The sequence below is a fragment of the Camarhynchus parvulus genome, chromosome 3, assembly GCF_901933205.1.
Source record: "Camarhynchus parvulus chromosome 3, STF_HiC, whole genome shotgun sequence".
Lineage (NCBI taxonomy): Eukaryota > Metazoa > Chordata > Aves > Passeriformes > Thraupidae > Camarhynchus > Camarhynchus parvulus.
The window spans coordinates 7,000,613-7,142,979 of NC_044573.1; the positions used below are offsets into that span (position 1 = coordinate 7,000,613).

Consider the following 142,367-nt stretch of genomic DNA (forward strand, 5'->3'; position numbering starts at 1 on the left):
GGAAATTCTCGTGTTTTAGAAACTCTCGTGTTTTAGAAACTCTCGTGTTTTAGAAACTCTCGTGGTTCAGTTTACGGCCATCGCTCCTCGTCCTGGAGCACCACCGGAACGCTCGCCTGGAGGTGGCATCACGAGGCCAGTATTTGTGTGCGGGAGAGCTGCTGAGCTCAGGTTCTCCCAGGACTCGGGGGCCCGCTCTGTGTCCCTGGGGCGCGGGACAGGGATGCGGGGGATGGAGGCGGGACCGGGACTCGAACCCGCGATCCTCAGGGCGCAGCACGAGGCGCGCCGCCGCGCCCGCCTCCCATTGATACACTGGAGGAACCTCCAGGCTTGCGCAATCGATGCCCGAGCGGCGGATCCGCCCGGCCGGCGAGGCGGGGGTGCGCGCTCGGCGCTCGGCTGGCGCTGCCGCGGGCGGGGCGGCGGCGGGCGCGCGACGCGGGGCGGGGCGGCGGCGGCGGGCGCGGGAGCGGCGGCGATGGCGGAGCCGGCGGAGAAGCTGTACCGGGCCGAGTATGCCAAGAGCGGCCGCGCCTCCTGCAAGAAGTGCGGCGAGAGCATCGCCAAGGACTCGCTGCGCCTGGCGCTCATGGTGCAGGTACCGCGTGGCGGGGCCGCCGCGGGCGAGGGGCGGGCTGATGCGGCCGCTCCGCTCGGTACCGCCGGCGGCGGGGCCAGCCCGCGGCTCCGCTCCTCCGCGGTGCTCCGGAGCCGCTCGGCCGCGCCTTTCGTTGATGCGGGTGCGAGCGCAGCCTATTTTTAACAGAGGCGGCTTCGCTCGCTGCCGTGTCCGCAGCGGCGCCGGTGCCCCGGGCAGCCGTGCCCGCAGCGCTCCCGGCCGGGGGGAGCCGCTTGCCCCGCTCCCCCGGGCTGCAGGGGCGGCTGGAGCACAAGCCGTGCAAAGTTCACCGTGCGGGGCCGGAGGGCGCACAGAGGCGCTTTGTGCCGTGCGGGGGGCGAGGCGAGCTCCGCGGCTCGGCTTTCCCGTGCCGCGGGAAGCGGCTCGGTGTCCCGGCCGGGCCGGGGAATCCCCGCTCGGTGCGCGCTTTGCATGCGAGGCAGAGGAACTGCGGCCCGCAAGCGGTGAGAGGCTGGGGCAGCCCCGGATGGGAGGAGAGGAGCGGCCGGGCCCGGGTGGTCTCGCTGAGCTGGCAGCTGGAACAGCGGAACCGCAAGTGGCGAGCGAAGGCACGGTGCGCTCTCCGCCAGCCTCGTGGTGTTATTTGCCTTTTGGGGAAAAGATTGCTCGGTTTGCTTTTGCAAGGAAGGGAAGAGCCCCGTCCTGTGTCGGGGGTGGGAGCTGTGCGCGGAGCCGGCATCCCTGCCTGCTGCGGGAGGATGCGGAGAGGGAATCGCCGCTGTCCCGGGAATAGGGAGGGGGACTCTGTCCCCGCTGGCTGCACAGGGCAGAGGGGAAGGGGGCGCCTGCGGCGTGCTGGGGGCGGGCTGAGTTTGGGGGTGTTGCTGTGGAAGGTAAGCAAAGGCTTACGTGTGTTTCTGTGTGTGTGTCTGCGGAAGGCGAGCAAGGACGTGGCAGCGCAAAGCCCTGCGGATGGATGGGGGATGCATGGATGGAAGGATGGATGGATGCTGTGGGTCCCGAGTATCCGGGTGTCGAGGACGTAGCTGCAGACGGGGTTGTTTGTATCTCGTTTGTGCCCTTGGGAGAGGCGGCTCCGCTTGTGCGGGGCGGGGAGGAAGGGCCCGGTCCCCCCTGGCCTCGCCCGGGCTGCGGGGCCCTGCTGGCTGCCGGGCGGGGCTGGCAGCGCTGCCGGGGCCGGAGGCAAAGCTGCTGTCCCGGGGGGGAAATACCTGCCCGGGCCTTTGTGCTCGGAGCCTCCTCCCCCTGGGGAAGGTGCAGGGCCGAGCTGCGGCGTTCGCTCGCACGTGTTCCCGCTGCCTGTCCTTTTGTCTGCCCTCACGCTGCCCTGAGCTGCTGCTGCTCCGGCTGCTGCTCCTCGGCTTCCTCCTCACGTTTGTTCTCCCTTCCTCACGTTTGTTCCCCCTTCCTGTCTTGCCCAGCAGCTGAGGCTGATGCGGTTGAGTTGCCCTTCATCATTCCGGGGGCAGGAGTTGTGTTCTGTCTCGCCAGGGTTTGGTTTATGGAGTGAGCTCCTGGGGACCGTGACATTCCTTCCAGAGCCACTGCCTTTCGTGTCCAGACATCTCCCCAGAACTGCGGGTCTTACACCAAGCGCTTGTGTTGTTATTTATTTTCCCTGCAACCTCTTGAGTTTGCTTGCTGTGCCCTCTGCCAGTTTTTGTGCCAGCAGAGCATACCCTGCTGCTGAGCATCCCGCTGTAAATGCCTGAATTTCACCAGAGCACGCGGGTCCCTTGCTTTTTCCTGGGGAAATCCCCTGCAGAGCAGCCTCTGTGCCAGCGCCAGTGCATCGAGCTCTTCTGCAAGCTGTGCTGGAGAAATTAAAGGGAGATACACACCAAGGCCGTAGTTGTGCCTGCTGTACCCTCCCTTTTGTTTTGGTTCCTCAAGTGAAGGGCTCTGAACGACAGTGGGATTCTGGGTGCTTGGCACAGGGCAGGCACCCAGGCCCTGCAGGAGCAGCACAGCTCTGTCTTTAGCTTCCAGCTGGAACTGAGTGGTTTCTGTTATCTGAACGCGCACTATGAAAGTGAATTGGTCTCTTTTTTCCTTAGTTTGTTTAGGAAACTATGGTCTAGAGATAGGTGAGCTGAGAGAAGTTGTGTAAACAAGGCCCAGCTTGCCTAGAGGTTTCATTTTCCACACAGAGAAGAGTCTGAAACTCCATGTTGAGGAGATTACTCACTGTTTGTATGGCTGTCTTTAAGACTGAGCCAGCTCTGCTCTCTTTTGTACTCCCCAGTGCCTTGTGCCCTCAAAGCCTTTGTGTTGGGAACATCCTCGAGTTCTCCTGCACAGCTCTAGACACAAGCCCAGAGTCCATGTTGCAGTGCCAAAATTGCATGTGACTTACAGACACGCTGAGAGCAACTGCAGGGTAGCTGGGTATGCAATCCTGGCTTGTGGGAAGAGCCCATCTGGAAATAAAAATGTCCTCCTACAGTTTGGGTGGGTGGTTGGCTGTAGTTTGGGCTCTCAGATCTCCTGGTACCACGCTGTGGTCTTTGAAGCCCTTTCCTTTTCCTTCCTGCTCATGCACAAAGCTCTGCTGATGTTTTTGGCTTGGAGATCTCCCTCCTGTTAGTGAGTGACACATGGAAGGCTTTCCTAGGTCGTTAGTTCTGTATCATCGCAATTATAATTACATGGCACTGAGTATTATTAGTACAGCAGCTGTTTGTGTGAGTTATTTGGAGCCAAACCACTGAAAGGTTGTTTTCCCTGGTGGGTAACTGGAATGATGCCAGGATGGTTACCCTCTATGTCTTGAGTTTTAAACAAGTGGGGTACTTGCAAAACAACTGCTTGGTGTGGGGCAGGGCACTCTGGAGCTGCACTTCAGGGAGGACTTGGGTGGTGTTTCTGTCCTGATCACAGGATCGTGGAATAGTTTGGTCTGAAAGGGGCCCTGAAGATGATCCAGTTCCAAGCCCCTGCAGTTCCAAGTCCCCCACTAGATCAGGCTGCTCAGAGCCCCATCCAGCCTGGCCTTGAACACTTCCAGGGATGGGGCAGCCACAGCTTCTCTGGGGAACCTTTCCCAGTGCCTCACCACCCTATCACTACAAGCCCTTGTGACAACTCCCTCTCCAGCTTTTTGTAGGCCCACTTCAGGTATTGGAAAGTGCTATAAGAGAGCCCTGGAGCCTTCTGCAGGCTGAACACCCCAAACTGTCTCAGCCTGTCTTCACAGGAGAGGTTCTTCAACCCTCTGATCATCTTTGTGGCCTGCTGTCGACCTCTGATGCAGAATTTTAATTGGGCTCTGGTGTTTCCATTGAATTTTGTCTCTACCTCCTGCTGGCCACTCAGGAGTTTCCTCAGGCCACAATCCTTGGAGCTGCCCTTCTTATCTTGTGCCTGCCATGGGTTCTCCAGTATAGAGACTGTTTACTTGAGCAGTGGCTCTCAAAGGGGTTGTGCAGTGAGTTCAGCAGCCTCCTGTGCTGCACAGTCTCACAGGGGCTGGTGCAGCCGTGCTGAGGTTGTGATTTTTTTTTTCTTGCAGTAAAGCAGATGGTCTGAGCAGCAGGGTGATGAACTGGTTAAGCTAGCTAAATACTCCTTCCATGTCTTTCCGCTTTGGGAACATCTCTCCAGCAGCTTTTCTGTCTTATTAGATTTTCTTCTTAGACTTTGTCCTAAATAGTATCCACCTCTTGATTTAAAGAAAAATAGAAAGAAGAAATTGCGTGTGTTTACCCAGATACTCATTTTTATTTTGGGCTTTGTTTTGTTTTTCCCCTTGATTCTGCTTGAATTGTTTCATCTTGGCCTAATGTGCTTTTTTTTGCTAGTCACCCATGTTTGATGGCAAAGTCCCTCACTGGCACCACTACAGCTGCTTCTGGAAGCGGGCTCGACTTGTGTCCCATGCAGACATTGACGGCTTCCCTGAGCTTCGCTGGGAAGATCAGGAGAAAATCAAGAAAGCCATTGAAACTGGAGGCCCTGGAGGAGGTAGGCAGAAGCCTCCTGGTGTTTGGAGGTTCATCTGGAGCTGTGCTCTCTTTTGTTGTGCTGTTGTTATGGTGATCTGATGTCCACGTCACTTCAGTGAGTGATGTCAGAATTGCTGAGATGTCTCCACACTGCAGGGTGAGGATGCTGACAGTATCATCCAGCATGTTAAATCAGTGAGGAGAAAAAGCCAAGTCACTTGGCAGATATATTGGAAAACATTTCATGTTATCATGATTGGTGTATTTACTTTGTTGTACTGTGTTTTCTTAGTGGTACCTTCCGTTCAGTGTGTGGTTGTGGTGGCTCTTTGGTGCTTTTGAGCATGGACTGCTTGTCTTGCTGTCTGTTCAAATTCTGGACAAATGAGTGGCTGGAACCCAAGAGGTTTATCAATGCAGACTGCAAACAATCTGGGACAGAGAATAAGAAAATAAGGGAATGCATATTAAAGCTGAATTCTGTGTTTGCTTTGTTCTCCAGGAAAAGGAGGGGAACAGGAAGGAGGTGGTAAGGCTGAGAAGAGCCTAAATGACTTTGCTGCAGAATATGCCAAGTCCAACAGAAGTACTTGCAAAGGCTGTGAGCAGAAAATAGAAAAGGTAAAAAAGTTCTCCATCTCATCTTTTCTCTCACCAGTTTTAATTCAAACAGTGGCTTTTATAATTGCTTCCTGTCTGTCCTGCATATGGAAAGCACTTGCAGAGCTGCATTTCTGTGTCTGAGCAGCAGCTGTGTCCTGGACAGCTGACAGTAAAGGCATCCCTCAGGCAAGGTAGCCTGAGCTTCAAGCCTGGTGATCCCTGCTTTCACTTGGGTCTTAGAGCAGGCTGGGAATGCTGCTCACCAACATTTCAGTGGCAAGAGAGCCACCACTCACTGCAGCTTTTCCTGCTTGTTGCTGCACTGCAAACCATCTACTTGTTGGACATCTGAAAGGTAATTTGCAGTAAAACAGGATAAGATCATATTAGCATTGATGTTTGAGTGATAGGGACATAAAGTTAATTTTGAGATGTGCTTTTATGAAGCTTGTTCATGTGAGTTTTACTTGGTAAGCTTACTGGAAGTTGGAATAAAGACAACATGATTACCCAGTCTGAGTGGATTTTGAACAGAAGACTGCCTTCAAAGGTGACTTTTTCAGCCTAGCAAGAGTGCATGAAAATGGTAGAGAAACTGTAGTGAAAGTGTTTGAACAAAAGTTGCAGACTTTGATGGAGGAATGTTACTGCTTTACAGATTTTTAGGAAGCATCGCGTTGGTAACTTGTTAACATCCTGCTCCTTCCAGAATGACCTAACAACTGCTCTTGTGTCACTTTGATCTCCCTCAGGGCCAGATCAGGATTTCCAAGAAGATGGTGCATCCTGAGAAGCCTCAGCTGGGGATGATTGATAACTGGTACCACCCCGACTGCTTCGTGAGCCGCCGGGCAGAGCTGGGCTTCCTCCCTGCCTACGGGGCCACCCAGCTCCTGGGCTTCAGCATCCTGAAAGCTGAAGATAAAGAAACTCTGAAGAAGCAGCTCCCAGCTACCAAGAGTGAAGGGTAGGTGGTTGGTGTAAGAAATTGTGTTGTCTGCAGGAGGCATTGCCTTTAAATACATCCGTGATTAATGTTGAGGGATGTTGTTGTCTCTGTTAGAGGAGTATTGGTCATGGGAAGCTTTGGTCCTTCCTGTGACCTCAGGCAGATGACAACAGACATTCCCTGTCCCTGGGAACCTGCAGTCCAGTTGCCCTCTGTGACTGCCTTGATGAAATGCAGAGACCTGCAGATGTGACTTGGAGGGCTGATTCAGGGCTTTCAACCATGAAATGATGCTTGTGTAGTACAAAAGGATACTGGACTCTGTGTCTCCTTGTGTGATACTGTTATCAGCAGTGGTTTCTCCGCTCAAACCACTTGTTAGAGAATTGATTTGACATCTTTTATCTATGAGCTTCTGAACTGTGACAGGCACTGAATCTGATAATGGTGTTTATTTGCCATGTAGTGCTTACACTTGGATGCTTTCGTTTGCTGAATCTTTTATAGTATGTCTGAAATTTCATTGCCTTGCATTGAGATTTGCAGTGGAGGCTCTTGACAGGACCTGTGCTGACAGACAAGTGTTTCCAGGTGACTTGCTAGCTTTGTGACTCTTTCTTTTTTTAATGAAGGCTTTTGTTACTTGTTCTTGAAATGACTTTGCCTGGAGTCATGCCTCATAACACAAACCAGTGTTGTATTGTCCCCTTGAAGGAAGGAACATTAGGTATTTCTGGATCCTACAAATAAGGAAGATCTTGTCATTGGAAAACATTCGGCTTCTCTGTGTGCATTTTAGACTGAATTCAACTTTGCTTTTGCAAAGATTCAGCATGAAAATGTCCAGTGAGGCTGATGTCTGTTCTGAGAAGCTATGGCCATGTCACAGCTGTGCAGTCTTTGTCAGTTTTGGTCCTTCAGGTATGCAGCTGATGTGTGTGGTGTGCAGTTCCTTGGCAAATGCTCCAGAAGCATTTGGCAGTGCTGTGGGTGCTGTGGGGAGTCCTGCAGCACCCCAGGGTGGGGGCTTTGGCCAGAGCCCTGTCAGGTTCTGTTCTGTTCACCTCTCTCAGCTGAACTGGCAGAGGCCAAGAGGAGATGAGTGCATCTGTTGGGCAGCCTGCTGTCTTTCCATGCAGGGATTTTACCTCTGTGTGCATTGCATAGTGTAAGCAGAAGTGCAGTATTTTAATGCACTTACAGGTTTTCAAGTAGTCCTTTGCTTTTTGTGCTGAGATGTGAGTTCTGCTTTGTCCTAGAACAGTGAGTTTAATAGGGTTATTTGTACTTTTCTCCCATGTCCTCAGCAAAGCTCTAGAGATTTGACTGTGTAAGTGCTTCTCTTGTCTGCCCTGACTCTGCTTTTCTGGGCCACTTCTGGGATGCTATGCAGAATATGAAGGCTTTGTAAAGAAAGGCCACAGAGTAGTTTGCCAAGTCACTGTGTAAATAAAAGCCCAGAATTGCAGTGGAAAAAAGCTTGCACTGGTGATGGAGGGTAATGTGAACCAGGACCTCCTGCCAGAAAAGCAGCAGGATGTCTCATCTTTCCTGCTTTCTAAGCACTTCCTGAACAAGCCCCTCAGCCTTGAGGTTGCTGGCTGGCTCTTCTAGTGCTCCACTGCCTTCTGCTCTTTGGGCTGTGCTTGAGCCAAGGCTGGCAAGGGTCAGCTGGAAAAATCGTTGCCTGTCAAACAAAAATAATGGGTGGGAATGTAAATAAACAGCATGAGGGGAGGAGTGTGGTGTGCTAACTAGCTGGTGGTTTTGCTACCAAGAAAGCACAGGAGTTATGGAGAAGCCAAAGGAAGAACACTCCAGAAACCTGAATGAGATGCAGTTACCTCAGATAATTCACCTTGTGCATTCAATCAGATAACAGAAATTACCAACAGAAATTACAGCCTCTTGCAGAAATTATATTAAAGTGTCTGTTGCAAGTGAGGTTCTCAAAATTATCTTTAAAGATATTTCTAAATATGCTGCATTTGAATTGTATCTTGACTCAGAAGTCTGTGCAATTCAGATGTGACACATCCAAATTCAGGTGCTGCTGCTGCATGTCCAGCCCATACTTTGAGGAGAATCTCAGGCTTGGGGACTGCCCTGTCAGCCCTTTGTGTAAAAGTGGCATTGAGACATGCCTTTTTCAGATGGGAGAGGTGAGGTGTGGAGCAGGGCTACCCAGAATAAGTTGGAAAATCCTTTTCTTGTGAAGACCAAATATGGGAGGATTTACTGCAAGGATCCTGGCTCCTTTCTCAGCCAGTTCTGGGTGAGACATGCAACCCTCCCTGGGGCTATGGGCTGTCCTGCCCAAGCACTAACACTTTGCAGAACTAGGAAAGGAGGATCTTGTGTCCTTGCCTGCAGCTTCTCTGTGGAAAGAATGCCTAGATGCTTTTGTAGGAAATGCAGGAGCAGCTTGTGAGCTCCTTTTGACAGCATTTCCTTGGCAGTGTGTGTTTTGTCCTCCTGCTCTGAGCTGTAATACTTCCTATGTTTTCTGCCTCACTTGTTTAGGTGGAATTGCTGCCCAGGTCAGGAGTAAAGTGTCACTCTGGAGATGTCATGCAGCACTGGATTAGCTGCAGAGGTGACCTGAGGCAAATGCTAAGTGCTCAGGTCACCAGCAGTCTGGCAGTGCTTTACAGAGAGGAAGGGAAAAAAGGAGTTCTTGTTGCTCCCTGCTGGGCTGCTTGCTTTATCCAGGGTTGTTGTGGCTGTCCTTTCCACAGGAAAGGGAAGAGGTGAATATGAAAAATAGAGTAGATGGTCAGGAAGGGCCAGGCCACAGTGGGACAGCTCACTTCCCTCTTCATCTCCTCTGAAATTGGAATAAATCTTGTGTGGCTTCCCTGAAGGTGAGGAGTGGTTGGCATTGCCTGGGAAATGCCAGTTCTTCCAGGCAAGCTGTTGGGCTGTAGCTGTCAGAGGTGGAGGGCTGTCCCTTGCCCAGCAGGAGAAGGGATGTGCACAGTGTCACCCCACTGCTGTGGGCAACACGTGGTTGTGTGGCCCAAGGATGGAAGATCCTTGTGTGTGTGTTCTTGTGTCAGTGAGGGTGTAGTTTACAGATTGTTCTAAAATGTGCTGCTTTGGGAAGCTGCAAGATGAAGTCAGCTTTGCCATTCCCTTCTCCAGGCTCTGTAAAATGACTGGTGTTTGCTGTAGCCTTGGGCACGAGAGAGAAGGTGGTGACCCATAGCTTTGTGCCTCCCTGCAGTTGGGATGATCCCTCCCACTGCATGGTTTGTTCCATGGCTGGAGCAGGAGCTGTAACCACTCTGCACAGCACTGCTGTCCCCTGACTGTGAGGGGAAGCTGCCAAAAGAGAGTTGCTGCTGGAATTTGGCTGCATTCCCTGGGTCACAGGGTCTCTCAGCAGAGTGATCACCTTCCAGAGGCTGCTGTGCTGGATTGGCTCCTTTAGGAGCCAGTTACAGTGTGGGAGTCACTGCTGGCTTGCTGGAGGCAGCCTGGCTGTCAGCAGGCACTGCAGATACCCAGGGCTGGGCACCCCTCCTGAGCACTGACATCATTAATCCTGGTTTGGGAAGGTGCAGAACACTTTGCACTCAGGCTGGGAAGCTTTTCACAGGTCCTGTTGTGTACCCCCGACTCTGTTAAAACTTAGGGAAGTCATTGTCCTCTTGATAGGGTTCAGTGGATGCTCTGGTCTTGCTCCCAGCAGGAGCTGCAGCCAGGGAGGAGAGAGGATTTGCTTGGCCCGGGGGCTTTTGTAGACACTGCTCTGTGTGTGTGTGCTGGAGCCAGTCCTGCCACACTGGTTGCTGCTTGTCTGATTCAGAGCACAGGGTGAAGTTTTTCTGAAGCAGTTGCTGGCAGCACAGTGAGGCTGTTTCCCCCCACCAGAGGCAGGGAGATGATGGCAGCTGGCAGGGCACAGCTGGAGATGAGATCTGCCAGATCAGTCCCTCAAAGTGCTCTGAGCTGTGGTTTGGTCAGAGGTGCTGATGGTGGGCTGTTGTGGCCACTGCAAATAAAGTGAGCATTTAGTGAATTTTAGGGAATTCAAGTTACTGGAACTACAGGTCTCATGCAGGAGTCTCTGGGAGGAGTGACCTCCTGACATTCTTAGTCCTAGTGGGAGCAAAGTCCTAGAAAGAGAACTGTTTGAAATTGTAAGTAGGAGAGCAATCAGAAATGTCAACTTCATGACTTAACTCTCAGCCACAGCTTACAAAGTTAAGACAGGCTTTCTTAAAAAGAGAACTGGCTGATGTTTCATAACAGAAAGCATCTCTGTCCAAATGGAGTGTGTGATCCAGGCTGTGTTTGTGCTCTGCCTCGAGTTGCAGGCCCATCCTATCTCAGCTGGGATAGAATTTCCCTTGGCATCCTCACAAGGAGAACACACTCCAGGCAGACAAAAGGAGATGACATGACTCTGGAAACATAAATTATCTTCTTCTGAAGTCCCTTGTCACTCTGAAGTCTGCCAAAATCCCCCAGTTTTCATCTGGCTTTCTTTTTCTAGTCTTTCTTGAGCAGTGTTTTCTGTGACTTCTCCCTTCAGGTCTAAATAGCAAATAGCAATAAATTTCCACACATGCAACTCCCAACAGTACATGACAAAAGCACTGTGAGCCTGGAAGCATTTTCCAGTGCTTGCACCTAAAACGTGTCCAACAATGCTTGCACTGAAATTTTCCAGAAACTTGCACCTGTTTGGTTTCAGAGCCCTGACTTAATTCCAGTCTGAAGAGAAACTAGGTGGGAAATACTCCTAGGGCATATTAGAAATACTCCTAGGGAGTTGGGAAATACCCAACTAGGGAAATGCTCCCTAGTTTCCCAGTGTGTTAACTCATTAAAGTTACTGTGTTTGCTCCCCTTTATTTCAGTATAGACTGCCTAAGCTGATCGAGCTGTTGATTCAGCTGAAAGACACTGTGGTCTTTTAACTTGCATTGCTACACCTCCCCAAATTTGGAGAGCTGTTCAGTGATCCTTAGGTATGCCTTTGGTGTATAGATGAACATAGATGAATATGCCTGAGAATGTTGCAGTCTTTCACGTGCTCTTCTCCCACACCACACAGTTACCCTGTGGAAAACCTCTGAGTGTACCTGACCTGATTGAGGCAGCTCACATTGCAGAGCCAAGTGCAGGTCTATAATCTAGCACTGAGGAATTTGAAAAATGGATTTGCCTGCCAAAACTGAGGATATTCAAGCCTCTGCAGATATTGGCAGTCAGTAATCTGAGCTCTGGTAACTGTTGGACAGCCATTTCAACGACTTCCTTTCATGTGTGTGTGGTTTTGTTTTGTTTGTCTCTGTTAGAAAGAGAAAAGGAGAAGAGGTAGATGGAAACGTGACTGCAAAAAAGAAGCAGAAAAAAGAAAAAGAGAAAGACTCAAAGCAGCAGAAACAGCTGAAGGTGAGTTTTAGCTGCTCACAACCTGAGAACTGCTTGGTTAGAAGAGTCTCTAGAGGAGCCTCTAGAGAAGGCAGTACCTTGTACCCAGAGAGAGCAGGGGCAGCACAGACCATCCTTGTGCCCTGTCACTGAGGCTTTGCTGAAGGGAATTCACCCTGCCCCTTTCTCTGCAAAGACAGGAAGGATGTTCTCTAGGACTTGGGCTTATTGGATTTGAAGAGATTAGGTTAAATGCCTTTTTTCTGAGAGGCTGGTTCTGGGCTCCTTCCTGCTGGCTTTGGTGGCTGGAGCTTGGAGCCTGAGCACTATTGCAGAAAAGCCTGGAAAACAATAAAATTGTAAAAATTAAACAGCAATAAAGCGTGCAACTAGATTAATGAAAAATCAAATCTTTTTCACCCTCTGGTGAGATATGTTCAGTTCATGGGTGCAAATTGTGATAGATCACAGCTTTCTACCTGTCACTTTTAGAATATTGTGGGAAGAATCTCCAGTAGAGCTTCAGGAATTTTTTATTTATTAAAAGTTCCCAAGGAAAAAAAAATAACAATCTGACTTTGCTGCAACTGAGGTCTTAATGGAGCTGTGGAAAAATGCTGGCTCTGGTTTTGTACAAAAGTTTTTTTTTGTTGTGTGGCAGCACCATAATTGTAAAAAAAGATATTTTTAAGGTTTTGCTGCTGCAGTGCAGATGTTTAGGACAAATGAAGGCACTTTGTGGATCAGGATTAAGTTTGGGTTCAGTTTTTTTTAACAGCATTTCATGAAGCATGATCATTAACACTGAAAATTACACCACATAACCCAGTAAACCACTTCTTCCAGGGCAGACTGCATTTTTGACTGTAGCCAGTGGATAACATTCAGAAACTATCTGAGATATTTTAGGATGCTTCTGTGTAGAAAAGCCCAAAAGAATGTGCATGCTTCTCCACACTGCTGCAGGTGTCTGATCTGGTAGAAATTGCTCTAATGCTTAGTTACCTTAAAAAAAGAACAGTGGCAATCAGCATTTGCGATTTTTTTTTTCTGGAAGGCTCAAATGCTGCCACATCCTCACTGTTCTCAGTGTCAGCTAGGTAGGTGAAATTTGTAAAGAATGTTGAGACTTTCTGAGTAAGGGCACTGACATTTGAAGGATGTGACTTTTAAGGATCTGTTTTAGGTGTTTAGTAGTAGGTGTGACTCTCCCTTTTGGTAAAGTTACTGGTTCTTGGAGCTCTTAATCTCCCAATGTGTGTGTAAGATGACATGGGCTTGCTAAAGCCTTGTGCCCACACTGCAGTTTGAGGAGTGTTGTTGGCCACTTGCAATGGATTGCTTTCTAAGCTGCTGGGTTTTGTCAACAGGAGCAGACAGAGCTGATCTGGGGCATCAAGGATGAGCTGAGGAAGGTGTGCTCCACCAATGACCTGAAGGAGCTGCTGATTGCCAACAAGCAGGAGGTCCCCTCAGGGGAGAATGCTGTGAGTTTGGTTGGAGTTGCTCTGTATGTGTGGGGGGGGTCTTGGAACTGGTGAAGCTGACCTGACCCAATATTGCTGCAAGGTCCACAAGTCTGAAGAGGGTTCCTAATGTAACACTGTAAAAAGAAATTTGGTGCAAAGCCCAGTCCTTCTGTCCCAGGACTCTGGTATTGCTGTGACTTGCTTGTGAAGGGTGGTGTGGTGGTGAGTGGTGCTGAGTTCAGCATCTTTGTCCTGGTGTGGTGCCTTTATTCTGCTATGCTCAAAGTAGTCTGCGGTTTTTGTTTTTTTTGTTGGTGCTGGCTCTTCATGAGCAGGTTAGTTAAGGCACTTCACATGGCCTCCCATTGTGTTAAATTATGCACAATGAAGCAAAAATTGTACAAATTCTTTCCCAGTTTATTTTCTAAAAACAGTCCATTTTGGTCTATGTAATTTGTGAAAGGCTGCTCTCTTTCAGAGCCACATAGTGCTTTAAGTATTTGTATTTATCAAGACTCTTTGTAAGGAGTGTGGGCTGGTGTGTGGGAAGTGTCTAGACTCAAAATGGTCATGGAATACTCTCAGGAAAACCTGGACTTATCTGAGCCTACATTCCCACCTACCTCCTCATGTGCTCAGATGCAGTAGCTTGTCTTCTCCCTGGCTGTTGTGGCATGGCAGCCTGGTCAGTGCTGTGTGGTAGGTGTGTTCTCCTGAGCCACAGGATTGTAGAATGGGTTGGGTTGGAAGGGATGGGGTATTTTTGGGGTCCCCTGTTATGGGGAGGAAAGATGAATCTGAGTCCATGTTCTTAAAAGGCTAATTTATTCTTATATTATACTATACTATACTATACTATACTGAACTATACTAAAGAATAGAGAAAGGATAGTTTCAGAAGGCTGAAAGATAATAATTAAAAATTAATGACTCCTCAGAGTCCAACACAGCCTGACTGTGATTGGTCATTAAGTCAAAACAATTCACACCTTGGATAAACCATCTCCAAACACATTCCAAAGCAGCAAAACACAGGAGAAACAAATGAGATAATACTGTTTTCCTTTTTCTCTGGGGCTTCTCAGCTTCCCAGGAGAAGAATCCTGGGCAAAGAGGATTTTTCAGAAAATATGACAGTGGCATTGGGACTCTGAGGATCTCTTTCCAACCCCCTTGCCATGGGCAGGGATGCCACCCCCCTAGATCAGGTTGCTCAAAGCCCCATCCAACCCAGTCTTGAACACTTCTAAGGATGGAGAATCCACAGCTCCTCTGGGCAATCTGTTCCAGTGCTTCACCACCCTTGGAGTGAAGGATTTATTCCTAATATCCAATCTGAACATACCTTCTTTCAGTTGAAAGCCATTGTCCTGACACTACATGGCCTTGTAAAGTGCCTCACTGCTTTCTTGCAGATCCTGTTTAGGTTCTGGAAGGTCTTACAAAGAGACCTTGAGACCTTTTCTCCAGGCTGCACAATCCCATGTCTCAGCTTGTCTTCACAGGAGAGATGCTCAAACCCTCTGGTCATTTTTGGGGCCCTCCTTTGGCCTCACTTCTGCAGGTCTGTGTCCTTGCTCTGGTGGGAGCCCCAGATCTGAATGCAGCTCTTCAAGTGGAGTCTCTTGAGAGCAGAGCAGAGCAGAGCAGAGGGGGAGAATCACCTCCCTCTTCCTGGAGAGGAGAGGCTGAGCCAGGGGTGTGATGCTGTTGAGTCAGGGAGGGACAAAATGACTCCATGGTTCAGAAGGTAAAAAAGAGAGACTTTATTAAGAGGTAGCATCCTTTTATAACCAGGATTGCTAAGGTGAAACCTGATTGGTGTCACAGTGAAAGCCTTTCACACTATTGGTGAACCATGGCTAGTGCACTCTGAAGGTACATACCTATGAACAACATGAACAGAAGGATCATTGTTTTCATTCTTCCTCTCTTAAGTTTCCCAGGCCTGAAGCCTGGGAGAATTCTTTGACTGAACTGAGAATCTGCACAGGGGTATGAGCAGGAGGAGCCTTGTGCCATGCCTCTGAGGCATCATACATCCATCAGTGCAGCTGAGAGCCTTGGTTCATGTTCACAGTGTGTGTGAAGTGCTGGAAATGGCTGTGCCAGCAGCCTGGCAGTTGTGTTCTTGTGCAGCCCAGGGTTACACTGTGTGTGTGTGTGTGCCTCCAGCCTCCTCCTGCCATGACCTGCTCTGTGTTCTTTGTTGCTGTAGATCTTGGACAGAGTAGCAGATGGGATGGCCTTTGGAGCTCTGCTGCCCTGCGAGCAGTGCAAGGGGCAGTTTGTGTTCAAGAGTGACGCTTATTACTGTTCTGGGGACATCACTGCCTGGACCAAGTGCGTGGCTAAAACACAGACTCCCAACAGGAAAGACTGGGTCATCCCAAAGGTGAGTGTTTGCTGCATATTTGATGTTCTGAAGCACATTCCTGAGCTGATTGCTCTGTGGCATCCTGCACTGACTGCTGCTTGTTCGGAGTGTGCTGCAGCACTGAGCAGCTGTGACAGCAGGCAAGTTCTGTCACAGCCACATCCCTCCAGAACCAGGCAGCTAATGCATAAATAATTCATTTTTTTTCCAGTAACATTAAATTGAAAGTGATGTTGTTGATTTGATTTGAAACTCATCATTTACCCTCTTCCAGCTTTGTTTTCTCAGTCAGTAAAGTGGGGTTTTGTCCACCTTGGTGTGAATCAAAATAATTTCCAAGATGTGCAATAAATGCCAACATCTGGCTAGCATTCAATTTATCCTTTAACTCTTATAATAATATTTGTGGGTTTAAATTGTTTATGCTTCCATCCCACAGGAATTCCGGGAAATTCCTTACCTGAAGAAATTTAAGTGTAAGAAGCAGGACAGGGTGTTCCCTCCAGATGCTGCCACTGTGAACTCGGCCCCTCCTCCCTCTGCATCTGCTCCTTTGTCAGAGACTGTGTCTGCACCCAGAGGTAAGTGTCTGGCTGGGCATGGCTTGGTGGAGCTCAGGATGATGTTCAGGCTGGCATCCCCAGCCAGACAAACCTGCCACCCTGGACAGTCACACTGTTCTCCTGCTCTCAAGCAGGCAGAGCTCTCCTGATAAAAAAAATGTCTCATGTGCTTCATCTTCCCAGCACAGGCAGGCCTGGGGTGTCTGGGGTCATGGGCTTGAGGTTCTGCTGTTTACTCACAGATGATTTTGAGTGTTTGTTGATTGTGAGGAAGTGATGTGTGTGCAGTGAATCAGAAATGCAAAGGCTGATGTTGCAAATTGTGTCTCAGGGGAGACCTGCTTCACAGTGCCACCTCACTTGGTTTCTTGGGGACCATCCAGGGATGTCCTTAATGCCAGATATTCCACATAAATTTAAGTTTTGAGGGCAAGAGGGTTTTTCAGGGGATTGTTTGGTTTCTAAATCATCTACTGAGATTTGCCTTTACTGATCACTGACTCCCCTTATGCAAAATAGATGTGCTATCTCCAGCTGGCAAAAGGTTGGACCTTATGTAGGTTGCTGGGATGAGTTGCATGCTTTGGTGATAAAGCCTGACTTCTTTCTTATTCAGCCTTTCTAGTTCTGGCCATAATTTTGGGTGCAGGGCATTATTGTAACTTGGTTAAAAAGGTGGAGTAATTCTGCACAGTTAACTTCAGCCAGATCACATTATTTTAGCAATGAAGACAAAGTAACCCAGGTCTTGTTGCTGATTAGCAGATTGATTCCAGCCCCTGTGTCCCCTGAAGGTAAACTCAAAAGGTTGACCAGATTTAAAGCCAGGTTGCTTTGTTTGCTAACAACCAAACTAATCTGGGTTGAGGGCAGAAGAGGAAGCACAACTCTCAGCTGGTCAATTAGAGTTGGTGGCATTTATCTTATAGCAGTGCAAATATGCTCTTTAGGCACTTGCCATGTCCTGGACCAGCCTGAATTGCAATGTTAACACAATGGTTGCCAGTTTGCTCCATGGTAGAACCTTGTACTGTCTATAAGATCAAGACTGGAACAGTGTTGCTTGAGAGAGAATTCTCTCTGCAGCCCCTCAAAAAAAGATTTCCTTTTGAAAAGGCAGGAGCTTTCATGTGACAGTGAATTTCTCCCATGCTATCCAGGCATCAAAAGAAAAGGGAAGCAGAGCACAGTCCCTAGTAGCACAGTGCTGAAAGAAGACTGTTTCTTTTTACTTAACAAAACAAACCAAGAAAAGGGCAAATATGCCTACATACCATTTCCCTGTCTTCCATCCCTTCTGTTTGTTGGCAGCTGCTGAGCTTTGTTCCCTTTCCTCTGGGAAGGGGAACTCCCTCCTGCTTGCTTAGTGCAGGTCAGACCTGGTTGGCCCCTCATGTCCCTGCCAGCTGAGCTGATTGTACAGAGAGGGGGGGATGCTGTCACTTTGTGCTTGCTCTTTGTCCAGGGACTCTGTGCCTGTGGCTAACGTGTCATTTCCAAACCTTTAGACAAACCACTGACCAACATGAAGATCCTGATTGTTGGGAAGCTGTCAAAGAACAAGGAGGAGGTGAAAAGCATCGTGGAGGACCTGGGAGGAAAGATGACCACAACAGCCAACAAGGCCACGCTGTGCATCAGCACCCAGAGTGAGCAGCCGTGCTGTGGTTCCTGGCAGCAGTGCTAACAGAGCTGAGCAGATTACAGAGGACACTTGTCCTCAGAGCTGTCTGGGGATCAGTGTTTGGATTAGGGGGAGTGTTTTGTGTGCACACATGGCCTGAAAAGTAGGCAGATGTGTGCTGTTTGAGTTTTGCTTACCCAGCCAGTTAACATGGCAGGCTGAGCCTTCAGGCTCTTGTGGGTCAGTGGCAGCTGGGCTTTGTGTGCAGACCATGGTGGTGTGCAGGCCACCTTTGTTGGGTGCTCAAGGCTGTGTCCATGCTTGTCTTGGAAAATCCCCAGAGCTGACTGTGGTTGCCTGACTGAGGGTACTGGTTTGCTCTGCTGGCAGCTTAGAGTCTGCTCTTGCTCTGTGTTGGAGCTGTGCAAACTGACTGCTGAGGTGGGAGATCTGCTCCCATCCATCAGAGAGTCCAGCTGAGATCTGGGAAAGGGAGAACTGGACCAGCCAGGTAGAACAGGAGTGTTCCTGCTCTAGCCCAAACTGTATCTTTGAACCAAGGAGGAACTTGGCTCTCCAAAGAACGCGGTGAATTGTGTTTTCAGTTTAGTAGTAGTAGTAATTGTGTTTTCAAAGTGTTACAGAGCCCTGAATCATGGCCAGAGGAGGAGGCTGAGGTCTTGAACCTCATTTTTTTCTCCCCTTCCTATCCTGCCTTTGCAGAGGATGTGGAGAAAATGAGCAAGAAGATGGAAGAAGTGAAGGAGGCCAAGGTCCGTGTGGTCTCGGAGGCGTTTCTTCAGGATGTGAAATCTTCCAGCAAGGACTTCCAGGAGCTTGTGTCTCTCCATGCCCTTTCACCCTGGGGTGCAGAGGTGAAAATGGAGCATGAGGAAATGGCTGTGGATGGGAAGAACAGCAAGCCCCCAAGTACAAAGAGTGCTGGGAAGGTCAAAGAAGAACAAGGTGAGGAACAAAGCAGTTGTTTCTCCACAGGCCTGTTCAGTACTGTGCGTGCACAAAGCAAACCTGGGTATGGTCTGTCCTTACCCTTTCCGAGAATTTTCTGTCTTTTTTTTTCTCATGATAAGTTTATATAATGGACCTCAGGGCAAGACTAGCTTTAATAAACATGCAGCTGTCTCCTGAGCTGTCTCAGGAGCTGGCTGTTTCCCCTGCTTCAGTCTACCCAAGCTCCCTACCATCAAACCCATCTCTTCCTCATAAAACATCAGCTTCACTGCCAGTTTGGGTTGGTGTTGTAGCTCCAAGGAGGTCCTAAGACACCAAAATGACAGATACTACTCAGGGAGTGTTGGCAAGTGAGAAAATACTGAGGTCCGGAGCACTGAGTCTCTATTCTCCTTGATTTAGAACATAATATTTTTGTAGCAGTGTAAAAATATTGATGGCATTGCTCACCAATGCCATCGAGAACTTGCATTATTAACCCTGGATGGCGAACAAAACCATCACATTTGCTCACTGCTCTTCAGAACCTGTTCTTTGTGTCCTCCAAGTGGAGGTTTCTGTCATGCAACTCGGTGTGCTATTGCCAGTCTGGGTGTGCTATTGCCAGACTGTCTCACCACAGCAGCATCCCCAGGGAATCTAAACACTCCCTGTGCCCTGTGAGGTTTTTAAATCCCACTTCCACATTTGTGGTTGTGTTTATCTTCAGTGCAGATAAAAAAAATGACATGGTCCACCCCTTGGGGCCAGGAGAAAAAGAATAGATAGATAGAATCTGGGGAAATGTAATTTCTCATTTAGTTGTGATTTGGCTGCTAGAGCTAGGTTGAAAAAAAGCCACTGAAGTCACTGTTCTCATATACTGGGAATCTGCTTCACCTTAGGGTGATAATTATGCAAATTGAGAATTTTAAGGTTGATTCAAGTGATATTGTGTTGCTCACCTAAGAAAAAAATTAACTGTCTTTCACTGCAGGACCTAGCAAGTCTGAAAAGAAAATGAAGTTAACAGTGAAGGGTGGAGCAGCAGTAGATCCTGATTCTGGTGAGTGATAACAGTGCCTGTGCCTGCGCCACCCACAGCCTTCAGAATGCCTGATGGTTTGCAAAAGGGTTTTTCTGTCAAAGGATGAGGGTTCCATAAAGGAGCATGAATTTTTAAACCTTTAACATTGCTATCAAAGGAAGCATATTGATTGACATCCAAGGCTGAATATTCCAGGATTTTCTAGCGCAGCTTTCTTCGGAAGGACCATTAAACTAAACCTTGTTCAGCTTTAGGGTCTTCTGTCAGTGGAGTGAGTAAAGGCCCAGCCAGCAGAGGACACAGGTTTGGCATAAATATCTACTGATGCTGCTCTCCAAACCTGTGGTTCATGGATGTGCTGACAATTTGTGCTGCATCCAAGGCCAGCCTTTGCTTTTCAGTCCATTTGCTAATGTGACACCTGCAGAGCTGCATTTCTCCTGAGGATTCTTTCAGCTGCTCACACAGTATTAGATCCTGGATTTTAGATCATCCTCTATCAAAGGTTACAGGTTTTTTCCTCTAGTTAGGATACTAACTAGATACTAACTCTAATTTCTCCAGATACTGGAGAAATTTATCTAAAGTTTATCTAGAGGACTAAGCTCACAATTCATTAATTAATTCATTGTGCTTCAAGTAGTTTTGAATGAGCTGTGTGGTCACTGTTTTTGCAGTGTTTCTGTTAAACCACACTGCTGCAGGAAACATTTGGATGAGTGCAAATGCAGGAAGGAGAGCTAAAACAGTCACCTCCTCCTCTGTGTTCTAATTTTTTCTTCTCTGCAGGTTTGGAGGATTCTGCTCATGTCTTTGAAAAAGGTGGAAAAATTTTCAGTGCAACCCTGGGACTAGTAGATATTGTAAAAGGAACAAATTCCTATTATAAGCTGCAGCTGCTAGAGGATGACAGAGAGAACAGGTGAGTTTAGTTTTCCCTTCAAATACTTCCATTCACTTTTTTTTCTAATAAATACTGGATTTTTGACACTCCAAAAGCAAAGTGTGAGTAAAATGTCTTTAGAGAGATAACAAATTGGTGTAGTTGCTTGGAGGAAGAAACCACTACAACACAAATGAAAAAAACCAAACCAAAACTAAAATAACCCCTCCAAACCTACCAAACAAGACACCCATGGAGAAATTTCTGCTCTGCATGGAGACATTCCTTGTGGGTGTTGACAAAACCTAAGGTGGGTTTTTTTCCCCCCATATTCTCTAACTTAATTTTGTGTTCTAATCACAGAGCTGTCACTTTAGGAAACAAATCCAGATTCTGGCTGTTCTACCACAGTGTTAGCCTGAATTGTGTGCCCTGAAGTATAACAAAATGCATGAAATATTCATGCAATAGGAGCTGATCATGTGTGTAGCTTTCCAATCTCATTGGGTGCATGGCAAAGCTGTTCAGTGGTTGCATTGCTGATTAGATGAAGAGATTGAGAAGGTTCTTTAAAATAAAACTGCCCCTGCCAAACACATAAGTGACACAGAAATCCAGGGTAGCAATGACTGTGGTTCAGCTCCAGATTTATTGCACTTTACCATGTTTTTAATAAGCTTTTGTTGCTGTCTCATTTGTGTGAGGTTGTATCAAGTCTGGGATTCAGTAGGTGGAGGGATTTCAGTGCATGCATTTCATACCTGACATATTGGAAAGGTTGATTGATTGTATCCCCATAAATACTACAGAAGCTCACCCAAGGTGCTGTCAGCAGTACAAACAAATATTTGATTTACTTCTGGTTTCCCTAAAATACTGAACGCTGGGGCTTGGGGCTTAAAGATGCTTTGTCTTTGTTTTTCAAATATATGACCCCAATAGTCTGAAGGTTTGTATTTGCAAAACATGAAGATTGAAGAGATGTTAGCCTCTCTCTTCCTGCTGTGCACCCATTTATCCTCAGGGCTGTGGTTCTGGTGTGTTAACACCGGGCATTTTTTACACCAGTTCTTGGACATACTGTGATTTCTCTCAATGAAAAAAATGTACAAATTCTTTTCACACTTTCTGTGATGGAGGGGTGTTCCATAAAGTTACTGGTATGCAAATGGCACTGGAGTGGCTGATGGTTCTTCTTGTGTCCCATTGATTTCTCCAGGTACTGGGTGTTCCGATCCTGGGGCCGTGTGGGCACTGTAATTGGCAGTAACAAGCTGGAGCAGATGCCATCAAAAGAAGATGCCATTGAACACTTCCTGAATTTGTATGAAGAGAAAACTGGCAATTCTTGGCATTCTAAGAACTTCACTAAATATCCCAAAAAGTTCTACCCACTGGAAATAGATTATGGACAGGTAACTTTGAAATGCCCCTGTCCCAGGTGGAGCATTGCTGACATTCCCTGTGTCACTGTTCTGTTCTGTGCTTGCCCTTGGAATCTCTTGCACTTCACAAACCAGGGGAATTAAAATGCAGCTGTTGCATCTTCTCTCTGCTACAGAGGAAAGCTGTAGGTCAAGGATCTACATCCATTAAAATAGACCTGTTGGGAAACTAAAGAGTTTTCTGTTATCAGATCTCTTGAATGCTTGTTCCTGTTTACTCTGTAACTTTAAGGATATTAATTGGCACTTGATCCAGCAGTCAGTTCACAAACATCCTGTCTGAAAACTTGATTTTTTAAAATTTAAAATAGATGCTTTTCATCTGTCTGCTGCCTCCAAAATCCTCCCAAATGCTGTAGCAACTCCAGTGCAGTATTCCACTTCGTGCACATACTGAGCAGGCTGAGAGAGAAATTATTCACTGCCAGTAAAATTTGGCTTTTAGACAGCCAAGATAAATAAGAATTCTTTTCCTTCTTTCCAGTGCTGGTTTGTGTGTTTATTTAAGGGCATACCTGTTACCTGAACTATTTTCAGACTAAATAGTTGAATGCTATAAAATTGCCAGAGCACATATTTTCAAGACATTGTGTTTTTCTGTGGCCAAATTAATGGATGTCATCTTTCAGTGCAAAGCACTTAAAACTTGGCTTTAATTCTGGAAATTTGAATATTTCAGTGGCAAAGTGTCTGTCTCAGTGTAATGTAGAGTGTTACTCAAAGCACCTGGCTGATGATTTATTCGTGTAATGCTCTCTCCATGAAGGCATCAAGATGGTATTATGGCTAAATGATGATTCCTGTACATATCTGTGGCAGTTTTTATTACAAAAACTTGGTGGAACTAGTTATTACATCTGTTTTGTCATAAAAGCAGCAAAGTAAACAGTCATTTTTTCATGTGAAAGCCACTATGCAGCAGAAAGCTTGCAGAGAAAGTAATTAATACTTGCTTGAAGTGAAGCAGCAATGCAAAGAGTTCCTAGTCCCTTAATTCTACTTTCTGCTTATTTTTTACAGTGCCATCTCTTGAAATAGTATCTGCCAAATTACTGAATAGGTGTTTTTTTAAGACCATTTTGTTCCAGAATGTCAGAGCAGTGTCCCACGCTCCCCATGAACTTCAGGCTAGTCATAGAATGCACACACTAAATTGGTTTTGAGTTGTTGCCATGGCAGCCAGCCTGTTACTTTTTAATCCTTTGTGATTTTGCTAATTCTGATACTATTTTTACCTTCCAGGATGAAGAAGCTGTCAGGAAACTGACAGTAGGTGCTGGGACAAAATCAAAACTCGCTAAGCCAATCCAGGATCTTATTAAGATGATCTTTGATGTGGAGAGCATGAAGAAAGCAATGGTGGAATTTGAGGTGACTACACACATTCATGTTTCTCCCTAACCTACCACCATGCTTGCACAAACAGAACCAAGTTCTTTGCAATCCAGAGTGCTTCATACTCCCCAAAAGCCAAGTATGAGTTTTAGATCTGTCTCAAAATAAAGGCAAAGAGTCCGACTGGAATTTGCCAAGCCCTGGAAGTTGTAACTTAGTTGTGATACATGCAGCTCTTAAAACACAGATGCATTTTTTGTCTATGAATGTCTTCAGTTTAGCAAGCCTATGAGAGAATTGTCTGCCAGTCCTGGGAGCAGTAATCATTCTGTGGTTTTGTTTGCTTGTGTCACAGTCACATCTACATAGTGACTGCTGTTTGCTGAATGCTCTTAAAGTATTAGCACTGATAACCAATGTGCTGGTCATGTGACACTGGTGACACTCCTTGTTTTCTAAGCAGGGAATCATTTGGGGACTAGAGTACCATGAATTTTAGCACCTCAGACTAGAGAAATGCTGCCAGTTGGTGCATGCACAATGGAAGTGTCTTGTCAGAGTCCAGATCCTCTTCTGCACAGGGTGGACTTGGGATTGTTTTGGTTGTATTTCTCATTTGTTCTAATAAAACTCTTCTTTTAATCCATTCTTCTTTTCTCCATACTTCTTGATCCATCCTTGTGATATGCAGAGATCCTGCTGTTTGTTTTAATGCAGTCATTTGAACTAATTCTAAATAACAAATTTCTGTTTTCTTCAGCCAGCTTAGTTATCCTGCCTAAGACTTGACATTTGAGCAGCTGTTCTTTGCTCTCTGTATCATTATTTGGAGTGCCTACCTTTCAGAATAGGCTTTGTACCATTTTCTGCAGCTTACCTGAAAGCTTTCAGATGGCTTGCCCAACATTTTGTAGTACTTTAAATTCCAGTACTCTCCCAAGATCCATCAATACACAAAGAAAACCAACATTAAATTAAATCAGTGGATAAATGCAGGCAACCAAGACATTGCTTTTAATAAGTTAAGGGGTTTTGGCTCATTTTTCATGAATATGAAGCACCTCCTAGCATCTTTGCATTTGACCCTTGATAATTGTAGGGTAAAGTTAGAAGAGGGTGTCTGGATTGTACCTAGACACAGATGATCTTATGAACAAGAATTACTTAATTCAGTTTGCTTCTTTGCCAGCCTTAAGTATATGGTTACTTAATGGATTAAGAAATGCATCTGACACCAGGTTAATATTAAACTTCATGCCAGATAATTAATATCCTATTTTTGTGTTGCCCTAGCATATGTGCTTAGCTTCCTATTGCAGTATTCCTTTGGTTATAGGATGTCCTCTCAATGGTGTGTCCTTCTGACATAATTTCTCAATCCTCAGAGTCTAAAATGTTTCTATTCTTTGTCGGTCTGTCCTATTAGCATGGAGAAATTAGTTCTCTAGAAACCAGAGAGGGAATGCTGCAGTGGTTGAAATGTAGTGATAGTTGGGTTTAATACTTATATCTTCATCAGATTGACTTGCAGAAGATGCCATTGGGAAAACTGAGCAAGCGACAGATCCAGAGTGCATACTCCATCCTGAATGAGGTTCAGCAGGTGAGCAGAAAAGACATCTTAGAGCAAAAAGGGAGTTCAGAAGTTGTTCAGGGCTCAGTGGGGTGAATGCTGAGCTGTGCTTTCTCTCTCTCTGGGGAAGAGGATGTGGCTTCCATGGGTAACCAGTTAGTTCTCTTCACTGTTGTACCGGTGTGGGCGGTACTTGTGTCTTCAGCAGTTTTGTAGCACAAACTTTAGGCCATGCCAAACACAATTGGCAGCTGAGGGAATGAAGCTGGTGCCTTGATCTAGTAGTGAGCTGGTGTTTCCACCCCAAAAAAGTCTGTCAGAGGATGAGAATAAAGGTTGACACAGGAAAGGGTCTGGTTTGATAACGTTTTACACATTGTGATCTGAACCATTCCAGAATCACTTTGCAGTATTGCCTTTACAGATTGCAAAAATGTACCAGCATAACCCATGGCTTTTTGTCACAGACTCTTTGGCAAAGCACAGATACAGGAATTTCTTCAGCTGATAGAATAGACCAGACCCTTGACAAGGATATGCACCACTTAAATGTCCTGAAGACTTTATTTTGCCCTCCAGAAACATAATCCCCATTGAATTTTTCTCATACATAATTCTATGTATTTCTGTGCAAATACTGTGGCTTGCTGCATGCAAGACACTTAAATAGAATTGCTCTTTTGAGTCCTGTGAGACTAAAGCATAAGCACAATTTGCATTGCTGCTCGTGTGTTAGTCTCTAAGTATCTTGTGTGTTTTTATTGCTATGGAGACTTAGTCTTACTCAGTAATTTTCTTTGGTGCTTGTTGTCTTGTCCAGGCAGTTTCTGACAGTGGTTCAGAATCCCAGATTTTGGACCTCTCCAACCGCTTCTATACACTGATTCCTCATGACTTTGGGATGAAGAAGCCTCCTCTCCTAAATAACTTGGAATACATTCAGGTATTGACTAGAAACTGTTTTTTGCAAATGTTGGTTGCAGGAAACGGGTCTTGATGTCAGACATCTAACACAGAGAATATGTGAGGTTTAACACTTACTTAACCTCATAAAAGCAGAGATTAAAGTAAGCATTAAAACCTCACAAGCCAAAAGATAATCTGAAGAAAAACAAGTTTAACCTCATGCTTTCATGAGTTTGAACTTGTTTTTCTTCAGAATATCTTCTTGTTTACGTGCATGTGTCTGTGTAAATACTATATGCATAAGGTATTAGAAGATAGAGATGTTATGTGTATATATGTGTGTATATTTTAATATATTTGGGGGTGTACATATATTTAAAGACAGTGTTTTGTTATTAGATGGCACCATGTGGCCAGTCATTGTCAGACACTTTTTTAATTTGGAATATCCCAGACTTATTCTGAACATGTCAAAGGCCTAAATTACGTGACATGACCTGTTCCAATTCTTCAGGCTAAAGTGCAGATGTTGGACAACTTGCTTGATATTGAGGTTGCTTACAGCCTTCTCAGAGGTGGAAATGAAGATGGAGATAAAGACCCAATTGACATCAACTATGAAAAACTTAAAACAGATATTAAGGTAAAGGAAATAAAAGGCAATGAGTGGCTGTGAATACAAGCTGATGTCCTGTTAGTTTGGAGTAAAATAAATCACCCAAACTGTAACTGGACAGATCTATGGAACTGAGGTGGGTTAAGGAACTGGAGCATGTGTTCAAAGTGATGCAGAAAGAGCTGAGCTGTTCTGACCTGGAGAAAAGAAAGCTCAAGGGATATTGTATCAATATCTAGGTATAGGTGATGGGAGAAAGAAGGAAAAGAGGACAGAGGCAGGCTTTCCTCAGTGGTTTCCAGTGACAAGAGGCAGTGGGCACAAACTGAAATAGAGGAATTTGTGTTTAAACAAAAGAAAAAGCTTCTGTTGTTGATGTTTTGATTTTTTTAATTTGTTTGCTCTGACAGTGGTCAAACACTGGAAAAGGTTGCCCAGAGAGGCCATGGAGACACTCTTCTTGGAGGTGTTGAAAGCTGGACTGGACTCAGTCCTTGGCTGACCCTTCTTTGAGTGGAATTGAAAATCATCTCAATTTCCAGCATTGTCTCAGACATTCTGTGGCTGTCTGTATATTTGTGCATCTTCTCTAGCTAGGAAAGTATTTCCACTTAAATGGTTGAGGAGGTTTAAAGGGTGCAGTTGCAAGCATAGGGTGGATGTTGTCATGTTATAAGATGGCTGCCAGTTTGTGTGCTGAGGAAACTTCTCATTTGCCTCTTTGCAGGTTGTTGACAAAGATTCAGAAGAAGCCAAGATTATCAAACAATATGTGAAGAACACTCATGCTGCAACACACAATGCATATGACCTCAAAGTTGTGGATGTAAGCTGGGCAATAGTGGGGTTTATCTTTGGGAAGATGGACTCTCCTAGGTTGACTTGCTTATTTGCAATTGCCTTATATTTTTGAGTAGCTTACTCAGTTTCCTCTGTTGCAGGGATGATTTGATAGAACATTTTCTTTTAATTAGAACAGCAAAAGTCTAGGCAGAGATGAATCTAATGAGGTGTTTTTGCTTTGGTGTTTTTATTTTAATTTAATTTGCCTCAAAGGGAAGGTGGAGGAGTAATCATCTGAAATTGAACCTTATTTCATTGAATGATTTTTTCAGAAAAATAGAGCCTCATGAAAATGCAGAAGAAAAGGTGGAGAAGTAATCAATAACAAGTACTGCATGATTGCTGCTGCCTCTTTTTTGCTAGCCTGACACAGCCAATTACAAACACCAAAACCCATCCTGATCAATTTCCCTAGCAGATCAATGTACTTTGCAGATCGGGTGATTTTTTTCTTCTCCCCTCTGACGAGTTGCATGAAGTTAATGGTTTCTTTTCTTGGTTCTTCTTTTCCTCCTATCCTCTTGTGAACTGAAGATCTTCAGGATTGAGCGAGAGGGGGAGAGCCAGCGCTACAAGCCCTTCAGGCAGCTCCACAACCGCCAGCTGCTGTGGCACGGCTCCCGCACCACCAACTTCGCTGGCATCCTCTCGCAGGGCCTGCGGATAGCTCCGCCTGAAGCTCCTGTGGTGGGTGAAACAGCTTCTCTGGCTGCCTGCATCCCTCTGCCCAGACATGGCCACAGACAGGAACGGCCTAAAGAAGGGAATTTCTGTGTGGGGAGGGCCCTGTGTTATCTGCCACCGTTTAGACAACATCATGTCCCCCGAGTGGGTTGCGCATTGGTGTCCACAAGAGCTTGAGTTGCTCTCCTGGGAGCCCAGCCAGGTGGATTCAGTGCTGCTTTTGGGTTATTTTATCACCCCAATTTTATTCATTTATTTCTTTATTTCCTTCTTGCAGACTGGCTACATGTTTGGGAAGGGCATCTATTTTGCAGACATGGTATCCAAGAGTGCAAACTACTGTCACACATCTCAAGCCGATCCCATAGGTTTAGTACTGCTGGGAGAAGTCGCCCTTGGAAATATGTACGTAACTTACAAAGAGTATTTGCCAAATGTGCTTAATACATCCTCATGGAAGGTGATGCTAAGATTGCAAGCCTTCTCTTCAATGTGAAGAAGAAGCATGTGTTTTTTCTTCAAAAACAAGATCTGTTTTTTCTTCAAATAAGAGCTGTTGTTTCAGATCTAGCAGAATCTTGTACAAAATGCTAACATCATTAAAATTAGTAACCAAGACAAAGAAAGTTTGAGTTCCAGAAAGCTAGAATTTAGATTAACTTTACATTAACTCATCATAAACTAAAGCCTGAAAAATTTGTGATTTTTTTTTCCCCTAAGATAGTTTAGGATGAATGTAAAGTGCTATTGTGTGTTCTTTGTGCTGTCCAGGTACGAACTAAAGAATGCTTCCCACATCACAAAATTGCCCAAGGGAAAACACAGTGTCAAAGGTAAGCATTAGTAGTTGTCATTAGTAATCTGTAATCAATGGCAGACTTGGTTGTGGTGCTTAGCAAAGAGAGCTATAGTCACTTCTTAGCTGTACTTCCTTTAAGAAGTTGCATAATGTCGCACTTTAGTTCCATCAGGATGTGTATGGGGTGTTTTAAGATGCAAGTTAATACACTCTGAGTGTTAAGACTGAAGGTGCTGAAATTCAGGAGGAAACTTCTATTTGATGTTACACTGGAGAAAATATAAAGTACATTCTCCATCTTCTTACTTGCTTTCATCATAACAATAGTGTGTATTTTAGAAGAGAGATGAATAGATCAGAAGAGTCATTGTTTAGCTTTTAAAGTGGCTTAGAAGCTTGGACAGAAGGGAGAAGCTAGGAATAAAAGTTCAGATGGAACAACTGCTCTCATTACACTTTTATCTGCAAAAAGTGTTATATATTGAAAAAGAAGATGAGAGAAAAGACTCAGCTGTCTAACTCAAGCAAAAGAGATGGTAATCATGACTGTCTTCTGTACCAAGATGGGAGATTGAAGAAAAGGATCTTCAGTAATGAGTGGCTTATCTTAAACTATTCATTTTGAGAGGCTTAAAAAATAAGTTGCCTAAAAGAGAATAAAAGGCGATTTTGCACCTTTTTCTATACATACTACTCATGTTCTTATGGATGTCAAATCAGATTTATATTGAAAATTTTAATTCAGAGAATAAGAATTGGTTTGTTGTACTTGTCTGAAAATGCTGCAATGTGCATGTTTTCATTAATGGAGTTAGGAGATGAGAGCTGCAAATCTGTTCTGGTTTAGCTTTGATCATACAGATTAGACAATTAACAGTTGAAAGTCTAAAATTCTCATTTTTAATGTAGCAGAGTACAACTATAAATATGGTGATGCTGAATTGAATAAACAAACAGTATTTTTCATGTTCTGTTGAAGATCCTTCTACACTTGATTTGAAACTATATGTGAAGTCGTATTTGGCTGGCCTGGACCATTTCCTTTATGTGCAAAGTCTGTATTTGTCTCCTAGATTTGAAATAATGTTGTTTTTCCTTTCTAGGTTTGGGCAAAACTGCTCCTGATCCCACAGCCACGACCACCCTTGGTGGTGTAGAGGTTCCCTTAGGGAATGGGATCTCCACAGGAATTAATGATACCTGTCTTCTGTATAATGAGTATCCTTTGCTGTTACATTGGCTGCACATGGTGTTTGAGCATCACTGCATTTGCAGGACCTCACTAAGGCCACTTAGGAGTTTTGCCTCAATGTGTTTGGTTTGGTTTTGTTTAGATCTGCTCTGGGGAGTATTTGCAGACAATCTCTTCTGCAAGGGGGATGATTTTTACAGTGGCTGCACTTAAATTGTCATTCGAAGAAAAAAAAAAGGAAACAATACACATTCCAATAGCTGTTCCCCAACAGGAACAAAAGTTATTGAAGTGGTCAGGCAAAACTGCTGTAGTGTCTTGCCCAGAGATGTGCCAGACAAGGGTAGGAGAATGCAGCCTGTGGTTCCTCATCACTCCAGTCTGGTTTCTCCCTCATGTGCTGTGCTATGCCAGCTTGGCCAGGAGGAGGTGGGGGAGCCAGCTCTGTGCTCTTGCACTCTCTCAGCACATCTTTTGTGTTCCCCAGACCTCTGCAAGTGTTGAGGTATGCCCCAAATGCCCAGCAGAGATGTAGCCATTAAGTCTCTTTCCAGGCAGAAGTGCCTTTAAATCAGTCAGTGCTTTAAATCCACAAGAATGCAAATCAGTAATGTCTAAGGTTCAGCTGGCTCTCTTCACTGCTAGTGAAGCAGTAACCCAGTAATGCAAACTTTGGGTTTGTAGAAACTATCTTTGGCCTTGGTGAGCTGTTTTCCTCCCCCAAGGAGTCTGGGCAACACAACTCATGGCAATACTGGTTTTATCTTGAGTTTTCTTAAATAGATTATCTGTCAGATGATGAGCTGTAATACAGTTGATATTAGCTAGTTGAGATAACATGATGTGTATTTATTTTGTTTTACACTTTGGGATTAGAGGTAAGTTTGAGGCCTAAAACATTGTAAAACAAATAGATGAGCTGGGACTGTCTCTGGAAAAATAAGAATGTGCAAACACTGACAATCATTGTAGAGCTCTTGTCTGTGATTCCAGTTTACGTTTTTTAGTGGGAAATTAAGAAGGCATTAATGACTGTGCTGGAAGGTAGCCATAGAACTGCAATTACAATTGTACATGCTGGGTCTGAATCTGTAGCTCTCATTTAAGCTATATGACTCTTCTGCCTAGATATCAAGAGAGATGTGTGTTACTCTGACAAAAAATAATTTTCAGGAGCCACAGCCCTGTATCTAAGTCAGTTCACCTGCCTGTCACTCAGGATTCATGCTGCACTATTCTTCACAGAACTTAATTGCTTGTTCCTAACTATTGTATAAAACATTTTTTCAGATTGATGGAAAAGTCAGATTTAAAGCTTTGTGGTTTGAGCTCTTAGAATTGGTTAATCACACAGTCATCTGTATGGTAACATAAGTTCAAAGGTGAAGTTCACTGTGTTTTGAGGTTTTTCTGTGTCATTAATATCAACTACTGTAATTATTCCTTAACCTTCTTCCCAGATATATTGTGTATGATGTTGCTCAGGTAAATCTGAAGTACCTGTTGAAACTGAAATTCAACTATAAGACATCACTCTGGTGAACAGTATTTAGAAGCCCTGTTAGAGTTGTACTGTAGTTACACTATAGCGTTGACTTCTGACATGCTTATGCATTGACTTCTCTTACCAAGATATCAAGAGCTAAACTGCAGAAGAAATTACTAAATCCTATTTAGTACAACACTTAGTGAAAGTTTTCTATAAAAAGTGTGGCAATACACGGACCTGAATTCTGATGAGAACGAGTACCTGGTTTTGTTTTATACCACTTCTAATTCTGGTGCTTTAAGTGTTTCTTTTAATTGACCAAACTGACAAGAAAGAAAAAAGGAAATTATTCTGGTGTTCTTAGCCAAACAGAGCTGGGCAAAAGCAGGAGAAGGAACTTGAGCATGTTTGTGGTACTTGCTCTGTTAAGGTTCCCCCTTGTTTAAGATACTCTTTTTCAGTTTTCACGTGACTAAATGATAAATGTGCATTTATTTTGAGGTGGAAAAATAAAAGCTAATTTCATACTAACAGTTTTATGTTTCAAAACTTCCAAATTGTTTTGGGTTTGAGTCATAATTTAAATGTATTTGGTAGAATGTTCTTAAACATGGTATCTCTCGCGAGGATCGAATGCCAAATATTGAAATCTGTAGTCATATTTCAGGAAGTTATGGTGAAATTAAAATTTGGACTTTCCGCTGAGACTTCATCTGTCAACAGTTGGTGTGGTAAACATGGAAAATGAGCTTGTGGCTGTTTGAATTTAGTATTAGCCCCAATAAACCTCCTTTAAATACCTACCTTCAACATGATGTAAGTTGGTTGTTGTAGACTCATGTCCTAACAAAGCTGTAAGTTGAGTTGGGGCTCAAGCTTCGTTCATCAAGGCCTGGAGTGAGGTCTGTTGCTACTCTGTCGGTGGTCTTGAAATGCCTGTCTCAAAACATGATCATTTCAATGTTTCATGATGTTTGTTACTTCTCACTTTTAGTCATTGAGCAATATGGGAGCACTTAACCATACAGCAACATCAGATCATTCTCTTCAGAAATTACTGATTTCTCTGAGGCATTAGAGAAAGTGATGGCTAATTCCCAAGACAGGGACAGTTCAAGCTCATTCTGACAGTTGTGGCTTCAGTCTTTAGTAACCTGTGTGGAAACACCAGATCTATTTCCTAAAATGTTGCTGTGTCCCAGGGCCTTTTGTAAAAGGAGTTAAAGCCAAAGTGGGTGCTAATGGTGCAGGTCTTCCCAGGACTCCTGAATGAGAAGAGGATGAAGAGTGATAGATGAAAAATAAAGCTGCTTTCAGGGAGAGAAGGAAATGTAGAAGGACTGGGTAAGTTGTATGGCTTGAGGACAGCTCAACAGAAAAAATTGATTGAGGTTGGTGATAATGGATTTTGAGAGGAAGTGAAGAGAGTAGTCTGTCTTCTGCCTCTTAAATAGCTTAACCAGTGGCTAATCATTGTTTTCCTTCCAAAAAACCCTTTTGGTAAGTGTCTTTAGTATGATCTTGTCAGTCTCTGAAAGAGAACATGAGAACTTGTTCAATTTAGTTATAAGAGAGATCATTTTTCCCCCTCTTAAAAAAACAGTTTACAGTTCAGTTTGGGACCAGGAGTCGAAGGCAGCTCCTTTTGATGCTCCCTCAGAGCTGAACGTTCCCTGTTGCTCCAACCCCAGCAGCACAAGGAGTGCTTTGTGCTGTGTACCTAGTGCTCAGTTATAATTGCAGCACAAGGAAGTACATCCCAAGCTGTCCCTAAGTGCACAAATACAACAGGAAAAGCTACAGGACTTGCTGAAGAGGCAGCAGGTGCCCTTTGGGGACTGTGGGAGAGCCCTGTCCTGCAGTGAAGCCTGATGTCAGTCCAGGCACTGCTGCTGCTGCTGCTGCTGCTGCCAGCCTGTGGGAGCAGAGCAGATCCGCCAGACCCGGTGGATGAGCAGCCTGTCCCCAGGGCCAGGCTGGCAGGGACAGCGTGGTGACAGTCACTGAAAGCCCTGCTGTGGCACTACCAGCACAGAGCAGAGCTGGATGAACAGGCAGTCCCATTTCTGTCAAAAGCACTTGAAAGGAACGAGTTTTCAAGACATTAGGTCCCATGACATCCTGGGCTTTTTTTTTCAGGGGAGACATGTTGAGGAATGGCTTCTGATCTAAATGTTAAACTACCAAAAGCAGTAATTTATAAATATTTAACTATTTTATCTTTATTTAGCATGGCTGCAGGCTCTGTTGTACAACAGCTCACAGACACTAAGATAGTCCGTGCAGTTAATTGAAGGAAGCCAGCCTAGCTTACTGATTGGCAGTCAGTGCAAATTCTTTGTGACTTGCCTGAGTTCATGCAGGTAAAAATGTCTGAGGAAAAAAAAAAATAAAGCACAAGTTACCCATACTGGTACTTCAGCCTTAAAACAATGATATTCTACCCCTGCCCCCCTTCAGTTTCTAATTGGAGGAAAGGGGGGGGGGACCCCAAAGCAAGTAATTTCTATATGAAAAAGACCTCTGGACACATGAAACTTTGTCAATGCCATAAATAATTGTATTCCTGTTCTTAAATGAAGCCTGAAGTGTTTGTAACTACTGAAGTCTCTAGTTCAGCTTGCTTTCTGGGAGACTGTTACAGACCTCACTCTGTGAATTCTGGGGACATAATGACATAATTGTCTGCTGAATGTTATTGCAGCCAATTTATATCCCACTTAGTGTTTTGCCTGAATTGCTTTTATGTATGTGTTGAGGCCCCTAACTTAGTCCATGATACTCATACTCCTGTTATGCCCATAGAAATAATTTCCACTGTTGTGGAGTACATGCATTTGAACAAGAGCTTGTGTGTGCTTTCACTTTAAAATTAATGCCAGGCTGCTTCTCCAAAAATGGTCATTTTGGAGATGAAGTGGCACCTGTGAGAAGAAATGCAAATGTAGGTCCCAGCTAAGATGAATTGCTGTGATGATTTTAATTTGTTCAGGTGTGAAGGTAGCATGTGGGCCTGTTGTGAGCCTTTCAGATCACTTCTGCAGAAGTGAGATATACAGGGACAGGCAAGGTGAGAAGAAGGAATGACTTCCTAACAACTCGAAGGGGAAACTACTGCTTCCTCCACCCCCTCGTTAAAAAGTATGTGATTAATGCAGCAGGACTCAGACTTCACAAGAAGGTGCTTCAGTGACTAAAGAGCACTCACTTCTGCCAGTCTGTGCTTTTCTTTCTGCTGCCAGGCCGTGCCTAAGGGAGATGAGAAAATGACAGCGTAGCTGTCCCCTGGACGCAGCACTACCTGCTCTGTGCTGACAGGGCTCTGAGTGCATTGGTCAGCAGGTGGTGTAACCCATGTCTCACTGTCAGCTGCAGCAGCTGAGCAGCAGTGGCAGCAGGGCAGTGCTCTCTGCAGCGTTTCAGCACCCACCATTAGGAGAGTTGCCTAAGGTGACCCTGGCAAGAGCGAATGGCAGCGGTGCAGCCGTTCTGGGACCTCCCCCAGCTGTGCCAGCAGGTGAGTCAGCAGCACCTCGGGCAGGTTGTGTTTTCAGTCACCCTGCCTGTCAGAAGAGTGGTGTCATTTCCACGTCACCCAAGTGCAAACTGCAAATTTGCCAGAGTGGTAAAAGGATGCACTGGAAAACATTTTGTGTTTGTGTGCACACTGGCAAATGGCCCTGGCTGGGGCTTTGTAAATGGGGTCGTGTTTGCGTGACTTGGAAACAGCGAGCACAGGACAAACGAAAAACCAGAACGTGGAGATACTGCATCAAAGGCCAAGATGTAAAAGGTTCTTTATCCAGGAACCATAATACACGGTTGATTGTTACCCTTTCAACACAGTGAATGGTAATGGCTTCTGTTAAATATTTTCCAAGTGCAGCTGTTGGAATGAAATGAAGGAATAATCATCATTGTGCTGTTGGGAGCGGAATTCTGCCTTCACACCTGTTAATTTGTGAGTTGATTGGCAGGAGACTTTTGGGGAGGGGGAAAATCTCACCTTTTTAATCTGGTTTTGTTGCAGTCTACAAAGACTCTCTGAAAGGCACAGAGTTTGATTCCTTTTTCCCTTGTGGAAATTCACACTCTTGAGGACTGTTGTGAAATGTGATTGTGTTGTAGAGCACTTTTCACCCCTCCCTTGCAAAGCCCTTGCTCAGGGAAAGCTGTAGCACAGGGGTGGCTCTGGGCAATGCTGCTTTCAGCACAGCCAGACTTGATGACAAGGTTTACAAAGCCCAGCAGTAAAAACCTCGCTGGTGATCATGTGGAAGTCTCAGTGTCTCCAGTCGTAGCTGAGCACTGCCATACAGCCCTTGGAACAAGGGGAGCACAGCTGAAATACAGAGAAATATTGGTGTCATTAACACCTTGTTTAACCGAGCCTGGAAGGTCTGGTCCATGTCAGTCCTTTTGGGTGGTGGAAGTGTTTTATTAAAAGGGGAAAATTGTGCAGGATTTAATGTTTGAGAGGGTTGGTGTTTGGAATACCACAGATTGTTATTTAGTTGTGTTTTGTTAGTAGTTACTTTAGTTTTGTGCCGACAGTGCTTTGCAGCTGTCTACTGTAGCAGCTTTCTTTGGAGCTGAGCAGTATGGAAAGCTCTGACTGAAGTGTCTTAGGCCCTTTGGGGGCTAAGGAACAGGAAGGCTGTTTAAACAACCTTTCAGAATGACCTGAAAAGGGGGCTAGAAATGCAAGCTGGGCTTTGTATTTTCTTTTTCCTTTTTTTTTTGATTTTTTTCTTTTTTTAGCTCTGCTACAATGTACATAGAAAGCCCTGGGGGGAATCTCTAAAGAATTCCACTCAGTTTGTTTCTTTGCTTAAAAACTGGCTTTTTTCCCCTTGAGCACAAGGGCAGCATTTATTTTATTTATTTATGTATTAAAATTGTTTAATAACATGACCTATATCCTGCCCCTCTCAACCTGCTAGAGGGCCTAGTCATCTGAGTTCATTAGCAAATTAAGAACACAAATTATATTCTATTCCATGTCCCAAGAAGCACATTTTCTGTATTGTGCAGGACCTTTACTTTCATCTAGATGCTTTCAAAGAGCTGCATACAACCATGCATGACATCCATTTTGGATTACACCACTGTGCTCTTAATATGTTTAACATGTGACACAGACTTCTTAGCCTTGACTAAGATATACTGTTTATTTATTTTGAGGCTCAATTTGCATTTTCATATTTATTTTTATATCTTTAAAAAAAGGGATTTTGGTTGATATAATAGCAGTAGATACTCAAAGCCAAACCTATGTAGAGAATCTGGTCCATGAGCAGTTAAGGTGCTTGTGGTTCATGGTGGTATTTCCACGCTTGTGTTTCTTGCTGCAGAAGCTTTAGAATTCACTGTGGTGCAGAGATCTAAGAAAACTACACAAAAAACCCCACTGCTGCTTGAAGAAAGCTTTCAGGGGTGAGATGGTAGAGGGCAGGCCAAGACAAGGAGCTTGTTAGGCAACAGCCACCCACTTCTGGGGTTTGTTGGCTTTCCCTGGCACTGGGTGAGAGCAAGTGAGACCTTGACCTTCAGGCCTTGGGCTGGGTGAGCATTTCAGCCACCTCTTGGGCGGAGTGCCATGGACCGTGACAGCAGGGCCAGGGCTGGCTGGGCCAGGATTGGTGTGATCCTTACTCCTCCTGGAGCGTCACCTCTGCAGTCCTTTATGAAAAGTGACAAGGAAAATAGGCACAGTTTAGCAAAAGTAATTTCTCAGTGAAGGAGGATGGATATAATGTAACGGGATTGTCTAAAGACTCAAAGCTAGCACGGCTACTTTGGGGTGACCCTTTGTGACAGCCAACACCTCCACCCCCTTTTCCCCCCATCCTGAACTGCCAGTCACCCATTCCCCTCATCCCACATCATAAGAATGACAGGGAACTGTTGGAGCAAGTCCAGAGGACTTATCATGGCAGTGATAAGAGGACTGGAGCACCTGCCCTGTGACAACAGGCTGAGAAAGCTGGGGCTCTTCAGGCCTGGAGAAGTTTGTGTGGAGACCTCATGATGACCTTCCAGTATCTGAAGGGGAGCTGTAAGGAAGCCAGAGAGGGACTCTAGTAGCGATAGGACAAGGAGATATGGGTACAAACTGAAAGGGGGGAAATTACGTTAGATATTAGGAACCAAATCTTTATTGGGGGCGTGCTGAAACACTGGAACAGGTTACCCAGAGCAGCTCTGGCTAGCCCAGCCCTGGAGCCGTTCAAAGCCAGTTTGGTGGGGGCTCTGAGTGGTCTCTCTAGTGAAAGGCGCCCCGGCCAGTGGCAGGGAATTGAAACAAGGCTGGAAGCAGTGTAATGTCCACTCTGACTCCTTGACGACAGCCCTCTGGTCCCGCCGGGCTCCGGCCGGCTCTGTTCCCTTCGCTCCCGGCCGAGCCCGTTCCGGCCCCGCCGCCCGGCCCCTCACGGAGGCCCCGCCCCGCGCGCGCGCCCGCCGCGCGCCCGGCCCCGTCTCCTCCCCCAGAATGCCCCGCGCCAGGCAGCCTTTGAAAAAGCGGCGCGGCTCGTTCAAGATGGCGGAGCTGGATCAGCTGCCTGACGAGAGTGAGTAGGGACCGGTGCCCCCGCTCCCGCCGCCCCCTCGTCCCGGCGGGACACCCGCGCCGCGCCCCGCCGCCCGCACGCCTCCCTTCTTCGCTCCTTCCCTCCCGCCGCGGGCGCTGTGCGGGGCCAGAGCCCGAGCCTCCTCCTTGGCAACCGGGCCGGCCCGGTCCCCCCCACCCCTCTGCCGTCGCCGCCGCCCCTCCCGGGCGAGGCCCCGGCCCGAGCGGCGGGCGAGGAGCTCCGTCCCGGGGGTGCGACCCCCGCTGCCCCTCGGGGGTGCTAGGGCCGGCCCCCCGCCCCGCCCGGGCGGCACCTGCCGGGCGGGCGGGCGGGGCGGGAAGCGGGAGGCGGGCGGGGCGCGGTGACAGCCCGCCCTGCCCGCGGGGGTCGGGGCAGTGCGGGGGAAGGAGCGTCCTGGCCCGGGGAAGGGGCGAGCTGCCCGGCGCTCCGGAGCCGGCTGGCGCCCGTAGGGGCAAGAAGGGCTGGTGTGTTCATAGCCCGTGCCGTGCACGTTGCGCAGGCTGGGGGTCAGGGCGGGCACCCGCTGTGTCTGGGGGGCACTGATGAATGCACAGGGAAAAGCTCAGAGAGCTTGTGTTGTGTGTCAGCAGCACAAACCTGGCTGTGCAGGAAGGTAGCATGTAAACATGTGTTTTCATGCATACAGTTCTGTGTATCTGCACCTCGAGTGCTGTGTCCAGTTCTGGGCCCCTCACTGCTAGAAGGACATTGAGGTGCTGGAGGGAGTCCAGAGAAGGGAATGGACCTGGGGAAGGGCTGGAGCATGGGTCTGATGAGGAGCAGCTGTGGGGGCTGTGGGTGTTTAGCCTGGAGGAGGTTCAGGAGTGGCCTTATCACCCTCCAACTCCTGAAAGGAGAGTGTAGCTGGGTGGGGATTGGCCTCTTCTCCCAGGCCACAAATGAGAAAGCATAATCTCAAGCTTCAGCATGGGGAGTTTAGATTGAATGTTAGGAGGAATTTCTTCACTGAAAGGCTGGTTGGACATTGGAACGGGCTGCCCAGGGAGGTGGTGGAGTCACTGTCCCTGGAGGTGTTTAAGGAAAGACTGGATGTGCTAGTTTGTGCTGTGGTCTGGTGGACATGATGGTGTTTGGTTAAAAGTTGGACTCGATGGTCTCAGGTCTTTTTTAACCTCATTGATTCTGTGATCTCCATAGGATTTGTGTGGATGTTGTTTTCAAAGAGCACAAGGATTTGATAAAAACTTAGTGTAGCTGAAAACCAGACATGTGTTGCTGTATATGTGGATTCATACACAAAGTACTTGAGTGTTACAGAAGAGGAAATTATTCAATGTAGAATGTGTCTGGATGCCATCTTGATATGTGCTCTTACAAACTGTGAACTCCTGCCAAGCTAAAACGAGGGCATTTACTGGTTTCAATAGATGTGCACAGAACAGGGCAGGCATCTTTTGGTGACACTGTTTTGTTCAGCACCACTCAAGTTCATCAAGAAACCAACTCTTTCCATATCCAAAGACCCTCAGAGAGAGGTGACTCGGAGTGGAATCTTGCTTCTGGCTGCTCCATGTGGGTCTTTGTTACAGCTCCAACAGCTGTCAGGAGAAAAACTGGTTAATGTGCCCACATGGCCGGTGTCATTGTGTTAACTGAACAGATTTATGGAGGATCATCATAAATTATGGATGGAGCTGACACTCTTAACTTGGTGCAGCTCAGTCATGGATGCTGTGCTGCATTTATAGACCGATTATTACAAGTCATGGACCAACTGATACAACTGTAATTAATAATTAGCTGTGGTTTATTGCTTATTAAATGAACTTTCCCTATTCACTAGAATGGGCAATGTTTAGGTTACTGTTCCTCCATTTGCCTTGCCCATTTTCCAGAGAAGGCACTGTGTGTTTCAAGAAGTTAATGTGAAGTATGAAAAATTACTTTTTCTTCTCTGTCACTTTTATATTGCCTGCAGTGACATTGGGAAGGTTTGACAGGTCTGTCACTTCACCTGTAGCAGATACAGTAGTAGAGTGTGTGACTCAGTTTCCCTTAGGATTGGGGTATGCTGGCCACCCTTGCAGCAGTGTCAGTGTTACAGTCTCTGCTTGGCAGGTGAGGCAGACACTGTGTGGTTGTTTGTAAAGGCAGCAAACTTCTGCTCTGCTGACCTTGATCTTAAGGTTTGTATTTACCTAAGTTTGGTGCAAGTCAGAGGTGTTTTCCATCAGACAGGGAGCTTCATGTTTTCTGTAGCATTGCTGAACTGCTGGAACTGTAAAAGTTTCATGGAGTGGCTGCCTTGTGCTTCCATTCCTATTCTATCCAGTTTTGGTGATCTGGATGTTTTCAAATTACTGCCACACATAGTTCTTTCATTTCCAGTCCTACACTTAAAATGAAGATGTAAACTTAGTCCTGACTAATTTAGCACTGACTTCATGCAGCTCTCAGTCTGCAGCTTAATATATAAAGGACAATAACAGTAAGCATTGCAAAATTGGTTTTGGAATATTCTTATGGTATGAAAAAAAGTCAGAATAGTTCATTACTAAGAGACTTTGAGATTTATGCATCACCCCTGTGAATTTTCTCCAACATAGTTTATAGTAAAGTAGTAGACCATAACTGAGCTTTCACATAAAAATAATTACAGGTAAACACAGTTTACCCGGTGACAACAAAACTGACATTTTGCTGTATGGTAAGAACCACACGGTTTTACTTTCAGATTGGATGTTTTATGAGGTGGAATTTGTCCCAGAGTATTCTGATAGCACCTGCTTGCCCTCTGGCAGGTTCTGTAATGCAGCTGGGCCATGACTGTTCCTTAACCCAGCAATCAGATGAATGTAATGCACACAGTTGTCTCTCATTATAGGAAGTTGTTTTATCTGCTGAAGTGACTATTCTGTTCTTCTCTAAAGCTGCTGTTCTGTCCATATAAAACAGTGAGAGGCTTCATGCTGGCAGCCTGCAATGGTGTGTAAGTTTGCATGCATTTCTTGTAGTTTGAGGCCTTTCCTGTGCTGCCAGGGGAGAGCCATGCAGTAATTTGGGATGCAGGTGAAGAAAGAACAAATCTCTGTGGCAAATCCTCTAGCTGAAAAAGTCCAGAATATTAAAGGTCCCAGAAATACTTCAATTACTAATAATTTGTTTTATATTTTGAAGACAAAAAAATTGTTTCTGCAGGCTGTTGGGTCGGTGCCCAATGAGTGACTAATTTTAGTCAATGCCTTTTTTTTCCTTCTTCTTATCTCCTGGTAACTTTGCAGTGGAGGTAAATGGTGGGCAGCCTTGGTGCTGCAGACCAGATGGCTTTTTCTCTGTGTCTCAAAAGAGGGAATCAGTGGATTGTATTGGAGCATACATAATGCTGCCCTGTCTCCTGCTACTGGTAATAGCAATCTGATTTGTGGGCTGCCTGGTTCTAAAGCTTGTGCAGCGAAGCTGAGGGGAGGCTCTGATGTGAAATGAACTTTCTGCTGAGGTGAGGCTCTGCTAAAACAGGCAGCACGTGCAGATGTGACCAGAGATTGTCCTGGTCCCGCTGGAGGCTGAGCTCTGCCGAGAGCAGCACAGGCAAAGCCACCTCTTGGTGCATCCTTTGGCTGCCCTGAGGGAGGAGGGTGCTGGGACCTGCTCTGGGAGAGGGAGGTGACATTCCTGACAGGAGGGTGCTGGGACCTGCTCTGGGAGAGGGAGGTGACATTCCTGACAGGAGGGTGCTGGGACCTGCTCTGGGAGAGGGAGGTGACATTCCTGACAGGAGGGTGCTGATCAGGGCCACGGGGCTGCTGCCAGCAGCAAATCCTCTGCTGCCTGCACACAAACTCCAACCAACAGCAGGAGAATCGGAGAAAGAGGCACCCTGCTCATCCAGGGGTGATGGGTGTCAGGGTTCAGCTTTTACAGTGCAGATTCTGAACTCAGTATTTTGCCAAATATCATGTATTAGTTGGTACTGTTCCTAAGGGCTTGCATTTTAGGACAGGCAGAAGGGAAGCAGGATAAGATGTGTTTTTATCTCATAGGGGGAGGCTGCAGCATAAGGGCAGCACTTCAAGCAGAAATTGTTGTCTTTACCCCCAGCACGACCTTTTGCTGTGGTTCATGGCTCCTCTGCTCTGCTGCTTTCCTAGACAGCTACAGGAGGTTGTGGCACACCTCTGGCACTTCCACTTTTCAGCCCCAAGGGGCCCTGAGCCCAGCACTGCTGTGGCCTGGATGTTTGAGACAAAAAAAAATCCGCAGAACTGTGTGAGATTGCAGTATTTGGGAGAAGGCTCAAGGTTAGCTTTGTGGCTGCTATACAGTACTCACAACTAACAGTTTTTGGGATTATTTGTGCTGCCTACTTTAAAAATTGTATGTTACCATGGTATCAGTGTATTGTCCATTATGAGAACACAGTTTCAAAAAGAGGGGCTTTTTTATTGTGATTATTGTCAACAGAAGTCCTGTAGAAGGGTTCACATGACTGGAAATCTATTTCCATCCAGTAGTTAAAGCAGGATTTGGAAATATACATATGTCAATTTATTAGTGGGCTCATAACATGAGGAAAATACTGGCTCTTGAAGTTAAAAGTTAGAGTTTATTTATTTATTTATTTATTTGCCTCTCCAATGAGCCCAAAGTTTGGGGGAAGCTTTAAAAAGTCCCAAAGCCACTTTTCCCTCTTATGTGTGTGTTTTACTTTCAGAGATTTCCTGAATAAGCTTTCCTTGCAGTGGCCAATTGTTTGAGATGCTTCCTGTGCTGAAACACCTTGTGCCGTGCTTGTGTAGACGAATGAGCTCTTGGAGGATTAATGACTCAGTCTATAATAAAGGCTCATGTTTTTCTTCTTCTCCAGGAGTTTCTTCTGTCACACCATTTTTAATGCTGGCAATGCAGATTAATTACATAGGGTTTTGAGGTAGTCATGCAACCAGTGTTAAAATAACTGCTCACCTGTGCAAATTCAGACAAAATAGTCTAACGATCTGGAGAGGAAAGGCTTTGCATAATGTAATTGCTGATCTGGATCCTAGAATTTTCTGTATTGATTTAGATGTGCCCCTTTGTGCTCACACATTAGTGAAATCAGTAGCTATAGAACATCCCTGTGGTTACTTGTAACATTTATTTTCAAAATTATCAGCTGTTATAAATTTATTATTAAATTGAAAACACTTTCACAAGCCTAATATGCTTGTGCATGTTCCTGTTTAGATTTTCAAATCAGCAGTTGAGAAGCCACATTTAAACCGCTTTACTCCATCTCAGTACTGAGGATGTTCATCAGGGCATTCACAGCTGCCCACATTGAATTGTGGTCAAACTCCTCCTCTTTTGTTCAGCTACAGTGTTTTCAAATGAGGGGAGGCAGTAAGTGCTTGGTTTTAAACTTAAACCTGTCTTTTATTTTTGAAAAGGATGAAAGCTTTTGTACTTTTCTCCCGCTCCTCAAAGCCTATCTCCACATCAGAAATACTTTTTGGAGTGTTCATAGGGCCTCTGGAGCAGATAGAGGAGTTTTTAAGGTCTCTTTATTGCAGTGCTCTGTGTGTCCTCCCTCCCTAGGAGCAGGAGGGGCTGGAGGAAGGATTGCTGGGGCTGGAGGAAGGATTGCTGTGTGCGCAGAGGGAGCACAGTTCAGGACTGCAGGAGCTGTCCACACTCAGGGACTCATGCTGGCCGCTGCTGCAGCCAGCCAGGCATGAAAACATCAGGGCCCTTGGCATGCCAGGCTTGGCACACCTGGCCTGGTTTTAACCTTGGTGGCTTTTTATCAACTTGGTTTTATCTGGACTTGCTGGAAATCATTTCTTGTGAGTGTTACAAAACACATAAATACACTTGTTACTGATGAGCTTCCTGTTATGATACTATTTAATACCTCTTAATCTAGAACAGGGTTATTTTTATTGCACATCTGTGGTGCACACATTTTACAGAATCATTGGGGTTTTTTTTCAGAGCCAGGAAAGGCCATTATAATCATCTTAGATTCTTCATTAAACATACTGTGTATACTTGTATTTGGAATTTTTGTTCATCACTTTCAAGCTTCCTTTTTAGCTACAGTTCTCTCTTTAAAAATGTATTGAACTTGGTTTAAGATTTTGAGTTACACGGAGGTCAACATGCCTGTCCTTGGTATAGTTACCTAAAATCTGTTAAACTTTGTATTCATTGCTAATCTAAATTACCCAATGTAATCTTTCACAAAATAGGTCTAGTTATGCCTTTCCATTAAAAAAAAAAAAAAGGCTGCAGAGCTATTTACCCATCTGAATTATCTTCCTTTGTAGATACTTGTGATCAGTGCAGATCTCGACCTTCTTTGGGAAGAACAAGATTGGAGTGTCTTTACTTTCTCACAATAGGACAGGTCTTTAGATCTTGAAATTTATCTCCTAGATCTCTGCTGAATCTTTTCCTAATTTTACAGACTTAGTCAAGTGTGAACACTGTGTTCAGGTAATTAATTTACTAACAGCATATGCAGAGCACTACTCAGTAGGCTAGTAAGGCAAAAGGTAATTTACAGTTTGCACTGGAGCTGTGTGCCAGTGCCACTGCTGTGCTGAGCTGCCTGTGCTGCCTCCCTAGGTTAAGGGTTCTTTTACTCTCAGTATTAAAAAAGTCACCTTTGAGATCCTCTGAACCTGGAGGAGCTGGAAGTAGATTTTGGTTGTAATAACCTGTATGATTCACAGGCCTTGTTTCTTGCTTTCCACCCATTTGTTTTTTAAGTGTTTCTGGAAATGAAGTTGGTGTCATTGTCATAATAGATATTTACATTCAAGTGTGTGTGTGTATATTCTCCTTTAATCTCTGTCTATAATTAAAATGCAGGTTAAAAAGACTGCCTGTGATTATATATATTTGTTATTCAGAACAGGAGTATACAAGATTACTGGCATTCAGTGTGAGGCTACTATATTATAAATCTAATAACTATTTTAAGTGAAGTTTTACATAGTTTGAATAAACTTAATCTATCTGCATCACTTGGCAGTTTTTATAGTTCTTGAAATGCTTCTATCTGTATTTAGTGTTGGTTGGTTTTAATTGTAACACCATATTGCTTAGATCACCATCCTGGTTTCTGGTTTTGTGGCCCTGATAGTATTGACAGTACTGCCCAACTAAAAGGAAGAAGTGGGGAGATGTGCCATATCCCTTGGAGTTTGGTGGTGTTGCAGGTAGCCCTAAAATCAATATAGAAGAACTTGACAAGAAAAGCCATGTTGTGTCATGTTGTTTACCTTTGAGGTAAAATGAAGCTTATGGACATCTCCATTGTCATTTTAGTATCCTACATGTATTCTAAAGCTTTAAGCTACAGAAGTGTTGATGTTCATTTTCTGTACTTTGTTACAGTGAAATAGTTTTGTTTAACTTTTGAACTTCCATAGATCAGGAGTATTTGATTTGGACACTTGTATTCCTAAGTGAAGATGCCCTGGATACATTAATTACAGGTCAAGTGAAAACAAATGAGCAGCCCTCTTCTAACATGCATTTATGGAAGATTAACTGTCCCATGTGGAAAACTCCTTGGCAACTAATGCTGTTTTGGAGTGCTAATCTTGTAAAGCTGGGAAGTAGCACAGTAACCTTCTGCTGGCCCATCATCATCCTCACAGGTGAAGCATCCCATGGGTAGCAGAGCATCTCAGGCACTTCAGCTGTGAGATTGACACCTCCCCAGATACAGCTTTGCTGCCTCTTGCTGAGTGTTTCTGTTCCATTGTTAACAGTGTTCATACTCACCCTGGACTGGATTGACTGAACTTGATTCACATCAACAAGATAGAAAAAGAAGAAAATACTTGTGTGTTCAGATGAAATGCCTGAGCTCTCTCAGGAGAGTGATGTGCCCTGCAAAGGCAGCATCTCCTCCATTTGCCAATCCTGATGACCCTGCTCCTGTGTCCCCATCCCCAGTGATGTGTTCTTAAGCTGTGTGTACTTAACCTTAAACACATTTCCCACCATCCCTTGTGTAAATTTGGGACACAGTAGTTCTTCACTGTTCCTAATGTTACCTTTCAGATGTTTAATGTTACCTGTTCATTCTTGGTTGATAGCAGACTACCCATGTATTTATGAAAGCACAGTGTGTGGTATTGGATTTTTAGCATAAAATGTAAAAAAAATGGTGCTACCTTGAACACACTGCTTTGTTTCAAAAGCTGAACTCCCTGTGGCTCAGATCATCACAGAATTGTATTCCTGTACCAGTCACTGATAGGGCTCCAACCCAACAAAGGTGATATATCAGAAAAGTAAAGTGCAGGGGGTGTGACAGTGCAGCCCAGCTGTGTCACCATGGTTCTGATTTGTAATCCCAGATGTGGTTGCTGTTGTAGATTTCAACAGCTTGGGAGATGCCAGGGTGGAAGTTCTCTAAACCCTCAGTGAGTCCAAGTTAGTTCTGTTTCATATCTTAAACTCTTTTTTTTAAGCTTTTGGGGGAAAAGAAATAGAAACTTTATTTCCTTTTCCTTTCTCTTTTTTTGTATTGAAATTTTGTTTTTTAACAGATGGCATAATAAGATGGCAGCAAACAAAATGCTATGATGAAAACATAAGGAATTAGGGTGGTTTTTTTTTGCTGTTGCTGCATCTGCATTCTCTGTGATGCTCCACAGAATGTATTCTCTTAGAGGCAAGTATCTGTGAGGTTAGTGAGGTTAGGAGCTAGATAAATGGCAGCTGCAAGGAATTTCTGGAGCTTTGGAGTCAGAAAGTTCTTGGAGCAGCAGTTTTGAAGAGAAGATGAAGGAGAGAGCAGAGAAAGTGACAGGGAGAAGTGGTTGTCACACAGGAACATAACTGGAAGGATAAAATTGATTTGAGAGAAAAGCATGAATCTGGGGAGGCATTGTCATGCAGAAATATCTTCCCCTGTGCTAATGCAATTGCTTCAGGCAGCTCATTCTTAGACATTTGAGCATTTCTGAGCATGAAGGCCCACTGTAGTCAGGCCCAGTTGTGTTTTTCCTGGCCAGGAGCATTGCAGGGGTTCTGCAAATGCAGTGGAAGGGGAGCAGTGAAATTTTCATGTGTTTTTTACACTGGTTGAACAGTTGGAGCAGTGTAACAATCTTGTCTGCACTTGAGATCTGAATCTGCTGCCTTTCTGCACAAAGAGGTACCACCAGGGGGCAACTAGCTATCCATCTTCTTCCTTTTGAGCATGAACCATTCCTTTCCTGGAAATCTTGGGCACTGAAGAATTTTGAACCGGTAGAAATCATTAAAAAAAAAAACCAAAAAGTGTTCTTTAGTTTTCTTATCAGTTGTAAAATACATTTGCAATTGCATCAAACAAGCAGCCACATGGGAGAATTTGGTAGTTTGGACATAAAGCCTGTTGAGAATATGCTGTGTTAAACCCAAGTGTTTAACATCTAAAGTTGTTTCGTAGGCATAAAACTAAAGGAAAAAACCAAAATGTGAATATGCTTTCAGGATTTATTGGCAATAAATGTATAATTCTATGCCTAGTGCCATTGAAGGTGTGCTGGGTTTGCTCATTCAGCTGTGAAAGATTTTAATACTAAATTCCACTTTCTGCCTGAGAATTAATTAAGAATGAGTAGACTCTGTATAGGTTGTAGGATTTGAAATAGCTTGTGATTGATGTGGACTTTTTGCTATATTGCAGGTTCTTCAGCAAAAGCACTTGTGAGCTTGAAAGGTAAGAAATTAATATGTTATTTACTTGTACCCAATCTGACTTCAGGTGTATTTAGTTTCTGTCTTCAGAGAGTTCAAGAAAATCACAGGCTTTTTTGTTGTAATATGGTGGGGTTTATTGTAGGTATTTGTAGTTCTATAGAATAATGATCCTTGGCAGTTGAAACTACATATATTGTGGTGTATTTAGACACTGCTCTTCTGGGTGAAATTCCTGAAATGTGTTTTTTTCTTCAAAAGTACTGCCTAGACATCAAGTTTGATGAGAAGATTGGGGTAATCTTTCATCTCTTGAGCAGGAGATACAGGGAGGATTCTTAGTGAGACCTGTACATGTGACACAATTTACATTAGGAAGCCATTTCACAATTTTATGATGTTCTCTGTCAGCAAGTTGTGTGTTCAATCAAAAACCTGCTGCTTTTATTTTTTTCTTTGAAATTATCTTCATGAACATTCATACAAATTTTGAATACTTTTAATTTATCCCATAATTAAAGCTTCTTTATGTATTACAAGGGTTTTGTTACACAAAGAAGGAGGCATGGTCTGTTGAATATGTTGTCACTAATGCAGATCATGGCAATAAAATTTCATTTACTTGTTGGTGTGCACTCACTTAATAATTTTCTAGAACTAGAAGGTGTCTGTCTTGTAGAGCTTTGCTCTCTCCAGGTTTCAGTTACAGCCACAGTTCAACTGTTGATTTGTGTCAACCTGACAGTGGAAGTAACTGATTCCAGCAAAGGAGGCTTGAAGAAACCTAAATGTTGTCATAAATAAAAAATACTTATTTGTGTTCCTCCTTGTAATGAAAATCTCCTTCTGCTTTTTTAAATTAATGTTAAGATTATTTAATAAAAATACTGAAATCTAAAATCTGTTTGTTACTGAATTCAAAGATGTTGCAAGTAAATATTTTAGTAGTTGATGATGTTATACTGGGTTTTGGACAGCAGTTATGTTAAAACATAAACATACATACATATATATGTGTGTGTATATATATATTAATGATGTACTTTCTTCACCACAGAGGGAAGTTTATCCAGTTCATGGAATGAGAAATACAACTCTCTGCAGAAAACACACATTTGGAAAAGCAAGAATGCTGGTTCTGCAGTGGAAATGGTAAGAAGCAGTAAAAAACTTCAGGATTAGTCAAATACCATACAGGGAGTCAAATGTAAGGATCACAAAAAAAGGCTGAGATTTATAGTTTTGTAATGTCCAAAGGTGAAACTGTATCCTTCACAAGCACTTTGCACAGTTTGCATAAGAGATGAAAACATATTTTAAAAATGAATAATCAAACACATTAAATTACTGACCTCATTGAAGATAGGTGAAAATAATTTCCTCTCTGTTTTTTTGAAAAGTAAGTGCTGTGTGAAGTACTTGTACTGTATCTACCACCTTGAGCTCAGGAATCACCAGTTCTGATCAACTATTTTTGTATCTCATGAAATATCTCACTTCTAATTATGGCTGAGAACTGAAGCATAAAGGAAGGGAAGATATCATAATGCACTCCCATCATTGTGCCTTCTGGGGGGAAGATTTTAATAAAAGACTGTCAGAGAAATTTTTGTCTTCTTAGAACTGTCATAGGAGGCCTTACATTAAAGAACAACCTTGGGGTGGGGATATGAAATGAGCCTGCAGCTCCCAGTGGGATGTCTGGTGTTTGGGTTGGCCATTTCAGCCTTGTGGTTTGTTTTTGCTTCACTGTTTGGTTCTTGTCCTGTGATCTTCTCCCTGGTATTTATTTTGGTAGGATTCATACAGATGCATATACACAGACATGCTGCTATATGTTTATGCTAGAGAACATAAGGTCTACAAAATGCAGTTCCACACAGAGACCAGAACTTTGTGAAGACTCTGAGTTCCTGCAGTTCATGTCACAGTTTTCAGCTGCTTCCCAGGAATGCCCATCATCTCACAGAAACAAGCCTTACTGGGAACTTCGAAGATCACATGTGCTAAAGACCCAAAGTGCCTGACTGTAGTATCTGTATAAAAACCTTGTCAGTCTTTAGGTATGGTGGCTGTGGGTGCTAAAAACACAGAGTCAAACTTTGAATGTAGCTCAGTGTTCTGTAGAAAGCTGGGGGGAAGATCAGAGTGTGACCTGTTGGCAGTGACCCATGTTGCTAAGATGTCATGGAATAGTTTGAGTTTACAGAATGCTGAAAGTTTTGAAGACATGTTTTACTGTTGGTTGAAAAGTCTTCCCAAAAATGCCTGACCTATTTAGCCACTGTGGATGATACCTCTTTGCAACACTTGTTATTTCACTCTGTTATTTCTCAGGCAGTCCAGAGTGATGAAACACTCAGCTCATTTTAGGTTGTTCTTTGGAGTAGAGTATGGCAGTTTCTGTTGAGGGTTGTAAACAATTTTCTTGGTCTGGCTCATGATGATTTGATTACCTTGTCAATATGCAGTTCCTCTGTCCAGTGTATCTTTCCTGGTTTGTACTGTCTATCAGGAATTAATGTTTTCTTCTGTGTGCTGCATGTGGTTAGGTGTTTATCACATAAAGAGCCTTTGTTACTTAAATACACTTGTTTAGTTCTTTTTATAAAATATATCTAATTTAGAGTAAGAGAGGCACATTTCCTGGGAAAGCCCCATGTTCACATGGCATGGGACAGACAGATTTTTAGCTACCACTGAATAATTTAATAGAAAATATCTCTTTTCAAGCAGTCAACCAGTCACAAATGCATTAAATGTCTTTATAAAGTGCAAATGCTTGTAAATGAAGTTTTATTTAACTGTGTTGATTTATTTTGTCTCTGGGCCACAGAATCTTCATGGCGGGAAAAGGAAAGCTGCTGCCCCTCAGTGCTAACAGCCAGTCACAGGTTGCTCTTTTGTCCTCAGTGAAAGCAGGAGTTTTTTGTCATAGGGTCAGATATTGAGGAATAACTAAATGAGTTTTTTTCATGACACACTTGCAATATCATTTCTTGTTTTCAGTCAGCCTTCCAATTCTTTCTGAGCTATAGCAGTACACAAGTAAATTTCACTTAGCATGAATTCTAAATTCTTTTTTCTGAGATTGTCGCATAATTTATTCGAGATGCATTTTCTTCAGACTCAGTCTTGCTAGCATTTTGCTATGCAGATACTTTCAATTACTTAAAAACCCAGCAAACACATGTCACTGTATTAGAAAATTCTTGCTAAAATTCTGTGTAGCTGAGAACATACAAAACAAATACAGTGTTTGAATAAACCTTTTTTTTAATCCAAAATTCAAAACAAATTGTTTAACAGATGTACTACTTATAACCAAGGCAAGCTAAGATACACAAGTGTTTAGACACCTAACTCTAATGGAAACAAGTGGGAGTCAGGCTCTAAATACTTCTGTGAAACTGGGCCAGCAGTGTAGTAATGGTTATAGTTAGCACTGGAAAAGCCTGGAATCTTGAGCTCCTTCTTCTCTCAGTCCTTAGATTTCTGAGTGCTGGGAGGCACTATTTATTGTGTACTGTGTGCCTGAAAACCAGCAGGTGATAAGACAAGAGGCAGTTCATTTCTCTCACTGTAAATTCTCTGCTTGAACAGAGAAATCAGGTTTCTTGCTTGTAATTCTTAATTTTGTTCCCTACAGCCCTTCAGAAATTCAAAACGGAGTCGGCTCTTCAGTGAAGATGATGACAGACAAATAAACACAAGGTCCCCCAAAAGAAATCAGAAGGTTGCAATGGTTCCACAGGTACCTACATATGTGTATGGAGATATTTTTACCAAAAAGGGGAACAAGCCTATCTGTTCTAGTTGAAAATTTGAATATATTTGCTTTCCAAGTTGCATTTTTGGTTTATGAATCTTCTTATGAGGAAAACTGTTGTTAGAAGTAAGCCACAATTTAAAACAGATTAATATTTTTCTTTCTTACCACTGGTTTTGTTTATGGGAGTACCTTTTCTTTGTGATCTAGAACACAAACACACAGAGCTAGAAAGGATTCCAGACTCACTGTCCATCATGCTCCTGCAAACAATCATCTCCTGCAGTCAGCATAAATTTATTCAGCTTCAGTTTAAAACTGCCTCAGTTTTTTGCACTGATTATGTAACTGAGAAGGCTGCTATAGAATTTACTGTATCCTAACAAGTTAGGGACTTGCTCTAGATTTGTAGCCTAACTGTGTTCATGACCAGCTTTACCTTCTTGATCCTGTGATGCTAAAGTCCTCAGTTCAAAGAGCTTGTTTTTTTCCATCCTCCATTTGTTTGTCCACTCCTTGATATAGCACAAAAAAGCAGCTGTAATTTGTGAGCCTTTATTCATTATGATAGAAAGGACAACATCTCTTAGTCTCAGTGAGTTGGCTCTGTAGTACCTTTGTCACCTCTCTGTGCCATCCCCTTCTGAGGCTGAATTTACCTCACTGTAAAAGTACTGCTTGAATACTGCTCTGATTTGCCTTCTGAGCTGTGCTGTGCAGTGTCTGATGTGAAAAGCTTGGCACTCACCATTTAGCTGGGTCTGTTCTCCCAGAGGTGAGAACCATGACATTTCTCTTCATTACCATGAATTTTTAAGAGTAGAAAGACTTGATAATGTTTTAAACCCAGTTGATTTTTGCTTAAATGTCTGATTCTGGAGGTCCAATGATTGCCAGATAAATATTTGCTGCAGGGACTGTGGCTGTTGTAGTTCACAGATCTTGCTGTCCCACCAGGCTTTGTTTCCTGGAGTTCCAGTGGGAGAAAGGGGCTTGTATCTAGGGCAGCAGCAGCCAACAAGGTGCCTACCTTATGCTTTATCCTATTATTGCTGCTACTGAAGTCCAAAATACTTTGAATGTCTGGGGAAGGATAACAATTGATAATGGCATGGGGACCCTGTTAAACCTATAGTCTCAAAAAAGCTGGTTTTTTTGCAGAAAAGTTGTTCTTTCTGTCAGGTAAGACAGCCATCCTTGGAACAAAATTACAGATTTTTTTAAAATGGATTTGTTTAAACATAGGTCTATCTATTATGCAAGCAATCTAAGACAGTGTTTTTTCCATGATTTATCGAATAGCTTTTAAATGTAGTTAAAACTTGATTGCTCCTTTCACTTGCAGTTTTCTAAGCAGACACTCTGCTCAAAGCTTTGCCTGTGTTACATTCCTGTCCTAGCTTCATCCTCAGCTTAAGAAGAGTGGGCAAGAGTAGAAGTTCTAGTGCAAATCAGACAGGTGCTGTTGCTGGCATCTGAGCTGCAACACCAATTATGCTCACCTGAGACAGTCGGAGAGGCACTAGTTTTGAAGTCCAAATCTATTTTGGTGCCATGCTGTTGTTACCAGTAATGTAGTTTTCAGTGCTGGAAAATGTTTCTGTTAGAAGAGCTTTGTATGGAGATAATGGCATTGATCCTGTTAAAATTTGCTGTCTGTTCTGTTTGATTGCATTGCTGATATAATGCAATAAGGGTTGTTATAGATCTACAAGAACAACATTGCTATGAAACAACATGTGCAGACTTTTATCAGGAAAATCTGGTTTATTTGAATACTGAAAAATGGTAGATTCTGTTTAACTGTTTGGTTTTTTTTTCACTACATAGAAGTTTAGTACAACAATGTCCACACCAGAAAAGAAGGTGTCACAGAAGATTGGTTTACGGCTTCGGAACCTGCTCAAGCTGCCCAAAGCTCACAAGTGGTGCATATATGAATGGTTCTATTCAAATATAGATAAGTATGTTTGGTTTATATAATTATCTCTTATTAGTGTAGAAACATGTAATTTTCTAAAGTTCAGCTGCATAGTTCCATATATTGGTTAGATACTCCAATTTATTCTTAAATTACTAGTTATGGAAAGCTATTTTGTTTGGTGGTGGTGGTGGTGGGTGTTTTTTCTAATGAGCAATGTATGTGCTCTTGGTTCTTTGCAACTACCAACTTTAGAAAGTCTTCTATGGAAAGCCTGCCTTCATGGATGTAATTTTCTTTTTATCACCTCTGCCTCTACCAGATACCAGATTTTATTCGTAATGCTTTTAGCATCTGAAACACAAAGATATCAGAACACTTAGACTTTTCTGAACCCTTGCATCAATGCTATACAGAGGAGATAGGAAGGACACTGCTTCTTCATGAAGTGCTGCTTTCCTAAGAGGTGTAAATGTTGATATTAAATATTTTTCCCCATCATCCTGTTTTTATTGTGATCACTAACAGAGCTTCAGGCTGTGATTGTTCAACTCTTGTCCAGATATCAGCATCCTGCTTGGATCTCATAATGTATTTCCTGGACTCTTTCTGCAGTTTGTGCCTCAGAGTTTTTGGCACTTGTTCTCTTAATGCCACTATCACAGTGGTGTGAATTGTTTAAAATAAATAATTTAATTTCAAAAATGTAAAAAACATTATTGATCAATGGAATATTAAAATCTACACTGTTTGACTAATAGATGCAACACAAGTATTTAATATTCTAAAGAATGGCTTCAGAGTTAAGCATTATTTTCCAGAATGTACAAACAAAATAATTACTGTTTTTCCTTCCTATTTTGATCACAATTGCTGTAGCTTTCTTTTCTTTAACTGAGAAGGCAGTCATAGCAACAGAAAAACATTTCGGCATATATTCATCAGATGTGGACAAATTTCATGTCCATTTTAGTTAGTTTTATGTTCATCATCTCTAGGATTTAATTCCTTTGAAAGAATTAGTCTTTTCATGCTTCTTCCCCAATTACATAAAAAATTTAATAACCCCCAACCCTGCTCATTTCTAGGAGTAATTTTAATATGTGACATTTTTAATAAGGATTTTTGCAACAGACCAAGAACTTTTAGTTTATTCTTAAAGAATTGTCTATGAAGCTGTGGGTCTATCAGCAGGCTAGAATTTGAGTTTAGCAGGTTATTCTGAAATCCTCTTTGATAGTTACCCATGTATGCAGCTGTGGTGGGTTCTCCTTAGCTAGACCAGGTGCTCATCAAAGCTGCTCTATCACTCCTCAGCTGGACACAGGAGAGAAAATGTGACAAAAGGATCAAAGGATGAGATAAGCACAGGGAGAGACCACACTGCTTACTGCCGTGGGCAAAACAGACTCAGTTTTGGAAATTAGTTTAATTTATTGCCAATCAAATCAAAGTAGGATAATATTGCTGGCCGAGGGCTGTGCACAAATCACAAACAGGACAGGACTGCTGTGGAACGTGCTTTGAGCTGTTTTATTTTCCAGCATCAGTCTCATTACATGGTTATGACAATGGGAAGATGCCACCAGCTCACATCCCAGGCAGCAGACCAAAAACTTAATGTTATAACTTACTTTGTAAGTTTTTTGACCAATCACAGAAAGCAAAAGCAAATTGACAGTAGTTCTATCCAACCACCATAAGCACGCGTACCTTTGGTTAAAACAATGCTTGCTTATTTCAAATACAATACCTGCTTGTAAGCCTTAAAACATAATGCACAGAGCTCCATTATTAAGCTTCAAACTTCCTAATATGTTGCTAGATAAACTTTTCTGCAGCTTAGGGAGTTATTCTAGACAAGTGTTAATACACAGACCATTGTTCTATTTGTCCTTACTTTTCTACTTTTTACATAATTTTTCTGCTGAAAAATTTTTCTGCCACACCCTCCTTTGGGCATCCACCTGCTCCAGTGTGGGGCCCTCCACAGGCTGTAGGGACACAGCTGCTTCACCCTGGTCTGCAGAGCAATCTGTGCTCTGGTGCCTGGAGCACCTCCTTCCCTGACCTTGGCTGCAGAGCTGTTTCTCTCAGATACTCCTGCAGCTCTGTCCTGCTGCAGTGGCACAGGTTTTTTTCCCCTTCCTAACTGCATTATTTCATAGGCACAACCACCATCACTGGTGGGTTCAGCCTTGGCCAAGGGTGGGTCCACCTTGGAATCAGCTGGTGTTGGTTCTGTGGGATATGGGAGAAGCTTCCAGCAGCTTCTCAAAGAAGCCACCTCTGCCAAAACCCCCTCTGCCAAAACCTTTCCTTACAAATCAAATACAGCTTGTAATGCTCATAAGATATTAAGATATTATAACATAGTTTACTAAGAGACTGCATATCTTTAGAAGGAAAACTTTGATACATCTTGTTGGGAGTGATATGATCCAGGCTTAACGAGAAGCTTAAAAAAGTTTAAATCATAGAGCTATCAATTGACAACATATGGCTCACTGTACAAATCTCTGAATATATGAATCAAATTATTGCACCCAAAATTCAAATAATCAAATAAAATGCCATGTCTGCTGTAAGTTTTTGAAATATTTTTATTTCTACAACTGTGGTTATCAGATTATTGAAGCTGATTCAGTTGAATTCTCTATATACTGCTGCAGTGGACTGTTTTCTGTAAAATCCCATTGATTTTGGGCCTCCAGAGACTTCTGAAGTGCAACTTACTACCACAGTGATCACAGGCCCTCAGAAGCAGATGCACCTGTGATTTGCTTCCACCATTTTTCAGAGCTTCCAGTCTTGTGGATGCTGTGGGTTTAGAGTTTGCCTGCTTAAGGACAAAAGTTAGTAAGAATAATCAAATATAGATTATCTTAAAAAAAACCAACCATGAGCTAAATAGTTATTCTTTATATAGATATCTTATGTTAGCAAGAGTAAATATTGATAAAATGAAACTGTTTTATACCCTTCAGTGTCTGTTTCCTGAGCCTCATTGCTCATTCTTTTTTGGTTTTCCTTTTTACTTTGTGCCACAGCTGCAGATCCTCCTACTGCAAAACTATTCTATTCTATTCTTGCCTGGGTTTCCTTATATCTGTGCACCTTTCCTCTCTCCTGCCACCCCAGACACTCAGTTGAAAGCAGTGTTTCTTCCAAGGTACTCTTTGTTCTGTGCTGGGGTGTATTCCCCTCCAAACCCCAGTGCCCTGCACAGAGTGGAGAAAAGCAGCTTTCTCTAGGATGCAGTTCTCCTTTTGTTCTTGCCAGGAGGGATCTATTTCAGTTGCCCACAGTCTTTTATGATTAGCCTTCTATTAGATGGGCATATCTGCTGCTGCTCCCTTGTCTCCTCAGCCTAAGAAGGATGTGGTACTACAAAGAAAAAAAGCAGTCATAAAAAAGAGATAGAGATGGGTCATAGCATCAGAGAGAAATTCCTCAGTTGTGCAGGTCTGTTCTCTGAACTGTCACTTCTCTCACACTGATCCTGTGCCTCACCATGGAGTCTTGGGGTGATACAATAGAAGTCTCACCTGTACAGCTGTAGAGAATGATGAGTTGGTTCAATTTCCTGTATTTTGGAAACTTCTGTTGAGAACCTGAGTTACAATTGAATGAATTGATGAAAAAAGGTACTGTCTGTCTGTTTCTCAGTACCATATTGTCCTTCCCTTTATTCTCAATATTTCACTCTCTGGTTTCCTTCAGTGTGTTGCAGTATCCTCATGACACCGAGCTGACTCTGCTGAAGTTTCATTTGGTGCCTTTTTATCCATTATAGAGCAGGATGAATTATGTGTATTTCTCTGTAGAACCTAGAGCAAGGAGCATTTTTAAATGTCAGTGATAGGAAGAGTCAAAGAACAATAGTCCTGGAAACTTTCTGATTTTGTTTTTGTCTGAAAAATTGTTCTTTGAATAGAAGTGTCTTGTTCATGTGACAAATTTATATTAATATTTTTAATGTGTTTCTGATGATGGATGTTTTTTGGAATCTTGTGACAAAAGGTTACTTAGTGTGGTTAACACAGGACTAAATTATGTTTCAACAGGCCACTATTTGAAGGAGATAATGATTTCTGTATATGCCTGAAAGAATCTTTTCCAACTTTGAAAACCAGAAAATTGACAAGAGTAGAATGGGGGAAAATCAGACGATTAATGGGAAAACCACGGAGGTAATTTTTCTTTCTTTTCTTTCAGCTATTACTTACATGTAATTTTGATGTTACTGAAATTATTCCTTTAAAAAATTTTGCATTCAAATAGTAGAACAAAGCAATATCTTCAGAGGAGTAAAACTCATTGTATTGAGGTGTTCTTTGAGCACCTCTCTCCCTCACACACCCTATTCCTTCAATGCATATGTCCATGTAGTTTTCATGAGCCTGTGCTTGAAATGTTCTCTTCCCACTCCAGATAACTAAATGTCCAAGCTTTAACTGATGTGTTAAAATTGTTATTGTATCTTCTATGCTGCAGTGCTTCCTGGCCTGGAAGAGCTGGCCAATTTTTCACTGAGGTTTTTTCTTCTGTCTATAACCAGCTCTTCTTGGGGAAAACAAGTGTACATTTTCACCTCATTTATTTTATTATTTTTTTAAACCATTTTATAGATCCTCAGTTTTTCTTAGATTGGCTATCAAGACAGAGAAGAAATGAAGTCACCCATAAAGTATTGTCCATTGTAGAGAAGAAACTAGGATTTAATGAAGGGCATAGGTTTTTTTCTATTTTAGGATTTTTAATTCTTAAACCCTCTGATTAAGCTCAGCCTTTTCACGAAACCTACACAATTTAGCCTAGAGAAGACTAAAGGGAGGATCTCATTTTGTACATAAATATTTGAAGGGAAGGTATAGAGAAAACAGGGCCAGGGTTTTTTTTTCCAGCATTATCTGGAGACAGGAAAAGACAGAACAGGCACAAGTGAGGTGGTAGAATTTCCATCCTAAGATGTTCTCAGAGGCCCTCTGGATGTGGTCCTGGGAAGCCTCCTGGAGGTCATTCTGCTGGAGGGCTTGGATGAGATAACCTTCAGAGGTCTTTCCAAATTTGACCATCCATTGTATAAGTAGTGTTTCATAAATTAATCAGCCTTTTATTTCTATAAATGCAAACACTAGGGCACTGAATCAATTTCTTCATATGGAAGATATGGAATATATTTCTGAATATATTCACTGAATATATATTTTCATAGATGACTGAGTCAGGTTGTATTTTGCATGATGGAGAGCATTTCATCTTCTGTACCTGCAAACAACTTAAGTAAAAATTGTCAGTCAAGGGAAGGCAGCAGAACCAGTTTGAAAATAGCTCCTCTAGGAAAGATGTTCCTGTAATTTGAGCTTAACTTTGCTTTTCATTCCTTTGTTGTCATGCTTCCTATTGAGAGAGAAATGGTGGAGGTTAAGCCACCAGTTTCTCATTTGACTTTTGCCAAAAGTGTTACCTCTCTAAAAGATCAGCTTGCCTCATTCAGCAGTTCTGAGGGACCATTGGTAAAACTTCAGTCTTGGAGTAGTTTGGGTTAGAAGGGACTTTAAAGATTGTCTGGTTCCAGCAGGGGCTGGGGTCAGGGGATGCCCTGGAACCTTGTCTACATCAGATTGCAAAACCCCATCCAACCTGGTGGGTTGCAAATTTCCTTTTGTTTTTCAGGGGTTCTTTGGGTTGGTTTTTTACTTTTATTTTTTTAAGCCATGGGGAGAGAGGTTTTGGGTTTGATTTGGGTTTTTTTTGTTCACCTATCATAGAGTTATTTTTTTAAAAAAGAGAGACTCATGCCAAAGGAACCAAAGGTCTAAATAGGTAGAAAATTGTTTTATCTGATTTCTGAGGTAGAAGCATTTGATTGCATAAAGAGTCTGATTGTTTGTTAATGCAAACTTTGAGCTACTGCTTTACAGCATCATAAAATAAGTATTCCTGTTTGCTTTTTATTTCTATGCTAGTATTTTTTTTAATTATGATAGAATCTTTCAAGATGTCAAGAGTGTTCTTTGGCCTTCGTTTTAAAATACTTTGAATTATTCTAAATAATTTAAATGCTTTTTCAAGATGATTTTAATCTACCTCTAGGGCAAAGATTTTTTTATTTTACCATTCTGTTAAAAATTTCTTTTCTCTGTCCTCATCATATAGCTGTATACCATGTCAACACTGATATCTCCCCATGAGGGACTAAAAATAAATAATTAAAACATTTTGCACCCACAGTGTTGATGGCAGAGGCTAATAGTGTCTCTGTGATGGTTACGCACATGGTTGTCATCTTTTTTTTTGTTTTGTTTAAATATATTGTAGTATTTTCTTATGTCTGCTGCTACCTTAAATGTCCTATCACACATCAACAGTGTGTTTGATTGGCACAGTAGTATTCTTCATGAGAACCTGCAAAGCTTGTAAGATTGCTGTAGACTGTGGGGAAAGATATGCTCCAGGAAAAGGAGGAGGTAATAGTTAGTTTTGTGTACTCTGTGTAAACTTAATTTGGCTTGTAAAATAGCAATGGGTATGAATTGAGCTTAGGTCTGCTTGTCCTGACACTACATGATGGTGGTGATTCCTGTTAGTTCAAATTCTCACAAGCAAGGTAAAAATCAAGAAGAATGTTCAACCTCTTAAGAAGTCTTTACAGAAAACTAATGATTTTGCAATTTTGATCTGTACCATAGTTTTAATCTTCATTTTTTCATAGGATGGCATGAAGATAACCTTTATTAAATGCCTTTGGGGAATGCTGGGGTGGAGGTTTCCTTTAACAGAAGCCAGAAATATATTGCAAATACTTTCTACATCCATAGTTACATCATTTGAGACAGAGACTTTTTAAGACCATCTGAGCTATCAGTAAAACAGTATTGCTGTTGTAGGGACCTTCCAAGGTCAGTGATTGGTATATCAGCATTTGAATTTGTATTCCTAAGACCACAAGTCAAAAAACATCAGGTGATATTTGCTGTTCCTAGTGCAAGACCCTGGACATTATTAGAGGGACTAATGCAAAGTCTGCATTGCTTTTTTTTTCTTTTTTTGCCTGTTTTGTTGTCTCACTGTGGTTAGCCATTCTTCTCCTCAATGGACTTGAAAAGCTCTCACCTGCATTTTGCAACTTGATATTCACAGCCTACTGCAAGCATTATTTCACACCTGCTCCTCCCCAGTAGTAAATATGAAGTCAATAGCATCAATAAATGAGAACATCCAAGTAAACTCTTCCTAAGTTGCCCAACCATTATCCCTCTCTATGTCTGCCACATCCCTTTCCAGATATTTTAATTTCCTAAGAGGATCACTGGAACAGTACTTAATTCCAGGTAAACATATTCTGCTCTTCAGTGGTTAACTGGTGAGTGGGACACACACCTACAGCCTCAGTCTACAGCAGAATTTCTAGGCTATACAAAAACTAGACAATACAAAGTGGTGATTTTTGTACTGATAGTGGTTGGAAAGCCTCATATGGGAGCCTTCAGTGCAGTGCATTTCTGCATTACCTGACAAAAGTACCTCACAGCTGCAGTTCAATCTTTCTTATGTTTTTCTCCCATGTCTTGCTTAGGACTAGGATCTCATTGTGCTAACACTGGGAATAAACAGGTGGCCTGTGCCCCATATAACTTAGAAAACATGTATAAGATAAAAGGCAATGAAGTGTGCATACAGAGTGTGAAAGTGCTGGTCAGTGTGAAACAAAATGGTCTCAGCATCCTGGCACCTTAGTGCTTAGTCTTGTACACCATGCCAGGAAGAGAAATCGTGGAGAAGAGTGAAAGGGCTTTGTAGAACTCTCCCAGTGAGGGGTATACAGAAGAAAACCTAAGAATGTTTGTTTCAGCATATAATAGGAGAGTAGTAGAAGCAGATTTGGAAAAAGGAGCTGACTTCTCAGTAGTACTGGGTTGGAGATGAGTGAGGAACATCTTGAAGGGATTTAAGTCAGAAAATAATTTGTAGTGTAGTAGAGGGAACCATCAGCAGAGTTGACAATGTCTTCTAAAATAGCTTGATAAAATAGAACTTATTGATCAGTAATCAATATATAACTGTATGAGTTCCACAGAAAATGTTTAATCTGCGTTTGACTGCAGTAAAGCAATTAGCAAAGGTGGAAAATTATTTGTTAAATAACTTTCTGCAATCAAGCAGACCTAAAATAACATTTGTGCACCTTTTTAAAATTGCTTCCTTTCATTGACATGAGAATGAAGAAAGTTTTTTTAGTAAGGAATGAAAGATAGGATTGAGTCCTTAATGTCTTTTTGCTTATCTCCCTCATGAATCTTGCCTATTCGGTCAGTTAGAAATGAAAATTAATACAAAGTAAGCACTTTAGGAATGAGCCTTCCATCTTTTAGATTGCATTTTAAGAACAGCCCTACCCCCCAGAATGGGGAAGGGAACTACTACAGATGATCTGATTTTTACACAGTAGCCCAAGATCAAATAAACTTTTACTGTGATCAATCTCAGAACAGTTCATCAGAGATTTTGGGGCTGAGCTGTGCTTTGCACAGGTGCAAGGAGATGAGACAGAGAAATGCCCTTTTATGTGCTGAGTCTGGTGCCCTGTCATACTCAGTTAGGTTAATTGAGCTAATAAGCAGATGTGAAAGGGATCTCCTGTGTATCAGTGAGTGCTGGCAGCCAGGGCACTCACAGGACGCCCTCCTCAGTGCATTGAACTGGCATCCAGAGCAGACTGGGGCCAGCTTTAGCTTTGTTGTGACCCTAGATGGATCCTTATAAGTAGGAAAAAGTCCTAAAAAGTTGTGCTCTTTAGATATACCACTGCAACAGTTACTATTCCTGAGTATTATTTTAAAATAGGCTCTTATTTTAAGGGTGAGAATTCTGAGGAGTAAGCTTGTCTAAATACGTTAAACAAGATTTTTTTTCTCTTGAACACATCATCCCAAGCTTTTTCATTTTCTCACAGTGATTTTTTAAACTGTGCCTATTTATTTGATGTGCCTTCACATATATGTTTTCAGTGATTAATTTAAGTGTAATATATATTTTATCTAATGAAATTACAGGTGTTCCTCTGCATTCTTTGAGGAAGAGAGGTCAGCATTAAAACAGAAACGACAGAAAATCAGACTTTTGCAGCAGCGGAAAGTTGCAGATCTTTCACAGTTCAAAGATCTTCCAGAAGAAATTCCATTACCACTTGTAATAGGAACAAAAGTTACAGGTAATTTCTTAAAAACAAACAAAATAAGCAGCCAAGTGTATTTTGTAAAGATTTTAGTAAGTCATAATCCACTTAGTGCACATAATCATAATAAATGTAAAATGTCAAAATTGTATCAATTTTTTGTTAGCTCACTGAGAAAGTGCTTGTGAAGATTAAGTGGTATTTTTAAAACACTGATAAGGTTTTGAGGTGCAAACTTAGTATGACTTATTATTTCTGCTGTTCAAATTGTAGGATTTCTTACATGTCTAGTGTATCACATTTTGGAGAGAGGAAGATGCTTAATTTTAAAATTCTGAGTGTTGTCTGAGTTTCAACTCTGACCTAATATAAACTTGAACTTTATTTTTCCATAAATAGAAAATTACCTGTTTTGAAACAGATATACAATTGGTAGTGCAGTGTAGTTGGATGTGTATGCTGAACATGACATTGCCTTGCTAAAAAACCTTACACGTAACTGAGGAAGGAATATTATTGAAAACATTCCACAGGTTTTGCCTAGTTTTATGAAAATCTGAATTCCTCCCTCCTGTCTGAGTTTGGTCCAGATGCTTTTCACTTTAACATCTCCTATTCAAGCCATGACTGTTCATTGCATTTTTTGTGTTTAGCACCACTGCCCTTAGCTCTTGCTGAAGAGCAGATGTGCACCACACTGCCTCTCCTCACTCTCCTAGACCTGTATCCTTCCACTGTGGAAGGACCTGCCTTCCACACTTTGTTTTTTTTGGGTTTTTTTTGCTAAATATGCAGTCCTCAGAGGAGGGGTTCAGAGAGAAGTGCTGTGCAAAATCATCTGGAAATTGACTTTTGCCTGCCAAATCTGTCTGTCAGAAGGTACAGGGTATGAAACAGCGGGAGTTTCTTAGACATAAGTGTAGTGCTAAGGATTAGATTTGGGAAATATTTAACCTTCAAACTTAAATTTTGTAACAAATTTGGTAATATTTCTATTACATACTTTTTTTCTGGGTTTGCTAGGTTTTTTTTCCATTTAATATCTGGCCTTAAAGTATACACATAAAGAATTACTTGCAAAAGATGTAATAAATCTGGTTTTGTTATTTGTATCATAGCATTGTAATGTTTGGTTTCTTGGCTCTCCTGTTGTTTTTTTCAGCCCGTTTGCGAGGTGTCCATGATGGTCTGTTCACTGGACAAATAGATGCTGTAGACACTCTTAATGCTACCTACAGGGTGACTTTTGACAGGGCAGGTCTTGGAACACACACAGTCCCAGATTATGAAGTTCTTGTAAGTATTAATGATGCATTCTAAAAGTAGCTGTAATAAGAAAACGAAATTTTAAAAATCTACAATGATATGCTTTAATCAAAAAAGAAATTACACCCAGGTGGTATTGTCATAAAGTCAAAACAGGCATAACAGATGCATGGGAAATTCCAGGATAATAAAATTTTACTGTTTGTGGTTTTACAGAACAGGATAACCCTCTATGATTAAAGCAAAAGGGCTCAGGGTGGAATAATTTACTAGACCAGCTATTGTAGGCTGTTACAATAGCCTGAGTTCAATATGAAGAAATACAATGAGTGGTATAAGATCCCAAAGAGAATTCTGCAATGAGATCCTGCCAGGATTTGCAGAAAATGTTCAAGAAAACCCTAGCTCTTTGTGATTTGCCAAAGTCAGGAAAAGCCTGTGGGAGTTGCAAACAAGTATTATGAGTTGATTGAACTTGATTTTGGAATTTCTTGTGCTGATGAAGCTACCTGGGAGGATGTTATTTTGGTCAAACAATTGGAGATTATCTCCCAGCTCCTAGGCTTTGTTCCTGCCAGGCAGTCCAGCCTAGACTGCAAGATTTCTAGAGGACCTCACTTTCTTTTGTATCTTGTGTGGTGTTGGATCTACATAATTCTTCTAGTCTCTGTCACTACAGGACACGAAATAACACAAGACACACACACTGCTGTTTTCAAGGCAAAAAAGGGAAGTTTATTTTCTGACTCCCAACATTTATAGATTTCCAAAAATGACAGCAGATTGGAGGGTGAAAGTGCCACCTCTCCAATGACACTGGACAAACCAACAGTCCATCAAATTTCTCCTCCTCCATAAAAGAATGCAAAACAATAAGTTATTTACAGAAAGTGTGTGTGAGAGTTCGTTATGAGAATGTAAACATCAGAAGGCTTAAAAAATCAGGGAGACACTGTCATGGTCTGAGTTTGGATCCTCTGAGTTCCTGTTGTGATTTGCCTGCCAATGTCATTTTTGGAAATGTTCATGCAGCTTTTATTTGATGTGATAAAATTTTGAAAACTCCTAGACCAAAAGCAAAACGTTCATCTTTTCCTGCCATTGGGTTGGGGTGTGGATAGGCACGGCTAGTCCAGATCCCAGAAATAAATTAATTATGTCTTCCAAAAGGGTAAAAATTAATCAGACACTGAAGTATATCCTCCCTTTCCCTTTCTCTTTCCCTGTGTGGCAGAGTAACGAGCCCCATGAAACCATGCCAATCGCTGCCTTCGGACAGAAACAGCGGCCTTCGCGCTTCTTCATGACTCCTCCCCGATTGCCCTACACTCCCTCGCTCCAGTCTCCAATCACAGTGAGTGACTTTCTTCAAGTGCTGTTCATCACCAAAGTGTTTTTTGGATACCTGAAGCTGTTACCTTAGAAAGTTTTTGAGATTGGTTTTCAGACATTATTTAGCATGATCAAAATTTTAGCAAGACCCTGTGAAAAGAAGGTATTAATTTAGATGTTTTATCCTTTATAGGACAGTGATCCTTTATTAGGACAATCTTCATGGAAAAACAAAATTTCAGGCACAGATAGTGAAACACTAGGAGGCTTTCCAGTAGAATTCCTCATTCAAGTGGTAAGTATTAACTGCAGCTCTTAATTTTGTTGTTTATTGTCCTTTTGTGTTTATCCTGCCAATTCTTCTGCGGTTCAATGACCTTCTGTTAATTTATGACAAGTATGGTAATAGTCAAATTAACTTTTGAAGAGATGTTCATTTTTGTTATTTGTTTTTATTTTGTTTTTGCTTAATTTTCTCACTTGTTTATAACCTTTGAAATATGCTGCTTTTCAGACCACAGAGGTCCTCAAAAGTGTCTTATTTTCCCAGACCTACTATTTTATTTTTTTAAAAGTATTATTTGTACGTGCAGACTTTAAAACTTCTTTATTTATTTAAAATATGGTTACATTGTGGAAAGAACATTTCCCTATAAGCATTATGATATATATTTTATGTTATATAATGTTCTACTCTCTTGGACAAGAAAAGCAACACTCATTTCCATGCAAGCAAACATTCATTTTAAAGATAACACTGCACAGAAAATCCTTTTTTCTTCACCTTTATGAGATAATTTCTCAGTGGTTTTTGTGTACTAGTTCAGAAGAGCACAAGTAATGTTAGGAAGCTGAGGTTCCCTGAATATTAAAACACATTGAAGCATTTTCCAGGATGATGGAGGAATGTAATTGCTCGTGTTGGCTTAGCTTAAGATCAGTGATTGAAGTCTTTAACAAGGAAAGCAGTTTTGAACATGCCAAAGAAGGTTGGAATGATTCATGGTTAAAATACTAAAAACTGAGAAATAAAATGCCTCTCAGATTTTAAAGTCTGTGTAATTGGTCAAAAGAATAAATTTGTGTCAGAAGCTCACATGACATACTAACATTTGGGCCATTCAACAGAATGAATTTTGTTTGACGGTATCCTCTATTCAGCTTTTTTAGAGGAAACTTGTATGAAGCTGATTTTGAAAAAGGTGGCATAGCATCCAGCTTAGCTAAGAAAATTTAAAATAGATGTAGTTTTCCATAAGATTAATTATGGAAAAATTGAAATACACAAAAGATACAGTCTTTATGCAGCTAAACTGTATCTGCAGCTGTTTCAGTCACTGAGTATGATCAGTGAGACTTGGTAACTAAGGTGTATTGAGCTTTACATCTACTTAGAACATCAGATTGATCTGTTTATGATATTGTTTCTGCATTTGAAATATGAAAATGTGTGATTTGTCAGTCACATGTGGCTGTATGTTACTACTCAGTATAAGGAAATCTGAGTTTTACAAGTACAGGCCTCTTGCAAATGGTGGCATTTTACAAAGCTACCACGTTAGTATGTATTTTTGCTTGAAGATTTTCAAAATGCTTTGAACAAAATCAATCCACAGATTTTTAGTGTTTGTCTATTTGAGCAATGACAAAGAATCACAGGGCTTAAACATTTATTGAAGGACTTGAAGCATTGTTTGTAAGAATCAATTTTTTAATTAGAAGTTGTAGGAGGTACTGAAATTTGGTGTTGTGCAATACATGAGACTAGTGAATGCTGATTATTGATTGTGCTGTATTCACCAGTCCAGATGTATTTTTATGTTAAGGATTGCTGCTTAGGATGGTTTTTTAGCCTTTATGATAGACTGGTACTTAAAAAAAGTCAAATCCCTTCTTCTCATTTAATGTTGATTCAGGAAGTAAATGGTCAAAACCAGTTTGATTCCAAGAAAACTTTCTCAAAAACTGTTGCCAGGCTGTTATTAATAAGATCACAAAGAAACAATTTTATGGGAGAAATTTTGGACAAAACAGAAAATACAGAGCATACCTCAAATAAGGTTTCAACACAGCCCTTTATTTCCCTTATCTGAAATTTGGAAGAAGAGGAAGTGAATCCAAAATCACATGCATACAATGACAAATAAATGTTAGGGATATTCTCTTTACCTATAACTTGAAGTTGTAAGCAAACATTGGGACTTGTAACAACTATTTTAATCATTGTTCTACACTGTCTTAGTTTTTCTAAATCTTTATTACTACATGTTACAGTTTGACATCTGAGACTGTGGACTGATGCATTAGAAGACTGGCTCAAAAATTAACATGATATTAAGAATAAAGTCAGCAATAAATGAGTAATATTTTTTTAATCTTTCATGCTTTATTAATTATGTGATGTATCCTTAAATATTTCATATGCTGTATGGCAGGTCAGAATCGATAGATTGAATTTGTACATTCTAGACAGTATTTAAATTTGGAGGACATTTTTCCAAGTATTCAGCTACAGCTTTTTTTTTTTTGTCCTTCCTCCCTGCTTCCTTTTTTGTTTTGGGGTAAAGAATTCCACTGGAAGGCAGCACTGTAGGACAAAGCAGATGTTGGCAGGGTCGCTGCATGCCCGGTAGAGGGAGTGTGGAGATGCAGCACGGGCACTGCAGTGACCTGGTGACTGCATGTGGGGGAAGGAGGGATCTTCCCAAATTAAATGCACGAGGAACAATCTGAAGATGGGCATTCGATTTTTGGCTGTTTTCTTCTTATGAAAATTTTGAAAATATTGCATAGTAAGTTATCACACGCTGCATTTTGAAATGCTCATATTTTATGACTAACAAATGAAATCAGAAGTGAAAATCTAAACATTCTGGTTGGGTTGTACCTTCAATAATTTTAATGTGGAAAAGCATTGTACTAAAAACTTGTTTCCAGTTTATTGAGAAGTATAAATTGCAGCAGTAAACAGGATGAGTTACGGTGAAAATAGAGTTGTTAGGCAAGAATTTCTCAAGACAAATAGAGCTAGACTGAATTATAGCATTCACTGGCAGATGAAAACAGAGGTCTATGTAATATAATGTACCCCTGAGAGAAAGTTGGTGGGCATGATAGATACAGTGAAAATCCTTAGAATCACATTATCCTGATGAGTGGAACATATCTTGGAGTAGGATGAATATAATAGAAAATCCAAGCTCATCCAATGGAGAACTAGTGCTGTGCATCCTCACATGTGTCTGCACATCAAAGTAGAAGAATCAAATGCCTTGCAAATCTGGGGAGCAAATTATATATTCTGCATTAATTTGGGGACTCATCATGAAGGAGAAGAATGTGTTAGGCAGTTGCTGGATGGTGATGACAGCAGAGCTTGAAAAGGAGCTTCTTGGCAGCAGTGGCAGATGGTGTACAGTGCTTTTCTTCCTCACAGGTGTTTTATTGGCAACATGAACACTTGTGTGGTGTGGTAGAAACTAAATCAGAGAGGCAGTCCAGCTCACAAGTAACAGTTTTAAACCTTTTCTTTCTTTCCCCTTCTGAATTTGGTTTTTTTTGTCATTATCTCTTCTGTGATTAGGTTCTTCATGCAAAATGCAAAGAGCAGAAATGCAAGTGCTGTCACTGGGGGACAGCACAGGGACAGAAATGAGCAGCTGGAATTGGGAGGCTGATAACCCATGCAGTGCTGCCTCTGTGCCTCTGGCCATGGCTCACCATCCATTCATAAGATGCACCTGGCAAAATGTTTGGAGTAGAAAGAGAGAAGTACTGATGCTGTTTTACAGGTTTAGCTTCCTGGTGTGTCATTCAGAATACTGTTACAGGCTTCCTGTGCTCGCACACAGGAAAGATGGCAGTGAATGGAAAAAGATACAAAAAGGGTCACAAAAATTTAAGAGATGAAGAGCCCTTTAAGGGAGTGGAGTCTGAAAAGGCTTGGGTTGTGCTTAGTCTGGTGGAAGAACAGTGAAGAAGAGATGCTTTTATTGTCTCTGAATAAACAGGGATAAATACAAGGAGGGAACACTATATTTAGCTGAAAACCAGCTTTGGCTGTTTGGCAATTCTGAACAAATTGCTATGAAGTGAAAAAGAATGCATTTAGCATGGAAGTTCCCAGACTATTCCTCATTAGCTGCAAGAGATCCTGGAACAATTTTCTAATTACCTTTTGGGGGGGCAAGCAACCTGGCTGCATTAAGACTGAACTTAAAAATCACAACAGTGATTACATATAAATCAGATGTACTAGGAGTTCCTATTTCTCCCAGTCACATGTTTCACTGCTAGGATGCACTTAACCCCTCTGGAATTTATAAAACCTGAAATTTTTGCTCTGTTTACTCCAGTAATAAAAGTGTTGCTGGTTGTAGTGAAGCTAGGATTTCTCTCAGGAGTATGAATAGTTTTGGGAGTGACAAGTGTGTTGAAGGTGCTCCCAGTGGCTTCCACTTCAGCCTGCTAGATCCCCAGGGCAGGAGACACAGGGTATTCCCATTACAAAAGAGGGAAATGGAAAGCCAAGAGTTGTTCTGTATTAAATAAATCCAGTCTCTATAGCAGGATTTACTGCAGCAGTTTGCACAAAGGGCTGGTGCTCGGTGGAGGGCTCAGCTGAGAACTGTGGGGGAAAAAAGGTGCAGTAAGGTGAGTGATACTAATTGTAGTATCATGACCATAACATCCTTCACTCTCCTTCAGCCTATAAAAAATAAAGGTTCTTCAGCCTCTAGCTGGCCATAAATCATGTTAGTCTTCCTATAGGGAATTTCAGCTAATGGATTTTAGCATTCATCAATTTAGGGTCCTTGGAATCACTTTAAAAATTTCTGGAAATTCCATCATTTAATTTTAATTAATTTTTATGTCTGCTTTTTAACTTGATCAACAACTGAGAAATACATTTTAAATTATGAAAGAAACAGGTATGGTTTTTTATCTTGAATTTCTATGGCATTTCAAAACTGCTTAAAGGACCTATTCTTTCTAAAAATAGTTCCTTTGTTTTAGACCAGGTTATCGAAAATCCTTATGATCAAGAAGGAACACATCAAACAATTGAGAGAGATGAACACAGAAGCAGAAAAACTGGTGAGAATGTTCTCTTTTTGGTTATTAAAACAGGATATGCTTTAACAGCTAATGCAAATAAGGAGTGTACTCTAAATAAAATTCATTAGGAGTGTAGTCTAAATAAAATCTGTATTTTGTTTCTTTCTATGACATGAAATGTCTTTATTATTTTTAAAGACAAGTCAGAGAGATCAATTGTTTCAAATATGATTCTCCTTTGAAAGAACTGTGCTTTGGAAACTGATTCATGTGAACATCAGGATAGCACATGTCAGTTAGCACATAAAGTAAGGAAATACTGTGTACCTTGAGAATTTGGAGTACACATTTATATGATAAGACATTTATGCTAAAACTGGTTTGCAGGTGGTAGAAATCTCTAATTTCAGAGATTTTTGTGTAAAGCTCTGAGTGCCCTTGACTGGCCTTTAAAGTTACAGTACCACAGCAGCTACAGAGTAATTAGCAGCAGCAGAATAATTTTTCTTGCTAGCTTTATCTAATCAGCAGTCAGTAAATCAAAGTTATAAGAGTGACTCTTCTACCACCCATGGCTATAAAATAACTTGAGAAAGCTCTCAGTCTCAGCCTTCTGCCAGCATCCATCCAGGCTGTTGTCTCTGCAGTGTACAGAAGGCTTAAGGTTTGTGGAGAAGGGAAAACAATTGGTTTATTTCTTGAAACAAAACAGTTGGGGTTTTTTCCCATGTAAAATATTTGAATGTTGAAGGATGTGATTTCTTGTGGTGATATTTCTCTTTGTGCCTTTAATGATCATGTGCATGTTTGCATTCTGTTACTCTGCTTCCTACTACCCCATCTCTGTGTCTCTGTAATTTTCTTTTTCTGTGCCATGGTGGTGTTCTTCAAAACTTTGTTATCATTTCAGTTACTACATTATTTTGTGTGTTAGTAACTAAACTAGATGCAAAGAGAAGCAAGATTAAAGCATGTCATTGCAACCTGCAACTCTGATAATGAAAAATTACCAACTCTTCTTAAATTAATTTTTTTTTCTGAGGTATTCATACTTTTGCATAGATAAGTAGGTCTATAGGAATGACAGTATCCTTCCTCTAGCAAGTACCTGGATGTTAGCTCAGCTATTAAGTCATAAATTACTTGTATTGTTGCTTTTCTTGGCCTCCTTTTTCCACAGAATTGAAAGAGCAAAAAAGCAACTGGGAAGAAAATACAGAAATAGATGCTAAATTTGCTACATTTTAGCTCACCTGTGACCTGGCTAAGGACTTAGAGATACTTTGAATTCTTCTCTGCTCTATTTCATTTGAAAAACAGCAATCATAAAGCAATCCCCATTACTGCTCAAGGCTGTCCTGATAAAAATAGGGGATGTGATACATTCCTATTGGGCCATATTCTTAGCCCATCTTCTAATCCTCTTTGTCCCTTGGCAATCCCATCTGTGTTTGTGCCACTGAGTATGTGTTGCTTCTCCTTTAAAATATATTTTCTTTGAACAAGAATCTTTTTCTGACCCCAGTTCACTTCAACATCAATAACATACCTGAATTTGAATAAAATTGAATCCTTTGAGTTCATTCAGGTGTACCTTAATTGTCAGACTTTGATAATAATTCATACATTTGTAGTTTGATAATTGTTAGAGTACCACTGTTTGGTTTAAAGTAATCCTTTTGTGAAGACTTTTGTTCAATGACTGATTCAATATAGAAATAAATGGAACTGACCAAAATCAGAAATGGTACTGAATGTAGGCCATTATGATCTGGCAATAACAATAAATTTACACAAGTCAGGGGATGCCTTCAGAGGAGCTATTAATGTATACAACTGTACATTTTTTGTCTCATTTTTATTGACATCACTGTACTAGTCTGGGTTGCAGGCTATAAACAAATTACTGTGTACATAAACCAGTAAACATTTGGATAAACAAATATAAATTGAAAGGAGGTGCAATAAAAACAAGGCAAAGGTAATGTGGTTGTCTCAGAGAAGCATCTAGATCCTTGGTGACAGAGGTGTTACCTGCTTCAGTTTAGCTGTTCCATCAGTATTTCCAGGTCTTGGGTTGTGCTGAGGTCAGAAGTAGTGCTGCTGCTGCTGAGAAATATTTCTTTTGTCATCACTAGCACAGAATGCCCTTAGCCTTTCCTCTCCAACAGGGAATTCATAATTGTCTGCAGCTTTCACAGCTAAGCTGGAGCTGTTCAGTTTGCTCTAAGAGAGCTACTCACTGGATAAGGTCTGAAAGATTTGATTTTTTATGTTCCACAGCTGCAGAAAGTATGCCAAATTTATGCCACTTTCCAGTGAATCCTGAAATTATGATGTTAGTTGAAAGCCCTGTTAAGTTGGTATTCAGATTTGTAAATCCCTGGAGAGCATCTCAGTGATTAGGTTTAATGGGGAACTTTGAACTGAACTCATAATTGAAACCTTTTGAGTTTTTGACCAGGATTATCCTTATGGAGGCTCTTGACTTTGCAATTTGCTTTATCTTGTGTGTGAAAAATATAGCTACAAGTTTTGCTTGTAGGAGGTACCTGTATCTCAGTCCTATGGCTGGAACTACCTCTAGCTTCTCTTGCAAGAGGCAATTTGGAGAGGAAATTTTATAATATATTGTATGTTTTGTTTCAATTTTGTAAATATCACCCAATATATTGGTGACAATGTCAGGCTGTATTCTGAAAAGAGTGTAAGAAAAAAGCTACTGTATTTTGGTATTTATTCTTTTTGTGGAAAATCATGCTTACAAAATACTGTTACCAAATATAAGCTCTAGTAACTTTCTTTTCTGGCAGAACTGTTAGCTGTAACAGCAAGGTGTGTAGCACTGAGTCATCCTCAGGTGACCAATAAGTTACTAGCCAAATGTGCCTCCCATCCTGCAGCAGAGGTGGTTGAGACCATATTGTGCTGTTCCTGTGCTGTTCCTCTGCTGGCAGGATAGTTTTCTGCTCAGCCAGCAGGGAGAAGCCATGCCCAGCTACTGGAGGAATAAGCAGGTCAGACCACAGTCATCTTCTGTAGCATTTACCACCATAGATTATTGTAGGACTTGCAGAAGGGAATAAAAGCATGGTTGTTACCTACACAGTTTCATCTGGAGTTATAGATAGTCATACTGCATTTTAATATTTTGTATGTTAACATTTTTCTGATTGACACCGGGATTTCAAATATCTCAGTATTATTTTCAAATAAAAGCTCCTTTTGATGAGTTCAAAATCTAGTATTGCATTAACTTTGATATGCTTTGTGTTTTCCACAGAAATCCTATTCCATGCCAATTGGCATTGAGTTTCAGAGGAGATATGCAACTATTGTTTTGGATCTAGAACAACTAAACAAAGACTTAAATAAAGTTTTGCATAAAGTTCAACAGTATTGCTATGAGGTAAGATTTTGCTGGAATCTCTGTGTACTTGGTGGTTTTGCTCAACCTAATTAGAAAACTGAATTTCCTTGGAATAGGGTGTGGGTAGGGGTCACACTGAAATGAAACTCTTGGTAGCTGTGTTGGATTCCTTGTCTGGAATTTGAGCTGCCTTTGAGCAACACTTTTCCTGATACCAGTGGCCTGCTTTTAAGTAGACACATGTAGGTCGATAGAATATAAGAAACTAAAGATAGTGTAGAAAGTAATCTCACCCCTAAGGAGTTGCAGCTGGGCCAGTTAACAGAGATTAGGAGCAGGCCTGACTTTACCAGGCCACAGCTGTAACCAGTGAGAAGAAGAGTGCTATAAAAGAGTGGGGTGGCTGGGTGAGAAGGGAACTGGGGTCAGCTGGCTGCTTTGTGAAGAAGAAAGAGTCAGTGCTCTGAGGAACTGCCCACTAGAAACACCAAGGAGGTATGGAACTTTTGTGATAAGGAGACAACAGTATGGAACCCCTGCAAGAAGATGACAATAATTGGTGACCCCGACGTGATTCGGGGCAACAGACATACATAAAGAAAAAACAACACTGTGTACTCTACACACACAAACTGCCTTTGAAATCATCTCATTTCACACATCCACCAAATGCAAAGGACATCTTCATTGTTAATTTCTCCCCTTCATGTCTGCAGCTTGCTCCTGACCAGGGCCTCCAGCCTGCTGACCAGCCCACGGATCTGAGGCGCAGGTGTGAGGAGGAAGCTCAGGAGGTCGTCAGACAAGCAAATACCTTGTCAACAGGACAGCTCTGTGTGGAGAGTGAAAATTTAACTGATCTTATCTCCAGACTTACAGCAATATTACTGCAAATTAAGGTAAAAAGAAAGTTTGCACAAAATAGCTTCTCCTGTACATACCTATGTGCCGAACTGTGAGAACATTTTTGTTTTCTTCTTCTACAGTGTCTAGCAGAAGGAGGTGATCTGAATTCCTTTGAATTTAAATCACTAACAGATTCATTAAATGACATTAAGAATTCAATAGACTCCTCAAATATCAGGTATTACTTTTTGAATATTTAATTCTTAATTACATGCTTGGTGATAGTTCTGACTGTATTTTAGAGGTGAACATTGATTATAATTAAGGGTTTAATCTGGTAACTTTTACTTATAGGAAGGGGTCCATCTAAAAGGGGGGCTTCTTAAAGTGATTGTGAAATTAGCAGTTTTCTGTTTGAACCTATCAGTGAAGTAACATGTTAAAAAAAAAGTTTAAAAGGGCTAAATTGATGCAGCAACAACTAGACTTTCTTGTTCTTTAGTAATTTATGACAACTAAAAACTTATTTTAGAACATTGTCAGATTTTGAAATCTCACTAGTATTACAAGTATTTTAAACCAGAGAACAGTACAATTTCAGTATTCAGTATTCAGTTCTTTTAGCATACTCAACCTCTTGTCTGTAAATATCAAAAGGTGGCATATGAGACAATTAGAGGTTCTGAGCAGCTTCCATTGGCAAAGTTTTAAGCCAAGAAACAGAAGAGCAGCCATATTGTGCCAGATCAAAGGCCAGTCTAGTCTAGATGGGCCATTTTTCAACAGTTGTCACAAGCAGCTGCCTGAGGAGGCATCATAAAAATAGCAAGAATGTGGTAGCAAGAGAGTGGTATACTTGTCTGGAGTACCCTGCAGCCTCCAGCAATTTGTGACAAGCATTTTATGCTGTTAAATTATGTCATTTAGAAAATAAATCTAAATGCTATGTGCGGTTTTTTTTATATCCTCACTGCTTGTATTGCTACATAATAATGGGAGGCTGTACACATGAGTTTTTAAATTTTTTTCCCAAAGATAGTAGGATGATTTCAATATAGTTATTGAGAAATGCTGTTTTATAGCAATTTTCATTAGGAAAAACAAAATCAAACCTCAGACATTAGTGAAACTTCTTTATAATCAACCCTGCAAATTGCATATTGGAATTGATTCAAGTAAAGGTTGATGTACCCAGCGAAGAAAGTGATGATGTTTCCATTTCATGGGAACATGTGTTCCATTTCACTTATTTTGGCCATTTTAGCATCTCTTCATAATATTTTAATTTCACTAACTCTGGTTGTATTAGAACCTTACTTGAAGTGTTTAAGTCAGTGACTCTTGATTTCTGGCAGCTGTTTTGTGCAAGTTGTGTTTTCCCATATTTCTCTGTCAAGTTGCATTTGTATGTACTGCTCTCTGATGCACCTGAATTTTTATACTGCCTAGGCTCACATCTTGATTTTTCACTGTAGAGATTTCAGACATAACTCTTACATATGGGGTTCAGCATTTCTTACTTTTGTTCTTTTTTTCTTCCCATAGTTGTTTTCAGAATAACGTTGAGATCCACGTTGCACATATTCAGAGTGGTCTGAGCCAGATGGGAAACTTACATGCTTTTGCAGCCAATAACACCAACAGAGACTGAAAACTTCCCTTCAAGTGTACAGCAAGTAGTTCTGGAAAATCTTCTTCCTTTCTATAGGCTTCACCAAATACCCTAACTGCCAGAAGATAAGGGAAGAGAAAACCTCTCAGAAAGGACCCTTTTAAATATATTATATCTGCTTCTTAAGGAAACCAGCGTTACATTAGATTTCTCCATTTGTTATTCACACACAGTAGTTTTGCTAACTGGTAATCTCTTAGTAATTGCATTGATTATAGTAAACTTGAAAGCATACTTTCATATAATTTGAACTTGGTTTTTAAAAGTTCAGATGAATTCTGCACACCTCTTGCTGTTGGATCTCCTGGTATGTTAGAAGTGCTGAAGAGGAAATGGCTGGAGTTAGTAGCCACATGGCAGGTCTTTGTTGTGTAAAGCTCCACCTCTGGGTAGCTCTTCAGAGCTGCCAGCTCAGCCCTTGGGAAGCCTTGACCTAAGGAAGCAGCAGCAGGATACAGCCAGCAAACATAAGCTGTAAACTGGAGGATGTTGGGCAGGTCTATCCATCAGTCAATGTCTTGTTGGAACTCTTAATTTATCATAACTTATAGAAGAAGTCGAATGAAGGAATATAAAAATGGAACTGTTAACTTTCCAGAAAGAGATTGGTTATGGCTTTTTCCCTGCACACGGGACAAAAGAAGTGTTTTAGGTGGTATTTTATATAAGTGACTGGTTAAACTTACTGTTTTTCCAAATTCTTGTTTGTTTTGCACAAGTTTTAAATTAGATTACTGGTTATTCAACAATACCCACCATATATAAATATGAAGATTTTTATAATTAAAAATAACCAGTGAGGTAAACTGCAAAAATAAGAAGTGATAGCCTGCCTATACCTTTTGGAATGTTAATCTTGTAAAAAGTGTGTATTGGTTTGTTTAAATAGTCTTGTAAAGCTTCTGTGTAATGAATTGTTTCCAGATATGGATTTTCAGAGATAGTTGTAGAGATGTTTTTGATTCTTTTAGATGCCTCATTAAATAAGGTCTTTTATATGTTAATGTATAAAGAATATGTAAACAGGATTATTTTCAATTTTAAAATTTTGTATAGTTTAAAGATGCTTCTGTATTCTGTGTTGGTATTGTGCCACTGCAAAACTGTAGTGCAGAGTTTATATTTAGCTAAATTTGTTCTGTTAATTAAGAGAAATGCATAAATCTTTTATTCTCAATGAAATTTGTAACTGAATAAATTGACCTATGAGAGTTGATATATTTCACAAAAATGCAAAATTTTTTGCAGATGGTCTCAGGTCATTTTTTTAAGAGAAGCTAATTGCCGAAAATGAAATGTTATGAGGATGAGGTGAGTAGCTGTTTCAAAAGGTATTTAAAAAATTTGCAAGGGATACTATAAAATAATGATAAACACTAATTTAGCTGAGTTACCCAGGAAAACCTACCTCTCATAATGCAATAGAACATCACAGTGGTCCCTGCAGTTGCTTTTGTAATTATACCACTCATTATTTTGTGGTGTTACCATCTGTTTGATAAGGAAGACAGAAAGGAGTCCTCTGCCACCACCCTTTTCATGTAAACAGAGAAAGGTGCCAAAGCCTAATTTAAGGTCCATAAGTTTAGTCAGGCAGGAAGGAAACTGCTCTACAGCTAACTCAGGAAGAAGGAACCATCCCCTGGCACCCCTAAACTCAGGGGTCTGCTGCTCCCTCTGCTCTGATCCCCTCCTGCTGTTGGGACTCAAACTCAGCATGTGCACTGACTGCTTTGGAGGAGCAGGACTTCCAGTGGGAAACACCAGGAGGGTCATTGGGCCCTGGTGGTGGCAAACATCCCAAACTGAGGGGGAGACAAGTTGTAGACACTAGTAGATACCAGAGGATTTAGGAACCTGCTTTTCATGGCAAGCCTTTATCCTACCGGACACAGAATACATTGCAATAACCACCACACTCCAATCTCTGATTCCTTGGGTGTGATGGTTTTTACATGTGGATACTTTAATGTGCTCTCCAGCATGTTCTCTGTTGCTGTAGGTTTTCTAATTATTGGAGGGTAGTATATCATAGAAAGATCTGTCATTTGTGATTAGCCATTTACCTTCACATGTCATTTGTCCCACTCATGTAGGCAATGTGAATGTACACATCTTTTCTTTGAAAGGCTGCATTTCTCCTTGCTTACTGATGTGTTGGGTCAGAATTAATGTTGAATCTTGGCGACAGTAACAAATCCAGCTGCTTTTGCTGAATGTGCCCCAAGCATAGCAGGAGTCTCAAGAGCTCACTGCAGCTACCATGCATGAAGTCTGCAGAACAAGTTACTTTGATTTACTATAATTAGTAAACTTGAATTTACCCTGAGCCCCCAGGAAACCGCGGTCTCATTTTCTGTCTCTTCCTGCAAGTGCTTCTCTCCTGGGGTTTGCCTGATCCCCAGCATAGCACCCAAGTCCACTTGGGACAGATGGTATCGGAGGTAGGTTGCTTGGTTTTTGGTTCATATTTTTTTTCCAAGGATAGCTCTGGGGGTTTTTTGATGGAGAGTACTAATCAGCAACCCTGCCATGCCACTTCACCTTGCAGTCCGAGCAGCGTTCAGCTGTCCCAGATCTCACAGCACAGGTATGTAACAGGATGGCACTGAGGGATTTTGTGCACTGGTAACCTTATTCTGTGGGGCATGATTCCTGGTACAGGGTATTTCTGCCACCAGTACGTGGGTAATTTTTCCTGTGCTTCTAGGATTTGGGTGCTTTTCCATAATTTATAACTTGCTCTGCTAGGCTCTGAAGTACTATTTTGTAAGCAGGAAGAATTGGCCTTATGCTCAAAATACATACAGAGTAATGTATCCTCTCTCAATAAATTGAGTTAGAGGAGAGACCTCTGTTGTTACTGGTTTTGCCATTCTCAGTGCAGAGCCATTCAGCCCACGAGTGATCATGTGAACAGCTTCTGACTAGTCCCTGCCTACAGCTAAAGCACCCTTACAGTGTCCACACAATACTCCCATTTCTCTTAGTTAAACATTATCCTTGGCTTAAGTGGCAGACTGGAGGCTTTTGTCTGAGCACTTGAGATCTGGGGGTTTCTGTCACTTAGGCCAGACGTTCCCATTTTCATTTAGGGATGGGGGTGTTTGTTTAGGGCAGATTTAAGACAAATACCGACAGAGAAAGTTTAAGGCAGTTTCTGTAACCTGTCCTTTGGGCCCCTTAGGTCTGTTATCAACATCTGAACTGCAGCCGTAGCTCTCCAGGACCTGGGAGGAGAACCTGCAGCTGATATCTATCGCTTCTCTACCCCACCGTCAGCCAAGGTAAGAAACCTTGCCCCCTGCACCAGGTACACCACAAGCAGATCAAAAATGTAAACCTTTATTTTCTTTCTCTTGGTCAAAAAACCCCGAAAGACCACATTTATTTACGACAACCCCCGTCCCCAAAACACAGTGGATTTGGGTTAGCTTTTTAGATAAAGAAGGTTAAATAGATACACTAAACATGATACAAGAAAGCTTTAAATACAGTGTAAAAAGATGCCCTCAGCTGATGGAGCCGACCCGTATCTCTCTTAAATAAATAGGTACAATCAGTTACCAGCGGATAAAGTGCAACAGTGGCAGAGCAGCAGTGAGGTAGCGCGGTGTGTGACTGCTCCCCGCCCGAGCAGCGGGACGGGCTCCGGCGGGAGGGCTTAACCCGTCCGGTTACCCCTGCCGGGGCCGGTCCCGCCGCGGCGGCGCTCACAGGGCGCGGAAAGCGCCGAGCGCGTTCTCCTCCCACTCCGAGCCCGACTCTGAGTAGCCACTGGTGTCCTCGGCGTCCGACACGGGGGAGTACTGCCCGCAGAAGGCGCGGGCCGGCGGGAAGGGGCCGGCGGCGCTCCCCGCGAACGGGCCGGGCTCGGCCCCGCCGGGCTGCCCGGGCGGGAAGCCCTCGAAACCGGGGCCGGGGGGAAAGCCGGCGGCCGGCGGCCACGCGTAGGGGCCGAGCCGTCCTCCGTGCGGGCGGCCGCGGAGAGGGCGCAGCGGGGCCGCTGCGGGGCGCGCAGGGCGGCGAAGCGGGGCGGCGGCGCGGCGGGGCCGGGGCCGGGCCGGGGCGGGCCCCCGCTGGCGGCGGGACTTGGCGCGGCGGTTCTGGAACCACACCTGGGGAGAGAGGGCGGCGGTGAGCGCGGCGCGGCGGCCCCGGCATCGGGCGCGGCACGGCCGGCGCCCCTCACCTGGATGCGGGACTCGGGGATCTGCGTGGCGTCGGCCAGTTTCTCCCGCAGGTAGATGTCGGGGTACATGGTGTCCTGGAAAACCAGCTCCAGCGTCTCCAGCTGCGCCGCCGTGAAGCTCGTCCGCTTCCGACGCTGCGAGGCCGCCGGCGCCCCCTCGGAGGGCGAGGCCGGGGGAAGCGCCCTGAGGGCGGGCGAGGCCGGGCCCGGCCCGCCGCCCCCGCCCACCTGCCCGCGGGGAAGGCGGGCGGCTCCGCCGGGGGCTCCCCGAAGCGCAGCGCGGCCATGGCAGCGGCGAGGAGGGGGCCCGGCCGGCCGGCCGGCCGAGCTTTATAGCCGGGGAGGGGGCTCGGCAGGGGCGGGGGTGCGAGGGGCCGGCCCGGCCCCGCGGGAGGGTGAGCGCCGGGCTCCCCGCAGGGCCCGCGCCCCGGGCTGCCGGTGGGGTGCCCGGCGGGGCGGCCCCTGCCTTGCCCGGCCCAGAGGAGTCAGTGATGCCCTAAGCGTGCCCCACGGGGGTGGGTGATGGCTGGCAGCCCTCGGCTCCCCGCCCGACACATAGACAGCAGGAGGGAGAAGGGAGCAGGCTTTGCATCCGCACACAAAACAGCTGGGTGTTGGGAGTTTGGCACCCCGGAGAGGACCAGAACAGCGGCTGGGTTGTTTCTAATACAACGTCTGGGCTGGTCAGGTTATAGCGTTCATTCACTTATGGAGGTAGATGTTCCCGAGCAGCCGACTGCTTTGGCAAGTAATGGATCGTGCATAGTGTGAGACATAAAGCAAACAGGAGTTATCTCTTCTCGTGCTCCACCTGCAGTGCTTCACTGCCAGCTGTGCGGGTGCTGCAAAGCATCCTGCTGCTGCAAAAACATATTCTTTTTCAGATGCACGTTAAATGCACCTGGAGAGCCATAGCAGAGGCAGACATTGGTGTCATCACCTTTTCCACCACTTGCTAATGCCTTTACACATCACGCTGGCACATCCCGCGTGCTCCTGCCAAAACTGGTTCCCAGACGGAGAGGTGCTGAAACGCTGCCTGCACGCCCCAACAACACCAAGGCACTTAAAATGGTTCGTTCTCATATTACTTTATTTATAGCTGTCTCCCAAGAAAAATTCCTTTGTACAGAAAATCATGTTATGATTGTTAAAAGCTGGTTTTAGAAGTTTTGTTCCTAAAACATTTGTACCTTTGTGCTTTTACATGTGCAGCAGTCCAGATGCTTTCATGACTGAAGTTCCTAGGTTGTTCCCAAAATCACGGGCTGTAGCCTGCAGACAGCAGTCAGACCCATGAGACTTGAACAATGTTCTCAGTTAGCAGTGTAACAAGAGGGCACAGTGGTGAGGAAGGGCACAGGTGAGTGGCGCTCCAGAAAGCACAGACAGCATTATTTAAGGTTTTTAGTGAAAAACTCATTGAATCACTCTGCAGATTGCTTGCAGATTTAGAAGATGCCACAGGTGGCAGCAAAAGAGAATTATTCCAGATTATATTTACACGATGAGTGTTTTATTGTATTTTACATCAAATAATATTCTGTAAAACATAGCAGAGGTTTATTTTCTGAAGGATTTAATCCTGCTTGGAAATTCTGCCGTTATATGAATATAGTTTCTAGGCTTTGGTTAAGGCTGGTGAAGGCTGCCAGACAGAGAGAGCAGATTTTTGAGGGAATGTGTTTTTTCACACACATACATGTGGTTCTCTTTCAGCAGCAGCCCAGGCTTAAGGAGCTGCTGGCACCACAGGCTCTGTTCACCCCTGTCCTGATGCCTTCCCTTTAGCTGAGCATGTGTCAGTCCACACAGCGTGCTCAGGGAATTAACCCAACTTTAATTAACTGCACAGTACCAGTAGTTGGGGTTGGTTGGTTGGGTTTTTTCAATCCAGATCTGGGATTCCTACCTTTGAGTTACCAGTGCCCCCAGGATGGCTGTACGAGTGAGAGAACACTGCCAGATGGAGCAGGAGGGAAATGAGGGGATCCCATCTGGGGTGCTTCTACCTGGATCTGATTCTGAGCTAGCAGAGAACAAAACTGAGACAGGCTGCCCAGGAGCATGGTGGTTTTCAGTGTCAGACTCCCCATTGAGACAGCTGTCAATGTATATTGAACAGATACTCAGGAAAGAGTGAGTACAGGGAGCTAATAGACCTGTTCCCAACTCATAATCTGGAAATGGGCTGACTCTTTGATCTCTGGCTGCTGTGACATCCTTCAGACCAAAAGCCTCCTCGGTTGCCTTGCCCTTTATGGTTCCAGAGGTGTTCCTACAGCTGTCTTGTAACAGCAGCTTCCCTTGGTGAGGAAAAGAACAGTGAGGCTTCCCAGGCCTGAAAACTTTCATTGGGAGACACAGCTGTAACAATTATAGACTTTTAAAAAGTCTATATTGTTACAATGAAAGTAAAATAACTTCCACACCCTACATTTTGTGGCATTCCATGTTGTCCGTGGATGCAGTGTGACCCGTGACTCTGCCCTGTGGAATAGGAAACGCTGTGTGAGTGAATTGTGGGCAAAACCCTTGGTGCAGCCCAGGATTGCACACACAAGCCCTGGCTGTGGGGTTCCCACTCAGACTCCTCATTACCTGGCTGCAGACAGTTGTATTTTCTGTGAGTGGATGAGACTGCTCTGAGCAGGTCAGGCTCTGCTGCCTGTCTGCAGGTGCTGCCTTCTGTTTATTCTAGTCTGCCTCAGTTTCCCTGTCTGGGCTGGCTGGCTATTACCAGCATGTTCACATATCTCGGGGATGAGTTCCTTTCTGCTTACCAGCAAGACCAGAGCACAGGAATTATATTTTCCTTTTTTTATTGCTCAGAGCATCACACACTAATTTTTGTCAGTGGGATCCTCATGGCCACCCTTCTGTATTGGCTTGGTTTGAAACAGATCTAAGATTGAATAAAAGCAAGTGGGACAGTACTGATTGTAAAGGAGTGTGCTGTTAGGTGGACATCAGAATAAGAGGCTTCTGCCTCCTCCCAGGCAAGCAGGATGGCATGAAAGACAGCTCCTTGCTTCCTTTTGGCAGTTCTCTCCCCTCCCAATGCTGGCATACTTCTCCACAACTCCCACAGAGAATCATTCCATGATGTCCCAAAAGCTGTGCCTGTGGGGTAGTGCAGTGTGCCTCCTGCAGCAAGGAAAATGTGCTGTGTCTGGATTCAGTGGAGTTCCCCTTCTCTGACAAGTAGTTTTCCATCCTGCTGTGCCCCTTGTAGGCTGACAAAGAAGTTTTTGATGCCTTGCAGGTGCCAACATCTTCATGGAGTCATACCCAGGTAAGGGCTGGAAGCATTTAGAAGACATTCAGTTTTGTCCTTTCCTGTTTTCAGACTTGCTTTTATTTGTGTCCCACCAAGGTAAAAAGAAGGGTTTTATGACTTCCCTCAAGAAGCAGAAGATGTGACAGAAGTCCAGAAGTGGCTTGCTTTTTGAAATTAAGATGGCAAAAACTGAGAGAGCTGTCTCTAAGGGAAAAGCAGACTGCCTTGTGTTGATATGAAAAATTACAGGCTGCTTCAGAAGCTGTTTACACTGATCTTCACTCTGTCTGTCAGGAGAGAAGCTTCTGGTGCTTTTGTCTGTGCTGGGAGTGTCTCAGCACTGAGGCATCTGTGCCAAGAGGACTCACAACACAAAATGTACCTGTACCTGCAATGAAACAGTTCTAAGCTTCAGCTGGAGAACACGCTCTCACATCACTGCTGCCAGCTCTGAGCATCCAGCAAGGGTAAGACAGGCTGTGAAACACCAAGGTTATGGAGCAGCAGGGGGAGATGGGCCCTGTGGTGAGTTTTCCAGCTAGCTGGCTCTTCAGCCTTCTGCATGCCAAGCTGGAGAGGTTTTCTCAGGCTCTTGGTGCTACAAAGTCATCTTTTAAATGTGCAGTTGAAGATCCTGCTCTATGTGACTTGAGGAGCTGGAGCTTGGGAAGCATCCCAGAATGCAGTGTGACGTGCAGTCATGGCTTTGCTGACAAGACAAACACACCCCTTGAAATAACCAACATGTGAGCAGTTCTGCTGCTCGGTCCTGGAGGGAATGGGACACCTGGGGATTTGCCATGCAGTGATTTGTAACCAGCTGTGCAGCCTTGGCTGTGTTCAAACTCCTCTGGCTTGTCAGATGTCACATCACCCTGTTCCTTCTGGGACTCTGCAGGGACACAGTTTGTGCACAGTCTTTTGTCATTCCAACAAGGTTTATTGGTTTTTTTCTTTTTGGTGACTGTCTTCAACATGAATTCTCTGGTCACTAAACCCGAGACTGAGGTTTTTAGAAGTGGAGATTTAGCAGTCTCTTGTCAACCTGAGTAAATTTGCAATGATTTGGTATTTTGGAGATCTCAATTTCTACATCAGTTTTAATTGAAATTGGCCAAAAAGCTCAAATCTCATCACAGAATCATAGAAAGGTTTGGGTTGGAAAGGACCTTAAAAAATCATCTAGTTCCAAAGTCACAGCCATGGGCAGGGACACCTTCCACCAGACCAGGTTAATCAGAGCCCCATCCAACCTGGCCTTGAGCACTTCCAGGATGGGGCAACCACAATTTCTCTGGGTAACCTGTGCCAGGGCCTCACCATCCTCACAGTGAAGAATTTCTTCCTAATACTTAATCTAAACCTCAAATCTCCGTTTGAAGCCATTCACCCTTGTCCTGTTATGACATGCCCTTGCAAAAAGTCCCTTTCCTTTTATTAGGACACTGACCAAAAAAAAAGGGACAGTGGTCACACAAACCTGATTTCATTAATTTAGAGAAAGTTTAAGAAAAAATAAAAGCATGTTTTTGCTGTTAAGACTTAAGTTTAAGTATCCCTGGATAGCTTGTCTCTGAAGAAGCAATCTCTGGATAATTATCCTACAAATTAACTTAATCGTAGTCCAGACACATTTTTATGGTTGCATATATAACTGCATTTGCTCCAGAGTTTCTGCTGGCAGGAAAATACCATATAATTTCCAGCTTCTCTAGCAGGGCCCTGATAGCAAAAATTGTTAATGCATGCTAGGCTTAGGTTTTGAGGTTTTTTCATTCTGCCTAAGAGGAAATCTTTATATGAATACTTAATTTCCCTTTGATTGCTTCTAGTCATTGTGACAAAGCTCTTTACAACCTCGAAATGCTTTTAGAGGTTTATCAGGTCTTCCCAATGTACAAAGACAAGATCTATATATTGAGGCCCATCCAGGCTTTTAGGTGGAGTTCTGAGATCTTACAATGATGTCATGTTTTTAATTTAGAGTTGTCATTTTTCTAGTCCGCACAGCTTTAACAAGGAAGTGCTTGAGCAGGGTGGGCTGTGTGTAGTCCTCACTCTGACATGGTTTGCAGATGCCTCGAAATAAATTCTTGGAAGGCCTAAGCTGCCTGTCCATTGTGGATATTCAGCTGTGTCCCTGCCAGAGTCCTGTGCAGGGAAGAAGGGGCTTGCCTTGCTGCTTAGCCCAGGGAGGGTGTTCAGCTCCAGCTGGGACACGGTGAGGGGGACACAGCCAGGTCAGAAATGGGACTTGGCCATGCTCCAGGCTGTCCCAGTGGGTGTCCAGGTGCCTGAGCACTGGGGAGTGAAAGGGAGGTGGTGCTGGCGCAGTGTCCTGAGTGTGACCTTGACCAAGGGGCTGAACCCCTTTCAGCACTTTTGAATGGTACAAAAGGTACATTGGGCACATCCCCAGAGCGATGGAGAGCCAGAACAATGTCAGAGCCTGGTGATAGCAATCCCCAGCACAGGTTATTTCAGATCACCAGGCTTGCCCAGCAACTCTGTGCACAGACAGAGAGTTAAAATAAATGCAATGTGACCAGAGGTTATGTTCTCTCTGAAAGATGCCTGCCTCGCTTGGCTCACACCTGATGACCTCTATATGTGCACAATCTATTTTCCTTTGAAAATTCAGCTGAGTCCCCTTGGTTTTGGCCATGAGGAACTAATAGTGTGTTGTGACTTCAGCCCTGTGCTTAGGAGGGGGATGTGACTTGGTGGGGTGAGCCATTTCCTGAGAGGTGTGAGACGTGACTTCAAGACCTGCTGGTGCCATTCGTGTATTGTGCTCCGAGGAGTTGATAAGAGCTTCAGACACACAGAGAGCCTTGGAGGAAGCCGTGGTGGAGGCGGGGAGGCGCAAAAACCCGGCAAATGCATATGAAAAGATCAAGGGGCTGTATTTGCTAAATCCCAGCAGCAACAGATCTGGGGCAAGATGCCCAGGTTCAGAGAGCACCCAGACACAGCAACAGGGCAAAAGCAGAGTATGTCTGATGGCTGGCAGCTGGCTCCCTACCATCGGAGGGAGAGGAAGATTCAGGATTTGGGAGTGGAAGGGAGATAAGAGCAAATGGTGGGGGTGGGAAGAGGGAAAGGGCAATAGGGAGGAAGCTACCTGGAGATAGGAGGGCTGGTTGAAAGAGCATGGGATGTTTAGAGTTGAATTTAAATATACTTAAACCTCAGCTTAACTTTGGGTTTTAAGATACCCTGAGAGTGGCAGGGTGCATGTACCTGACCCTCACTGATGCTTCTGCAGTGAGGGGACAGTCCCACCAGCAAACCCTACGCATAAACAAATTCTTGTTGCAATTTCTCAGTGTGCCTTCTCTGATTTTACATTTATATTTAAATTGTGAGAGAACCTAAAGCTTCTATTTAATAGAATTTACTGTATTGCTTTGCTTACTCATATGCTCTGAACAAGGTCATTCCCAACTTTTAGAGATATTTTCCTTGATGAAGATTTGCTGAGAACTGTTGGTGCAGGTGGTTCTGTATACAAAATAACGGTGTTATCCAAACTCCTAAGAATGTTCAATTAATTTACTGTGAAAGCAAAGGAATATATTTGCAGATGAAGAAAAGAAGAAAGAAGATAAGAACAGAAGAGCTAAGGAAAAAACCAGGACTGTGTTTTCCTCTTTTTCATTCAGCACCTACTTAGGAGAGGCAGCCTGCCAGGGTGCAGCCAGAATATACACACAGAGTAGGGCAGGCAGGGTATGGATAGCAAAGAGGCCACATTCTCCTCTAACAGCACTGGATAACAGCTTGAAAAACTCCAAACAGTGCCCTCTCTTCCCTTTTCAGGCTCCTTAGCCTTAGCAAGCAGTGTTAGGGCATTGTTTTCTACCTTTTCTTGGCAGGCTCTTAAACCCTTATCATCGTCCCCTGCATGTGGTAAGCTCTTCCTTCTACTCCAACTTAACAAATGAGTCACAAGAGTCTCTGCTTCTGTCTTGTTTGGTATCTGAGAGCATCAGCTGCTTCAATTAATGGATTTTTATGTAAATGTTTGTTTGTTTGTTTGTTTGTTTGTTGCAGCTCCTGTCTCGTGGTTATTGAGAAAAGGATCCAAACGTGAATCAAGTTTTGCTCCAATGGTTCAAAACCAGAAGGCAATACACCAGAACCAGAACCAGGCAATTCACCAGAACCAGAACAGTCCTGGTATGATTGGATGCCTGTTACAATATGAACACAAACCCATGATCTTTCTCTGCCCTTGGCTGCCCTGGTGCTATTAAAATCCACCAAGTTTTCCCTCCCTGAGTAGGACTGCCTGGTGAATCCTTCATCTGGCTTCCCTGTGCTTCCCTGCTGCTTCTCAGTCATGTGCCAAGGTCAGTGCTCTGGCTTCAGTCTAATCATCATTCTAAATGTTTCCACCCTCTTTTCTGATCAGTTTTGGAGATGGGGGACTTTTAGTCTCACATATCATAACACAACAAAACCATTTTGGTTTTGCTCTTGCATTTTTTTTCTGGGCTCTTTAATTTCAAAGGTTTTCAAGCCTCTGTAAAGTTTGGCAGATTTTCAGGTTTAACATGTGGATGGAACATGGTAAGTTTCACCTGAGCTGGGGTTTTGCAGTTGATCATTAAATCAGCAGTACCACATGATCATAGCTGGGGAGTGCAGTGGTTACTATGCCATTTGATAAAGTCATTCTCTTCTGTGCATGAATTGACTCATATTTCTTTGCTATTTAAAGTCAAATTAAAGAGAAGTGCCACGCAGCACACTCGGTAGGCATTATTTCTGTGTGTTATCCTGACTTGTGTGAGCCCACAGCACAATTTTCTGGTGCCTGACTCACAGAGAAGCTCCATGAATTTGCACAGATCAGTATCTCCATCCTCCTCCCCCACTATCCTGTCCCCCTGCCTCAGCTATCCCAGATAATTTGTCCAACAGAGTCCTGTGTGTTGGATCACTCCTCTGGCAAAGGCGCTCTCATGTCCCTGCCTCCAGCCTGCACCACTGCCCCCCTGGGCTGCCCTGCTCCTTCTCTCACTCCCATTTTACATGACAGCTGGTTTTCTTCCCCTTTTATTCAAGCTCAACTCCTCTGCTTTTATTTCTGGCAGAGTTACTTTTCTATCTGAGTTTGGCTCTGTTTGCCAAGGCTGCACCCTTGTCACCTCCTTATTCTGATCCTCTCCTTTGTTGACTAAAGGTCTTCCTCTCCTTCCTTTTATTGGTACTTTTATCTCTTTCTCCATTATCTTTTAGTCCCCTTGATTCTTACCCCTCTCTTTTGCATATGACCCAGCTTGTTTTACATGTTACTTGGAGGATTTAAGACTTTTCTCCTTGACAGCTTTTCTTCCCTGCCCCTGGAAGGCTCTCTGTGCTGCTGGACACATGGCAAAGAGCAAATGCATTTATTGCTGCAGATGGGACAACTGCAATCGAAGGTGGAGAGTGACTCCGGGCTGGGGTGATCTCAGTAGATCTCTACTGCCATCTTAGTCATCCCCCACATCTTTACAAGACCACGTTTTTCCTCTTTTGCAGTCACATCTTTGCAGCTGGGATACCTCTCACCTAAGGTATTTGAGGTAAGAGAAAGTTTAAAGGAATGCTGAGGGTTTGCTGCAGGTCTGAGTGATCAAAAAAGGGTGCAGCAGTGTCACAGTGTAGGTTTCTATTTGCAGTTCCACTGCTGCTGGCCTCTTGTGTCACTCACTGGCAGTGTCTGAAATATGGCTGTAGACAAAATGTTTATGACAGTGGCTGGAGATTGCAAAGCTGGGCAGGATATCACATCTATCACAACATCACCTGGGTGTTTTACATCGTGTGTGTCTTGGTCAGTGCCAGCGTAGCAATGTTCATGGTTTTCTGGCATTTCAAAAACACTTTATTTCTCTCAAATTTTGCCAGGATAAGGGCAGAAGTGAGAAGATAATGAGTTTCCTTTGATTAATCACATTTGGTTAAGCTCTCCTTCCTCTGTGCTTTGTATTTTTACCAACTACTGCAGCAAGAGTCCCAGCATGTACAAAGCAGTTCAGGATAAACAGGGAACCTGCTGCCACTAAAAATCCTGACAGACCAAGGACTGATCCTACCTGCCCACAGAGCTTGATTTTGCATCTCTTCAGCCAAATGGTGATCTTCCCTCTGGCTGCATGGAGCAGACTCCTGCTTTAGGGACCAGGATAATTCCTAAGAGCCACACAGGTGCCCAACCAAGCAAACCCCCCCTGCATGTTGCACTCTTCCCTCATCTACTCGACCTGACCTCCTTTATTCCAAACAAGTTTTTGCATTTCAGATTTCCACAGCAGCAAGCTGCCATTAACAGTGTATGACCAAGTCTGGGCTGTCCAAACACACCCATCAAATGCCACTGTCACTGCCTGTGACCCCATTGCTGAAGAGCAGGTGCATGGCACACTGGCCAAGACACACAGAGCTGTTCCTAGAAGATGCCTGTTCCAGAGCTGGATTGGTGCCTGCTTCCTGCTCTCCAGGCCTTTATGTAATCTTTTAGCAGTGCAGCTTCACCAGGTCCCTTTGTCTTTGTCTAACCAAAGTGCAAAAGTTGTTTTCAGGTGGGAATTTTACTTAGGACTATGTAAAATGTGTAGACACAAAGTGCTGCAAAAGACCAGGTCATTCATTCCAAGTCTGAGTGAATTCTTTCCCTGTCCACACTTCCAGAGCCGCTTCTCAAACTCTGGCTCATGTTTTCAGCAGCTGGAGAAACCATCGACCACATCACACAAAACTAAAGACTTATTCACTTTTTTTTTTTTCCCCCACAACAAAAGGAGAGCCACTCCTGTGAAATCCTCTCCAGATCTCTGGGTCCAGGTTGCTGGTTTTCTCCATACAGGCATGTAAAGATCATGAATTGTGAAAAAAGGAGTGATGAAGTGCTCTTTGGAGCACTTGCAGAATAGCCATAGTTTAGATAATGGCAATTTTTCTTTCTCTGGGTGGAGTTTGAGCCATTTGGGAAGTTGATCATTGAACATTGATATGAACAGGAAGGGGAGCATAACATAAAGAGGACAGCAACAACCCTGAGGCTGGGAGATTTGTGTGGCTGCTGGTGTCATATGCTGAAGCAGAAATTGGTTTGACATTTTGGAAGGGGAAGGCAGTGCTGGTCAGTCCTGGCTGCTGTGCTGGGTACATGCTGATTCAATATCTCTGAGGATAATGCATTTTGCAGCAGAGAGGAGGCTTGTGTCTGTGCAGTTCTCAGGAGGAATTGTGCCATCACACCCCAGAAACAGCAAACAGTGCCAAGTTGTGAAAGGGCTTGTGTCAGTAAGTCTCACCTGTGATGTTTTTGGCAGGCCATCTAACCAACACCCAGGGAAGGCTCACAGGCTGGTGATGCACTGTCTCCTCACATTTTGCACTCTTTGCTGGTGAAGGTAGGCTGGATATCCCTGCCTTGGCCCCTTAGAGGGACTTCTGGCCAGGACAGTGGTCCCTGTAAGATGAAACAGAAGTCAGGCAAAGAGTAAGATATTGACATTTGCCCATGAGGTCATGTAGGATCCCAGAAAAAACCATTGCTGGAAACCAAAGAGTCCTCAGTCACAGACTCAGAGAGGAGGTGCAGTGTGTGTAAAGCTGTGAAAGTACCCCAGGAAACCCAGACCATTCACATGGAGTATGTCCAGCTATAGACTAGTAGATACTCAGACACACACAAGGACAGCGTGGATTTAGACATTTTGGGGGCTAGACTTGAGTCCTGGACAAGCTTCAGCTTTGTTTCAACTAACTCAGCTTTGTTATTTTCTTAACAGTGAGTAAAGTGCAGAGCTCTCTCCCAAAAGCTCTGGAAGCTGCTGGTCCAGTTCAGAAAGGGGGCTGGGTGTGTGATGATCCTCTCCAATGATTTTTACTGCACAGTAGCTTTTAGCCAGGTTCCAGCAGCATCCTGGTGGCACCAGTGGTAACAGTGTTAAAGCATTTGGCCTCTTTTGGTTTGGACACTCATCCATGAGGCACTAAGAGAGCTACCTACAGTGAGCTATTATAGCTGCTGGTCACTGCTGACCTGGCCCACATCTGATTGCTGATCCTAAGAGGTTTCGCTCTGTCATCTTCTCCAGAGGTTTCTGCTCTTCCTGGATAAAAATATTCAAGGGCATTTCTAATGGGTGCAGATAAAAACAAGCAAACACATCCCCAGGCTTTTACTTCTGTGCTGGTGTTGCATTGCTTCCTGTGACCCTCTCTCCTCCCAGCAATGCCTAGATTTCACATTGCATAGGCTGGGTGGAATATATTTTAGAACAAGACTCTATTTAGCTGTGATGTCAACTGCAGCCAACTATAAAAAGCTCAGTAATGCTCTTTGAAAGTGTAACAGCTGCTGCTCTACACAGTCCCTGGTGTATTACAAGTCCGCCCTACTTCATGTTCACACAACCAAAATAAAATACAATAGCAATCATTAAATAGTTCAAGGAATTTGGGACATAATCTCCCCAGAAACCAGGAGGAATTCAAGGTTAGACAAACTGAGTAATTTTGCACGGTTTGTTAACAGAAAGGGAATCTGCAAAATTGACTTTTACCTCCCATTGACTATGTGCTATCAATGATCCCTACACAGTGACAGCAGAGCAGCAAACCTTCCTTTGGGCTGCTCTGCTGGGTGTTGTTCACACACACAAACTGAGCATTTTCATCCTTAACTGGATTTGGTCATGTATATTTAGAAAAACACTGATCAGGCCAAAATTTCCCATAAAAGCAGGAAAGGAAACAGTTGAACGAAATGTTTTTTATTAATCTAGATGAACAGACAGAAGTGAATGACTGCATACCCTCACAGTACTGGAGAGGTGGTTTTGGCTGGGTCTCTGTTAAGGACAACCTTGAAATGCTGGATGTTGTAGTAAAGTGTTTTAGTTGTTTTGTTTTGTTTTTGTTTTTAAATCTGAGCAATAAACATTCAGAAGCAATCCCCGCATTTCACTCTGTGGACTTGCTTCTGTTGAGGACTTCGAAAAATCTTCCAGGCACATGTCTGCTTTAGTAGAAAATGAGAAGGGTTGAGCAACCTGCCCAGAATGATGTGGAAGTCAGTGAGTGGCAGAGCAAAAAGGGGAGCCTGGCTGTGCTTTCCCCCTTCTCTAGCTGCTGGCCTGCCATCTGGTGAGCTGACATTACCAGTGGCACATCCAATTCCATTTTCTGAAACCAACTGAGACAGCTCCGACAATATGAGTCCAGGAAGAAACAGCTACATAAAAAAGAAGGGAAGTTTCAGAAGAAAATCTCCTGAGTGCCCAGTTTGCTGTAGTGACTGCTTGAAGTCCTGCTGGGCTGAGCTGCAGCTTGGCAGGGCCTGTAGTGGGGACAGCACCCTCCTGCCTTGCAGAGCCTCTAGCTCCTTTCTGCATCCTTGACAGGAGTAAACAGTGCAAAGTGGCTGCAATGTTGCAGGCAGGGTGGTTTGGTTTGTAGTGCAGATAGGCCTTTGTAGTGTGGGTGGGCAGCAGGCTGTTCCAAGGGACGTGCCAGCTCCTGTGACAGGGGTTTGGAGCAGCCCTGAGCTCCCCAATGTGTCAGGAAATGTTTGGCTGCCAGACACGGCTGTTCCCAGAGGTGACAGGAGAGTCAGGCAATGTGAGCAATGGTCTGGCACCAGCCAAAGCCATTGGGATGGAAACATACACCATGGGATGGGCTTGGCGTGTCTCTGAGCGCTGGCTGCACCCAGCTCCCAGGAAGGGATGTTTGATCCATGAGGGAATCAGAGGCACCCAGCAATGAAAGCAAGCAGTCTGCAGGCAGACAGAAAGCTTGGGAGGGAACCAGGGAGCAGCCCCAGTGCCTATCCTTCCCTCCCTGACAGCTCTCTGCAAACCCCCTCGGGCTCCCCCACCTTGCCAGGGCTCCTGCTGTTCATGGTGTGAGCAGGAAAAGGACCTGGCTGGGGAGGTGGTTTCTTCTACCCACAGGTAAACATGCAAACACACAGAGTATGCTTGTTTAAACAAAGGGACACTGAAGATAGGTGACTTGTGTCAACACACAGAGACTCATTTGCATGCTACAGTGTGTAGCAATATGGTGTCAGGTAAGAGCTGGCACATTTTTCGTGTCCAGCCATGTACACATAATGGCATCACAGGGGAAGAGGAGTTGCTGTGGAATTAAAGGTTGTGTTTTCTTTAACAGCACCTAGGAAACAGGGTACTGGAAATCCTTGAACATTCAATAACTTCCCAGCCAGTGCCTCTAACAGTCTGCAGATTATTTAAGATTTTACTATATCCCTTGACAACTAAGAGCTCAGTTCTTTAGATGTTGGGCAGCCTCCACTCTAAATAGGGATAGCTGAAACTTTTCACAAAGCTTTTCTTTACCTTTGTCTGAGGATTTGTGACAACCAAGTGGCTTCCACACTTCTAGAAGTGAGACTGGTGATTTGTTGTCCATGAGCCCATGTGATTAAAGGAGAGAAAAACAGTCCTGCAATCCTAGATGGGTGACAACATGAAACTCTCTGTCTCATACAACAGCCATGGAAACCTCGGGCTCCCAGTGCTCTGAGTCCCTGGCTATGATTTTCCACGGTGACCAAGTGATTTATTTAATCCTTTCACTACTTCTTTGTAGTCTTGGATCTTTGAGGTGCCAGGAGGAATCATCAAACCAACTCCTGCAACACATTAGAAGGGAACATCTTGTGCTGTATCACTGGGGAATAAAAAAACCCTACTTCCTTTCAAAACACATGTTTTTCCCTGTAATATATTTTACAAGTTGAGGAAAACAAGTCCTTTCAAAAAATAAAATTAACTGAAAATTTGGACCAGTGAATGTGATCCCAAAGCTAACATCTTGTTTCTTTCACATGTGGTTATAACAATTTTTCTTCTTTGGATCTTCATGACTTTCCAGCTCTTCTGAAGGATTTTTCTCCTGTCTCTTAGATAACAGTTAGAAAGATGAAAATTGTTAGGTATTTTGTTGTGCATTGGATTACTTGCCTCTAAGTAAGCATTATTCTCATCAAACCAGGCAATATTGGATACTCTTATTTATTTCTGTGGGATTTGGGAGTCCTAACCAGGATCAGCCCCTTCCTGACATGACCACTTAAGCCAAGGGACAGGACTGTTCTCCTGAAATAATCAACAGTGAGATAATTACATTTTTGCACCCAAAATGTAGTGAGGTGGGTTGGAACAAGTAGCCACTGACCTGCAAGTGGCATTTCACACCACAGTGATAAGGTTCAACCCTCAAAGATTGCTACTGCCCTCTTTTTGGATAGAGAGGATTAGCAAGAACCAGCTGTCTGCCATGGGCACACTACCAGTGATGCCTGGGACTCTATCTAGCAAGGAATTTCCTTGCCTGGGTTTTGATCTAGAAAGAAATGTCACTTGATGCTCTGAATGTTAGAGCCCGTTCTTTAGCTGGAAAATACCATTGTTTTGTTGTTGTTTAAAGGCTACTGAAGAATTGCAGTGATGGGCACTCTGTGGAGGCCTGTAATAAAATCAACACCATGACATATTAATGTATTTTGATCCTAAGGGCTTGTCTATACCAGAGATATGTTTTTTTTGCTGTATCTCAGTGGTGTTAAAGACACACTCCTCATGCCTATGTGCGTATAGCTACACCTAAAAGAGGGCTTTTATCAGCAAAAGACCCAGTTCTTAACTCACATGATTGCACTAAGGCTCCTTGAGTGCAGCCCAGCTTATACAGATTCTGCAGGCAGAAGGACGCCAGAGAATTGCTCCTTTCATCATGACAGTGTTTTATCTCAGGGGCCAGTGCTGACATTCTGAGTGTTGTTAACCTCTGCTGCTTTAGGACTGGTGTGTAGGGGCACATCACCACTGAATCAGGCATTCAAGTACTTCTCTCCTGGGAATGTTGTTCAGGAATCTAGCTGGTGAAATGTACTGACCTTGGTTAAGCTTTTCCTTTGAGAACTATTGCCCTGTTTTTCCTACACATGCCAACCATCCCAGACCTCACTTAACAAGGTACATTATGAGGTCCCCAGTGGATGACTTCATGATGACTTTAAATTATATGTTAATATGTTGTTCCCCTCTTCATTCAAAGGTTTCATTATCTTTTAGCAAAGCATGTGAAAGGAAAATGATTCATGTATCTCTGTTCTTAAGAGAAAAACATATGATGTCTTCAGCAGCAATTCCTCTCAGTCATCAGCAAGATAGGGACCAGAAGGTGTGTAAATAAACTAGAGACAATTTTAGCTGAAGGGGCTGGGCCAGACTATGGATGTACTAAACATGACAGTGTTGAAGTCTGGGCTGGTGAAAAGTAAGGGCTTGGCAGCTTAAGCAGATCCCCCCTGCAGTTTTCTTTGCCATCTCCCTCATTCCCACTCCTCTCCTTGCAGCCTGACAATTGTACTGACTCAGTTTATGGGGCTGGGCTGTGAATCAGATCTGGGAATAAAGCCAGAAGAGAGAAAGGGAGAGAGGAAGAACAGGTATAAAAGGAAGGAGGCTGCATTTCACTGCAAGCCAGTATTGCCACTGAAACCCCCTTGTGCCAAACTACAGCCTTCTGCAGTGATGGAGACAGGAGCCACAGCTTTTCCAAAAGGAGCATCTGTAAGCCAAGAGAAGGCACAGTTAACCAGCGCAGCCCCTACACAAGCTTAGCTTTGTGACTCTTGCACTACTGGGAAAGGATGTTACTGCTTATCTCCCAAAAAGAGAGACAATGGGAAGTCCTGGCTCAGTAGTTTGTTCTGTGCTGTCCATTAGGAAACTGAACTGAAAAGGTTTTAGCTCAAAGTTTCCATTTTTGTTCACTAACCTCACTCTCCATAATCTGCTCTGATTTTATTATCCTCAATAAGAAATAAAAAGACATGAGAGGAGAAAAAAGGTGTCAAAAGACTATTCCCAGTCTGGTGAGTCCTGTGTGATTCTCAGCAGCTCTGCTGTGCAGTACATTTCACTCTATAGTTGTTGCCACTGTGAGTAACTTCCGAGGTCCACAAAAGCCACAAAGGAATGGAAGTCAATAGATTTAGTCCTGCCAGCCTCTCCACTAGTCCACAAATCAGCTGAGGCTGGAATTGCCTGCTGGAGTGCAGTACTACTCACACTGAACAAGGGAGATAAAAATACACTTCCTGTACTGAAAAGATGTTCATTAGAGCAGAAGAGCACAGGTAGGGAAGCAAACTATCGAGTGATCTGACTCTGGCAGGGCAGCAGGATGGCTGGACAGGCGTGGCTGCTCTTTAGGCTGCAGTTTGGTATTGCAGCTGGGCTATGTACAAGCTGGTTTCTGTCTCTGTTTCCCATTTGCACTGCTTTCCTTACATTGCATTTAGTGGCTGTGCAGCCACAGGGAGAATCCGTTCATCTGGCTGACAACGGGAGCAAACCAACCATGCCATAAAAATGAGGAGTTTTCAGCCATATCAGCCAGCTGGATCAACACACCCTGAAGCCACTCCACTGCTAGATCCAGTGCAAGGGAAAGGGCAGGAAACACAGCTGGGAGCAGCAGTGCAGTGCAACCACTGCTATTTGGCATTAGCTCATGGCTGTACCTGCTGTGCCCAAAGCTCTCCCATCCTCACTTCCCTGCTCCTGGCAGCATGCTCTTGCTGCTGCCAGTGGTTTCCCAACCCCTTGGTGAACCAGGCCTGCCCTCCAAGCCAGTAGAGAACTAACCCAGCTGCTTAAAAAGGTGAAGAGGATTGCCGAGAGGCCCAACTAGCTTAAGAGCTGGCAACCAGGATGTTGATGGGAGTGTGTGGTGTATGGCTGGGAGCAGGCCAGGCCTGCAGGCATCTCATCAAACCTCATTCTCAGTTTAACTCAAAGCAGGAAAAATAACCCCAAACAACAACATAAAAACGTGAGCCACAGCTGAGCAGCTGAGAACCAGCCACATGCTCTCCACTAAAGAGTGCCTCTGATCATCAGAGGAAGAGGGACAGGCTTACTGCATGCTTTTGAAAGGTGTGTTATCCTTCTGTTTGCTGAGTAGGAGTGACGTGGATAGCGCCACGTGTCGCACACACAGCCTTGCTCTCACCAAGAGAGAGGCAGCAGGGGCAGCAGCTGTGCAGAGAAATCTCCTCTCTGCCTGGCAGTTCCTGTGCCCCTGGATAGCTTGGAGTCTCAAAGGTAGATACAGTTAATTGGTAAATACAGCCAAAAACGAAAAGGACACAGGAGGGAAGAAGCTGGTGTGTAGCACACACAGAAGAGGACGTGTCTGGAGCATCAGAGCTCAGGGTCAGCCATGTGCCACCTCTGTCCTCTTTGGGGACACTAGTTGAGGTCATACCCTGTCACAGAGGTACAACTCACTTTCTGGATGTGTTTGAAAAGAGCATCCATAGGTGCTCTGAATTTACATGGATAGAAATTATTAATCTGGCTGTTGGTTCACAGTTTTTTCTGGGCACATAGCCAAAAATTGCTGTTGCTAATTGCATCAATTTCCCTGTTCTCTCTTCTGTAAAATCACTTCATTAGAAGAGTTGGTTAAATTCAGGAAGTGCTCCAATTCCTGGCCATATCTCATTTGGCAAAGACTTGTAGATAGAAGTGCAGTGCTGCTTCTCCCAGGTCCTGTGCCCGTGCAGGGCGTGCCTGTTTACACAGCCACACCACAGCAGATGCAATCATATCAGCGTGAGATAATGGAACCGGTATTGCTTCATTTATGAGGCTGAACTGCTCCTTTACGGTCACCTGGAGCTGGGACAGCTGCCTCCATGCTATGGGATGTTTGTTGTCTCTCAGAATGGGAATATTTAGTGAGGATGGACCTTAGAACGTGTATGTTTCCTCAGGAGCTGCTCGAGCACCCTGCCAATAAACCTGATTTCAGCAGGATTTGCTGACATGGCTAAAAAGGCACTGCCAAGATCTTACATCCAATTAACTTATTCTGCACCTCATACAGTAAGTTAGAGAAATTGGTGTGAATGCCACCATAAATTACTACAGAAATGCAAGGCATTGGAGTGTGATCCTTGAGTTCAACATGTCCTGAACATCTAAAGAGTTACTGAGAACATCTGCTGTCTGTCACACATATGTTAGGGTCACCATGAGCTCCTAAACTTTAGGAAAAGCAACAAGTAGACAAAAAAAGAGCAGTTTGGTGGTAAATGAGGTTGAGTGGTCAAGAAAATGGGCAACAATGGCAGATGATAATGATGACTCTATGATTCATTCTATGTCCTGGAAAAAGATGTTTTCCAACATCCAAAGTCAATTTCTATGAAATGACAGTGATCAAGAGAACTATAAGGGGAAAACAAAAATATACTCTTAGTCGGGATTGTATCAGACATAAGCACAAATACAATTTGGTTTTCTTCATGTTTCTAGCACAGTTGGGAGTCCAGTACACTGTAACAGTGCCTCCCTGGGTGGAGAGTGTCAGACCAGCTCCTAACCAAACAGCAGATCTCTGTCCTGTAAGGAAAGGCAGGCAGACAAAGAGAAAACCTTTCATTAAACCAAAAGAGTTTGAACTCTTTCTTCCTTCCGGTCCTGGTTCTATTCATCCAGTACAACTCCCATGAATAGAAAACAAAGATGGTAAGAAGAGGAATAGGACTGTCATGTTATGGAAAAAGGTCAATCCTGTTAATACCCACAAAAGCAACTCAATTTCCAAACTTTGAGGAATTTAGTAAATCTATTAACCTGGTCTCCCTCCCAGAGACACATGTAGCCTTACCTACCGGGCACTGCACTCCTTCCCAGCTATGGAAGCCCTGGGCTGCTACCATAGCACTAGGGCTGGGAGTGATGGTGCCACCCAGTTTATTGAATGTAGCCATTCCTGAGAAACTGCTAAAATATTTCCTGAGTGAGAGATTTGCATTTCTGAGCCCACAGCACAGTGCCAGACCCAGCTGCTCAGAGATGTTCCTTTGAGGTAATCAAATATTTAGCAGCTGCTGCTGCAGCAAACACCACATGAGGACACATCTCTCAAAGTGGGGCTGTTCCTCTGTCAGACACCCCCACAGGACTGGGACTCCTCCAAAGGACAGCCAAGGCCACAGGAAGCACATGGGTTTCATCCAGGGCTGTCTGGGAAGAAGGGCTGGTGCTCTGGTACCAGGAAGAGTGGAAGAGCTCTTTGTTTACATGAAGCCAGTGCCCTATGAGTGTTTTGATTCTTTACTGTATAATTTCAGTGAGTAGGTTGGTATTTTTAACTGTCAAACATTCAGCAGCTTGAATTAATAATTGATTTATTCTCTATAAAAGTTCTAGGTTTACTTTCCTTGCTGGAGAGCACTGTACTTAAAGGACAGACTCCCTCTCTGGGACTTGCACTTCTTTTGTGTTTCTTTTCCCACGCAGGAGCTGCTCTTCCAAGAAATGAATGAACAATTTACTGGCTGAACTTAGCATTTTCATCTTATCTGTGAATTAAGCTAAGGGTTTTCTCCAACACATAAATTATTGGGAACTCTTTGTCATAATCATGTGGGAAATATGTCTCCATTTGCAGGATTGATGAGCAATTCACCGAAGGTGTTGCAAGTCACACTGGTTGCATGCCAGGGAACAGTCAGCTCAAATAACCATCACTGCAAATTCAAAATTTTCTTCTAGAAAAATGTTTCATCATTTGTCATTATGTGATGCCAGACCAGGACTTCCTGACTCCTCCCAAGATTTAAAGTTCCATTTTTTCCTAATATACCATCTCACAGCTGCTGCCCTTCCTACACCTGGTGGAACTTGGGTCAGACACAGCTCTGTCAGAGACACCTTGCTCTGACTCTGCAGCTGGGACCTCTCCAAGAGTTTATGGTGCCTTTCGTGGAGGAAGCTGCTCTGCTGGTGCCAGTAGAACTTCAGCTTCTCTTGCTCTGAGGATGCATTTTAAGGGTAAAGAATTCAGTTTCTTAAAGCAGGAACTATGGAATAAAGTGCAGAATTGATGCCAGAAGAAAATATTTATGAAGTGCACATTCCTCAAGCCAAGAAGGAAACGTGTCAGACCAAAACTTTGAAAATGGAAATTTCAATAGAAGTGATTTATAAATTAACTATTAAATGTTGAAATAAAGCTGGCTATGATGCTGAAGTGACAGATCTGTAAGGCAAGGTGCAGGCTGGTATGAGGAGATAAAATCATCTGTTCTGTTGTTAGACTGCTCTGTGAGGTAGCACCAAATAGTCAGTACAGAGAACTGTGTGCTCTGGAGAGCTCCAGCCAACAAAAGGGGATGGTGCAGCCTCATTTTGCAATCTTTGACTGGAAAAAACAAACTACATGGTGTTACATTTGTCCTCAATAAACAAAAATGCTAGTGAAGAGTCTACAAAGGATTTCCAGTTAGGTGTAAAATTTATTTTGAAGCTTAGGTGACTCATCATCCAAACCAAATTCTGCCCACGTGTTGTAAACAGTGCCTTGAGCGGTATTGTCTCCCAAGAAATACTAACTGGAAATGAAGTAATTTAATTTCAAGCTTTACATTTCTTGTAATGAAATGTATTTCATTGTCCCTTTCACCCAAAGGCTTCTAAGCACTTTGTAAGTGTGAAAGAAAAATTTCTTCAACATTCCTGAGAGATCGACAGATGGATCCAAAGGCATTTTTGAACAGCAGATAAACTAGGCAGTGTGACAAACCTCAGGGGATAACCCTAGAAGGGGGCACAGGTTTTGGGGAGAGGGGTGAGACTCCCACCCCCCTGAGTTTCAGGAGGCTGCAGAGGTGTGCAGTTGTCTTCTTTAGCACTGCCTTCATGAACAACCTGGCAGGGCTGTGCCACTTCCCAGGCGTGCAGCCTGAATTGTGGTTTGGCTGAGAAATGTGACCAAAAGCACTCCATGCAACACAGTCTCTCTCAAAATCCTGCAAGCAAGATTGTGTGAGCTGGGAATAAACCTCTGCAGCCGGGCATGGCAGCGACTCTCAACCCTTTCCACAGCACACGATAATAGCATTATTGTAAGCAGTGGTTCACAGTCACAAGGGAATGAGCTAATTGCAGACACAGCTCTTGGAGAAGTAATTGCCTTTGGCTCTTTTTACCCTCCTCTGGCTCATTTCTTTCCTCTCCTGTGTGAGTGAAGCATGATTTCTGAGAGAGGAGGACAAGAGGTCAGCGGCAGACCCTGCAGCACCTTCCAGCTGGACTAAAAGGCTTTTACAGAATCATAGAATTGTCAGGGTTGGAAGCGACCTTTGGAGATCACCAGTCCAACATCCTGACAAAGCACCTGGAGCAGGTGACACAGAACTCATCTACGTGGGGTTTGAATGGAGTTTGGAGAGAGGGAGACTCCATGACCTCCCTGGCCAGCTGTTCCAGTGCAAAAGGCTGAGGTGGAACTTCTTGTGTTATAATTTACGGCCATTGCTCCACATCCTGTCACGGGCACCGACCGAAAATCTCGGCACTTTCAGACATTTTTATGCATTAATGAGATTCCCACTCAGCCTTGCCTTCTCCAGACTTAACAGGCCCATCTCCCGCAGCCTCTCCTCACGAGGGAGATACCGCTGTGGACAAACCATGATCAACCACGCAGCGCAACCCCAGAAGCGCGGACAGGGCGCCCAGCAGCGGCTCCCTCAGACACTCAGGGCCCCGGGACTGCGGGGGTGCGGCAGCCCAGCCCCGGAGCAGGCCGTGCCCCTGAGGGGAGGGAAGGGGACGAGCCAGCCCTGTCCCCCGCCCGGCGCCTGCCGCGGCCCGGCTGCCGCGGGGCGGGGCCGCGGGCGGGTCCGGAAGATCCGGGTCGGAGGGGACGGGAAGTCGGGACGTGGCCGCCGCAGCGGAGCAGGAGGCGGAGGGCGGGTGGGAGGCGGCGGAGGAGGAGGAGGATGGCGGCGGTGCTGAGCTCGGACCGGCTCGAGGTCTCGGTGGACGGGCTGACGCTGAGCCCCAACGCCGAGGTGCCGCCCTGCGAAGCGCGGCCGGTGCCGGGCGAGCCGGCGGCGGGGCGGGGCCGAGCGGGCCCCGGCTCCCCGGGCTTGGCGGAGGCCGGCGGCGAGGCGGCGGAGGAGGCGGCGCTGAGCCTGGAGCGGCGCTGGGGCTTCGCGCTGGAGGAGCTCTACGGGCTGGCGCTGCGCTTCTTCAAAGGTGAGCCCGGCCCGCACCGCCCCCGCCGGAACCGGGGCAGCTACCGGCACCGGCCGAGCCCCGGGTGCCCCGAGAGCGGCGGGGGGCGGCCGCAGGAGGGCTCGGTGTGCCGGGGCGAGCAGCGTGTCCCTGCCTGATGCCGGCCGGGAGCCGGGGCGGGAGCAGAGGCTGCCCCGGGCCGCGGTGTGGCACGGCCGGCGGTGGGTGTGCGGCACCCCGCCTGAAAACCGGAGGGACAAAGCGCCGTGCCGGTGGCACGGCAAGGGAAAGCTCTCGGAGGTGGGAGAGGAGCGCTCGCCGTGAGCGGTGCCATGCCTGCTGGATCGTGGCCGGAGGTGCCGTGCTCTCTCCTCAGCGTGCCAGCTCCAGGGCTGGCCGTGCTGCTCCAGGATCAGAGGACACAGTCTTGAGCCGTGCCAGGGGAGGTTCAGGTTGGATATCACGAAGAATTTCTACTCAAAAAGGGCGATTGGACATTGGAATGCGCTGCCCAGGAGGTGGTGGAGTCACCGTCCGTGGAGGTGTTCAAGGAAAGAGTGGATGTGGCACTCAGTGCCATGGTCTGGTTGGCACAGTGGTGTTGGGTCAGGAGTTGGACTCGATATTCTCAGAGGTGTTTTCCAAGCTAAGTGATTCTATGATTCTGTGTGCCACCATGACCCCAGCAGGCAGCTGTGAAATACCCAGAGTGTAGACCTGCAGTGCTTTAGCTGGGATCCCCTGTTGCCAGGTTTGCTTCTGTGGGAAGATGGATGTACCTTGCCACACTCCTTTACTGTGGGGTTTTGAGGGCAGAGCTGTGCTCACTGCACGGAGCACATTTCAGCACTGTGTCGCTCCTGTGGCTTCCAGGCAGACACTGCTCCAGGTGGAGCAGGGAGTCCAGCCTCATGCCTGCACTAGGGAAGGCAAGCTGTGCACTTGGAAAGGTCAGTCTTGTGGCAGTCAGTTGTTAGATGACCTCCCAGGGAGGCTGCCTTTTCTAAGGGCAAGCACTTGCTGGCAGGTGGAGGCACTGCTGGAAGGACAAAGCTGTCTTTCTTCACATCCTGCACCTGGTAGTTGATAGGAGCATGTAAGGCTCTAAGCAGTTTTCTTAAGCCCTGGTTCTTTGACTCTGTTCTGATGCCCTTCCACAAAGTAGTTATTTTGTTAGCATGCTAATATACAGAGGTGTTATTTTTTTTTAAGCTGTAAAAAACATGAGGGATCATAAGATCTTATATTTTTTCCTCCTGTATCAGAGCTTATCGGGTTGTGGAAGCATTGTACTCAATGTCTCTTTCTTCTTTCTAGAGAAGAAGTTGCTTAAAAGAGTTCTGGTTGTGTTTAATGATGTGGAAAGAAATGTCTCTGCAGCAGCAAATTCCTTGTCTTGGTCAGCTGTGGTCTTGTTCTATCTTGGGTTGAATATTCTATGAGAACCTGTTTTTACAGTGTGAGCTTGTGTTTACAGTGCAAAAGTTACATGCTGTGAGTGACTTTATCTATATTGTTGCTATGTAGCAATAACCTCTATCTCTTATATCACGTTTTAACAGAATTTATATTCTGGCTTTATCTCCTCTCTAATGATGAAGTCTGTGGGGTGTTACTTGTGTGTAGGTTCCAGTTCCTTCCCTTGTGCTCTCTTAGCAATGATTTTTTTGTTGTTGTTGCTGTTCTTTTTAATCAAAACTTAATATCAACATGTTTCAGCTTACTTCCACTTCTTTTTTAACCTTCTGCAATTGCTTGTAACTCATGGTTGTGCTCATGAGATGATAATTTTCCCCATTCAATTGTGTTGTCATTCTTTCCAGTGAAAATCTTGTTTCTCTATTCTTGTGGCTGGAGTAACTCACACAAAGTCATTACCCATCATTTCATCTGTAGATTTTTTTTCCTAAAAGTGACATAACACAAAGATTTTTATTTATAGATATGATGGGGAGCTACAGGAGCTTGCAATACTTGGGTTACTGATTCTGCCTGCTTGTTCTATATCTGCACAGCTCCAAAAATAAGTGGTCTCGTTTCCAAATTATTTTTGTGCTGTCAGAACAACTGTGGGAGTGGGCACGTTTGGTTAGCAGCCCTGTGCATGCCAAGGAGCAAACAGGGATTCCTCCTGTGCTTCAAGAGAAAACAGATCTGTCTGAAGGGTGGCCCATCTTAATAGGTCAGTGCTGAGATCTTGTTCCTGACCATTCTTATAAAAACTATGCTGGTAGTTAAGCAGCTTTTTTTCTGCTTCAATGTGCAGCCCAAGCTGTCTGAAACTCTTGGGGTACTTTTGTCCAAGAGAAGTTGAATCTGATCAGAATACCTTGAGTTTGCTTATCACAGTGGCTGCCAGTGGTGGCATACTGCAGGTAACAGAGTTGCTGAGACAAGGCAACTGAGCAAAACACAACAGAAACTAGGCTAGGATATTAAAGAGGCTCAAAAGCTACTTTATTCTGTCTCTGATAAGTAAAATCTAAAGCAGATCTAAAATGCTCGACCCTAGGTCACTTCAGCTGTCAGGCCTTAGGCTGTGCAGGAGATGTGCACTATCTTTTTTCTTTTTTATTTTTTTTAAGATTCATAATGGCTTGTGAAGAGAGCTTTTCAGAATAACAGAGGCATAGAAAATTGATGGTAACAGTGTTCCAGTCCATTTTTCTGTGGGAAACAAGAGCCTTTTTTCCCTTATGCACTCTTTCCCTTCCTGCTCTGTTAAGCCTAGTGCAGGTCAAGCAGCATTTTGGCTGCCATCAAGAAGCAGCTCCACTGTGCTGGATGCAGTGTACAGTGGAGAACAGTCATGTTACAATCATTGTACATTTCTTTGTCTCTAGGACTGCCTGTACTTGTGAGCCCTGGGGCATCTGGCACAGCAGAAGTGTCTCTGATGGCTTCCTCTGCTAGCTGGGCTGGCACGAGTTATGCCAGTGAAGGTAACCTGTTCAGGCTCTCTCCTGAAGCAGGAGAGCGTGGCTTGCATAGCTCTGCCAGCAAATCTCTCCCAGGATCAGCCTGGCTTTGTTGTTTTCCACATCGTGTCATTGAAATACCACTGCACCCAACCTTCAATATATGGCAGTCCCTGAAGTGTTCATGCACTGTCTAAAGTGATTTGCAGTGCAGCACATCTGAGCAGGCAGTGCACAAACCATATCATTTTGGTATCTAAAAGCTCTCCTGGAATGTTAAGTACTCTAATTTTCTTTGACTGCGCTAAGTTATTTCCTCTTATCCTAACAAGAATGCATCTTCAACCTCAGCAGAACATCTTTCTCAATTAATTGTTTGACCTCTTTTTTTGAGCACTAATTTGATGGCATGATTGTAATTCGTAAGTTAAGTAGGCTCTTGTTGTCAAGAATATGAAAACCCCTATAATGTATCTACATTTGTGAAGCTGAGCTTTGATCATGTTTAATTGGAAAGGCCAGTCAGTAATTCTTCTGTGGAGGCAGGACACACTTTCAGGAGGGGAGGATTAGGAGTGTAAGGGTGAACTGGGCTCTGCAGGCAGCAGTTCAGTCCTCACACTTCTCAGTTTTGGTCTAGCTCATTAAAACGTTGCACATGAATAGAATTAACATATGTGACTTCTGCTTTTAAAAGCTGTGAGGTGAAAAATCACTCTTCACAAATTGTTTTCCTAGCTGCTTCTGGATGACTCAGTGCTATCCCAGTGGAATTAGGCATTTAGAGTGGGTGAAGTTGGAGTGCAAGGTGCAGCATGGTGTGCCGTGTTTCTAATGGAGAAAAAAATCTGAAGTTCCAGAGCAGTAACAGTATCTTGCACAATGCAATCTCTTAAGCATATTTCTTAAACTCCTTTGTGTCTAAATTTGTGGGCTTTTATCAATCCATGTCAATAATACAGTGCCACACAGTGACATAAACCCCTCACATTACTATCAACAGCTTCATCTTGCTGTTGTGCTTGAAAACGGAGCATCTTCCTGGCCTTGCTGGGTCAGGGATCCCAGTGGCATAGGGAAGTTTGTGCAGTTGCTGTATTATTGCTGTGCATTTGGATTTTTCAGTGTGTTCCCTGGAGCTCTTTGATGTTCTCCCACTTCGCCCAGCTGTGTGAGGTGTGTGGGTAATGCCTGCTCAAATGGCGCCTTCACGGATGCTTGGATACGTTTGGCACTTCTTCTTGTCTAGACACACTAATGCTCTTTTTGGCATATTTGACTCTGCAGATGAATTCAGGTCCTCTGGTTCAGTTAAACACCCAACAATTCCTGATTTTTGGGGTGATTTTACAGTGTGGTTTGTGCTGTAGAGTTCAACTGCAAAATAGTTAGTATTAAACTTAACTTCACTGTCTGACTGGCTGCAAGTGTTTTCCTGATAATTTCCTTCTGAGCTACATTATCTACAAGTCACTGAAAGCTTGTCTTGTATTTTCCTCCTCTGTCTTTTCCCCCTCTCTTGTTTAGCTTGTTTGTTGTTCTCCCCTTGGGTCACTATTCTTTGTAAATGCAGATTTTGTCTTCTCACAGTAGTTAGGGCATGAGGTCTGACTTCTCTGTTCTGTGAAAATGCAGATGTGCTGTGCATTGCATGGGAAATGAAGGTTTTTTCACTCTAACTCTCCTCAGGAGCGAGTTCAAATACTGATGATGATATCTGGCTTAGGTAGCAGTTTAGTACAGCAAATAGCTGTGTGTTTTGCCAGACAGATGTAGGTACACAGGTTGTGAAAAGTTAACTGTGCTGTAGGGACCCCCTTGAGAATCATGCTTAAAAATTTCAGTGCAGTCCCTTTGACAATTGACTTGCTTTGTAGCAGGATGCCCCAGGATATTAAGTATTATTTCAAAGTAGTGCTGTTTATTGAGGCTAATGGAAGTGCTTGGTTACCTAATAAGTAAATTTTGATTGAGTGTAAAGTGTGAAGAGTTGAGGAAAAGCCAAAGGGCTCTTTGGTAGGCCTGAGAGCAGGAGTTGAAAGCTCACCAGAATGTGGTGATTTCAATCCCTGAAGGGACTGCTGGGGATTGTCAGATTTAGCCCTCCTTTTCAGTTCAGGCTTCAGACACTTGGGTTTTGAACATCTTCAGTCATGGAGGCTTAAAAACTTCTCAGGGCTGTCAGTTCCAGTGCTCGATCACTCTTCAGTTTGAAAAACAAAAACAACAGCATTAAAGAAACCCCAACAACTTCAAGCAAACAAGCAAAACAAAACCCCATAAAAATGCTTAAGTGGCATTTCTTACACTTCAGTTTGTGTCAGCTGCCTCTTGTCCTTTCATTGTATACACTGAGTAAGCTGGTTCAGTTTTTATATCCCCCCCTCTTTTCTACCCCACCAGATATTTTTGGAAGTAGATATTTTTGGGGAGAAATGTTTCTGTTTATGAAGCTGACAGTTATATTTGCTGCAGGGTTGTGTGACACTGGGACAAGAGCAAATACTTGAAATTCTGCAACAGTGATGTGGACTTCCAGGAATGGATAATAAGTAATTAAATATTTGCCTTCCTAATCATTTGATTGCGGCTTCAAAATAAATGGCATGCGTGTAGTAGTTCCTTTTGATGTTTCTGCTGAGTAAGTCCAGCAAATGTACTGAACTTTGTCTGTCAAAAATAGAATGTCTTGCTGTGACCTGCAAGCACTTTCCCACTGGGATTGTTTCTGATTACCAGAAGTGTTTGCTCTGAGTTTTTCAATACTGTAGTAGGAGTATTTTCCTTCCTCTCTAGTTGTAAGATTCACTTCTTTTCCTGTCAATAACTGTTCACAAGTGCCAGCCAAGCAATTTTGCTGTATGTGTCAGCCTGAAATTTAGGTGTGGACTGTTCACTTTGGGGCTGTAAAGACCTTGCTCTGAAGGAGAACTGGGAATGAGTGGCAGCTTTGTCCCCAGCTCCCAGTTCCATTGAGAGCAGTGCAGTCATGGGGAGTGACTATCTTTTACCTCTGGTAGCAGCTTCCTCATTTCTCCTTCCAAAAGGAGATGGTGCTTATTTATTTGTTTTCCTGTTTGTGAAAAATGTCTTTTTCTTAATGAGCAGTGTAGTCACACAGAGCAATGCCTGTTTCTTCGATTTGTTTTGACAATTTCAATGTGTTGAGGTAAGTCCTAGCTGACTAATTCACATATCATTTTAAATCAATGCAACTATCTTCTTACCAGTAAAAGCGTGGTGGGATCCAACTGGGAATGCATCAGAGGATGTTCCTGTGGAGCCACTGGAACATTTTCAGGCTTATGTTGCCTTCTTATTGTCAGAGTTCACTGTATGTGTTGGAGCTGATGGAGTCAGCTGCAAGGCTTTTCATTGTGAGGGGCTGTTCAGCTGCCTTGGCCAAGGAAAACTCTCCTTGACTCTTAATTTTTCCTCTCTGCAGCTCTCCTTGCCTTCAACCTTGGTTGTTCTGCTTTCATCAATGTGAAGAGCATGAAAGGAGAGCAGTTTATAAAGCTAACATCACATCTTTCTTTGTGGAAATCCTTCCTATGCACACCAGAGCAGACTTGGCAGACGCATTTGAATTTAGTTGAGGTTTTTAAATATTTTGGAGATATAGATCCATATGGTGTGATGTTCAACAAATTAATGTAAATATCTATGTGATGACTGACTGTAGATAGTGGGATGCAAAGCACTCCACACTGAAGTTTTCATTAGCTGAAGTAGATGTGTTTCTTCTGGACAGATCTATATTTTAAATAGAACTGACTTAATTTGTCTGACCTTTTGTGACTCAACTTTTTTTCTCTTTTTTTGTGGTGGAAATCATGGTAATGGTTATGCAACATACTCATTCATATTCTGTGTTTAATTAATCACAACAGTGAAAATTTCTTTATTTTTTTTTCCCTGCAGAAAAAGATGGCAAAGCCTTTCACCCAACATATGAAGAAAAGCTCAAACTGGTGGCACTGCACAAGCAGGTTCTGCTGGGACCTTATAACCCTGACACTTGCCCTGAAGTTGGATTCTTTGATGTGCTGGGGAATGATAGAAGGTAAAAGGGCTGGTGCTTTTGTTGGTCTTAACTCTGCTTTTCCTGTGAGGAGATAACATCATCCAATTTCTGCAAATATGTGGGTTATCTCAAGTGGAAAGTGAAAGTGGCCTCTTCAAATACATGTAAGAAGTGTGAGTCACAGTTCAGTACAGGAACTAACAGAAGATTATTGGGTTGGTTTTTTTTTTTCAACCACACTAGAAGCTGCTCTGCTGGCAGTCGAGTTTCTCATAATGCATTAATGTGCAGGCCCATGTTTCATCCAAACTCCACACCGTGGCTACAGCAGGCCAAGGCTTTTGCCAGTGGTAGAAGCATTCATGACAGCTTGTCCTAACACCAAAGCTAATTTCTGACGTCAGAAAATTAAAACCTGATGCATTCAACCCCTGAGTAAATCTTTTATGAGACCTGAGGAGTCTCAGGTGTGTGTCTTGTGTTGCTTGCAGCTCAGGCTGCACTTCTCATGTTCATTGTTGCTCTTTTGAGTGTTCTAGAGTGGAGGCAATGTGCAAGACAGCAGTGGTTTTTCTGAGGTGGATCCAGTGCACTGCTTTTGCACGAAAGGATGCAGCTTTTCTTAGAAAGAGCAAGGCTGTTTCTTTCAACTATCTGACGTGCTGTAGTCAGTAGTTGTTACCATGTTTGTTCATTCAGGAAAATGCATATTTTTTTTCTACAAACTAGAGTGGAAGGAGATTAAAAAAATACTTCAGGTTCACTTGTAGCTGGAAAGTTTTTGGACATAGCTCAGAATTTAAAGTAGGGTTGATGGGGTGCATGAAATTTCATGTAAGAGCTGAGTTATGTCTATTTGAAAGACAGAAGAAAAGCAGAACATCGTGCAGGAAGAAGAGAACATTTTACTGTCTTTGGGAAGAAGTAGTTGGTTCTCTGAAACTGCAAATGATAATGTTTGGTTCCTGGTCTTCCAACTTTTTTTATTTGCTGTGTTGTCAGCACACACTACTGGGTTAAAAAGAGTTGAGTCTGTTATTTCAGCTGAATTCTCTCTCTCAGGAAGGAATGGGCTGCGCTTGGAAACATGTCAAAGCAAAAAGCTATGACAGAATTTGTCAAGCTCCTACATAGGTGCTGCCACTTGTTCTCAACGTATGTCACTTCCCACAAGATAGAGAAAGAAGAGCAAGAAAAGAAAAGGTAACATTTGAGTGCTTTGGTGTTGGCAGCTATGGAGTGTGTAACTCTTGGCCTGCAGACAGTATCACAGCTAGCTGAGGTTGGAGTTGTCTTGGGAAGGGAAATGCTTGAAATGTAGCTGGCTGTGGTACCATTTGATCTCTTTAAGCTTTTTTACTTTGCCAGTAATGAGTTGTTTTTTTAGGAGTTTTAAGAATCTTGTTTATACTGTCATCTGCTTAAGAAGAAATGCTTCACAAAATGTCTGTCCCAATATGTCTGTGGACTAAATATACAGAGAATATTAAATTGTCGGTTTTAAACTTCTCTTCTAATATGGGTTAGCATCTTGATAAAGGCTGCCTTATTATTGCTACTTTTAAGCCATAGTATCCAGATCATTATTGAACATGTGTGAAAGATTGGAAAATGTGTTTAAAGCTTCCAGGCATTTTTTTTCTGCAATACAGGTGGTATAGTGACAGGTTAGCATGAATATCAAATTGTAGCACAGAATTTACCTTTGTTATGCTGCTGAGTACAATAAAACTCTGCAGTAATCTGATTTTTTTGTGGGTGTGTCCAGTAAGACACTTCTCCAGGCCAGTATAAGTGTGAGGAGATGGTACCAGACAAAAAGCCTCCCTGGGCAGGCAAAAGGTTACAGCATGTTGAAAATAACTCATCCCAGGATTGTGGGAGTGCTGGAATGGCTCATGGAGTGGGTGTTGCAGGAGAGAAGAGGAAGAGCGGAGGCGGCGTGAGGAGGAGGAGCGGGAGCGGTTACAAAAGGAAGAAGAAAAACGGAGGAGGGAAGAGGAAGAGAGACTGAGGAGGGAAGAGGAGGAGAGGAGGAGAATAGAGGAGGAACGGCTTCGGATGGAGCAGCAGAAGTGAGTAGTGGAAACAACACTTAAAAGAAAATAGCTGCCTTGCATTGGAGACAGTTGGAATGTACAGTTCTAATTATATTTCATTGTTCCCATCACATCCAGATGCTGGAAACACAGATCTGGCTTTGCACATGTAATATTTAATGGAATGGTAAAGCTGTTCCACATCAGTCAGCGACTATTTTCCACCATAAAAATGTCTTTGCAGGGGGTGTCTCTGAAGTAGATCCAATGCTTGCTGTGTAGTGGGTTTGTGATGGGAGCAAATAATTAAACCACAAGTTTTGCTGCTTGTTTAACGTGGTGAGAGCCAGAGGAGTGTAAGAGACAGACATCAATTTATATGTACAATAGAAAGTGTTGCACAGCGCTAAGTGACAAGAAGTGTGGTATGCCTTGAAGTTGAGAGGGTTTTTCACATGAATGGGAGTTGTGTATTAAGTGGTCATAGCAGGTTACAGAGATAAAGACTTTAGACAGAAAATGAATGTGGGTACCAAGTGTATCTAAACTGGTCATAGTTTGCTGAAAAGCAGTAAATCTTGCTCTTTGGGGTATTAGACCAGTCTAATACTGATGCTTTAGAACATGGTTTTTGGGGATGGAAGAAGAGTGAGAAGGAAAGAATTTTTCTTGCAGTTGTGTGATGCTTCTTCCTTCCTCTGAAACACTAATAGCTGGTCACTGATGGATGTAACATGAGACAGGCCCTTGATCTATCTTGTCATTTAGCCATAGGATTTCTGTTAGTTCTTTGGAGAGAGGAGAAAAACAGCCTGGGTGTATGTAACCCATGTGTTCCTCATGAAGTTTCAGCAGTTGAGTTTACTGGAGATGCAGATGCCCCATCTGGCAGCATTTTTTTTTTTGTTGTTCTTGCTGAATTAATCCACTGTCAGTCATGTTTTTCATGTTTGTTTGCATACTGACCAGGAAAACTAAGATAACTATGTGGTGTGTTTTTCTTAGATTCACCAAAAAGCATTGGTGAAGCAGGTTTGTTCCTACCAATATTTATAGGAGCTCTGCTGGAAGGATGGTTTGTGGAAAAAGCATATGTGGGTTTTTTCCCTTGCCTGTTTGAGAAATTTAGTCATGTGGGTTTTGTGTAGTGCTACCTCTTTATCAGACTGCAGATTGAAATGGTGGTTGTTTTAACATTTGATGTTTCCAAACAATGGGTAGAAAACGTTGCTCTCAGCTTATTTTTAGGCAAAGCTCCCACGTCTGCCTTAGCTCTGGGTTCCGGTCCATTACGTAGATTCATTTTAATTGGGTTTTGCAGAATGGAATTGAGGAATTAAGGGCTGTAAGTGGCCTCAGAGGCAGCTCAGTGCAGGGATTTCCCATGCCTGAGCTGTGGGTGAGGTGTGTGCTGTGTGTGCTGTGCAGGCAGCAGATCATGGCAGCGCTGAACTCGCAGACGGCCGTGCAGTTCCAGCAGTACGCGGCGCAGCAGTACCCCGGCAACTTCGAGCAGCAGCAGCTCCTCATCCGCCAGCTCCAGGAGCAGCACTACCAGCAGTACATGCAGCAGCTCTACCAGGTGCAGCTGGCACAGCAGCAGGTATGGCTGGCCAGCCTGGGAGATGTGTCACTGGGAACCTGGGCTCTGTGTCACTGGGGAACCTGGGCTCTGTGTCCCAGGCTGTCACTGGGAAATGTGGGCTCTGTGTCACTGAGGAACCTGGGCTCTGTGTCACCGAGGAACCATGGCCCTGTGTCCCAGGCTGTCACTGGGATACATTAACTTGTCTGCTGTTATCTCCTTGGAAAAATAATTGCCACAGGGAGAGCTCCCCTGCTAGTGACTAATGCTGCTTCAGAATCAAGCACCAAAGCCCCTTTATTTGTTTCATCTTTTGGAGTAGTTTTCTGAAGCAGCTGTTAATTAAGTGAACACTAAGCATTCTTTACTAATGACTTGGTTCAATGTAATTATTAGAGATGAAATGTGAGCTGCTCTGCTGCAGTGTTGGTGATGTGTGTGTGTAATTTAATGACACACCAGTGCCTCTGAGCATGAACAGATATTGTATTTGCAAGGAATGCCCTGATGAAGGCAGGAATGATGCATTTGACTCTATGTTTTTAGAAGGTTAACTTATTACTTTATAATACTATATTTTATTAAAGAATACTATACTAAAGAATACAAAAAAATACTTACAAAATGCTAAAAAAGATAATAATAAACACTTGTAACTCTTTTTAGAATTGTAATACAGCTTAGTACTAATTACTAACAGTTAATAACTAATAATAACTAATAACTTACAGTTAATACTTACAGTACTAATAACTTACAGTTAATGAGTTAAAACAACTCGCACTAAAAACTAATTAAACAATTACCTGTAAGTAAACAATTTCTAAACACATTTTACACATGAACACAACACAAAAAAAAACAAATTAGATAAAAAGTGGGGTTTTTTTCTCTAAAGCTTCTCAGCTTCCCAAGAGAAAAATCCTAAACAAAAATTTAAAAAAAAAACCCCACAAACAGACCTCTTCAGGTGACTCTCCTGAAGATCAGTGCACATGCAGCACTGTAGCATCACTGCTGGCTTGGAGGTTGCTTCTCCCTGGCTGCCTGAGCACTGCTGACTTCTCTCTCCTTCTGCTCCTACTGCCTGACTTAATCACATACTAATTAACACCTGATGAAGTTGCTTGCTTGCAATAAGCTCCTCATGATTTGGGTGGGAGGACAGGCTGAGCTCTGTACTTGAGCTAAAGACCTACAGACTGATTTAGGTCATTTGTATTTTGTGGAGGCTGATGCTCTCAGTAAAGAAATGTCCAAGGAAGGGAGCCATGTGAACCTCATGAAGTTCAACAATGCCCCTCATCCCAGGAAGGCTTCATGGGCAGGTCTGATGGAGCTTTGAGCAGCCTGGTTTAGTGGAAGGTGTCCATTCCCAGGGCAGGGGTGTGGAACTGGATGATCTTTATAGCTCCCTTCTAAGCCAGACCATGACTGGATGGAGCTGAGGTGGTGTAGCACAGACAGAGACTTTCTGCCCTGTTATAATTACTCTCTGGGCTTCCCTCCTGTAGCTTCTGTAACACTTCTGAGGAATACTTTATTGGGATGGCTGTGAGTCAGGTGCACTGGGATCTCTTAGTGCAGTTAGGAAGTGCTGTTCTGCTTACAGATCAGCTTCTGATGCAATTAATCTTGGAAAGGCTGTGTGCAACAGCTATGTAGAAAAGCTCACACCACCTTTCTCTCAGTGCACAAAACTGCTGTAGTAGATAGTGAAATCTGGACAGCATCTGTGCAATTGGCTTAAATTTGAAATCTTAACTGATATTTTTTTCTATATTGTCTTCATATTCCTGCAGGATACCTATATTCCATTTGCTCATCAAAATCTTGTGATGATTAGGTTATCCTTTAAAGTGCCACTGTCACTTATATCTTTTCCCTGTCCCAAAAAAAAAGCCTGTGTTGTCTCTCTGGGCTGGCAGCAAGGGACAGGGAGGTTGCTCAAGAGAGTTCTCTGTTTGATTCATAAATTGGCAAGTAGCTCATAGACCTTCAATAGTCAGCTCTTCTTAGACCTGGATGAGCCCAGGCTGGATGGAACCCTTCCAGCCAGCAAAAAAAAAAAAAAAAAACCCAAAAAAACCCCCAAAAAACCAAAAAAACAAACAAAAAAAACCACCAAAACCCAACAAAAGAAAAAAAAAACCCAGCAAACAAGTCACACTTCCAACTTTGATAGAAATGTTATAGCAATGAAAAACTTCCATAGTTAAGTGCAGGAGTTTGTGTGTTCCATAATTCATTTGAAAGTTGAATTTTTTTTTTGTTCAGGTTGTATCCACCAGCCCAGAACCAAGTGACTTCCCATCCCTTGGGACTGAGCAGATGTAACTGGTTAATGTGTGCTGCTTTTGGGTCAAAGGGTTAAATTGTCTTTATACCTCCTGCTGGAAGGTATAAAACTGGCATCTTGGGAGGGTTTGCTTGTACTTGACTTAAATTCCTGTTGTTGTTTTAGGCAGCTTTACAGAAGCAGCAGGATGCAGTGGTGGCAGCAACAGGGACACCCCTGACTACTGCATCAAAGGTGAACAGCCCTGCCCCAGGGGACACCCCATCCATTAATGGGCAGGCCAGTGCTCATGCAGACAGCCCTGAAAAAGAGTTGGATCCAGAGGTTTTGGAAGAGGCACTGGAGAATGGACCAAAAGGTGGGACTAGCTGAATGTCTTACTTAAAAATAAATAGCAAAAGCCTTTCTTAGGGTTCAGATGTCTTAAGTAGGGTTACTGTGGTTCTTTGTTTGGCTTCATTTGCCTATGGAAAAGCTGGGTTTGATTCCTGGGGCTGCTGTCCCTGATGGGAGGATAATATTGCATAGGCAAAGCTCAGCTTTGGGAGGGGAGGGAAGAGGAAGCAGCAAAAGCATTTCAGCAAAGTTGATGGGATCCAGAACATCCTGTCACTCTAGACTTGAAGGAAAGGGGCATAAAAGTTCTAGCACAAAGCTGTTCTGGGCAGAAAAATGCTGTTTTACTTGAAGTGGGTCGGAGCTGTTTAAAGGTCCTTCCAGTGCAGGGTTCTGTGCAGTATAAACCTGTCACCTGTAGCAGTACATTTACCTTCTGAGGCTTTTGTGCATAGGCACTGTTGCTTTAAATGTGCTGGATGGGTGAATTGGTAGCATTTAGTAGAGTTACTACTAAATTTGCACTGGTTCATACATCCTTTCAGAGCTGAAACTTGCTGCTTCTGTTAAAAAAAATCACCTGGAAGCAACTTTAATGCTTGGGGCCCTCAAGTGCTCCTCAGGCACACACTTAAGGATGCAGCATAAATACCTGCAACAAAGCCTAACTGGAGTATTTCCTCCCCTGTCTCCAGATTCTGTCCCAGTGATTGCTGCCCCATCCATGTGGACACGACCCCAGATCAAAGACTTCAAGGAGAAAATCCGTCAGGATGCAGACTCTGTGATCACAGTGGGCCGAGGAGAAGTGGTCACAGTCAGAGTCCCAACCCATGAAGAGGGGTCCTACCTCTTTTGGGAGTTTGCTACAGACAATTATGACATTGGTTTTGGGGTGTATTTTGAATGGACAGACTCCCCTAATACTGCAGTCAGTGTGCATGTCAGCGAGTCCAGTGATGATGAGGAGGAAGAGGAAGGTAAGCACACTAATATCTGTAAACTGTCAGGCTTTGCTGCTGTGAGGGAAACCCCCACTGATGGTCTTGTGGAATCTCCTGCTTTCCCTGGCTTCCATCTGGCTACAGTCATGCTTTCAATTTTGAATAGCAACTGCAGTTCTGCAATAACTCCAGTCCCCTCCTTGGGTCACAGACCCAAAGCAGCTGAGGCTGGGGAAATCCTTTTCCTGAGTCAACTGAAACCCATGGTGTGACAGAGCACAGTGAATCTGCACTCTGAAACCTTGGGAACAATCCTGTCCTGCTGTTCAAGAGGTGTTTCTAGGGTGGAAGTTTCCTTGAGGCTGCAGCAAAACAGCCTCAGAGAGCAAGTGCTGCCAGTGGCCTTTGTCTGTGGAGGAGTCCAGCACACCATCACAAAAATGTTTGGAAATGAGCATGTGATTTGCTTGGGAGGAGCTGCCCTGACCTAGGAAGCAGTGGCTTTTTGGGATTACTACCAAGTAATGGCACATCAGTGGTGGTGATTATGGTACTGAAAACTGGAGTTTGGCCTCTCCACAAACTGACCTGTCTGGGCTGGGCAGATGGGTGTGGTGAGTTTTAATATCAAACTGCTAAAATCATGATAAAGTGAGCATGCTTGTGTTCCTCCTGCTTCTGGGTGCTTCAGCCCCAGCCTTGGTATGAATCCCTGTGACTCCTCTCATTCCTGAACTGACAAAGAGGGCTTTGTCCCCTAGAGATTAGTCTGACTTGCCTTCATAAAGCATCCACCCATGTTCACTGACACCTCTTTTTTTCCCTTGCAGAAACTACTAGCAGTGAAGAAAAAGCCAAAAAGAATGCCAACAAGCCTCAGCTAGATGAAATAGTGCCTGTGTACAGACGAGACTGTCACGAAGAAGTCTATGCTGGCAGCCACCAGTACCCAGGGAGAGGAGTTTATCTTCTTAAATTTGACAACTCCTACTCTCTATGGAGGTCAAAAACAGTTTACTACAGAGTTTATTATACTAGATAAAGGTGTGGCTGTGTCTGAGGCTGGGCTGTGCAGAAGATGTCATTTTATTTGGAATTTTCTTCAAGCATAATGGATCCTTTTGAGTCTGTGTTTCATCCTGTCTGTATCTGTATGGTTTGTGTGAACTTTTAACAAGTAGACACTGGGATCTTCCTGCTCCATGACACTAATGCATATTGCATTGGGCTTAACACAGGATCTCCCTAACCTTTTTGGGGATTGGAGCCATTTGCTCCAGTGCTGAGGTCACATCCATTGCACTTGTTAAAGCCTCATGAAAAAGGGGGAGGGAGTTGCTGGCTCACTGGCTGGGTGATCTGATGTTTCCAGGTCTGGATGCCTTGAATAACTCGTTGATGGTTAATTTAAAGGTCCCATCAGTAACTGGTAGATTTGGATGCAGTTTGCTGTGTAGCAAGTTTCTCTTAACTGTAATTGAATGTCAGATTTTTTACACCATTAAAACTTGAAACTTTGAGTTTATGCAGTTTAGAAACAAGTTGTCTCACTTCTGTCCTCATCAAAGAAGAAACATTCAGTTCCTTAAAGCAGTGTAGTGTGTAAGGCAAGGATGAGCAACGTCCTGAAAGTACAGCAAACAACCTCTTCTGAAGGCATGAGCTGAATGATGTTCAGAAGTATGTGTAACAGGAAGAACCTTCATCTCTGCCCCACTGGTAACCCTAGAATAAAAGTCATATTTTGATGCAATTGACTTTGAACAGAACACAGACTACTCCTGAGTTTAATGGCGTTTTTAATGGGGTAGACTAAAAAAACTACAAGGCTACCAACTTGAAACCCGTTTTGTAAGACCTGAATACACGTTGTGCACCTGGAGAGCAGTCAGTCACTTTGATAGAGTATAGGAGTTAATGTTGCACTAATGATGGAAATCACTGCCACTCCTTTTTAGTCTGAACTGGTGATAGTGGGGTGCAAACTTTCTGCTTTAATTTGTAGCTGTGGGCAGAAAGGCCAGGTGCACATACAGATCCTTAAGGTAGCTTTAACCTCAGTTTCACATGGTTTGGTTGGGGCATTTGATATTTCCGAAAGTGAGAAAGCAGTGCAGGTGTCCCTTGGCTTGAGGCTGCAGTAAGAATCCTCTCCCCAGAGCCCAGGGCTGCCTGTTGCAATAATGATTTGTGTAAGTTCTCTCTGCATGGGTGATGCACCTTGTTACTGAAGGGAAATGGTTGCTTTGGGTCTCAGAGCAGCTCTTGCAGTCAGGCTCCCCCTGCTCAGCTGCAGCATGAGCAGTTCCATGGCAAATGATGCTGGGCTGGCAGGGTTTGTGTGGACGGTCACTTTGTACATACATGATACTTTCCTTTGCTTATACCAACCATGGAGATACTTCTCCTAGAGTGCTTAACTTGTCATCTTGCTTTTTGGGTCAGCAACACCTTACCAGCTTACAGCTAGTTAGTGCTGCTTTATCCAAAAACACTGTACAATGTTCTGCTCTTGTGTACATACAGTATATAAACCATGAATTTAGAAAGTACCTTGCTTTTAAAGAAAACTGTATTTAATGTAAAAAAAAAAAAAAAACAACAAAAAAAACCTTTTAAAAAGGCAGGCACTAATATATTTCTTCTGGTCTTCAAATTACTTTTTTTTTTTTTTTTTTGTCCATACAAAAATGTTACAACTTCTTCCTTTAAGAATATCTGTTCTTGGGAGCGGTGTTTGTTGCTTTAAATGGCAGCACTTACTGTCATGTGTTGGATGCTAGAACTTCTACATTTTCAGACTTTTTTTTTATTGCCTCTGGCTGTTGATAGTACAGTACAAGTGCGATTTCAAGATACCTTGAGATAGTATTTAATCCTAATTAAAAGACATTTATCTGTAATGCTGTTGGCTTTTTATTAACTTGCAAACCTTGGCATTGCTGTGTATGGCTCTGGAGCTGAGATAAGCTTGTCATCATCTCTCCCATGTCCAGAGGTGCAGCACCAGGCTCACACTGTGGTCAGAGGCTCTGCCCAGGAATATCTCTGGCTCCCTCCCTGAGGTGCAGAGTCTCTCTGGGTTTTCAGTGGCTAGCAGAAGGGGTTGGATGTGGGCAGCTGAAACCTGTAAGCTCTCCCCTCCAAAAGAGTCCTGAAATCCCACACCTGAAGGGCAAGACAGAACCATGCACGGTTTAGAGTGAACGAGAAGAAAAGCAAAGAGCTAGAGGCAGAAAGGCAAGTTATGCTGAGGTTTGTGTCAGTCACTTTTTACTGCTTAGCTGCTGCTGCTGGTAAGCAGCTTAGCCTGGAGCTGAGGCCAGGATGTGCCCTAATTTGGCCCCAGAGTTCACCTGGGGAGCAGAATTCTCTTCAAGTGCTGTGCTATGAGAAGCAAGATGCTGAGAAGTTCAGTGTACCACAGTCTGGGTATGCTGCAAGCTAATTTCACTCAAAATGTGCAAGGGCATTGAAAACCAAAGTAATTACAGCAGCAAGCCTGCCCCAGTTGAGCCTCTTTTACCTGTCATGCATGAATAAATTCCCCTTTCCCCAGCTGGAAGGGAAGCTCCTCACAGCTCACCTTGGGCAGCTCCCTTCCACAAGAGTTACTGCAAACACTTTGTGCGATGAGCAGTCACTGGCAGTGGCACCAGGTGACACAGCATCACCAGCTTGGCACAGCTCTGCTCTGAATACACTGGTCCTTTGAGAAAAGATAATCCCAGGGAAAAAACAGTGTTAGAACAGGTTCTTGGAAGCACTTTGGTGGGAGACAGCAAGGCAGGGTCTTCCTTGCTCTGCTGTCTCAGAAGGAGAAGCAGTGAGCTCAAAACAACTTCCTAATGAAGCCACTTGTCTGCTCTGTGCTGTTATCCTTGCCTGTCCCCTGTGCTGTCCTTCCCACCCCTTGGCTTTGGTCACTTTCTGCCTTGTGCTGTGCCAGTCACAGATGAGAGGCTGTGGTTTGGAGCAGCTGGATGCAGCCTTTGGGGTCACTGTGGTGGGCAGTGTCAGCACAGTCATGGGTCTGCTGTCAAGAGGACAATTTAAGGGCTGGGTCACTGCTTTATTTGCCACAGAGCTGTGCAAGTCCCTGTGCTGACACTGGCACTGTCACCCACGCTCTGTGACAGCAGCACCCCTGCCTTGGGCTCTGCTCTGACCCACAGCTGGGTTCAGAGGGCAGCTTACCAATGTCAGCTGTACCTGCTTTTGGCTCCTTCGCTTTAAAAAATAAAACTTATAAACTCACACCACAGCTACACCCACCACCATGTGCTGGAAGGTTAAGCAAGGCAAGAAGTGCCATCCCAAATCCATCCCCAAATACTGCTCCTCTGAGGCCTGCCCCTTGGACATCAAAAGTTTTACTGAAACATCAGACTGGCTTAAAGAAATACATTAACCTGCTTGGACTAGTATAGATAGAGATATGGCCATGCAGCCCCAAAATCACCATCCCCACTCAGACTCATCCAGCAGGAGGGTCTCAGGGACCAGGGAACAGGAGGGGCCTGGGCACAGCCTCAAGCCTGGAGGAATTGGGAGGGGAAGGGAAATGCCCACAGCGCTGGAGGTGGTGTAGGATGTACAGAGGAGCTTCTTTGCCCAGCCACAGGAGCATTTCTCCCAGCCAGGCTGGAAAAATCCTGATCCTGCCTTCAACCCCAAGTTGTTTCCAAGGTGAGGAGCTGCAGCCTGGTTCCTGCTGGGCCTCCCCCCTCCTCATTTCCCTGCTGTGTGCGGGCAGCACAAAGTCCCAGCCAAGCTCACCCAGACAGGGCTGTGGGTGCTGGCACACACAGGGCACACCTTGGCACAGGTGGATAACGGGGCTGGAACCTGCCCAGGGCAGCACAGGGCGCTTGCCCACCTCACTGCACACAGCAGAGCACCCAGGAGTTCCAGCCTGCTGCTGGATCATCCCAGCACCACAGTTTGGCTCCAGAAGAAAAGATCAGCACTGGGGGTTGGGTTGGAGCCAACAGCAATATTTGAAGATGTGTGTAAACCCTGTTAGAAAAGAAACCCAGGACCAAACCACCCTGGAGCAGCTGCTGGCCTGGCTGATCCCTTATGGCTTTTCCCACCCCAGCCTCTGACAGCCCTGAAATCCAGCTGGAGCCACCACCAGGGGACCTTTCTGTGGCCACTGGGCTCTCGGAGCAGGGGGTGCCCGGCCCAGCCCTGTGCCCCAGGGCCATCCCTGGGTGTGCTGGGAATTTCCCCATTTTCCTGGCTGGAAAGGGCACGGAGGCAGCTGAGCCCGGGATTCCATGGGTGCCCCGGCCCCTGCAGCAGCCAGGACAGGTGGCCAAGCTGGGGTGGCCATGGGCGGCTGCTCTGTCTGTCCTTGTGGCTGGCTGTCTGTCTGTCCGTCCATGGCTGTCTGTCTGTCCTTGGGTTGTCTGTCTGTCCATGGCTGTCTGTCTGTCCTTTGGCTGTTCTGTCTGTGCATGGCTGTCTGTCTGTCTGTCTGTCTATGGCTGTCTGTCTGTCCTTGGGCTGTCTGTCCATGGCTGCTCTGTCTGTCCTTGGGCTGCTCTGTCTATCCATGGCTGTCTGTCTGTCTGTCCATGGCTGCTCTGTCTGTCCATGGCTGTCTGTCTGTCCATGGCTGTCTGTCTGTCCTTGGGCTGCTCTGTCTGTCTCTCCATGTCTGTCTGTCTGTCCTTGGGCTGTCTGTCCATGGGTGTCTGTCTGTCTGTCTGTCCATGGGTGCCTGTCTGTCTGTCCATGGCAGCTCTGTCTGTCCCACCCCTGCTCCCGCAGTTCTCCCCACAGCTCATCCAAGCTTTATTTGCGCATTAAAAAAGGGGGGGAACCGTCCCCGTTCAGGCGCAGCCGGGGCCGGCGGTGTCCCCAGGGGGGTGACAGGCGCTGCTGTGTCCCTGCTCCCTCCCGGCAGGGCCCGCTCCTGGCCGCAGCCCCTGAGCGGGGTTCGCATCCCCCGAACCCCGGCGGGGCTCCGGGAGCTGCTGGGATGGGGCCGTTAGGGGGGGCTGTGGTTGCAGAACTGGGATTTGGGTTTCAGATTCCCAGCGGGACCCGCCCGGGGTCAGCGGGAGATCCTGGGCATCCCTGCCCTGCTCTGATGCTCTGGGACAGGGGATGGGCGCTGCGGGATGCAGAGGCGGCATGGCAGAGGGATGGGAGCCCCGCGGGGTCTGTGCGGAGCTCAGGTGGGAGGAGGCAGCAGATTTCCACTCCTGGCGTTGCAGTTTATCCACCCCCATTCCCCTGTGTGAAAAATGCGAGTTTTGTGATTGGCTTTTCGCAACTATTAAAATGAATATTATATGTGTTATGTTAGAAAGTTATGCCATGTTAATTTTCTTAAGTAGTGTGTTAAATATAGTTTTAGGTTATAACATAATGTTAAAATAGAAACTATGTATGTGGGATGTTTTTTAAAGAAAGGAATGAGGTACTCACACCAGATAGCAGCAACAGGACACCCAAATCCTTCAGAGGAAGAGAATTTATTGCTCCATTATCAGGAGAAACGAACTTCTTCCCACCTTCTCAGCCCTGAAGACACGTCAGGATTCAGAGGAAGAAGCTGACACTGATCAGACAGAATCCTGTGTTTGAATGGAATTTATGCATCATGGATGAGGTGTATGAATATGCAACAGGCTGTTGCTTTTAAGGGTTAATCCTCTGTTAACGTGGGTCCTTTTTCGGGCTTATTTTGCCCAGAAAGAGGTACACGGACTGTCCGTAACTCTTTGTTTCTAATGTCTCGTATTGTCCTAATCCAAATTGTCCAAATTTTTATTACTCTAATTATATTACAATTTTTATAACCATTTTATTACTATTAAACTTTTAAAATTTTAAAACCAAGTGATTGGCATTTTTCACACCCTGTAACATCCCTTGGATTTCCCTGGTGTGGCACACAGATCACAGAGATGGGAAATGATCTGGGATCACAGAGATGGGAAATGATCCTGGATCACAGAAACACCTGGCCAGGGCAGTGCTAATCTGCCCACGGGCTCTTTTGGCTGCCAGAAAGAGTCTCAGCAGCTCCTGGCCTAAACCACAGAACTGTTGAGGCTGCAGGTGCTGGAAAAATGTTTAGGGAGGGAAAAAAAACCCAGCAGAAGACTTTGAAGCTCCAAAATAACAGCAATCCCTGGGGGAACCAGCATGTCCATGGGCACTGCTGGGGGGGTGGAACAGGGAGCAGAGCTTGCCCAGGGTTTTCCAAGCCACAGTGAGACCCCTTTGCCATGGGGCCATCCTATCCCATCCCATCTGATCCCATCCCATCCCTTTTGGAAGCTCAGGAGCCTCTGGGGTGCTGGAGGAGATTGCAGGCAGAGGAGCTGGGCTGGCCCTCGTCCCAGCAGCGTCTCTGCTGCCACGGTGGGAACTTCTGGATCAAGGACCACCAAACCAAACTGCAGGCACGACCATTGGCCTCCTCCCTGCACAGGCACATTCTGTGTAGCAGAAATTCACTTTCCAGCAGGCAAATTGCTGTCCCTTCGAGGGCAGGAGCACCCAGGAACAGCTGCTGACAATGCTGCCAGAAAACACCGGGATTTTCGGCAGCTCCCACATCCTGTTATTTGAGGGAATAAAGCCATTTATCCAGGAGGAGAAGAAGAAGGGATGCCCCCAGGCTGCACACAAACGCATTCTGCTCTCCCAGCACCTGAGTGGGAGGACATCCAGCAGGGCAAGGGCCACCCCAGCCTTTGGGAAGGATGGATCAGCCTGGAGAAAGCCCCTGTGCTGCACCAGGAGAGCCACACCGTGCCGAGTGGCAATCAAATTCCAGCCCTTCCCATCCTTTAGAAAGCATAAAGCAGCAGACATGGAAGGCCAAGGCTGCTGGAGCAGGCAGCACACGTGGCTGCAGGAGGGGGGGGAGCAGGAAAAGAAGGAGGAAGTGGAGACAAAGAATTTCCGCACCATCGCTCCAAAGCGCTTCCTGAGGAAACGCTCAGGGAGAGATCCCAGCCCAGGCTGAGCTGGGCCCTGCACAGCCCCTGGGGAAAGGGGCTGAACACAGGGAGTGAGGGGGGAACTCACAGCCCACAGCACTGGCAGAAGCCAGGACATTCCTCTGGCTGCCCTGGAGGGCTCCAGACCCTGCCCAGGGGGCTCGGAGACCTTGGCCTTTGATTTAACCCTTGGAAAAAACAATTACCAACCTTGTATGAAGAATTGCAAGTTAAGAAGGTTTAAGTAGAATGATAGTGAATTTATCACAGAGTGAAAAATAGATTTTGGGGTTTTCAGAATGGGGGTTCAGGGGGCAAGATGGAAGAATCTGGGTGTGTCCAGCCTTTCTCCTTCTTCTTCTTGGCCTCCATCTTCTGCAGTGATGTTGGCACTTTTGGATTGGTTTAGAGTAGAAGCTCACTGTCTAACAGAGGTGATAGGTATTGGAAAGTAATTGTAAATATTGTACATGTAGTTTTTAGTATAAAAAGATAACACCACCCCAGGGGCAGGCAGAGTGCCTCTGACTGTCCTGCTGAGCGGATCTCAGCTGGACAGGAGAAAAAATTTTATAGATAAGGAACAATAAACAACCTTGAGACCGAGAACTGAAGAGCTCTGACTGCTTCTTCAAGCACCAGGCTGGGAAAAAGACTTTCTAACTTATCTCGGGGTCACTGCGACCAACTAGAGACCACAAGAATCCACAGCAAAAATCCCATTTGATGTCTCATGGATTTGGGAATGGCGCTTCACCCCAGAACACAGGTGGATCAAACTCTCCAGTCTCGGGTGGCTGGCTGTTCATTGCTGCCCTGAGGTCTGTAGGATGTCTCTGTTTCGGCCCATATGGCTGAAGAAGGAGTCAGAGCTCTTCAGTTTTTAGTCTTGAGGTTGTTTATTAATTCTTATCTACAAAATTTTCTTTCTGCCCAGCCGAGATCTGCTCAGCAAGGCAGCCACAGGCACTCTGACCGCCCCCGAGGCGGTGTTGCTCTTTTATACTACAAACTACGTATATCATATTTACTCTTAATTCCCAACACCTATCACCTATGTTAGACAGCGCACTTCTACTCTAAACCAATCCCAAAGTGCCAGCATCACTGCAGAAAATGGAGAACAAGAAGAAGAAGAAGAAAGGTTGGACACGCCCAAGTTCCTCCATCTTGTCCCCATAACCCCCATACCAAAAATCCTAAAATCTACATTTTCACCCTGTGATAATTTTATTATTATGCTATTTAAACCTCTGTGACTTTCAGGTCCTCATACAAAGTTGGCAACTTGCTCCAGGGGTCAAAATCAAATCCCCAGGTGTTTTGGGCTGCGTGCCAGGGTCTCTGAGCCCCCGGCAGGGTCCTCAGCATCTCTGGACATCCGGAGGGATGTGCTGAGTTCCGACACTCCAGGATGCACATCCACACCCCAGATCAGCACAAAACCCCTCCCAGCAGCCCAGGGAGCAGCAGCAGTGCCTCTGCTCCTCTGTGTGCCTGGAGGGACACCCTCGTTCCAACCCTTTCCTCCAGGAGAAAAACAGGGAGACAGGCTGGCTCCTTGGGGACTGAGAAACGTCACGTTGGGATAAAAAACTCAGTCCCAACCCGAGGGGCAGGAAGGCTGGAGCCCCAGGAGAGGCTTCTAATTCCTTGGAGCGATCTGGGAGGAGCCTGGGGCAGTTCCCTGCATCCCACAGGTGATATTCCACATCCCCCAGCGGCACTGCTGACCCTGCACAGCTTCTCAGCCAGCTGCAGGCAGTGCTTTTCCTGCTCCCGTGGAAAGTTTGGGATTTAGCTGCATTAGGAAGCAGAGCTGCATTTGTTTCCTGGCCCTGCAGCCCCTGGCAAACGCAGCTCCAGAGACAGGGAGCGACTTCTGCACATTGGAAAGGTGTGTGGTCAGAGCCTCTGTGTGATAATCGCTGTTTTACGTGTGCAGACATGAAAAATTCTGGTTTTTTTTTGCTTTCATTAAATTTCTCCTCATTCCGCGGGCTGTTCGTTTCGGGTTCCTGCTGGGCTGTGTAGCTGGCAGCCCCCAGCTCAAGGCTGCTCAAGGAGAGGATTTCATTTGGGCTGGTTAAATAAACCTGTCCCTGTCAGGAGGGAGCATCCCTCGCACGTGGGGTGGGAGCAGCCTCTGTCACCACAGGCAGGGTGACACATCAGGGAACCCTGACATGGGATTATGCCTTTTTTCCCCCGTTTTTTTCCCTCCCTGATCTGTTTGGCAGTGGATGGTTAGTGCCTGCAGTCAGAGGCACTTCGTTAGACAGCTCATTAGTTAATCGTGCCTGCATGTGTGATTCCTCCTGTCCCCATGCATGTGACAAGGGGAGCTGAGGAATCCATGGGAATTATTTAAATCACCCACATCCCAAACCTAAGGCTCCAACACCCTGACAGGCAAAGGAGCATTAATTCACACAACCACAACCTCCTGGCATCCTCCCAGTGCCACTGCTGCACTCCAAAATATTAATAAGCCCCAAAGCAATAATGGGGAACACTTTAGCCAGTTAGAAAGAGGTGTGGGAGGGGGCTTAAGCACTAATTTGTCAGGAAGAGGACAAGATTATTTACACTGTCAGGAAAGCAGCTCATTAAAGCTGCCCTCATGCAAATACTTGGCCGTGCTTTGCTGGGAGAGCAGAAGGCAAAGGGGGCTGCTCCTGACAGCAACTTGCAGCAGGAGAGTCCCAGCCCAGCTGAGAGGGGATGAAAAGCTAAAGGAAGGGATCTTCCTTTAAAAGAAATCCGGGCACAAGTGAGAGAGAAGGCATTGCAGCTGCGTGGTTTCACCCAGCCTGCTGGGCAGGAGGCGCCAGAAGGGAGCTGAGGGGGTTTGATGCAGTGAGATGTTCCCTTCTCCTTCCCACAGTGAGGATCAGCCTGTTCCAATCCCATTTCTGCGCAGAAGGATGCAGCTGAGGGGGTTCCCAGGTGTGGGGGTGCCCTGTCAGCACCCAGCCCTGCCCATGAGTGACACAGGAACCACAGCCTGGAGCTGCCCCCAAGGCTTCCCCCAGTGACCCAGGGCTTCCTCCGAGCTTCAGCTGCCAGAGAGCCCTCAGAGGGCTCATTTAAAACCTTTATTGTCTTAATACACAATTCCCTGGTGCTGGGCTTGTGCAGATTTCCAGCGGCCCCCCTGCTCTCTGCCTACACCCCGAGCACCCAAGGAATGAATTTATTTTTGAAGGAGACCCCGTCACCTCTTCGGTGTTCAGTGAAAGGGCCCTGGCATCCTCAGGGGAAAGAAACACAAACTTCCAGACACCAACTACCCTGGTGCACTCCCCAAGCATGCAAGGAAGAGCAGCAGCCCCAAAAAGGCACCACCAGGCACAGCTTGGGTGCCAGGCATGCAGACAGGACCTGGCTTTGCTGCTGGTCCCAGCGGCACTGGGTGCAGATGGGCACTTCCCCACCTGGTCACTTGTAAGGGGAATTGGGAATTTTCTGTTTTTAAATAAAGCTGGAAGTCTCCCCCTCTGAGTGGTGGGAGGGTCGGTGGGGTCTCCGGTGTTCCCTGATGTCTTGGTTTGGAAAGACAGGAGTCTGCTGAGGAAGGCAGGAGCCTCCCCTGAAATGGGAAATATAAACCCTCCCCACCCCTCTAAATTGCTTTAAATTTTAAATTAAGGGGCTCTCAGGCAAAAATATGGGAGCAGGAAATAACAGTTCTTTAATAGGGAAAGGAAAAAAACCAAAATGATAAAATAAACGATGCAGTACAGTAGAACAGCACTGACAGAGTCAGAACCCAACCTGACACCCTGTGGGTCAGGGTGTTGGTAGCAGTCCCATTGGAAATGTGGCTGCAGCCCTCCTGAAGTGTCAGGTGTGGTTCTGTTGGAGCAAGGGGAATCTGTAGAGAAGGATGTATTCTTCCTCTGAAGATCCAGTGGAAGGAGAGAGATCTGCAGTTCCTCTGGGGAATCCAGTGGAGAAAGCCGTGCTGGTGTCTCGTAAAACCTCAGGTTATATCCGGGTAGGAATGCTTGGCTCCTCCCTCTGGGCGGACATCTCACAATGGGATGTTACAGTTCTTATCAGCCATGCACCGATATTCAATAGTCTGTTATCAGCAGTGTCCCCTCCCGAGGGAGGTGTGAATGTGGTCACTCAGAGAGAGAGATAAGGCAAACTGCCCACTTGACAAAAGATAATCTGCCATCCAGATGGGAATGGAAAACATCTTGCATGGCAATCTGGGACACCTGGGGATCCCAGCACCGCGCCAAGGGATGGGCAGGAGATGGGGCAGCCAGCTGGGAACCCTCCCTGCCCCATTTCACCCCACAGTGGTGCTGTTGGGCACCTGGCAGCACAATCCACCAGGAAGGCAGGCTGGATGGGAGCAGCAGGGATGCTCCTCACACAGCCAGGAATGCTGAGCCCATGAGGACAAACCCACAGCCCCCACTGCAGGGCTGGGCTCCACAGGGCCCTGTGATCCTCAGAGGGAGCATCCCAGGAGGCTGAGCCTGGAAAAGCAGAGGATTTACCCTGGTGGCTGCAGAGCTGCTGGGGCCCCACTCTGTGCACCCACTCAGCTCCCAAATTCCCCCATGGCCCTATTCCCAGCACCAGTGTCCCCTCCATCCCAGAGCATCCCCCAGCCCCCTCTGGGATGCTGAACTGCCTGGTTGTGCTGGGAGATGCTCAGGAGCCAGCAGGAAAAGCGAGAGGGGGACTGGTGACAAATTTGCTGGCAGCAGAGCTGCTCTGGCCGCGGCACAGAGTGCCTGAGGAGAGGCAGGGAGGGGTAACATCTTTTATAGGAGCGATTTCTAGGTTGGGAAAAAGGCTCCTGGGCACAGCACCCTCTCCCAGGAGGATGTATGTGCTTCCTCTGGGGCAGCATCCATTAAAGGGATGGGTTTGGACAGGGTGGTGAGGAGCAGCAGCACAAAAAAATCCTAAAATAGACACGACCATGTTTCTTCCAGCCTGGCTCAGCTTGCACAGGAGTTCCTGCTGCTCCTGCAGCAAGATGCCCAAGGAGAGGGGATTCCCTCCAGCACCTCCATCCCAACCCCTCACACGACTTCCATGCTTCTCATCTCCCCTGTCAGCCTTTATATTTTATATATATATATATATATAATATATATATTTACATATTTTAAATATATTTATAGATTTCTGTATATGTATATATATATGTATGCATATGTATATATGTGTACATGTATATATTCAAGGGATGCCCCTAGCAGGAAATTCTGCATCCCAAGGAGTAGGAAAATGCCCAGGGAAAACCCAAATGACAAAAATCAGGGGAGGGGTGGGAAGGGGAGGTGAGAGGTGCTGAATTCTGGCTCAGGAGGTCAGAGAGACAGGTGAGGGAGCAAACACAGGTGGATGGAAATGAAAGAGCATTTTTCTGTCTTGTCTCTGAAATCCTGGCCTTTTCTACAGCCAGCATCAGCTGCAGGAGGGAGGTGGGTGGGGAAGGGGCTGGGAAGGGACAGGGAAGGCAGGAGCTCAGCAGTGCAGTGCAGCTGGATGTCCCTACAGCAGGCTGCAGATTTTGTTCCCATCTCAGTCCCACTGAGCTGTACAATAAATTGTGGAGGTTTTATTAAATTCTGATCCAATATCTGTGACTTTAGGCCCATTCCCTGCGGTTGCCATCAGTCCCTGCCCATCAGGATGGGCCGCTCCGACTCAGAGCACAGCAACACCCTGACCCCTGGGCTCCCACATGGAATATTTGGCATCTTCCCTCCCCAATTAACTAGACAAATATTCTTTCCTTTGATTTGTTCCAGACTCACCAGCCATAAAACTCATTCTCTGGCCCCTTGTTTCGATGTGATAAGGCCAGCTCAGAGGAAGGCAGGGATCCATCTTTCTCTGTGCCAAACTGCCCAAACTGCCCCCATGCACAGCAAGCAACCCCTCTGCAGGAATTCTTCAGGAATTCTTCAGAACCACTGCCCCCTGAATATGTGCATCATAGCAGGAGCAGTTTTTTCAATTACTTTAGAAAAGCAATCTGTTACAGAATCATCACAGAATGGTTTGTGTTGGAAGGGACACTAAAGATCACCCAGTTCCAACCCCCCTGCCATGGGCAGGGACACCCTCCCCCAGAGGAGCTTGCTCAAAGCCCATCCAATGTAACTTTGAGCACTTCCAGGGATGGGGCATCCAGAACTTCTCTGGACAACCTGTGCCAGTGCCTCACCAGCCTCACAGTGAAGAATTTCTTCCCAACATCTAACCAAAACCAAAACCAAAACCAAAACCAAAACCAAAACCAAAACCAAAACCAAAACCAAAGCTCTGTCAGCCTAAAGCCATCACCTGTTGTCCTTTCACTACAGGCTCTTGCAAAAAAACCCAAAAAACCCTCTCCAGCTTTTTTTTTTTTGGTCTCCTTTAGGTACTGGAAAGTGCTGCAAAGTCTCCCCAGAGCCTTTTCTTCTCCAAGCTGGACAACCAGCTCTCCTCACTGCAGCAAGCCCAGCTCCTTCCTGCTCTGGTGTTCCCAGAGCTGGATGCAGCCCTGCAGGCGGGGTCTCTCCAGAGCAGAAGAGCAGAATCCTGTAATTTTGACCTACAGAAGTCATTTGTGCAGTTAAAACAATTGGTGATTTTGGAGCAGCCAAGCAGGGCAAAGCAGCCTGGAGCATCCTGTGAAAGGCGGATGCTGCCCGGAGCAGCCCTGAGATGGTTTTTGCTGGAGCATCCCAATGTGGTGGCCATGAAAGGAAAACCTTCCTCAGGAAGCATGTGGATTGAAGTGGTTCCTCTCAGTGCTGGATTTATTCTGGAACAGCTTTAATAGGGCACCACTGCCCTGCCTTTTCCTTCCAAGAAATACTCAGAATTCCCCAGCCTGCTGCACAGATCCTCTGCTCTCCAAGTAGCCACTGCCTGTAATTTTGAGCGCTACACAGAAGTAATTTGTGCAGTTAAAACAACTTAAATGGGAGCACAAGGAGTCATTTTAACAAGTGTTTGCATGGCTGGAGGTTGGAGAGTGTGGCCAACCTGGAAATGGAAGACCTGACCTCTTTACTGGAGCACAAGGCTGAGAACTTCTCGCTCTGCTCCTCATGTGTCAGATGGAAAGGAGCAAACCACCTCCCCTTAACTGTCTAGAGTGGTGCTTATGGTCTCCCCAATTAACTGGAGCACATCTACGCATTAATTAGCTCTTTGTGCCCAGTTATTCCATTTCTAACCCTGATTACATCCCTCTGTCAACGGGACATCTCCCCATCGCTGCTGAGGGCAAAGGTGTCTGCACGGATGGGAAAATGGAGCCAAGATGGCTCAGCTCCTTCCTAGGGCTGCATTTCTGCCTCAGAGATGCTGTGTAGCCTTGGAGAATAACAACACCAGCAGAAAATAATGAGCCTTTCACACAGGGCAGTTAGGAAAAATTGAGCTGCTTCTGCAAGAAATAAATAGAGTGGCTCGGAGGAGAGCTGAAGCGGTCAGCTCAGCTGTGGCACAGCCCCACCACCCCCGAGCTTCCAGCAGATTGTCTCAGCATTTCTTCAGTGCCTCTAAAGCATCCTTTCAGCCCATTCCATCCCTGCAGCTGGAGCCAGCCTCAGATATCCTGGGAGGGAGCATCCCTGCAGGTCAGCACAGCTGCCCACGCCCGGTCTGCAGCTTTGCCAGTGCAGCAGCACCGCTGGCTCTTGGGGAGGAGAGAAAATCATCCCTCCCTTCTCATCTCTGTCTGCCTGAAATGAGGTCTGGAGACTGAACACCTGCTGAGTGTGCCAGCCAGGCAGGGCCAGGCTCCCCTGGTTTGTGGCACAGTCAGTCCCAGAGAGCCCAGTTTCCACGTGCAGCCTGGAGACACACACATGGCCCTGGCTTCCCAGCTGGAGCCACGGCAGGGCAGGGCAAGGAAAGCAGCAGAAACTAAAAATGGGGATGGAGACTGGAGTAGAGCACCCACAGAATGTCTGAAACCATCCAGCAGTCCTCCAGGGGCACCTGGGTGCTGCCTGTCCCAGCTTGGGGTTCAGCGTCTGCCTTCTGAAATCCAAGCTTGGCACCACCGAGGCACGGGGGGATTCGTGGATGGCAGTGGAAATACAGGAGCAGACAGCACAGCCAAGCTCATTCAGCACAGCAGAGTGATAAACAGAGAGCAAACAGCCCACTGCATGCTAATTTCCCATGAGGATCAATTAACTGTAGTTAAAAAATATATTTTTAATGTCATAGTCTTCAACTGTCACTGGCTGATTGCAGTCACAGAGCGGAGCCAAAATCCTCAGTCAAAAATGTTGGTTCCTCGTTAAAAAAAATTGGCTGCCAATATCAGCACCAGGCAGCCCTGTACCCAACAGAGACACAGGAACCAGCACAGGGGACACCAGGAACAGGCCTAACGCCAAAAGAGTGTTATGACATTTTATTAAATAAAATATGCTTATTTAGCCACCTCTGAAGAAGGTGGGTGTATTTCCCGCTGTTTGAATCTGTTCAGCTATGGAACAACATCATTATTAACATCTAGGCAAGCATTTTGAGCAGCAGGGAGCTCAGCAACGTTGCTGAAAGCTGATTTCCATCAGCAGGAATGCTCTCCTCTCCCAGCTCCCCAGGAGAGACCTCTATGGTCCCACCTGAATTCCTGCTCTGCCAACACTGGAGCATCAATTCCAGCTTCCAGAGGATCTGGAATGGGAGGAGGGTGCATTTCAGGAGCTGAACCCCTCCTCTCCTGGGTAAATCTCACCTGGTGGCTCTTTGCAGTGTGTTGCAAACAATTGAAACTGTCCCAGCCACACTGCCAAGGCATAAAAGCGGCAACCTCGTGTTCAGGAGAGAAAATAAAAAATCAGAAGTGATGTAACTTGCCCAAAAGAGTTGAGAGAGTCATTGCTGGGGCAAGGCTGGAAAGGAAATCCTGCTCCTGGGCTCACAGAGAGGGCTGGGTGTCTATTCCCAGCGCTGACTGCACCCCCAGTTCCCAGTTTCTGCTCCTTTGAGCCCCCATCACACTTGTGCTCCACCCTGTGGTTTGTTGTACTTGCTCCTGAGTTTATTTGATATGGAAACACTTCCAGTGTGCTCTTCCTCACCTTGTGAAGCCCTGGCCACAGCTGTGCCATTGTATAAACACCTGTGGGTATTTTATTGGTTAATTTTGTTTTGGCAGCCAGGAGCTGCTGGAACTGGACACTTGCTCTGCCCCTGGCTCTTCTCCCTCACACACCAGCTCTGCAAAGGCAAACACCCTGAGCTGCTCAGCTGGGATCCCACCGGGATGGAACACTGCTGCAGAAACAAAATTCATTTCCTTAGGTTTAGTAAAAGAAACCCAAGAAAGAAATCCTCATTAGGAGCGTGCTGTGTCTGTCTCAGGGCTGTGAGGGGGGCTCTCAGAGGAGGTGAGGAGAGGGCAGGACAGAGCAGGAGGGACAGATTTCCCTTCACAGGCTCTACAGAAAGTGCCCGGGCTGGCCCCTGCTGGCTGTGGCCTGGGTGATGAACGTGAGCTCCACACTTTGGTTGGTGCCATTTAAACCCTGTGCAGCAGTAAAAATGTTTCTTCTTTCTGAAGAATCCACAATAACTTTTGCCACTTAAAAAAAAAAACCCAGAAAAGTCAATATTACCAAGTAAACCTAGGGCAACCTACCTTTAACAACCCTATAGAAAAATAAAATCGCCCTATAGAAAAGTAAAAGTATGGAGTTATATATATAAAGCTAGCAGCAGCCTTCCATCATTATGCTCCATTCCTCTCCCCTTGTGACATTGGTATGAGATTGAGGAAATGTTTTTTAATATGCCCAAATATATAATTATCATAAATATATTATAATTTAAACATTAAAAAAGCATCTGTCTAACCTCACATGCCTTAATAATAACATATTATTATTATATATTTAGTATGCACATATATAATTACATACAATATATTTACAATAAATTTGTGCATACATAGCACTGTTTTTATTTTTATAATAACATATTTTATTTTATATATTTTACTTTATTTTATTTTTATTTTATTATAATAACCTTAATACTAACATATTATTATTATATATTTAGTATGCACATATATCATTACATACAATGTATTTACAATAAATATATGTATATCTAACACTGTTTTTATTTTTATAATATTTTATTTTTATTTTATTTTATTTTATTTTTATATTATTTTATTATAATAACTTTAATAATAACATATTATTATATATTTAATATGCACATATATCATGACATACAATGTATTTGCAATAAATTTATGTAAATATAACATTGTTTTTATTTTGATAATAACATATTTTATTTTATATCTTTGATTTGATTTTATTTTTATAACATATTTTATTTTGTTTTTATTTTATTTTATTTTTATATTATTTTATTATAATAACCCTAATACTAACATATTATTATATATTTAGTATGCACATATATCATTACATACAATGTATTTACAATAAATTTATGTATATATAACACTGGTTTTATTTTGATAATAACATATTTTATTTTGTTTTTATTTTATTTTATTTTATTTTATTTGTATATTATTTTATTATAATAACCTTAATACTAACATATTATTATTATATATTTAGTATACATACATACAATGTCTTTACAATAAATATATGTATATATAACACTGTTTTTATTTTTATAATAACATATTTTATTTTATATATTTGATTTTATTTTTATATTATTTTATTATAATAACTTTAATAATAACATATTATTATATATTTAGTATGCACGTATATCATTACATACAATGTATCTACAATAAATATATGTATATATAACACTGTTTTTATTTTGATAATAACATATTTTATTTTATATATTTGATTTTATTTTATATATGTTATTTTATTTTACTTTTATATTAAATATATGAAATAATATATGTTTATATTATTTCATTATAATGACCTTAATACTAACATATTATTATTATACGTTTAGTATGCACATATATAATTACATACAATGTATCTACAATAAATTTATGTATATTTAACACTGTTTTCATCGTGGGTGGGTGCAGTGGCAGGAGAGGGAGCCTGTGCAGGGCAGGACCCTGTGCTCCTTTCAGACAGGGAGCAGGGCTATGGATGTGCAGAGAGGGGCAGGGCAGTGCAGCAGGGCAGGGAAGAAGAGGATTGATGGCAGGAAGGGAATTCTGCCTCTCTGACACGCAGGCAGAGCACACAAGTCACCCTGACACGGAGTTTGGGTGACCCAGGCTTCCCAGGCTCGCTGTGCTCCTGCCCTGCTGCTGGGAGCACATTCCTGGGCAGCAGGAGGGCCAGGGCAGCCCCAGTGCTTGCACTGCAGTGTTTTACAGCATCTCCTGAGGCTCAGGGAGGCAGAGCAGGGGACAGCTCAGTGCCAGCAGCAGCAGCAGAGCCAGAGCAGCCCCTCCCTGGCAGGGCAGGAGCAGATGTGTTTCTATGGAGCTGCTACATCCCAGCTCCACGGTGCTCCTGGGTGCACTGTGACCCCTGCCTGCACCCACAGCCAGGGTTTGCACATTGCAGAGTGGCGGCTGCACCCTGTGCTCTCCTAGCAGTGCCCAGGATGGCTTAAAAATAGGCTGTGTGCTGTTGTGAACTGCCCTGTTAGTGTTTATTAATTTACTGTATAAACACCAGCGAGGTTAGAGGCTGTCTGTGGCTTTGGCTTCTCTTTTCCACAGCCTTCAAAGCAATTACTTTCATGAGAGCAAATGGTGCATTTAGCTGGAGAGCCTATAAGGCAGAAATGAGATCAGGTTCCTGAGCAGATGTGCCCTCCTCTAGAGGGATTCAGTGTCTGCGAGGCTTCACGGTGACACCAGGCAGAAAACATCTTCCAGCTCCACTGTGTGCGAGCTGCACAGCAGGGCTGGAGGTTTTATCAAAGAGCCAGTCCCACCCCTCAAAACAAGGACAAAATCCATAATTTTAAAGCATTTCATGTCCCAGGGAAAGGCAGGGAGGAAGGATTTCTTTCTCTTGGGCGGGGGGGGGATGGCATCACCACAAAAGCCCCTAACCCTGATCCACTAAATGAGTCCCTCTTCCTCAACAATGCAAAGAAAAAATGCTTCTGCTCATTTTTGGCACACACAGACCCAGGAGGAGGAGGGGCTGGAGGGAGCCCACAGCTACTGCACGTCCCCACATTGTGTAACACTTTCCCTCGCTGGTGCTGTGCTGTCTCAGGAAGCACCTGAGCTCCCCACCCAGCTCAGTTCCAGCCCAGGCAGGAGCAAATCACAGCTCCCTTGTGTCACCCCAGCGGCTGCAAAGCAGCGCTCGGGCCATGCCCTGGGAACATGGCAAAACCCTCCTGCAACAACAGACCTCAACCACGCCAGGAAAACAGCGCATCCATCCACAGCAGGGTCCCCCAAACCAACACCGGGGACTGCTGCTGCTGCTCACACCTGCCTATTGAGGGCCCAGCTCACACCCTGTCCCCCAGGCAGAGCAGTGCTGCCCTCAGCCTGCCCCCTGTGTGTCACTGTCAGGTTGGAGGTGACACACACACATGTGATCAGGGTCTAAGAAGAAAATATTTTTTTTATTCTGCGTGTTCTCTAGCTTATATATTCTTAACAAAGCGCGATCTTAAGTCATTAACTACATCACAGTAACTTATTATATTCATCGGTGCAAAGCAATTAATGTCAATATAGTTGGCAACAGTTTTACAAAAATTCAACAAGGCATGTATACACATCTACTTATGCACGTAGTCTAGTTTGCAGAAATTTTCACATATCTTTTCTAATCTGTTTCTATGCTGACAGTCTTGTCTTCTTCTTTGCTATGGATACTCAAAAATCAGCAATTGTTATTTCTTCTAGTAACTCAGCTTTGCTTGCAGGCCAGCTGCCAAGCCCCTCCATACCTGTGCCCCAAATGCTGCCCACATCCCCAGGATCTGCTGGAGAAGCTTCCTCTCCTCTGAGCATCTTCCCCACCCTTGGCCCAGCGGGCTACAGATGGCAGGAGGCACAAAGGAAAAGCCACCATCCATCCATCCATCCATCCATCCATCCATCCGTCCGTCCGTCCGTCCGTCCGTCCGTCCGTCCATCCATCCATCCGTCCATCCATCCATCCATCCACGCACTCATCCATCTATCCATCCATCCATCCATCCATCCATCCATCCATCCATCCATCCATCCATCCATCCATCCATCCATCCATCCATCCGTCCATCCACACACTCATCCATCCATCCGTCCATCCACACACTCATCCATCCATCCATCCACGCATCCATCCATCCATCCATCCATCCATCCATCCATCCAGCACGGCAGCGCACAGCCTTTGTGCCGCTCCCTCCCGCTTCCTCCCCTCCTCCCCGGCCAATCCCAAGCCCAAGGCCCCTGGATGTGCAGGCCTGAGCCTGGCACCTCCCGAGCCCCTCCTGACCTGGCTCTGGGGCTGTTGGGAGCAGCTCCAGGCTCAGGGACACGCAGCCCCTCAGCGGGAGCCGGTGCTGGGGCCGTTCCCAGCCCATCCTGCCAGGGACGCTCCTCAGGCGGCATCCATGGCCATGTGTTCTCCTGGCAGCGCTCCCAGCCCGGCCTCCTGACAGGGCTCAGCTGCCAGGCACTGATGCAGAGGGAGAGGGAGGCTGGGCAGCTCCTCCAGGCCTCCTGCTCCTCCAGTCCTGGGAAAATAAAGGAACATCCCTCACCTGGTGCTGACTGAGGCATCATCTCAGATCCCTCACCTGGTGATGACTGAGGTGTTGTCTCAGGATCCCTCACTTGCTGCTGACTGAGGTGTTGTCTCAGCCTCTCCTCAAAGCAGGCACAAGATGAAGGCAGAAGGGAGAATTTACCCCTCACCAATTCAACTAAAGTTTTCCACAATCACACAATTTCTTGCAAATCTAGGCTGGCAGGAGTGGAGAGCAACTTCTCAGGAGCAAACCCAAGGGTCAGCGTTTATCACAGAGGAATGTGGGATTAGCTCTCACTCACTCTGGGGTCTAGAGGCATTTTCCACAGATATTTTCCAGCTGGGTTTTGCTTGGGATGCCTCCATGGAACAGCACACACATGATCACAAAGAGGAGGTGAGGGCAGCTCCTCTCAAGGGAGCAGGGTGAGAACCCTCAGTCCTGCCACCATCGGGAGACACAAGTGGTTGCCAGAGCTGCAGGGATTTTTTTTTTTTTTACTTAAATCTTTCTGACATCACAGGAGCTTTCAGTAACATAAAGCCCCCCTGCTGCTAGAGACCCTGCTGTGTGTAATAGCCCACCTGCAGAAGGAGATGAGGGGGATGCTGCTGGCAGGGGACACAACAGCCGAGGATGTGAGCGCACGTCTCAAATCACGTAGAAGCCTACAAATGTGTTCTCAAGAGAGATGGACAGAAAATCCAGGCTTATTTCCCACTGAAGAGCAACTGTGAGGTTGACTTGGAGAGCACACACCCCCTGCCTTTGACCCCAACCTTGTTTCTGTGGGATTTTACCCCAGTGTCCTGATCTTTGGTGTTACTGCTGCAGAGGGACAGTAAGGATCACCACCAAGAAAAAAGCAGAAAGCTTCAGCCTAGGTGTGCTGCAGCTGAGAGCATTCCTGAGCCTCAGCAGTTTGCAGCCATTTCTCAGAATTAGGCAAGTCTCTTTGTTTAAAATAAGTAATTTCTTGTATATTTATTTAGTTTTTGATCATGTTACAGGTAATATTCCCAGGAAGGCAATCTCAAAAAGGTAGCTTACATTAAGATCCTATAAGCCCATGCAGTCCTAACAATCCCTTTTTAACACTATTATTTACAGATGTAAAGCTTTTTACACTCAGCTATCTTTTTGACATTGTATTACCAAGGTCTAAAGATCTAAGCCTCCTCACAAATTAAAAAAAAAAAAAGGAATACACAAACAGTGGCTTTCTGTTCAACAAAATACTTGGAGGCCAACCTGCCACAAACAGGTCTGCAACATCCACTTAGTGCAAAAACATCTCATCACTGAGGAGGAGTCATTGCACAAAGTAAAAGCTGAGCAAACAGCTCCTCAATATCCTCCTGATCTGGACCAGGGGGAAAAAAGAACCCAACAACTATCCTGACACTAGAATTCCTCCTCTTAATTCCAGCCTTTGAAACCAAGTTATAGGAAAAGTGTTATTAAGTTCTTACTCCTATGAAGGCCAAGAAAAGTCATGTGGTTTTTTTGCCAGAGCAAGAAATAAAATCACAGTGAACAAAATATTTGACCAGAACATTGCCTGTATTGTATTAAACCTTGAATCCTAAAGTTAAGCTCCAGATCTTCAGAGCAAGTGGATATGCAGAGACCAAAAATGGAGGCACAGGGAGTATGGAAGTGAGACACACTGCTTTCACTTAAAAAGTAGAATCTGGGGCCTGGATTAGGATCACCTAACAGCTACTGCCCAGTGGGATAAAGGGCTGGAGGAACACAGCCCAGAGAGGCAACACTGAAACATAGGTACACCAATATTAGTTAATGTAGAGTCAGCAAGTTACTTTCCTAAATAAAATCTGAAATACTGGGCTTAAGCTCCCTCTAAGTCAAGCTCTCAAGAACTGCTCATTGAATTTGATAAAGCCACATAAGAGGGACTGATCTTGTGTCTGAAATTGATCTTGTGTCTGAAATTATTTCCCACTACATTAATTTTTGGCTCTGGTAAGCAAGTTGGCTTTTTGTGTTGCTGATACAAAGCAACCAACTTAAAATAAAGTTTTGTATTTACTCTGGAGGAAACAGCAAGTAAATACAGCCGCTAAAATACAAATATAAAACAGAGACCTAAAAACCTACTTATCACATTCACATTATAAAGGACTTCACCAAAATAATTCAGAAATTGGGCACTGGACATATATCAAACATCTTAAAGAGATGCTCAACTTCTGAATATGACTTATGCTAACAAGGAGCCACTTCACACCCATCCCTCCACTCAGTACAGTTAAACTGCTCCACAGAAGCACATCCACAGGACCAGAACTTGTTTCTGGTGTTCAAAATCTCAGCTGTAGCTGCATTGCCCAGGAAACAGAAAAACTGGTATTGGAGGGGAAGGAGAGGAAGACACAAACTATTTTGGAAACTGAAGTTTCTTGGCATTGCTTCAGGCACAGACAGCTAATCACTAAAAGGATTCACGTGCGTCTCTAGGACCACAGCTTTCAAATAGTGAAGTTTATCCCTAAGCTGGAGGCAAAGCACTGAACACTAAAATGTTATCTGCTCAGATTCCCAATCCCCTCATCTTCTATTAGGATTTCCTCTGCCTTGAACTATTTAACTGCACTGTCAGTTAAACTGGGATATTCCTCACCCCAATTCTCTCAAAGAGAGAGAACTCAGTATGTCATTTGAGTACCAAAATTTTGAGATCTGTTTCCTAATATTCCTAAGAAAGAAAGAACACCTAAGTTCCTTACCTATACTTCAGTCCCAGATTAATTAATAAAAAACTCCCAGCCTAATTACCTATTTGTGTAGGTGCTTGCAGCACTGCTGACTGATAGGTGAAACAGAATTCTGAAGTACAGGACAAAACAAGTAGTTAATTATATTGAAATGCATTGATAGCAAGTTTAACAGGCTTGTTATCAAGTAGACAGAAGTGACATCTTAAATCAGTTCAATCTCAGTTGCTCACCTTTTATATTTCTGTTGTTCTGGGTGCTCCAAGACAAGTCTTCCTTAATTTTTAGTTGATAGCTATGAACTGCTTGGCATCAAAAGGATGTGATCACATTTTGTCTAGCATTAGACTTGCCTGTGACAAGCTACTCCATTTAAATAGACTTTACTTTGCACAACCCCGGCAGACAGCATTCATTGCCAAAGCCGAGCAAGTTATGAATAATGTGATTTATTCTGTAATTTTTGGCTCTCTGTTCAAGATACCAAAGCAGATAATATATCTCTATTAATCCTCTTTGGAAATCTTCAGACAAATTCACTTGTGTTTAGAGCTCACTCAAAACCTCTCAAAAGAAGTTAGCAGCAAATAAGCTCTGCAGGAGCCTTAGCATGGAGGTGAAATCTGTTCACCGCCCACAGGTTTTTTTTCTGTGGAGCTCATTTCATTATCTGCAAGAGCTATCAAGAACTACAGCACATAACTCGTTTCCAGACTGGTCTGCCAGAACCCTTAAACAAATTTCAAGGGGAAAAATTAAAACCAGGTTTTCACAGGACAGGATTTCAGCAGTAAATTTCTTCATGTGAACTTCCATCAGCAATTGTAGGAGAATATAAAAACCCAGCTGGTTTGAAATGTGTGATCCTGTACAAGTACTGCTTCTGTGAAGAGTTGTAACAAAAATGGTACAAAAGTGTCTTTTAGATTGGAGTGTACAAGGTGAAACTAATCACATGTGGACTAAGCTCTCAAAAATGCTAGAGGGTGTGATGGAAACAGAAAGGTAGTCAACCAAAAAGGGAACACCTACAAACCAGGAAACCAACAGAGTGAAAAAAGGGTAAAAAAACCAAAACAAAAAACACCCAAGAAAAATAAAACCCCCAAACAGAAAAACCCAAACTGCTACATTCCGCCACTTACACCATACTAAAAAACTGTGAAAATCAGAAACGCTTCCAAATTCAGCACAAAATCAAGTAAGAAAGGAATCTAAATAACAAATTGCTGCTTCTCAGCACTGTAGCTTAGAGAGCTCAGTTCAGCTCCAGACTCTACCTGCTACTATACTCACTAAACTCATTTTTATGTGGAGCAGACCAATTTAAACTCTT

At 44.2% G+C, this 142,367-nt stretch overlaps 4 protein-coding genes across 4 annotated transcripts; 3 read left to right on the top strand and 1 right to left on the bottom strand.

Annotated features, from left to right (window-relative positions):
• The first annotated feature begins 385 nt into the window (after positions 1 to 385).
• On the top strand, positions 386 to 32,097 carry PARP1 (poly(ADP-ribose) polymerase 1). Its single transcript, XM_030945176.1, has 23 exons — positions 386 to 601; positions 4,405 to 4,567; positions 5,051 to 5,169; positions 5,904 to 6,118; positions 11,410 to 11,506; positions 12,856 to 12,972; positions 15,173 to 15,349; positions 15,771 to 15,912; positions 17,403 to 17,543; positions 18,242 to 18,484; positions 19,467 to 19,535; positions 20,307 to 20,439; positions 21,620 to 21,815; positions 23,088 to 23,216; positions 24,700 to 24,783; positions 25,574 to 25,696; positions 26,174 to 26,302; positions 27,003 to 27,101; positions 27,653 to 27,805; positions 28,080 to 28,207; positions 28,574 to 28,635; positions 29,705 to 29,819; positions 31,254 to 32,097. The coding sequence occupies exons 1-23, from the start codon at positions 482 to 484 to the stop codon at positions 31,333 to 31,335; spliced, it is 3,036 nt and encodes a 1,011-aa protein (XP_030801036.1). The 5' UTR covers positions 386 to 481; the 3' UTR covers positions 31,336 to 32,097.
• Positions 32,098 to 37,775: 5,678 nt separating this feature from the next.
• Positions 37,776 to 77,169, top strand: LIN9 (lin-9 DREAM MuvB core complex component). Its single transcript, XM_030946348.1, has 15 exons — positions 37,776 to 37,854; positions 47,510 to 47,542; positions 48,578 to 48,672; positions 51,170 to 51,274; positions 53,120 to 53,253; positions 57,278 to 57,403; positions 62,270 to 62,427; positions 63,554 to 63,687; positions 64,892 to 65,011; positions 65,183 to 65,284; positions 70,006 to 70,086; positions 73,331 to 73,456; positions 74,134 to 74,316; positions 74,404 to 74,501; positions 75,809 to 77,169. The coding sequence occupies exons 1-15, from the start codon at positions 37,776 to 37,778 to the stop codon at positions 75,912 to 75,914; spliced, it is 1,680 nt and encodes a 559-aa protein (XP_030802208.1). The 3' UTR covers positions 75,915 to 77,169.
• A 2,266-nt stretch (positions 77,170 to 79,435) lies between these two features.
• Positions 79,436 to 80,414, bottom strand: MIXL1 (Mix paired-like homeobox). The gene is given in 5 exon segments (XM_030946156.1): positions 79,436 to 79,893; positions 79,896 to 79,995; positions 79,997 to 80,053; positions 80,128 to 80,351; positions 80,354 to 80,414. Coding segments are annotated over 5 exon segments (687 nt in total). The 3' UTR covers positions 79,436 to 79,648.
• A 21,834-nt stretch (positions 80,415 to 102,248) lies between these two features.
• On the top strand, positions 102,249 to 119,537 carry ACBD3 (acyl-CoA binding domain containing 3). The gene is made up of 8 exons (XM_030946189.1): positions 102,249 to 102,507; positions 109,329 to 109,470; positions 110,494 to 110,634; positions 111,348 to 111,506; positions 112,899 to 113,073; positions 115,520 to 115,712; positions 116,386 to 116,670; positions 117,465 to 119,537. Exons 1-8 carry the CDS (start codon positions 102,249 to 102,251, stop codon positions 117,674 to 117,676), a joined length of 1,566 nt encoding a protein of 521 aa, XP_030802049.1. The 3' UTR covers positions 117,677 to 119,537.
• The last annotated feature ends 22,830 nt before the right edge of the window (positions 119,538 to 142,367 follow it).

Bases quoted from the DNA above. Each gene is read 5' to 3' on its own strand.
- LIN9 (XM_030946348.1), top strand. From the start codon at position 37,776: ATGCCCCGCGCCAGGCAGCCTTTGAAAAAGCGGCGCGGCTCGTTCAAG. The intron at 57,404-62,269 runs GTAATTTTTCTT...ATGAAATTACAG, and splicing joins TTAATGGGAAAACCACGGAG to GTGTTCCTCTGCATTCTTTG. The intron at 65,012-65,182 runs GTGAGTGACTTT...TATCCTTTATAG, and splicing joins CGCTCCAGTCTCCAATCACA to GACAGTGATCCTTTATTAGG.
- ACBD3 (XM_030946189.1), top strand. From the start codon at position 102,249: ATGGCGGCGGTGCTGAGCTCGGACCGGCTCGAGGTCTCGGTGGACGGG. The intron at 109,471-110,493 runs GTAAAAGGGCTG...TCTCTCTCTCAG, and splicing joins GTGCTGGGGAATGATAGAAG to GAAGGAATGGGCTGCGCTTG. The intron at 113,074-115,519 runs GTATGGCTGGCC...TTGTTGTTTTAG, and splicing joins TGCAGCTGGCACAGCAGCAG to GCAGCTTTACAGAAGCAGCA.
- PARP1 (XM_030945176.1), top strand. From the start codon at position 482: ATGGCGGAGCCGGCGGAGAAGCTGTACCGGGCCGAGTATGCCAAGAGC. The intron at 12,973-15,172 runs GTGAGTTTGGTT...TTGTTGCTGTAG, and splicing joins TCCCCTCAGGGGAGAATGCT to ATCTTGGACAGAGTAGCAGA. The intron at 24,784-25,573 runs GTGAGCAGAAAA...TGTCTTGTCCAG, and splicing joins TCCTGAATGAGGTTCAGCAG to GCAGTTTCTGACAGTGGTTC.